The sequence below is a fragment of the Oreochromis aureus genome, linkage group 6 (genome assembly GCF_013358895.1).
Source record: "Oreochromis aureus strain Israel breed Guangdong linkage group 6, ZZ_aureus, whole genome shotgun sequence".
Classification (NCBI taxonomy): domain Eukaryota; kingdom Metazoa; phylum Chordata; class Actinopteri; order Cichliformes; family Cichlidae; genus Oreochromis; species Oreochromis aureus.
In genome coordinates, this window is record NC_052947.1 from 15,021,070 (window position 1) to 15,165,248 (window position 144,179).

Here is a 144,179-nt window from a genome sequence, read left to right on the forward strand (position 1 = left end):
CTAAGTGACTAGAATGCATCTCACTGTCATGTAGGATGTTGGCTTCAGTGCAGTGAGGGGGGAAAAAGAATAAAACAGCAGTAATTCATACAAATCTGTTTAATGAAAGCAAAACTGAGTGCATCTCCTAAACTAACAGGATTCGTGTCGTAGGAACACTGTCAGACACATTTACAGCTCATTCACGTTTCTGTCTAGCCGATGAATGGTTCAATAAGAAATATTGGCAATTAGAACTCAACAGTAGAATGATAGGGACCGAGTCTCTGAGTAGATCCGGCAATTTTGTGTCTGAGAACAGGACACGGTCTCAGACTTTGATTTCATTTCTCACGAATGACTGGGCAGATTTTCAGGCCCACTTGGGGGCTGTTTTTTTTCTCTCCCAGAGTTTCAGGACTGTGCGACATGTTTACACACCACACGAGTAAATGTCAATCCCTTTCTTCCACAATCACTTCCCATTCATCCTGTACAAACACTGAACTGTAATTTGAGGTGTGATTGATGGAAATCTGCTCTTGCTTCCACAAACTTTGATTACATTATTTTAAACAGTTTAATTCCCCCTACATTATGAATGTCATGACATATGGAACAGGATTATAATGATGTATAATCCTAAAAAAAGGCCAGGGCCAGCTTATTACAAAGCTAATCAAGAGCACAACACAAGGTTAAATACTTCTGTGGACCGAGTGAAAATGTCACGGCTGTAAATGAACTGCTATTGTCAATAATTATATGATGTTTTTTTCTTATTTTGGGATCAAATCAAAACTTAATGTAATTGTATTCCAACCTCTTTATGTCTCAAGAGGCCTCAGCTTAGGTTTGAAGAGCATTTTTAGTCTGATTCTGCACAATGAATATGTACAGTACTCTCATGCACAAGTGGGCTCATCAGACTTGTAAGAGTCTAAATCTGTCCTTCAAGGATGGTGGAGAGTTATCAATGGCAGACTGAGCTGTGAGGGGGAAATCACGCAGGGTGAAAGTTTTCATACCAGCTGATGCGTGAATCAGTCAATTTGGCTGATTTGTGTTCCTTCATCCAGCAAGAAGGAACTACTGAGCTCTGTGGACTGCTCCACTGCTTTTTGGCGCACAAACCATCGTCTTTGCTTCCTGTAGCTCTCATCAATTACCATATGCTGCCATCTTGTGGTTGTCAGCTGATACTACATTTCCCACAAGTGAAAACCCACAAACCTCGAAAACCACCTTTCTCAAAGAACTGCTCGCCCGATTCTTCACTAATGAATAATGCATTAATAGGTAAGGAGGCGTTAATTTATTCAACACAAGAAAAACACCTGGTGCCTTTTCCACAGTTAATTGGATTTGTGGAGCATGAGATTAAGGAGCACATGAGCGACAGCTAGGATTTGGGATGCACACCTCTTTAAAAGTTAGGATGCTGTGCAAAAACAGAATGCAATTATTTTTAAATAATTCCAACTGCATTTTTAATATATCCATTACAAAAAAATGCTTCAGTCATTTTTGTAAGTGAAATTGCTATAATTTAATAATCACTTGCTGGATTGCTTTGATTTTCTTGGTTAAATCAGCTGCTCACATGATCCTCCAGTTAGGTCTAGCCCATTCACATGTGGAATAAATGTTTTATAAGACACTGATTATAAATACATTTCATTTAAATATCACACAAGGCATTAAAATAACTGGTGATGTTTTAAATTGACCTCACAAAATTACAATAAGAACCCATTTACACTTTAAATCCAGGGTTGTCTATTAATTTGACCTCCATGCCTGTTGATGAAAGCATGTGTAGGTCAACTGGTGGCGTGTAAACTAGTACATTTGCTCAAGTACTCTTTTGAAGTACAGTTTTAATATACTTTAAATATTTCTGTGTTATGCTGATTTAAAATTGTCCTCCATTATCTTTTCTTACGTCTTGTAAAGCCTTACAGCTGATAGAGGGGTGCACTTTGGTTAGTTTTGTTTTTAGCACAACTACAGACAGTCTGATTCTGGTGGCACGATGTGATTCATAAAGGGATGGCGGAGAAGAGGATGTGTCTTGACAGGAGTCAGCCCATTACAGCCGATGTGGAGTCGCTCTGCTGTCCTTACCGAAGGTTAAAAGGTCATTCTTCCACCACAGAGCCCAGGAGGGAGCACAGTCAATCCTGTGTGAAGTCGTGACCGGGTCAGCACTTTGCAGAGAAAGCCAAACAGTGGGAAAAAAAGCCCCCACAAAGCACAGGCTGCCTGCAGTGACGGGCCAACACTGGAGGTATCAGGGTCATGTTATTTTATCAGCCTCATGTGAGGCAGCCGGGGTTTATTGATACAAACAGCTGCTGGGAGACAGGAGGAGGGAGGTGACGCAACGCAGTCAAGAGTTTAAGAAGGCCTAAAGCCAGCTTTTAGGTTTTAGTGTTGGACTGCCTGTGATTATAAGATTAGTTTAATTCTTCAACTCTTCACTAGTCTGTGAAGAGTTTAACAAATACTCAAGGAGATATTTAATGAATGAAGGAGGAACAATCCATCCTAATAATGTTCAGCCTATTTATATCTATCATTTGCTGTCATTTGTGCAGTTTCTTAAGACTTCTGCAATTTGTATTTTTTGTTTTTTTACTTCTTATCGTCTCCTTGTTCTCGTGCACGAACTTGGTCAAATAAAGATGATTCTCATCCATCACTAATCCAACCCAGCATCACCGGGGTAAACGCTCCACTAGCTGTACTACCTCTCACAAGACCAAGAAAATCATCAACTGTGCACTGCACACAATTTTAATTATGTTTGCCTAAATAAGTTGGGAAAAAAATGATTTGAATGATTGATGACTGGAACTGTTACAGATGAATTTTTCTGCAGAGTGTTTGAAATCATCCATTCAAACAACTAAGATATACTAAGAGATTTCCCCTTTCCAAATACATTTATATCCCCAGTACTGTAACAGAGTGATGCATCGTACAGTTATACTGTGAACATGCAGAGAAAATAAGGCAGACGCAGACATCAGAGTATTTTTTAGGAATAATTTATTGCCAGTAGGAAAGCGTGAGCTTGTGGCAGTATTCAATAAAAACCTTAACAAGACCATAGCATTGCTCAGACACACACAGACACCTGAAAAAGTCACGTGTCCATGGATAACTCTGCACTATAAATATATTGGGTCCCATTTTCTTGGTGGAAAAATAAAGAGGTTCCAAAGTCAAAATGTACAAACAAACAAATAAAAAATAAACAACACAAGAATATGCAGTCGTTCATTGAAGACCCTTTTTGAAATGAGCAAGAGACAACAAACTTTACGAGTACACTGTGTTCAGAAAAGTCACGCTCTTCTCTTTATCTCTCTTTTTTAAACACTTCTTTTTTTCTTAATGAATGTACGCACAGTAAGGCTGATAATGTCACACCATTTAACTTTTTTTTGTTGAAAATAAAAGCATAGAATATCTACAAAACCTAGTAAACTTTGAAATCAAAACTGTACATTTAAATTTACACTGAAAATGAAGACTTGTATAAAAACATCTTGCTTGGTTTTGTCTATAGAAACAAAGACATTTACTTTCTTTCTTTTTTTGTCATGATGTTTTTCCTGTTGCACGTTGAGATGTCGATCCTTTGCACAATCCGCTTCCTGTGTATGATGACAGCTACTTAAAGCGAGGGGGGGGGGGGGGCTGGGCTGAGCAGATGCAAAGCGGCTACAGAGTTTCCTATAACTTCTTCAGATCTTCTCAGCTGAACGGCCTTCTCAGCCAGTCTCAACAAACCCCTGTGTTTATGTTTGTGTCAGTGTGTGTCAGTGTGTGTGTGGGGGTCCAGATTCTGTGCGTGTTTAGTGTTGGTGGTGAGTCAGGGGCTAACATAAGGTGTAGCTGTGGGTTTAGGCACTTTTGTTTGGATCCAGTGTCAGACTTCAGTGTGCTGCTGGGAGTCCAGCGCCGGGATGGACAGCCGCTCAAAGTGACCCTCGTCACCGCTCTCGTAATCGCTTATCATCACCTCGGACTCCTCGCAGCACGCCGACATGTCCGAGCAAGAGGCTGTGGACGTGTACAGAGACATGGACATGTTGTCCAGAGCAGAGGAGTCAAAGTCCCGACTGCAACCTAAAGGGTAGCCTCCTCTGTAACCGCTGTTACCCAGGGTGGAGGCTGGGGTGGCGGAGGCTGAAGTGGTGCCCAGGCCCTCGTTATCGCCGCTGTCGCTTGGGAAGGAGTGCTGCGGCAGGTACTGGTTAAGGCTGTAAAGCTCGGGCAGGGCCGGGCGCTGGCGGATGGCACCTGAGCTGCCCGGACCGGTCATAGGCGGGTCCAAGTCTCTGCCGAGGGGCCGCAGGGTGTCGCAGCGGTCGCTGTACTCTGGCAACGGTGGCGGCGGGAGGTCGTCGTTTGCAGGGAAGTCCTCTGGCGGCGGAGGGAAATCGCTCTCAATGTCAAAGCCGCCGGGATAATAGTCGGTGTCAATGGCACTCGGGTCACTGTACAGAGGGGCGGGTGACTCCACAACCTCATACTGTGGAAACTCCTGGATTCCAGGAAGTTGAACACTTGGCATCCAATCAGATGTGTCCCAGTGATATCCTGTTTGAGGAGCAGAGACCACAGCACACACATTATATCACTGCTCTCTCGCAAAAGCTGCACAGATGCTCTCAGGTTAATGTTAAAAACCCACACCATGCAGGAGGAACAAAGTCACACACACACCACAACGAGCTTAAACAAACTGCACAACGCTCTGTGATCAGACACACACAGCAGACATGATTCACAAGTTAACAGACACAATAAAATACACAACAAGAGTAGTCTGTCTCCCTGTGTTTTTGTTTCGTTATCTTTTGTTATAAGATTATAATGTGATTTCTTTTTCTTCCTTTACAACTTTAAACTGTTGCTGGTGAGTCATCCTGATCTCAGGGATGCGTGCATACATTTATCTAATCAAAGATCACTGAGGGCAATGAGCTAGCTCCAAGTGGCCAGGAGGGCATTGTCACCGTGTCACGGGTGTATAACTGACAAAGCAGCAAAATACAGAGCTGAACATAAAAATGAAGCCAATGTGGAATTGCCTAAAAACCTGCATCCCCTCTGAAGGCTATGTGAAGTGTATGGGAGGATGGTGTTCTGACTCCATTATTTGTTTTCAGTTGAATATAACTGAAAAAAAGGAATGAAACCACATGCTCATTGGCTACTGAGTTGCCAATCACAAGTCATTAGCCAATCAAGGTGTGTTTTCTCAGTCAGACCCACTCGTCCTCGTAACAGCTGGTTTTTGTTGCAACCAAGATTCAAATCTGGATGACATCACCGAGGGTACAGCCATGTTTTCTCCTGTCTACTGGAGTGATTCCCAAAGAGTCAGCCCTGCTTCTGAGCATTTCTATTAAATCTTGTAATTAAATTAAAAGATATGATTTAAATAATCCTAATTATTACGACTCGCCCACGTATACATTACAGCGCCAAGTCTCAAGTCCGACTGTGTGATTTTCCTCTTATTTCAAAGCTAAAAATAAACCTTTAACTGTTTTAAAACAGATGCCATGGCTTTTAGAAAGCTCACACAACAGTAACACAGACAGACAAACATAAAAAACTGAGAATATTTCCAGTTAGTTACTGAGCAACACTTTTGATCATATAACATATACTCATGTACGTCATGCAAAGGATTTTTTTTTGGGGGGGGGGGGTAGAAACATATATATAACCTTACAATGCAGACAATAACACCTTATCAGGCCACAGCTGTATACAAAGCTCCAGAGCCACGTTAGAGAGGAGGTTAAACTCTCCTCATTAGGATTCAGGGTTAGTGGTTAAACTGCAGAGGATGGGATCAGGGCAACACCAGGCAAGCAAAGAAGAAAAAAAACACAAGTCACCTCTTGGGTTCTTGAGATCATGAGCCAAAAAAGACTCTTTACATGAGGCGAGAAGGGGGAGAAAAAGAGAAAGAACAAGTCGCATTAAAATCTACGTGGAAAGAACATCGGGCTTGGAACATGAATGAAATGAGGACAACGAACACTGAAGGGCAAATAATGACTGAGGCAGCGACATGTCAGTGCACAACAGCTCTGCCATTTTCTTAGACCGACTTCTCGAGGTGCACAAGAGCTCAGCGCTGAATCGAGGACGCAACACTTGAGCTGCTTGTTTAATTTGATTTGTGCGTATCTTTTTAATTAGCTTCTGAATCATAAAAATAGGAGACGTTCTAGTCGGTGAGGTTTCGTCAGTGGAAGATAATGGCAGCTCTAACAGCCTACACTTCACATCCCAACACAGAGGACAAAAACCAGCGGCAGATGGAAGCTGGAAGAGTACCTTCTCCTTCCACCGTGTCAACAGCAGAGTTGACAAGGTGGATAACTGTCACAATGGAAGCTTGTGAGAGGCAGGGGAGAGGGGGGAGAGTGGGTGGAAGAGATCTTAGCATTAGTACAAATGCTCTTTATCATTTATCAAAGACAAATAAAAACACATATGGAATGCACAGTGGTGGGAGAGATGCCAACACAAGCAACACGTCCCACAAACGTCGTCCTCGTTTGCTTTTTTATGCACTGATGCTGAATGTTTGGGGGAATGAGGGCGGTGTTAATGGTTCGGCACAACACAATGGTGGGAATAGAGCGATGGCAGTGGTGGTGTTTGTGTGTAGCAGGGGGAGGATAGGAGGGTCTAGTTTTGTTTGTGCAGGATAACACACAACAACAACAACAACAAACTGAGATGCTACTGGGTGCCACTGACAGTACAGATGGAAGAATCAGTGAAATTCCCCAGAGATCGAAACACATTTCCAGCTAAGAGAAAAAGCCGAATGTGTGTGGAAAACACAGCCGCTGAATTAGCAGGAAAGCAGAAATTACCTATTTTGAACACGCTCCGTTTCTAATTCAAATTTGGATTTGCTGTCACTTTCGAAGGCGCGGATGAAGGGTTTGATGACTTATGAGCAGCACGGTGCCCGCCGTGATATCTAAGCGATGATGAAAGGTAATTAAGTATGACATGGAAAAGAAATGGGAGAACAGAAAATGTGCTTGTATACCCTTTTGATATGTTCCTTGATGTTTGCTTGAAACATCCGTTTGGAGCTATTTTTGGAAAATATGAGGAAACAAAAAAGAAAGGAAAAAGGAAGAAAAAGGCATGCTTGTGAATAAAAAATAAAATAAAACAAAGCGCAGATGTGTGAGCAATTTTCAAACAGAATATAACTGCCATTTAAGTAAGTCATCAAACTCCTTTTGAAGCTAAACACAAGTGAACTCGGGGCCAGAAGAACAGGAAACAAGGTCAAATTTGTATTTATTTTCTTGTGTGTAAATAATCCCCAGAGAATAGCACAACACGGGTTGTAGTGATTGCTTCCGTCTGTACTGGTAGTGATGGAGGACTTACAGGCCGGAACCCCTATTTAAAACCTTGTTCTGGATCTGTGGACTGATTTGATCCATATGGGAGCTGAAGCCCCGCAGCAAAAAAGAAAGAGACAAAACAAAAACAAAAAAAACAGGACAAATGACCCTTAGAGCCACTACTGGGCCATCCATTCTGTGCATGCAGAGAGAAAGGTGTTAGCGCTCAAATCAACAAGACAAAGGCAAATGTTGCAAAATCCTGCAGGCCGATCAGAGAAAAGGAACAAAAAGCAACAAACAGAAAACCAAAACAATGCATTCAAAATGACATCTCATTTTTTTCTAAATGCTACAAAGGAGCAAATTAAACATGGCAGCATACCGTTATCATCGCAAGACTCAGACTGGAAGGAGCTGAGGGACTGGACCTCAGACATGCTGCCTCTGGTGTTGTAGGGGTGACAGGCACTGTCCTCCACAGGCTTCTTGGTCAGGCACGGGTCCAAATCCACAACTTTAGCTGGAACAGAAGGCGCAGTATGATCTTAGTCACACATTTTAAATATAGAACATGCCCCTGTCAGTGGCTGATAGTGGGGATTTTTGTTGTTGTTTGTTGTTCTTCTTGTGTGTATGAGCCTGGATCTGCTGGAGGTTTCTTACCATTAAAAAGAGAGTTTTTCCTTCTCGCTGAAGTTTTACACTGACTGTAGTAAATGCAGTTTTAAAAGAATCAAACTAGTGACTTTATAATATCCCAACAAGTGGATATTAGTGGAAAGAACAACAAAATCTGGTGTGAATTACAGAGTTAAGTACAGAATGTAGTTTTTGGCACTTTAAGTAGACTAGCTGGTTGGTTAGGTTTTAAAGTAGTTTTGGATTTCCAAAAATAACTTTGTGCTCATATACGCTGGCCTTTATACTTTTTGCCAGAAGGATTTTTATAGTTTTACAGATATTTGATAAAAATTGTTTACTTGGCAGTGCACCAGTGCTGAATGCTCTGCTAGTGTTTTTAACACAAACTGATGAATTCATGAGAATCCAGATATCGGGGTTTTTTCCACAGACGTCCAGTTTCACATGCATCTACAGACAGTCAGCGATGCATTCACATGAGTGAAATAGCCTCTCTTTTTAGGCGAGGTGCTGACTGGAACATGTGCAGCAGCTTTATACAAAGTCAAAAATCACCATTTAGACGTTAAGTGAGCAAGTCTAGTTTTTACGTCTACTACTCAACAACTCTGGAAACTTAAGGAATCAGAAACTTGGTAAATAACCCATGTTTTAAGCATAATAAGACACTAATCATACTCCTTTGAAGCTCAGTGCAACTCCTGAGAAAAAACAGCTGGAATCAAACTTACCATCGTAATCGTAATCCCAGTTTGGCTTCTGGATGGAGTCGCTGTCAGAGACAGAGTTGGATGGAGGGGGAGGAGGGAGATTGGGCGCTACGCTGCACACGGCCACGGTTTTGCGGTGCCCGTGCACAGAATCTGGGTTGAAGGTGCTGAACTCGGGATGCTCTGGTATGGTGGAGCCCTCGAATGAGTTCCTATCCAAGTTGTTTCGTGAGTCGCTTGGAATACTGGGAGTGTAGGAGATGGGCCGCACGGGCACCTGAGGAGGGATGTCTGAGTAGATGTTTTTGTTGAATTTGGCATCAAAGTAAGGTCTCTGGAGGAAGGAGTGAGGCACGTTTGAACCTCCCGGATGTTTGTCGTCGTCTTCGCTCTTCGACCTTCTGCGGCAGGCCTTCTTGCGGATGATGATAAAGAGAAGGACCAGTATGAAGATACTAGACACAAAGACAACAATGCCTATCACCTCCTCCAAGCCAATGTTCCAGGAGTTGGAGACCAAATTATTGCTGTGAACGTCCTGGAGTTCACACACTGCTCCACTGAAACCCTGCGAGCAGTTGCACTTATAGGAGCCGTACGTATTCTGGCACTGTCCTCCGTTGGCACATGGGTTCTTGATGCACTCGTCAACATCATTCAGGCACCTGGACAACATGTATGAATTTCAATTGAGATTTTTGGAGGGGAAAAAAGAAGCTTTTTCTGACAGTCGTTGCAAAAGATCAGATTTACCTACTAGAAGATTTCAAATAACTGGGTGTTACTGCTCATTTGAGCTCCACACTGACATACCTGTCTCCCTGGAAGCCTGCTTCACACTCACATACTGGACCGTCCAAGCTGTCGATACACTTTCCACTGTTTTGACAAGGGTTGTCTCTGCAGTACGGCCCCAACTGGCACCTGCATTCACAACAAGATTACTCCAGCATGAAGCCTCAAATTCCAAATTAGATGTGCACAAATCCTACAGACACAACTAATATTAACATTGCATAAGCTGATGTGAAGCAAGCCGGTAATATCATCCCGTATGTTGTGCACAGTGTTCATATTATCAAGATTAAACATAAAACACTGGAGTACCTTGGTCCTGAGTACTGCCCTCTGCACTGGCAGTAGAATTCACCTCCTCGGGTCACACAGGTGCCACCATACAGGCACGGGTTGGAGGCACAAGGACTAATGGCGATCTCACAGTGTGTGCCCATGAAAGAAGCGGGACATTTGCAGAAGTAGCCTGAAGAGTTTAGAAAAACAGGCCAATGAGCAAATTAACAAGCGCTGTGAACGAACGGATGTTTTTTGTCGTCATAAATCTATTTCTTTTTTCTAAACTAGGCTGGTGTGATTTTAAAACATCCTGCAGATGTTTTACCAAAAGCCTTCTGGTGATGGCAAGACTGTAATTATGCCCTCGAACCGCTGGCAGGTTTTTAATGTGAAACAGATGCAGAAGTGTTGAATCCACATCAACGGCAAACAGCCCTAACAGGCGTACATCAGAATGAAATGTTTACACTAAAATATGATTTTAGTATTTAGTAGATTTTTCCTTATTAAGCAGAGAAAATCTCGATTAGATAGGACAGGTAACAGAGCGAACAGCTGCTCCAGATTAAAATCACGGTTCGCTTCTTAATTTGAAAATCTGTGCTATTCCCTGGATGCAGTTAAATGGAATTAATATGTCTGAAAGGCAGCGATACATAATCAGATAAACTTCTCAATGAAAACCAGACTCAAGGAAATGCACGAGGACTGGAAAATAAGTGAGTGCAATGGGCCAAGCAGGACTCCACGTACCTCCATTAGGCAGCGAGGTGCAGCTCCCTCCGTTAGTGCAGGGGTTGCTAGAACAGCTCTCGGCAGGTGCGAGCGCACAGCCTGGAGCCACGTCCACGATGTCCTCCAGCACAGCGTGGGCCCAGCGAGCCCTTGTGTTCAGAGGCAGCTCCTGGCCATTCAGGGTGATGGCCTCCATGCAGCCACGCAGCCCGTTGGTGACAGGCAGGCTGCCTCCGTGGCGAGGGGAGGTGTGCTGGCGTACGTGACCGCCAAAGTAAATGCTGTTGTCAAGATTGAGGGTCCGCAGAGTGCCCGGGGCTGTGCCCGAGGCCGCATGCACCCGGTCCAGCACGAGTTTAGCATAATTACCGTCCACCTCCAAGGAAACCGAGTGCCACTCGCCATCGCTAACCTGAGCGCTGTGGACCGACACCAGCCCGGGGCCGCTGCCGCAGTCAAACTTGTATTGCAGACGGCCGTTCACGATCTGTTTCAGGGACAGAAAATACAGCTTTAGAATATGCTACACATCCTGCACATATCACACCAGGTCATTCATCTCAACACTGAGACTCAAAAGCCATTGAGTCACTGTTTTAAATCAGTTTTTCACACAGGACACTTCCACTTTAATGGCTTTCGAAGAGCTTTACAGAAAAACAACAGCTTTATAAAACAATTAAACTTCTGCTCAAGCCTCTGAAAAAAAACCCCAAAAAAACCAGCTAGCAGTCTGTTAAACTAAATCTGTCTCTAAGCCAGCCCGGTTCTTCCTCTGAAGTCTGGCATGTTGACTGCTATACCAGACAGACTCGAAAAAGGAATGTGTGGAAAACTGCTTTCTGTTTCCCTCCCACTACTAAAATAGCTCTTGTGTGTGTGTTTTTCAACCCACCACCACATTCCCATAGTCCCTCATGTGAAAGAAGGTTTAAAATGGCTTTCTTGAACCCTTCAGCATACTTGGTTGGTACACATGGCTGGCTGCTCTCGAGAGAAGTCGGGTCAGTCATGGGTTTTTTAGACCCTTCTGATATGGAAATGCTGAGCAGTAATGCAGAGATGGGCTAAGAAAGGCAAAGGCTTATTCAAGATAAGCAAGGTTTTCCATTCAGTTTTAAAAATGACAGAAGGGGGAAAAAAACACGTGTGAATGAAATATGGGGCTGGAAAATAGGTTTGCACACACCTCAAGGATGCTGTAGTCTGTGCCTTTAGCATACATGACGGTAGCGTGGCTGGAGAAAGTTCGGAGTCGCAAGGATAGCTTCATCAGCTCCTTGTTCTCATTCTCCATCAGATGGTATTTCACATAACCATTTCCACTGAATGTGAGCGAGTGGCCATCTGGCACAGGATGAACAAATGTACAAGTAAGACATAACAGCAGTGTAAATTCAGAAAATGTTAGACAGAATATCCAAATCACAGATAGTCTTACCGGAGCATTTGCCTTTTTTGCCTTCAGGACACACACAACTGTACTCAGTGTCTCTGGGATCTGCCACACACTCCATACCCTCAGGACAGGGGTTGTTCTCACACAGGTTGTTCAACACGGGGCATCTGCCACCTAAATGCCAAAATAGCACAGGTGAGATCAGGAACTCTACCAAACTATATATGAGCAAATACGTAGGTGCATGAGGTGTAATCACGAACCTTCGCACTGGCAGGTCGCGGTTCTCTGGTATCGTGGGGTGACGAAGCTGAGGCGGGCCGTGCTGTAAGTGGACATGGCGTTTTTATCTAGGGAGATGACCTCATCGCAGAAGTGCAATGGACAGTCCAGGCCCGCGCACAGCTTCTGCGCCACCCGCACGATGCGGATGCCCGTCATCTCCTCAATCACAGCCGCAGAGGAGTTCAGCTTCCGGAAGACAACCTGAGGAAAATTGGAAAAACAAAACACTCGATAAACTGTTTAAATGAGTGCTCTAATTATTCACTAGTCAATGGAAAATTAATCAGTTCTGATAAGTGATTAATGGCTGAAGTCATTTAAAGGCCGGGGCTGAACTAATCAACTGCCTAATTGGCAACATTAATTAGCAAAAAAATTGGATACTTGTTAGTCATTTTTAAAACAAGTCACAGTTAGTTCAAACTTCTAAAAGAGCTCTTTGAAAGAAAGCCGTGTTTGATCGTTAATTCTCACTGTAAAAGAAGCTGCGAGTACAACGGACTCGACCTGACGAAATACTGAATTTCTGGATTCTTGAGTCAGTCTTTCAAATGTTGTACAACATTCTTGAAAGCTCAATCAGCCATTTGATCTCAATAACTTACACAGTGTTTAAACTTGAGCATTGCATTCATCAAGATCTAATGTGTCGATCCAGAAGTCCCTTTTTTTAATATCATTTGGTTTCAAGTAGTAGCGCCTTTTCAGAGCAGCCATTTTGACATGAAATAGTAGGTAAACACAGGTGTTACCTGTCACTTGTACCTCATTAATGGTATCACCTGTGTTTACCTGCCATTCTGTGTCAACATGGCCGTAATGGAAAAAAATCTATCGAGCTGTGGGCATATATGACAGATTAACTGTTATCGGTGCAAATATGTTAGACTACTTCCTAGTCTCACCTCCTGAGATTGATAGGGACTGCCAGCTCTCTCTAGAGTCAACAGAACATCCAGATCTCCTTGCTCAGAAGGCTGCAGGCTGACTAACTGAACCTCGCTCCTCCTAACTCCGGCAATGTTTCTCAACGCTCGCTGGAAGTTGCGCCAGTAGTCCCCAATAAACTCCTCGGGCGCGATATTTGCAAAGCGCACATCGATGGAGTTATCCAAGGCCTGACGAGCTGCTTGTCTGACATGCACGGTGACGTCAGCCGGCGTGGTGAAGCGTCCGTCAGTCACCGTCACGTTAAGAGGGTAGTGCCCCACATCGAGAGGACGCAAGGCGATGATTTTGCCGTCAGAGGGCGACACTGAAAACAAGCTGCTGCTCTCATCCGAGGAGGATGAAGGAGCGAGGCTGTAGGTGAGAGTGTCGTAGATGTCTTGGTCGGTGGCGTGGATCTTGCCCAGGACCCCTCCGGGGTATTCATCGCCGGCGGTCGACACAAAAATGTCGAGAGGAAGAACGGCGGGAGGGTAGACGCTTTCTTCAATTATTCGCACGCTGATGAAGGTGGTGGACAAGAGCTGTGGCTTGCCACTGTCTGACACCTGAGTATGAGAAAGAAAAAAAAAACATCCGAGTTTAATCTTTATTCCAACAGCAGAGGGCAATCAAGCTCTTGTGCTGCTCACATCCCTAATCTCACAGCATCTCCATACTGTAGGTGTAACCCATTTTAAATCCATCAACATCATACATTTTAGCATTCACACTTTCACAGAGATGGTCATCAGCTCTGTGAGAGAAAAACAAAGATGACTCACATCTGAGTGTGCATCTTGTGTGTAACAAGACATCACACATTTCATGTCCTTTCTGCCCACACATTTCTTCTCTGTTCTTTCCTCTGAGGTGACACGTGATCGAGCTAAATCAAAGCAAATCTCTTATTTGAGCTTCTCCTGTGAGATGCACTCTGATGCCGCTGCCTTATGCCATTTCAATTCTGCACCTAACACCACCCTATAAAAGCTGAATTTAGAATACATTTAGAAGCTTTAAAGGAAGGAGATGCAGGGTGGAACACTGAGTAGTTGGCAAAATGTGGGAGCGTGACAGTAAAGGTACAGAGAGGAAAAAGAGAGAAGACGGATAGATCAGGTTGTTGTGGCTCGATGGTTAAATCGATACAACCTCTCAACTCTAGTTTCTCCTTGGACTCCTCGACTCACCTGTGCTTGCAGTAGGTAGTTTTCTTTATGTTTTCTATTCAGCACCCCCATGGCCACTAGAGCTCCCTGCTGATTGATGTGGAAAGCGTCACCGTCGTTCCCAGCAACGATGGCAAACGTGAAAGGTGGCCCGTTGTGAGAAGCGTCCCGATCGGTTACGGTGAGCTGGAGAACACTGGTGCCTGCTGGACGGTTCTCCTGTGGGAAGCGGCAGAGGTGTGTTTAACACTGCGCTGAGAAGACGTGGTAATGGTGAAGCTTTTCACTGTGATGTTTAACTTCAAACGTCTCAGATATTTGCTCAGAAAACGCAACTGTGCTGCAACACTGAAACGGACTCGACATCCATAAATCCTTCTGACCGCCTTCACAAAGTCAAAACTTGTATCTGAAAAATGCTTTTGGTTTACAGCCAAACAGTTCCCATCAACCTCAGCTCCAAAGCCACCATGCTAACTTTCTCAACTGTGGCGACAAACATTTTAAACATAACACTATACATGCTAGCGTTTAGCTCCAAGTACTGCTGGGCTTAACTAAAGATTTGAGGCTGTAGACGCTTAGCTCTATTTTTATTTATCTGGCAATCGTCCCGGTCTAAGAGCCTGTCCACAAACTTGTGGGTAGGCTTCTCATGAGTAACAATAAAAAGGAAGATGACAGTTTTATAGGCAGAATTCTTGTTTTCTGTCCTTGAATGAGCTTCAAATCTGTCTTTCTGTTGACTCTTTCAAGCCCTGAGTGAAAACTAGACTTTTTCTTCTTGAGGGAAAAAAAAGAGGCAAAAAACTATTGATCTTTTTTGTGGTTCGTACAGTATCTGCACACTATGTTTTTTTTCTTGTTCTGTTTTTGTGGGATTTTGTACCATACTTTGATCAAGGCTCTGGTGTAAGTAAAATAAAGTCAGTCAGAAGGCAAAACAATGTTCTATCCTGAAGTGCTTGATCTGTTTGGAATATATATTTTGCCTCTTCGTGATATCTCCCAAATTTATCTTATTTAGGCTTCTAAACAGAGAGAAAAACTGGAAATGAGTCTTCTTTTCCCCTGTCTTTTGAATCTTCTTTTTTTAATCTCAAAAACTGAATTACAGGCACCTCCCTCAGTTCAGTCAGTCATGCTTTATTAGCTTAGTATCTTCCGTATTCCCACTGTCCATCACTCCTCCCTTTCTTCCATCCCCATCTGCCAGTTTATACTTAAAATGCAGCCTGTGTCTTTCAATTCCCTCACCCTCCTCTTTATCCCCCTCCTCACCTCTGTTCTTGCTCCATCCTCCAACTTGCTTCTTGACATTCTAGTCGCGCAGTCTTCTATTATTACTCCCTGTTAATCCCTCTCTCTGTGTCCACTGCACCCCTCCTCCCCTCCCACCACGCCTCCTCCTCTTTTTTTTCCTTTCCAACTCTAATCAGTTATCCGCATTGACCCCTTTCCCCCTCTCACCTGGATGATGAGGCTGTAGTTGGCCTGGGAGAAAAGGGGAGGGTTATCGTTGATGTCGGAGATGTCAATGTTGATCATGGCACTGCTGGAAAGAGGGGGTGCCCCGTTGTCTGAGGCTACCACTGTTAGAGTATACCCCGATGTCTGAGAGAAAGAAAGAGAGGGAGAATTACCATAGATGGACCAAGCTGCTTTTGCATGCAATAAAGCAGAAATCGGTAAACAAGCTTCCCTATTAGACCTGACATGACTTTTGATTGGATTCTGCATAGACTGCAATTAGTTCCTAGGTGGATTAAACTGTGTATGAACAGTCAGCATTGTATCTGCGGTTTCTCTTACTCTCTCTCTGTCCAGCTGGCGAGCAACTTTAAGCTCCCCTCTGACCGGATCAATGGTGAATGGGCTTCCTTGGTTACCGGCCACAATGGAGTACCGCACGTGGTTGTACGAAGGCCCGTCAAAATCCTCAGCCATCACCTTTGAATCAATCAAACATGAACACCACAATCGATCAATCAACAGCCCTTGAAAAGAGGCTGCTTGTACATGTTATACTAACATGACCTCTGAAAACCTTTTTCTCAATCAGCTTTAAACAATTACCCGCTGCATTAATAAAACATGACTGTGTCACAGGAGATTATTATATTTGCATTTCTTTCTGTGCTCAACACTACGGTGTCCTGGTTGGGATCGTGCCCACGTATGTGTTTGCATTCAGGAAGAGGTGAAATAAAACATATTTTCAAAGAATGATCAGCAATAATCAGATGCACTGCTCCACTGTCTCTGCAGCTGATGACAGCAGGCCCTGCAGGGTCAGTGAGCTCTGTGCAGACACATGTGAATGAGACAGTTCTTCACCTACTGCTGGTTTTGTTAAGAATCCCAATGCAGACCACAGCAAATCTCCAGAGTAGACCAATGACTAACCCCTACAGCTGCAGCTCACTAATGTGGGGAGTTTCTCCACTCACGGGACAAGAGACCGTAGTGGGAGACATCAAGAGCGGCCACAACAGTGTCAGTCTACCAGTAGTTGCAGTAACTGAAGTTTCAAAATAAGGGAAGGGATTGTCTGCTGCTAAAGCTGCATTCACACTGGAAGCGATTCGCTCGTCGTGCATCACTTTGAAGCTGAAGCCTGGTAGCTTAAGTACATTCAAGGCTCTGGTTGCCCAGGTAAACCTCTAACATATGTACTACAGGGTCAAATGTCAATCCTGTGCACTCATTCGCAGTTGTTTCAATCGCTGGCCTGGGAGTTCAGAAAGGCCAAGTCTGCATGCAGAAAAATAAGAGTCCAATGAGCAGGTCTTATCAATATTTGAATAAAATCTAAAGATTAGACACTCCTAATGAATAATTAACCAATGTGCTAACCTGTTTGGTAAACGTTATATTAGTTTATTTATCGTTAAAGAGTTTACATTGTTTACATTTAAAATAAGGGGCTTTAAAGCAAATTACTGAAATGTGATTGTGATTTTCATTCATGTTTTAGCGTATTTAATGGGAGAGTACTGTGTAATCTAAAAAACAGATAGCTAGCTGTAGTCTCCACTGATGTAACACTAGGGCGTACAAACTTAAATTTCTTCCATTCACACCACTGCTACACTCGCACACACAAAAAGATCAACACATGCTTAAGTCTTAAAACCAACCAAGCGTCACATCTCCGGGGAAATCAGCAGACAGTGAAGATTTACAAGAATGAGACAATGGCAGGCATTAAAATTCTCTGATGGATAATTTATATTCAGGTACATTACACACAGATAAATGGCCACAAGCAGAGATCTTTTATGAGGGGAGGGAGAACGGGTGGGCAGCAGAGGTAGACAGAAATCGATGGGAGCGAAAATTTAACTTGCAAAAGGCAGAAAATGGCTTATCTAGGATAGGGGCTTAATGAGTCAAATGCTTTTAATTAAACTCCCCGAGCATGTGTGTCAGATAGTGCACGAGAACAGGGATGCAGTGAGCATGAAGAGCATTGGTCCTAATTTAGCCGTTCCACCAGATGGTGATTTGCCACAGGTGCAGATATATGATAGTGTATTCAGTGAGTAATGGGCAGAGAAGAGAAAGGCTGCGAGGGAGAAAATGAGCGACAGAGTGAGAAGGTGAACAAGATGACAGATTTTGCTGGAGGAAAGTCCAGAGCGAGAGATGAAAAATGTCTCTCACCCTCTGTGTACCTTTACAGTTGTTTCCCCACAACGAGCACCTGCTGTATACCAAAGACAGTGTGTGCGCTCTTACCGCCATCACAGTCTTTCCCAGCTCGGCGTCCTCGCTGATGACGGCCGTATAGACGTCCTGGCTAAAGACGGGTCTGTTGTCGTTGACATCTGTCAGATTGATGTTCACAGTAGCCATGTCGCTGAGCGGTGGCGAACCGCCATCTGTAGCCTCTATTGTAATGTAGTATTCATGAGAGGCCTCATAGTCCAGCGGCTCGATCACAAAGACGTCACCTGAGGCACAAAACCAGAAATGTATCTAGCTGTTAAAAAGACTCAGAAATGTATTTTTGTTTATCATCTAAATATTACAAAACGCATATCTGTGTTACAACAACCACAGTGTTTTAATGTTTAATATTGCACATGTAGAGAGGACCTAGCAGGTAGGTCCTTTTTTTTTTTTTGCATGTTGTCATTTTTTAAAGTGGGTTTATACTTTCACATGCAAACATTTTCAGCTTAAATACACCTTAAGTCAAAACATCATCCATCACTGGCACTGATTTGGCATTCAAAAACTAAGTCCTGTTCAGCTACACTCAGTTAAAAACATAACCTGGGATTTTCTTACTTTGGTGTTGCATTGTAATGATGAAACTAGCCAATCACAGCCCATTTTGAAACAAACCAAGGGTTTTTTTGTAGATTAAATCCAAAGCAAAATTATTTACAAAGGTTAGGACCAAAATGCAAAATCTGTTTAACTCTTCTGTCCTATGGTCAAAATGACCCATTCGTCAAATGGGCCATTGTAATCGCAGGAGAATTAAAGCAGCGGTCCCCAACCTTTTTTGCGCCACGGACCGGTTTATGTCCGACAATATTTTCACGGTGTCGCGGATAAATACAACAAAATAAAACCAGTAAACAGAAGATTTATTCATAACACACGGGAAAGACCCAGGGAAACCAAGTTAACGATAAAAACAGTAAAAACCCCGAAAACCATAAATTTCACACCCGAGCCTCAACTCTCACAGCCCGGTACCAAACAACTCATGGACCAGCCCAGGGTCTGCTGAATTAAAGGGTTAAATGCAACAATATCTGTCATGTCGCGACAAAGATGATTTCATTTTCAAGCCTACAATGTCGGTGCAGGAATTCAAAAAACAAATATATAAAAAATACTACCACATACCAGTCTTTGGGTCCACGCTGAACATGCCATGCTCGTTCCCGCTGATGATGCTGTAAGTGATCTCGCCGTTGGCGTCGGCGTCTCGGCTGGCTGCGTGCACTCTGAGCACTTGAGTACCCACGGCCACATCCTCAGACACGGTGGCTGTGTATTCACGGTGCTCAAACACCGGCGGATTGTCGTTGATGTCCAGGACGGAGATCACCACCTGGCAGAGCGAGGACAGACGCGGCGAGCCCTGGTCACTGGCACGGGCCTTCAGCTCATATACTGACTGCACTTCACGGTCCAAGGGACGCTCCAGGGTTATTACACCAGTGGACTCATCAACTGAGAAAAATCCATCAGCGGACTCAACCAGTGAGTAGAGGATGTCGCTATTCAGGCCTGGGATAACAAAAAATATGATGCATTACAAAAAAATTGCATTACAATGGCAATCACTCCTATTAGTCATCATACAACACTTCTCAGTTACAACTCCTTTGAGCTCATGCTGCTTTCACTTCCACACATCTGAGCTGATGAGCCAAATGCTACGTACCATAAAACTGATGGTCACATAAAGAGAAACACTCTTAAATGGAGGACATAAACAAGCATATTGATTTCTATATAGATGTATTGATTGTTGAATAGTTAAATGTCACGTTCTTATGCCCTTCTAAAACATCCATCTTCCACACAGCCTCTGATAAACAGGAGCTCTGAATCTGTAATCCATGCAGTAGTCATAACTCATGTCCTCCCACAAGCAAGACGGTCCCAGAAACAAGACAGAGACGGATCACAATAATAATCGTAATGCTTTACTGCAGGTGGCCCCCATTTTGAATATGCTATTATATTCCCATTTATCAGGTAAGTGCCCCCATCCTCTGTAGATCTCATTACCATGCTGGAGCGACTGCCAAGGGGAACCCTGCTTATATAATTTCTCATCACCTTCATCTGCTCTGATCATCTTTAGGACAATTGCTTAACAGTGGTTAAGTGAACTGTGTTAAATTATTATTGGCTATCTTGTTGTATCCGCCGATGTTTATGATCGTGGGTTTATGTGGGTCACACAGCAGAAATGTTTCATATGAAACCAGAAGTGGAACTTATTAATTAGTGGCCTCGTGAACAAGTAGCAACAAGGAGGATGAAAAAAGAGAGGCAACACTTCAATGGTAAAAACTGAAACATTCCTTGAATGGTCTCATGAGTCTGGCTCCAAAAGTGAGGCAACAAACATGTTTATAGCCCAGAGCAACAAGCTGGTATGGTCACTAAGGATAGTTTCTGCCTTCATAATAACTTTGCTCTTTATACTGGTAACCTGTTTTCAAATGGTTAGTACATACAGGTTCACAGGTGTGCTAACTCAGGCAGCTGTGGCTGACTGCTGTGCAACAGGCCTCATTGTTGCTAACTCCAGTCAGAAAGCTGGAGCTCTCGATGGGGTTTGAGCTGTTGGTGCCTTTTCAAGCATTTGAAAGTAAATATCTAACAAGTATTATGACTGCTCTGCTGTACAGAGAGACCAACAAGTTTGTGCTTCTGTGTTTTGTTTACTGAGGCCAGTTAAGCAGATGTGCATGTTTATGTGTTGCACAGCAGCTTGGATATAGCTCACTGACCAAAGCCAAACCAAACCAAACATATCATTTGTATATTAAATCACGGGTGACCTTTCTTATATTACATACACTATCTTTCTATTTTTAGACGTTATTTTGCTTCTTGTGTTATCATTAATGTTGACTCGGAAAGAAATCAGTGGTTGCCTGGTGATTACACTGATTTTTTTCATGTTCAGCAACCAGTTGGAAGGAGGTCAGCTGGTTGCCTAGAGGTCACCCTCGAACTCCCGGTGACCACATTTGATCTTACAGGTAAGCAACCTGTCTCCAAACAAATGCAGTCACTCTCAGATAAGCTGGTGAAGGTTTGCAAATAATTTCTGCTGACGAGCACGACTTGTTTACGACATTTTCCTTTGCAACAAGGATTTCAGCTCTGGTTCTCAAATGGTTGTATTCTGGTTATATTCCTATATAAAATCAAGGTTGCTGAGCAATCCTGCCATTTTGCAGGGTCACAGCTGTCACATGCTGAACAGGTCCAGACATTCAGAACTAATATAGTCAGAAAGACAACCATTTAGTGTGATTTGCACTCAATTTTGTCCATTTGCTTCATCTTAATGTCCTTTTATTCATTTATGTGCCATGTTTTATTTATCTTTTTTAAAATCTGGTATTCATCTATTTGTATTCAGCATATTTTGGTGCAACGGGACTGTTAAATTCATCTGTCTTGACTAGAAAGCACTTTGGGTCAACTCTTGTTTTTAAATGTGTTTAATAAATATAAATCATCTGACTCAACTTGAGCTGTTTTGTGTGTGTTTGTATGTTTCCTTAGCTTTTCCCTGGAATTTTCTTATTTTTCTAAATGATTTTACTTACAAACTTGAAGAACGTGTATGAATCTTACACAGCAACAAGGTGGGCAAAGCACAATATAATTAAATGCCCCCACACTGAAACAACTTACAAAGAGAAATGAAGAAGACAGGGCAATGCAGAGAGCAAAGAGAGAGACACACTCCGATCAAGGTAGAGTGATAAAAGGACAAAGCAAAATCAGAGAAGGAATTTCAAAGTTTATCACAGATCAAGGGCATCAGTCTGGGTCTTAATCTTTGTCTGCTTCATAATCATCCCACACTGATAAGTGCGGCCTCTCAGAGATTGTAACAGTGGGTCGAACCGTGGCTCTGCAATGTGGGTAAATATCAAACATCGTAGAGCGATCGCGAAGGCCATGGCACATAGCAGCAAATGCCAAGAATGAGTCCCTCACAGTGAAAAATATGAAAAGATAAAGCAACCCTTTCCTCATGGGAAGAGGGTTACATTAGGCTTTGCATTTTAAGCGTCGGCCGCAAAGACAGTTGACTGAAGCTGGAGTGAATTGGGTCAGCTATGAAGCCTATTTTTTTGTACACCCTGTGTGTCTGGTTGGGATTTGCCAGCTGTGCTTCAAGCTTGCAACTATATCAAATATACTAGACCGGCACACAGAGAGGAAAAAAATGTGTGAAATACCCATATGCAGGAGAAATAGTGATCAAAACCCCTCTGTGCTCATGCAGTGTATGTCTAAATAATTATTGCTCCCGGCTAAACTGCAGGGAGCACTGTTTTTTTCCTCCACCCTTCCTTGAAGTACCCTTAGCCCAGATGTACCAAATGCAAAGTAAATTTTTTGCCAGCAAAGCCTCCAGGGAAAAATGTCTTAATGGCAGCTTTTTTTCCCCTCTCTTTTCTTTCATTTAACATTTCTCCTTGAGGGAGTCAGTTTTAGCATCCTTTTCATTCTGTCAAGCTGTCACTCCGGCCCCCCACCAAAAAAAGGGGAGGGAAACAAAAAGAGACAGCGTCGATTGTCAGCTAACAGGCTGAAATGGTTTTTCAAGCTAGAGTGTTCTGCTTCATTAAACCCAAGGTGCAATCTCGAACGGCAGGTCCACTAGTTTCCTGAGAAAAAAAAAAAACCCTCAAGCAGTTTAAATGACTGTTAAACTGCACGCTTCAAGCTCTCCGGCCTACCCAAGTGTGAGCCTCTTAGTGATTGGCAATGTTTGCTGAAAGGAGGAGACGCCTGAGATAAATATATGGCCCTTGGCTTTGCACCAGGCGAATGGAAAATTGCAATCATCTCTTTTGAGAATTCGGCTTGAAGAGAGAAGAATTTCATTAGAGTGTAATAGAGCTTTTAATTTGAGGGGTTGATCATTCATGGAAATTCACATTTGTTATCCCTCCCTCTTGCCATTTAGTGTGATGCTGTTCCACAATGGTAAGATAATAACCTGTTCATAGGAAGTCAGCACTGCTTATTCCAACCCATTAAAGGGTATTTCAGAAGCACAGTCCTGTATCACATGTGCATATGCTTTTTTATTGTGATCGTGAGCAATGCAATATGTTGCCATTAATTGCAATTTAAGCACATTTTGCCAGCTTCCTGAGATTATTGCATTTTTGGAAGCTTAAATGTTTGCCTAAAACACATTTTATTACTGAGTTCTGGTCCAATACATCTGCTTAACTGGCCTCAATAATCAGAGAGATTTGTTGTGAAGCTTTTTTTTAAAGCATTCTCAATATAATGTCTTCTTCTGCTTAATTCTGTATGAGAAAGAATAGAAGGATTTGAAGTCTTGCATGAATGTGTGTGAGGCAAGGAGTGTGAAAAGACTGATACTCAGCAGTCGTGGAGTTTAAAGCCTGCTTCTCTTTTCTATTTTTTTTTTAATCTCTCCAAGTGTGAAGCGACAGGAAGTGATGACCCGCGTCTTCTTCATAGATCAGTGGAAATGAAAATGGTGAATTTTTTTTGCTTGGGACCCTTTTCAGGGGGTTTTAGTTTTAAAATGTCAACCAATACAGGATGCTAAAATTTGCTTCATAAGTTGTTGGGTTTTTATACGCCATCCTTTAGTCCAGCAAAGCGGTGTAATGACAAACTAATCACAGATTAAAATTAAGGACCTGCTGTTTCAAAATTACATCATTTTAAGTGTTAAATCTGTCACATTATGGCTTTCATATGTGTAATAAAGTTGGGCACCTACAGCAGCAGTGTCTGATAGTTGCTGTGTTCAAATGAAATTTGTCTATGGGTAATTAGCGCTTTATTGCTGTACATCTGTATCAATAAAGACTTGCATCAATTTTACAGTTGCGCAAGATCGTTCTTATGATTTTCCGCATCACTGTAAATAACAGCTGCCCTCTACCTAGAATGAGCCAGAGAATAAAACTCCTCACCAGTATCCAAATCATTCGCTGACAGCTTTGCCACAAAAGTGCCTGTCTCCGTGTTTTCAAAGACCGTGATGGTGTAGGGGTCAGATGAGAACTGCGGCGGGTTGTCATTGACGTCTTCCACAATAATATGGATGTCAGATTCACAGTATCGCCCTCCTCCGTCCACCGCACGCACTTTAAAGCTGTACTCGTCTTTCTCTTCTCGGTCCAGGGGCTGCGAGGTCTTCAGCTCCCCTGAAGGTAAGACAGGAAGGTTTTGAGAAGAAATGCAAAAATGCAGACACGGGCTCTTGGGGAAGAGTCGGTGTCAGAACAACATAAAAGTCAAATGTGTACAAGAAAAAAAAGAGAAAAAAATCAATCAAAATGCTAAGTTTATGTATGAGTGGACAAACCTGAGGCATTTTAAAGAAATGTAACCCTCTTGTCTACTGTTTACTAACCAAGTGAAAACCATCCGAACAACTGAAGGCTTTCAAGCGCGAAGAGAGGAGAATAAATAAGTAATTGAAGCACGAGAGGACGGAGAGGATAGCGAAGGGAGCGGGGTGATGAAGGAAAACATCAGAGTTGGCAGCTAAAAGCAGCCTGGAAGTGTCTTGGGATACCAAGCAGCCAACATTACCACAACTGCTCTGGAAAACTCCAGAGCCTCTTGGCGGGTCTCATCAGCAATAATCCTACTTGTCTGCACTGAAAAAAAATAAATAAATTACACTCCCTCTGCATAACAGTAGCCCTGCTGCTGGAAAACTCGAAATTGAGGGCTGCCAAAAGACAGCGGGATGACATTGTTGCCTTATTGTCTGCTCTGGTGTCAGCCTCCGCATATTAAGGCAGAATACTCAAGGATTCTGTGAAACAGCAGATGTGCTGTATAGCTGTTCAAACCTACTGGTTTTGTTTGCATACTTCTTTCATGCTGTCTTTGGTTAACCTGCACTGTGGTTTTTCTTTTTTCCTCTTTTGTGGTTTCTTTTTTCAACACAGCAGTCAGAGTGAATCTCTGATTTAGAGGGTCTCCCAGAAGAAATTATTTGCAGGAAAGAAGTATAGTGGCCATAAATTCAATCTTAAGTATTGCAACTGTGTACTTTAGTGCCACTGTGGGTCTATCAGTTGCCATGCAGGGAAATGTTCTTGGCTCTTGAATAAGTAAATAACAACAGGGCACAAGAAAACCATCTTGCCTCTTCCAGTGCTGACAATACAGTAATTTGCATCCACTGAAACTCACACACGCAGACACACAAACAATAACTTTTTCCCCGACAATTCTCATGTAAAACATAAAACTGCTGTCACGCTGAGCTGCCTTTCAGATTGTGTGGCTCCAAACAGAGGGCTAAGCGTGTTTCATGAGTGACTTTAGCATGAGTGTCCTGCATACTGTTCCCATAATAATCATAAATGCATTCAACACAGCTGGAAAGCAATCTAACTCAATGACTGCGGACACATAAAGAAAGAAGAGACAAATTACTCACATAAAATATAAACAGAGCACATGCTTTTCCACTGAGTTTAGAACACCACACGATCTACGCTCTCTTTTTTTTCACAGAGCGGTATTTAAGCAAATGTCTTTTACCCCACAGATACACACCTGTGACAAAGTCAATGATGAACAATTCCGATCCAACTCCCTGGAGCTCATAAGAGATTTGGGCGTTTGAGCGGATGTCAGCATCTGTGGCAGAAACCTGCAAAATGAGCCTGCCTGCAGGGGAGTCCTCTGGGACGCTTTCGCTGTATACAGACTGGAAGGCAGGTACAGGAGGGGGAAAACGGAAGAGGGGAAGAAATCAAAGTGAATACCTAGAAAACTCACAACAAAGCAAATGAAATTAAGAGCAGAACCAGAGCAAAGAGGACTTTACCTTATCGCATACTGGACTGTTGTCATTGGCGTCGAGCACCTTGACCTCTACAACAGCTTTGGCAGTGAAGATGCCATCACTGGCAGTAATGTTAAGGAGGTAATTGTCCTTTTCTTCACGGTCCAGGGGCTTCCTGACAGAGACCTTCCATTCATTCTGAATATGTTCAATGGCAAACTGGCCTTGTGGGTCTCCTCCTGTTTGGGGTTAAAAACAAATATTCCACTTTAGCATGAACAGCAACCAAGAAGCAGGAAGCAACCTAAGTTGTTAAAAAGAAACAAGGCTACAGGATTTGTCCTCAGTTAATTATTCCTGCAATCATAATCTGAATATTCGCTGCTACTTCGCAGAATAATTTCCAATATTTACACCAAAAATTATTGGTAGGCAAGCAATCTGCAAACTAAGGAGAGGAAAATGTACATCGGCTAATGATCATGCTGGTTTCTGATTCCTCTTGACTTCACATACATATTCACAGTTTCTAATTAGCACCACAGGAAGTACTTTTGCCCAGTCTATTTCAAAGCGCTATTCAGATAATTATACATTTCTGTAGTATAATGACCTAAATATTTGTTTAGAGCTTGAGCAGATTAGGCAATAACTCAGACTCTTAACAGATAACAGGACTGTGTAATGTCTCAAAGATGAGATATTATCATGATATTAAGTGGCGTGAATGCATAATCCCCCCCCTAAGCTCTGTTTATGAAAAACTGCTACACAAAGGAGAGTAAACTCCTGGCTTACTAATTATCAGTTTTACAAAATAATAAATACCCACCTGTGATGAAGAAGTCGACTTGTTTATTAATGTCTTCAGAATCATCATCTGTGGTGCTGAGGATAGCGATCACTCCACTCGGAGGAGGGTCGTCTTCGCTGACTGTGCCTTTGTAGATCTCCGCAGTGAAGCGGGGTGGGTTGTCATTCACGTCACCAACTGTTACCTCCACTGTGGTTCCAGTAATTAGTTGGACTTTCTCCCCTTGGTCCGTTGCTAAGATGGAAATTTTGTATTTGTCAGTCTTTTCACGGTCAAGCTCTTTTAAGGTGGTCACCCATCCAGTCTCACTATTGACTGCAAACAGCTCAGGGATCTCGGGCGAGTTCTGTTTGGGGTCAAGGCTGTAAATGATCCGGCCGTTGGTTCCAGAGTCTTGGTCAATGGCTTTGACCTGGATAACTTGAGTCCCACTTGGAAGGTTTTCCACAACGACAGCCTCATAAGGGTTTGCCTCAAAGACTGGTGTGTTATCATTCACATCCTTCACCTGGATGTTTACATTTACAGATGCAACTATCTCATAATTTTCATAGTTGGTTTGGGCAAGCAGAGTGAGCTGGTACCATTTGGTTGTCTCATGATCGAGGTTCTTCTGAAGCTTCAGCGCTCCACTATCTCGATCTACAACAAACATTTCACCTTCATTGCTCTCAGGATTGTTGCCCTTTACTAGGCTGTAAAGAACTGGTTGCTCACTCACAGCCTGAATCACATCTATCTCTGTGCCAATAGGAAGGTCTTCAGGTATCGTGTAACGATAATGTGGTTCGGCAAATTTGGGAATTGGCGTCTCTGGTGCAACGATCCTGATGTAAACCTGTACAACAGAATATTTGGGTGGGTTTCCGGTATCCTTTGCCCTCACAAAAAACGCATACAGTTCATTTTCAAGGCCAATGAGGCTTTCTTTGGTTACAATGACCCCAGAGGTTGGGTGGATTTCAAAGTTTTCCTCGACATTTTCAGCATCTGCCTCAATTGAATATTCGATGTCAGCATTGCTTCCTTCATCTGTGTCTGAAGCAGCAACTTTAACCACAGAGGTTCCTCTCGGGACGTCTGATGCAATGGTGGCTTTGTACTCACCTGCCCTGAATTGTGGGGCATTATCATTGGCATCAGTAAGAATTACATTGACAATACTGAAGCCTACTTTTGCACCACCATCTTTAGCCATGAGAGAAATAGGAATAACCTTCTCTTCTGTATTTTCACGATCGAGGCTCTCCAAAGTGAAAATCTCTCCATTTTCATTGATAGAAAACTTGTCCTTTGCAAAGTCATTGATAATCTGATATGTTATTTGTCCATAAATGCCTTCATCGTCATCGGTCGCCTTTGCCTCTGCTACCAAGGTACCAACAGGGGAATTCTCAACAAGCTCTGCCAAATAGTCCACCTGAGAAAAGGTGGGGCTGTGGAAGTTGGCACCAATAACTTTCACGGTGACGAGAGCTGAGCTTCTGAATACACCATCCGACACCGATACGTTAAGATTGTAAAGAGGTTGCATATGTGGCCTGCGGTGGTTGGAAATGGTGATGTCACCGGTGCGTTTGTTAATGGCAAAGTTCTGATCTTCATTTCCAGATATTATCGAAAACTGCAACTTATTTGTGTCTGAGCTGTCAGGATCAGATGCTTGGACTTGACTGACAAAGTGCCCACGTGGCGCCAGTTCGCTGATGGTAGTTCTGTAAGTATGTTCGGTAAAAACTGGAGCGTTGTCGTTCAGATCAGTAACATCTATTGTCACGATGATGTCACTAGAAAGTGCTGGAACTCCTCCATCGACCACACATACTCTCAGCTTGTGTTGCTGGATCTCTTCATGATCGAGAACTTGAGCGGTAGAAATGATTCCTGTGTTGCGGTCAATGGTAAAATAATCAGAACTCTTACCCCGTTCCTCAACCAACTGAAAAAATACTTCTTGGTTATTACCAGTATCGGAATCTTTGGCGTCAACTTGCAAAACAGATGTGCCGATAACAGAGGCCTCCGAAATATTGGCATAGTAGGTCTTTGACAGGAACACAGGAGCGTTGTCGTTGACATCTTCCAGAATGATATCAACAAAGACCTCAGAGTGTGCTCCGGTTAGAGAGTCTGTGGCTCTTACATTTAACTTATAGGCAGGATGCGTCTCAAAGTCCAAAGGCTGAATCACATGAATGACACCTGTGTTGAAATCAATTGAGAACTGTTTGAAAGGATCTCCCTCGGAGATGGTGTACACAATACGAGGGCCTTCAGAATCGTTGGCCTGTACGTGAAGCACAGGGGAGTGTAACTGAATGTTCTCAGGGATTTCAATGCTGTAAAACGGTTTCTCAAACACAGGCATTGCTTTGTTCACAACTCTTACTGGCACTTCTATTTCTGCTGACAGAGCTGGTTGTCCACTGTCCTTTGCCATAACAACAATAACAAAGTTTGTGTTAAGGGCTTCTTTCTCAAATTTATTTTTAAGTGAGATTTCACCAGATGGGCTAATTTGAAAGTGGTCATGCTGCTCCTTCAGCTGATACTGGATGTTTGCATTCGGGCCCATGTCTTTATCCACTGCCGTCACCTGCCGAATGACCTGGCCTTCCTCTGCATCCACCTGAACCAGGGCGTGATAGGGAAGATTCACGAACATAGGTGCGTTGTCATTTACGTCCTCCACAGTCACAGTTACTAAAACATGAGCTTTATCTTCAGATTGGTCTTCTCTTGTGACCTCAACAACTATATCAAATGTGTCCTGTGCTTCACGATCAAATGGGATTCCGGTGGTTGAGACGACTCCGGATGTGCGGCTGATTTCAAATCTGCTGTCAGGGTTTAATATTTTATAGAACAAGGGCTCATTCACCTGATTCCCAACAGCAGCAATGACCGCTAGAGTCTTCTTCTCAGAGGAATTTTCTCGGATGTAGGCTTTGTAAGATTCCCGGGTGAACTTCAACTTGCTCTCCTTGTTTTCCTGTACACTGATCTTCACTACAGCAACACTGGCAAATCTACCATCAGAAACCCTAACCTTTAACTCATATCTGCTCCGAAGCTGTGTGACATTCTGAATGGAGATTATTCCAGTGATGGGATCCATTTTAAATTTATCACCAATATTTCCCTCAGAGATGGAGAAGAGAAGTTTGGAGTTAGGCCCAGAGTCTGCATCTGTAGCACTGACTTGAATGACTTCTACCCCTTTGTATGTTGGCACTATAACAGTTGCCTCATACTGCTCTTGGCTTAAAACTGGTGCGCAATCATTAACATCAATTACTTCAATGGTCACATTGGCTGTGGTCTCTGCAAACAGCCGTGGCATTCCTAGATCATGGACCTGGACTGTGAAGCGGAAAACACTCCTCTGTTCGTAATCCAAAGGTGATGTAATTCTGATGGCTCCAGTGCTCGAGTCAATGGCGAAATAGTTATGTGCAAATGGTTCAACAATTTGATAGATGAGCATGGCATTCTGATCACAATCGGCATCAGTGGCGTGAATGACAAAAGGTGTGTTTTCACGGGTCAGTACAACACTATTGATGAGGGCCGACTCGCTGATTACACCCTGAAATTCCCTCTGGTCAAAGACTGGAGCATTGTCGTTTTCATCCTTTAGATGAATCGTAAGTGTTGTGTTGCTGGCAAGTCCAGCCATGTTGGTGCCCTGTATGATAAGCTTGTATTCAGCGATGGTTTCATAATCTAAAGCTTTTTGTGTTACAACCACTCCCGAGTTTGGATTTATATCAAACGCATTGTTGACGTTGCCACCTTTTATTTGATAGAAAACAGACGACTGGCTGACGGCTGTGACTGAAGTCACGAAACTTCCAGGAAGGGCTGATTCGCTCACTTCTGCAGAAAAAGCCTCTCCGGTAAATCTGGGGACTGCATTGTCAGAAACCGTTACCAGAACGTGCACGGTGGTTGTATTTGACAGTGGAGGTACTCCGTTATCTGATGCCTTAACAGTGAGTTCAAATGTTGTCTTGCTGTTGCGATCAAGCTCTTTGGCTACTGTAATTGTCCCGAGGACAGGGTCTATAGCAAATGAGTTGGCAACATTTCCTGTAAGAGAAAAGACAAAAGAAGAATATATTTTTCTGTATGTTGTCCTGGAAAGATGTGTTTAATGAGCACTGGATTGTACTAGAAGTTTATCAATCTAAGTCATAAGACTGGCTCAAAACAGAAGGAGCAACAATGCATCATATTCCCATCTCAGCTACTTCAAATATGCACATATACAAACGCAAAGTCTAACTGAAGCATGTCTCTTGTTTTCACATAACAGATTATTGTAGGAGAGATTCTGAGTAGGATGTGCCCATCTCCCACATATTTGAAGATCCCCTAAACAAAATATTCAATATTCTCAGAGTATTTCATTCATATCCAGAGGGCAGCAGTACTGATGACTCATACATTTTTATGAGATGATTTCATTTGCAATGTTTTGCAATGAAAGATTTTTGCTATGAGGGGAAAAAATGGGGGTTAAAAAGAGTAGCATTGTAACTTAGCATGCATTCACCTGATTCAATGTGGTAGACAACCTCTGCATTAGAGCCCTTGTCTTTGTCAAGAGCTGTAACCTGGAGCACCGCCGTGCCTACGGCAGCAGATTCAAACACTCGACCGGAGTATGGTGTGCCTATGAACCAGGGTGCATTGTCATTGGTGTCGTCCACATTGACAATAACACGCACAAGGTTCCTCTTAACAGGAATGTCCTGATCTCGAACCTATAAAGTTCATTTTTTATGAAAGAGAAGGACACACAGGGGAGGAGAAAGAGCAGCGATTAGTGTCAGTGCCTTATACTAATTTCTTGAATGTTTAACTTTAAAACAGTGAAAACAATTTGAACATGAACTCTGTTAAACAATATGCCAGAACTTCTCAGAATTGAACGAAGTTCAGTCTGTTTCCACCGATCCATACCATGACAGTCAGGACGTGACGATGCATGGTCTCATGATCCAGTCGCTCGGTGGTATACAGAGTGCCGGTTCCTGGGTCTAGCCGGAACTTCCTGAGGCTGAACGGATCAGTGCTGCTCAGGAGTGTAAAGGTCAGTTTGTTCTTCTCGTCCCTGTCCACAGCACTGATCTGCAGGACCTCGGTCCCTGCTGGTTTGTCTTCAGGGACATTCACGACATAAACATTCTCAGAAAACTCCGGCCGGTGGTTGTTGGTGTCAATTACACGGATAAGCACCTACAGGAGAAAAATAAATTGCACGCAAAGTTACATTTTTACACTTGACTTAATTCATATCACAAAGGATAAGTGCAAAAATATTTTAGTGACTGTTATGTAAGGTTTTTTTAGATTTTGTCAAAAAGTGCTGTGAGCCATTATTCAATAAAAAGCATCAAGAGGATATTTCTAAAGCACCCAAATGACAAGGGTCAGGGTTAAGTTTACATATGCAAAATTATAATTGTTTCAATAACCAACTGATCAGTGGCGACAGAATTGTGTGCTTGTAATTGTATTTGATTGTCTTGAACCAAATAATGATTTCCAAACAATAAAGCTTCCGGTAAATGATTAGATATCACAGCTCTGGCACATGCTTCAACACTGCTCAGTACTATGGTCAAAAGATATGCAAGTAACACTGTTATCTTTATTTTATAATCATTTCTCTCACTTTGGTCTGCACACATTCACACATATACACTATATAATTTTCAAATTGCTTTCCTGAGCTCTGCAAAAATAAGCAGTAGTGTGTTGACACAGACTCCATCGATCCATGTGATGGCAAAAGCAATAATTTAACTGAATGGCCACTTGATGCTGCTAAGAGTCAATCAATGCTGAATAACCGCAATGAATCTAAATGAATTCTGAGCTACATACATGAGCAGTTCATGAAAGAGAGAGTGCATGTGTGAGAAATCAAATGATCGGGGAGTGCTGAAATAAATCCAGTGATCCCACTATGCCTCTGTATTAGAAAGTCTGAAACAAATATAACTTTGAGGATATGCACAGTGTTACTTTTGTGCTAATATTGCTACCCCTTCTAATATTTTCAAAGGCTACGCTTAATGAAACAAATTTTTACACATGCACGCTTCTTTCTTTAGATAGTGTGCAAAGTGTAGTTTACTGTGCTTTTCCCCCAACACACACACACACACAACAAAGAATCTAACATCCCCAAACTGTAAAATTCCACTGGGAGCATGTTTTATCAACACCAGCCACTCGTCTACTGGACTTCCGACAGAGGATTATGGAGAGCTGCTGGAATGCGATCTCTGTTTCCCAGACCAGCGAGGGACTTCTACCGTTGCCAAACATGGTGAACAAAGGGATCAGCCCAGATTAGACACCTGCATACCAGACACCAGGGGGTGATGTCCCGTAAGGAAAACAGTCGATGCTGACCTGTTTGGTGAAGGAAGACTGAAGGGGGCTTAAATCACAAAAGCTCTGACCAGGTAACGGCTCACAACTGACTGGGGTTTGTCAGATCTCTGGTCAAAACAACTGCCCACTGTTGTTTGTTGTCATAATACTGTTTGCTGAGCACTGTGAGCCTATATCAGAGACAAATATAGACTCAACCTGACAGGACTGATAACATTTACAATCTGCTCTGTGCTGTGATGCTGGCAATGCTGCTGAGGCTCACAGATGTCATCTTGCAGGGGGAGCATTGGGCTGCTTGCTGTTTGTTAGTGCAGTAATCTTGCCACAAGTCATGTGTCATAGGCAACCCATATCACACTGTTAATAAGAACGAAGGTAAAAAATAAATAAAAATCCTTTTTAATGTGACATCAAATCTCAAAAAACGTATCAATCTAGGCCTGTGGTGCATGTTGCACGCTCAGCAACATGACAAACTATCTCACTATAAACGTGTTCTCATGTAAAAGCAGACATCATATAGAATAAGATTGCCGATGCCTTCTAATCCACCTTTTACATGCTCTGACGCAAACGCTTGCACGTACCCACGCACACACACCAGGAGAGGCTCCTAAGTTGCACACTTCCACACATACATCCACACAAAGAGGCTGCCCAATGTGTCTCAATCTGGCCAGCGTCAGATAACACGCCTTGTGAATAGTGAGTAAGGTGGCGAGAACTGATAGCGCCGTCGAGAAGGAGAAAGGATGGAATCTGGTCAGTGGTATCTGCATCTATCCACAGTGTACAAATCTATACCATTTAAAATGCCCACAAAAAGCTATTCACACCCACCTCACACCCCTATATGTGCACAAACTTCCCTCTCCTTCTCCCTTTGCAAGAAAACTCCACAGCACTTCAAAGGGACTTTGCCCCCAAACATCACAAAAGCAGCATGATACAGCCTGACCGCGGCAGAAACGCTGCTGTAGAAGGAAACTCTGTAGTCTTTGTATATGGCTTCCTCTGGGAAAGCTGAGAAGGAACGAGATTGGGACTGAGACACAGGCGTGACAGATGGAGATACTAAAGAGGAAAAAGTGCTGTGACAGTAAGATGATGGAAAAGAAGATAAGTGACAGTGAAAATCTAAAGGCGGCTAAGGGAACTAGTCAAATTTAGAAAACAGGTTGTGGAAGGGGGGAAAAATACAAATAAAAGATGTGACTGAAAAAAAAAGACTGAAAAAAGTTTCTGATACAATAATGAGCTTTAATACTGAAGGTAAAAAAAAAAAAAAAAATCTTGCAAGTATGAGTAAATAAACTCAACGGTCGAGTGAGACATAAAGAGAGTCTTTGTAATGTGAACTGAGATAACAGAAGAAACAGGAGACCAGGAACAGATTGTGAGCAGAACAGCTTGAGGTACTTCTGCACGGCCAAAGGAGGATGCCATATAGCTGGAGACGGGGTGGGTGGGTGGGGAGGACTGGGCTGCATGCCGAGGCTGCCTTGTTGGCGCAGCTCCTGGCTATGAGGTGCCCGAGCTGGAATGCGGCACCCCTCGTCTACATCAGCTGATACTTCAGCAACGCCTTCATAGATCTACAACGGTCATACGGAAAGAACGACAGACTGGCCCACTGTTTTCCAAAGACCTCCCACAAACCAGAGGCCCTCATACTGATATTACCACTGGAGCCCCCAGAGGGCTGGATTAAAAATCATTTTCAATTTTCAGCTCATAGTGTGTCATTTTAATTTGAAAAAAGAAAAAGATGTACAAGAACAAAAGCGTATTTAAAACAGTGCCTCCTGAATTACAAAACACCTTTTTTTGTGAGGTATTCAGAACAGGACACGGGGGAGCTTTTCATTGTGCTCATTGTCCTCCTGTGCCATGCGTAGGAGAGGAAGCCCCCCTGCCAGGTGGCAGGTTCTGGGCAAAGGGGGGCCACTGGCACCGAGTACTCAAACATGTTCCCAAAACAAGATTAACAGAGCCCACTATCCACACAGGTCCAGCACTCCTGTTTGCACTTTATTCTACCCAAACAGAATTATCATCATCTCTGAAGGCATAGCCAAGAAAGATAAAGATTTCTGAAAAAAACTGAGAAAAACAGAAAGAAAGACAAAAGGGGGCTAGAAAAAGATGGAGAACAAAAAGAAAAGGAAAAAAAACATTCCTAGGAGAAAGAAAATAGGCCAGCACGTCTGGCAGCACAGCTTCCACATGACTTTGATTTGAGGAATATATAAGTCCGACTTTTGAGGTTTCATAAGGTGCACTGTTTGTGTGTGTGTGTGTGTGTGTGTGTGTGTGTGTGTGTGTATGCGTGTGTGTGTGTGTGTGTGTGTGTGTGTGTGTGTGTGTGTGTGTGTGTGTGCGTGTGTGTGTGTGTGTGTGTGTGTGTGTGTGTGTGTGTGTGTGTGTGTGTGATAGAGCAGATCTAATTTGCAGTGAAATTCTGTGGGAGTTGTTTTGGAAATAAACAACATATTATCCCCAAAGAAAACAAAGTCATACTCAACAACTAACAACTCATTTGCACGTTTTCCTGCTGAAATCCTGTCTTCTTGGACTGATTTTAGTGTTGCGAGCACAGAGGTGAGCAAATTCATTACTCAGCATAATCTGGTGTTTGATGTTTAATCCCAACATTGTACAATCGCGACGATTAGCCGGGGGATTTCCATTACTAGGCCGCCATCAAAAGCAAGCGAACCTGCCTTCAGGCGTAAATTAATACATTTCACTGTAGCCTGACACATTATTTTTAAAATCGAACACGATTATATAAAACAGCTACAAAAACCATTCACTTCCCAGTAAGAGTAGAACTGACAGTGAAAGAGAGCGATCCCCTGACGCCAGAGCAAATGGCGTGAATGCCATGACAAAACAAGGTGGTAGCCAAAACACTCAGATCACACAGTGTTCCAAATCTTCAGGGCCTTTACAACATTCCCAACAATACGGGACAGTCAACCGGCATTCATTCATTAACTCATGTGAAAACCTGATCCTATCCCCAAGACCTGTGGTTCTTTTTAATAGCAATAAGTAAAAATAATTGCTTGTTTTCACTGCAGTCTATATTTTTGGACTGTTGGTTCAATTTATTTTCCCTGCTTTTTAAGATATCAAATGAATTGAATGATTATTGGCTTAACCAGTCTGGAGCTGATAGACATCACCAAAGACCAGTTTGCCTCCTCTGTGGTGTTTTGCCGGGCCTTTTTTTGTTCTTTGCTATTCCTGCCTTTAGTTTAGTTTTCAGCAAGTAAATCTGGTTTGATGAGATTGAGATCAGGTAACTGACTTGGCCACTGCAAATTATTCTGGTTCATTGCTTTCTAAAGCATCTGAGTTGCTTTCAAAGTATGCTTGTATGACTGTGCATCTGAACTGTGAAATGCCATTAAACCACTTTGCTGCATTCGAAAAAATAAATGAATAAAAATCCTTTTTGGGAAGAAAGTACAGCTGCTGCCTATTCTGTTACAGGTTAAGCTTACATTACCTCGTTATCGTGGACTCAAATAATGACACAGCTACCATATGGAGTGTGTTCTGCTGTTGGTGGAAGTGTGAATGAATTTTTCTTTACCATGGAAAAGTATCCTGCGATCATCCACCACTGTTGTCTTTATGAATGTCCAGGGTCTTTTGATTCAGCCAACTCCACCACCGTATTCTGATGATTTAGGAATTTGCAATGTTTCTGCTCTATAAGATAAATTTGCTTGGATTCTGCAGCCCAAGCAGTGCTCCTTTAACCACATGTTGATGTTTTACTGCAACAGCTTCCAAATTCATAGGGTCAAATTCTGACCCTTTATAATCTAGTAGCACATATCTTTGAAATTACATTTCTAAAAACACACATCCCTGACAAACTGTGCAGAAAATGGCAGTTAATGCAGTACTTTTGTTCAATCTCTCAAATTAAAAAAGAGAGTCTCCACTTTACTCTCATATTCATAATATTATTGTAACTTAATATGTTTCCGTACACATTTAAAAAGAAAGCATCAGTCTGGAAACATATATGGATCCAACTATATTTAGTATATAGCCAAACTCTAGTAACAATATTCTTTACAAACAGTCTGTATACCTCTCTCAGTCACCGTTTGCCTGTCAGCATATCTACAGCAGCTGACCCACCTACAAATGTGGTTTATGGAGCGCACAAATTCAGTAAATCCTTTCCCTCGACAGAAAACAGCTGACCTATAGTGGCCAGTTGGGTATACAATATCATACACAGCACTCATCTGCAAGAGAGCAAATAAGTCACAGCTTTAATAGCAAGTACATAAATACACACATTTAAAACCTGCAGCCAATGAGAAAAACGTGTGTTCTGATAGACAAGTGACGCTCCTTTAACCTGTTTCAAATAAAGAAACTGATGGCTAATATGGAATAAATCATACAGCTGAGCATCCTTCAAAGTCATCATCACTCAATATTCTGTGAGCTGCACATGAAATTTTTCAGATTTTGTGAAGGACGACACATTAAAATGAGACTATATGCTGGACTTCCGTTCCAAGAGTTCAATTTTTACTGCAGGACTTAAAAATACTAAAAGCTGATGAATACAACATTTTTCTGATATACTTTTATGCAATATGCTTTTAAAAAATGTCATGACATTAGTAAAAGTCTAGATGCTTGGAATTTGTACAATTACATACAAAAACAGAGATTTTGTGGGGGGTTTCTATATAAAGCCTAAATGAATTCATCCCCTACACTTGTAAAAGGGCTGCAAGTACAGAAGGTCCTGCTGAAAATCAGGCTACACTGAGAATTAGACCTTTTGAATAGGTTAACCTTTGAATGTGATTAATTGACTTAAAATGTCACTGCATACAATATCACTGAGAGGCTTTTAAATAAGTGTCTGTTGCCAGGGCTTTTAAGAAAGTGCTTTGCAGGCAGATGCAGAAAACAGTAACTTTGTGAGTGTTTTTTAAGGTTTTGCACTAAACTAAAGGACGTGCTGCTTCCGTGGATGAGCTGCAAAATGCCAGTGAAAGAAGCGCTTCATCCAAGGCTGAGTGGAGCACAGCAGCCAGATGATGAAAGGCTTTATTCATACAGAGTGACAACAAATAGATTCTTTTCCAGCTACAGTCCTCTGAAGCTCCCCTTTGAGGACAAAGGACAAAACATCTTGAATGCTGCCATCACACATGACCCAAACTACCATGTAAAAATGTTCAAAATCTCATGGACAAGGCATGACCGTCTGAACAAAGACAACTTGCATGCTCAAAAGCTTTTATCATGGCAGCTCAGCTTTCGTATCAGCCGGGGAGCAGCATACTGTATCTGTTGCATATTTAGTTATTCATTCCATTCAGAAAAGGCCGAGGCAATTTGTTCCTCTCGGAAAAAAGAAAGAGAAGGTCCACAGGTTCAGGGAGAGACACAGCAGAGGGGAGGAGTTGAGCGGGCTCAAGAATGCACACTTGAAAAAAAATAAAGACAAAAAAAAAAGACTTTGGCTAGACAGCACCATCATCACAGCAGCTCCGCATCAGGAATGAGACAATGGAAGATTCCTGGTGCTCAGTGCTCAACTGTGAAGGGGGAGAACAGAGGAAAAAGAGGAATGCCGCCTACCCCTATGACGACTTTAAAGTGGATTACAAAAACTTTCTTTCTCAAGTTTTTTTTTTGTCTTTTTGGGATATATATACTTAGTTGGGGTTTTTTGAGAAGGCTGATGACCTACAGGAAATACAAATTTACAACCAGGATATGGTTAGCAGAAGCTTTTCAGAAGCAAAGCAAAAAAAACCCCATCTGGCCGCTATGTCAAAAGGTTAAAAGTTCATCCACACTCACCTCTGTATTAAAGGGAGTCACAGAGTTACTAGTTGCCAACAAAAGAAAATTAGAAATTCACTGAGCAAATATAATATTCCCACATAAGACCCTAAGTAAGCAGTTACCAGAAGGATATGGATCCCCTTTATTCAACTCTTGCTAAGTGACTGAAGCCCACTTTACTAAAATATTTGTTCTTGCTGTTGTTGAAACATCTGTCTTCATATCTGATAAACAAAAAAGTAAAAAATCCTCATGCATAAACACAGGCAGCGCCATATAACGGAAAAACATCACAGCTTCACCACAACACATCCCATATCGTCTCATAGGTTTTGTGTCTCAGGTCAATTAGGTATATAATGAGGTTCACACATACAAAACGCCATTTTTCCTGCTCAGCTGAATGCAATGAGAGGACATCAGAACATCAACATATCCCAACAAACAAGACAGTTTAGTGCCCGCTTCACTCATTACCCTCCTCTTTACTCGTGCAATTTCTCATGAGGAAAACAGAACCATGACAACTGCCTCATCAGCCTCCAACCGCTTCATTAGTGTTTCAATTACCTGGGTGCTGACAGTTCGTGTCCCATCCGTGGCTTCCACTGTCAGGTTGTAATTTGATTTCTGCTCTGCGTCCAGGGGCCGTGCTACAATCAAGGTTCCGCTGGCCTTGCCCACGTCAAAGCGGCTGTCATAATTACCACCTGTGGAAGAACATTTTTTTTGTACAAACATGGAAAGACTGAAGATTAGAGACATATCACTGCTTAGTTCTGTGCATGTAGCAAGGTTATACAAACAGTAGATGGGGGCACAGAGATGGACACATAAACATCAATTTTCTGCTCTGCTGGAGTCGAAGATAATGAACAGATACGCTTACGCTGATGTCATTAGCTATCGGTGCAGATTTCCTGTTCTATCTAAACATTTCCCACATAATAGCCATTTCATGCAATTAACCAAAACACCGAAAAGTATGGGTACAAAAAGGCAAAGTGATGATTGGATAACAACACGACAGACATTTATAAAAAGACTTCTGAACTGTAATGGTGAACCATGAGGCAGTTGCTACAAATTGAAGCTCTAATTCACACACAGAATGAAGAGGAGGGTTTCCTAACCCCTGTGAGACTTTTAATCAGGTCACAGGTTTTAGTGGAAAAATGTGGCACAACATCAATCCCATAACACAACACAAGTCAACCACAGCCAACGGGCAGCACCAACAGACAATGCAGGATGATCTCGTAATATAGCACAGCCTATTAGGAGATCTCAGCAGATACCTTCTGCTGTACAGTTGTGGTCACAAGCCATCTGAAGGATGTAAAACATCTCAGTATCCTCTATGCCGTCTTGCAAATATCCAACCAAACAGAACATTCCAGAGAAAAAAGGGAAAGCAGTGAAAGAGCACGGAGAAAGAAGAGAAGAAAAAGAGATGTGTCAGTCAGACATTGATTAGAGGAAGGACAGGCTGGGAGGAAGGGAGAAGAGGCAGGCATTTCCAAACACAGTCTTTTTAAATCTCCTCATGCACACAGTGCCTACAATACAAAAAACAAAAGCAAACAAAGATGAATCATGTTTTAACACTTCAAAACACAGCTGCTAATTAAAACTGTAAGGAAATATACTACATGTCAGCCGCCTCACATAAAAAAAGCTAGGAAGAGTATCAATATTTATCGATTATGGCCGACTGATTCATGGTGCAATTCGGTTATTTCAACAGCTTTACAAAGACAGGGAGCTGTAACTGCACAAGCAATAAAACTGAGAAAAATGGCCTCAAGTTTTCACACTGGCGAGTAAACTGCTTTAAAGAAATAAAGGCTCTAACACCTTTTAGGCGTATTTAGGCTGATTAAGAATCCACAGCTGCCACGGAGCTTACATAAGATCTCTAATCTTCAGCTGAAACATTTGTATTCACCTTTCTTTTTGCTTGTTTATTTGAGATTATTTACAGTCCAACTGGGGGGATTTATGTGCTTGTTTTGCTCGTTTCTGCATGCCTACTAATATTATTTTCCATATGTTAAAAAGTGGGCAAACAGAACATGTGCTGAAAGCCAAAATGTCAGTGACTACATTGCTAAGACAAAGCAGCAATCAAAGAGGACATTGGGCATTATTCTCTATTATGACTGACTATTTACACTGGAATTTTCTGTCATACTGTACCTGATGTTTGCATCTTTATATGGTGCACATTTAATGGAAAAGTGTCTTTAATATGGAGAAAAATATGGAGAAAGTTTTTCAAAAAGTTTATTTTTTTGCATTTTGGGTGTGTAAGGCAGCTAACATCACTACGAAAGGATTAATGCCAGCTGCTCAAATGAGTTATCAAATGCAATCTTATATAAGAAACAGCTTAAAGCCTTAATGCACTATAAAAGATTTCTATTTAAAATTATTGTTTCTAATCATCCGCTCAGCCACACTACACACATACACTGTGTTAGTACTAAAGTGTTTCTCTATCTATAAAGCAGTAATTGAGCATTTATACAGCATGCATGCACTCAACATGAAATATGAATGTAAAGGAGACCCTACCTGTGATTTCAAACCACACGGGAACATCGGAGGATTCAGTGGCCACAACGCCCACCATGTGTGCCACAGGATCGCTTTCCATGACAGAAAATGTGAAGGGGGACTCCTCAAAAGCCAGGGGAGCTGCATCGGCTGGCACTTGTGGTTTGGGAATCCACTCGATGTGCAGACGACAAGTGGAGGATTTCTGAGGTCGTCCATTGTCGACAGCTTTAATCTAAGAGAGGCAGACAATCGAAGCCTGTGTTACAAACTGTTATGCGATGGTTTTCCTCCAAATTACTTTCTGTGTAGCTCCGGAGGAGTTCATCGCCCTGAAACCCTTCAAAGTACACTGAGATGTCTGCATCAGGATAGCAACACCTTGTGTCTGGACTTCTTTGGTGATTCAAGCTTTAGTGAAGACTCTGTGTTTTGTATTATGAAGCTACAGTGAGCAACTTTTGGAGACTTGAGTCTGCATATTAGAAAATTAGTATCACTACCAAATGAAATGTTTACAGCTAACAGTGTTCATGAAGATCCTGTTTTGGGGTTTTTTTGTTTACCTTGCAGGTGGAAGACTGACAGGCAGCGTTCATTTCCACACACATAACACTTTTTTTCAACCAAATCTTAAGATACTCTTCAACAAAACAACTGTCATAATGTTCTGACACTGATAAAACTGTCAACAGCCAAAGTGCGATGTCACATCAGTGGCTGAAAAATTGGGATCTTAATAAACACAGCTGTTGAATCACAGCTTAAAAAAGAAAAGAAAACATAAATCCTAAGAATATCTTCTCACTGTTATTGCTAATGTATGGAACAAGCTCCCAAAAATTGCATATATAAATTATTTTTTCTTTAAGAAGAGTTAAATCCAGCAGTGTGTGCACCAATTAGCATTCAGTGTCTCTTACAGATACTACACTGCAGCTTTAAACACAAAGACGCAAAACAACAACTAAAGAACCGTGGAGACTGGAAAGCAGTTATAAAACTTGAGGGGATGAGGAGAGCACAACAATAAAGCAACACACAAGCATCTGTTGTAAAAGCGCAGTGCTCACTGAGAGACTCTGAAGCTGAGGACAGAGAGGTAGCCTGCGATTATAGATACTCACTGTAAGTATGTCGTATTCTCCTGCAGAGGAGAACTTCTTGGACGACACCAGGCCCGTCTTGGGCTCGATAAAGAATTTTCCATGTTCATCTCCATCCTCGATGCTGTATGAGATCTCAGCATTAGGTCCGTCATCACGGTCTGACGCAATCACCCGATACACCGGGTACCTCTTCATGGCTCTCTCATTCTCGGGCCTCTCCCGCTCAGGGAGTTGGATCTTGTAGATTTTCTCCAGGAACAACGGCCTGTTGTCATTCTCGTCGAGGACCTGCACGATGACGCGAACGGTGGTGGATTTTGGAGGAACGCCGTGGTCGGTGATGGTTACCTGAAAGGAAAGAAGAAAGTATCATTTGATGAGGTGAACTTTAAATCACCCTCAACAGAGCTTATCTCTTCAAGTCACAACAGCCCTAACTGAAGACAGTGAATTATATCAGCATCAATAACAGAACAGTAAGTATCCTGGGAATTTGTAAAGATAAAGACACTCTGTTACAAAACGATCATACTGCAGCCCCAAATAATTAACAAAGAAAAAAGAAAGAGGCATGCTTTTTCACTTTATTATCCTTTTCTTCCACTTCCTTTTTAGTAAGTGAACTGGCAAGCAGAACTAAAGGGATACTTTGGTTTCTTTGAGGTGGACTTTTATGAGGTACTTATAGTCAGTGAATCGCCTAAAGTAGCCTGCAGTTTAGAGAAGCAAACAGTATTGACCTAAAAAATAGTTTTCAAATTTTCACCACTAGAAAAAAAATATTATTCTGACCAAATACAATCAAAACAATCAGTTGCTGGTCTGCTCCTGTCTTGAGCCGTTATGTTTGAGTTTTTCTTTGATTTTGGTGCTTTAAAAGGTTATTTTAGACCTAAAGTGGCATATTGAAATACCTCAGTCATACCACAGTGCATCACAAATACGCATGTTCTGCTGAGTCTGGTGGCTCTGATTACAGCCGCTTTAGTTCCCAGCTGGAAAGGACAGTTGACAGCAAAGTAGTAATGTGAAAAACAAGATAAATGCATACTGATTTGTGGCTAAGTGGCTAAAATATGTTTCTGCTAACCCCGCCTACAGCAGTACAGCCTGAGTGCATGGACTCCTGTCTGTTTCTCCAAACTAGGGTGGGTGTAGTGACAACCATCTGCTGACTACCAATACATACCCCATACAACCACATTTCAAAGAAACCTAACTATTCCTTTAAAACCAATTCCCCCTGTCAGAAAGTCTATTCTAAAAAAGAAACCAATTATCCAGCAGGAACAAGTTGTTCGGCATTCTTCTATTGCTGGAGATGGGTTAGTCCAACACTCCGGTCGTAAATTACTCCAGGGAAACATTTTTGATGCAATGAAATTATTGTGTGGACTTACTAGATTTGGATAAACATGATTTCTTTAAAAAAAAAAAAAAAACATTTCATATGTGTCCTTGTAATCATGGTAAGATTGGCTTGTATGAGTGAGATAAAAAAAATAACACCAGAGCTAATTATTTTTAATTAGCTGCACCTATTCAGTCTGGTAGCACCCGCCACACCGACTCTGCTGCTGTGTGTCAAGTATGCACACAAAGATTCTGAACTGCTAATAAACATTAAGTCTAAATGCTCTCAACTAAAGGCAGGAGGTTTTATTAAACCCCAGAAGCATTCAGTATAAAAGTCAGTGTTGAACAACTACATCATTAACATGGCCCTAATTTAAGTCCCTGCATCAAGTGTTACTGGTGGCACACTAAGGCTTTGTCATTTCTGCCGTGACATAACACATCAGTATGACTTTGGACGTTAGTGCGCACAGTCTGAGGAGCTTAATCAAAAACGAACAGTAACAGGCTGACCTAAACAAGCACAATTTTTAGAAAGTCCCAGAAAATGGGCTCGAGAGCTTTGCATCTGAGCACTGGAGGAGAAGTGACCATTTCTGTCGTCAAGCTGCAAAACGCTGTAGAAGGGCAGAACAAATGTCACAGTCATTTAAAACCATCTGCTAAGCACTTTACTAAGAGCAGTCAGGAGTCCAGGGCCAGAGACATACCATTTGGTACCATAGACTCAATTACTAAAGAAATGTGTTTTTGTTTTTCCCCTCACTGTCTGCAGCTGTCCGTGCTACTGAAATGAGCAGAATTTATGAAAGTGGATGACAAGAAACCAGAGCGTGAATACCAGAGTGTGATGGATAAACATAAACAAGGCGCTTTGTTTATGTTAAGTGCCATTTCAAATAGTCAAATGAAGTGCTACCCTATAGCTATAGCTACCCAGCTATCAATCACAATGTGCATCTCTTTGGGAAATTTACATGAAAAGCCTTTGTCTGATAATTAGGCGAGCAGACAAAAGACCGAGACGTTAGACCGGGGGCAGTCTGTCTCACAGCACAAATCCAGCACTGCTGTGAAGCTGCAACCTGACAAACTGAAGCATTCATAGAAGACAATGTACACAATAAGTTAAAGTTCTCTCTTCTCTCTAAATCCCACTCTTTCACTGTGTCTTTTGTCCTGTCTTCCTCCCCTCACCCCCAACCAATCGCAGCAGATATCTGCCCCTCCCTGAGACTGGTGCTACTGGAGCTTTCTTCCTGTTAAAAGCAAGTTTTTCCTCCCCACTGTTGCCAAATACTTGCTCATAAAGGGTTGTTTGACTCTTGGGGTTCTTTATGTATTGTAGTAGAGTCGCTGCATTGTGTTTTGGCGCTACATAAATAAAAATAAATTAAGTTGAAAATAAGATGTATATTGTCTTCATCTTAGAAGTATTTAGATAAATCGTTTAAATCGCAGAAAGAACAGCATTTCCTTAAATTCTCACTCCCGACCCCATTAACGCCTCTTCTGACAGTTTGTAACTTGGGTGATACAATCTTCTGAGAAAACCTAATTGCCAAAGACACTCAGAGCAGACTTCAGCAGATTACAGCTATAGGGGGCACAAGCTGCTGCAGCACGAATCTGGTGTAACAAGCTCCGTCTTGCAGAAAGTCATGAGTAAGCACTGTGCAAGAAAGCACACGAGGGGCAAGAAAGCCGGGCTGCTAAGTTAAAGGTTATTACAACCGGGTCAGCTATTCCTTTTTCAGGTTGTGTTGGTGGATAGAAAAAAGAACTCTGCTCTAGCTTAGATGGAGTCCATAAAAGGAGAGGGGACATCTGACATTAAACAGTTTTTTTACATATCTGCCTATTCTTCACCCAAGGCTGTGTGTTGTCTGATTTTGTGTGATCTCTGATTTGAGAATAAAGCAGGTACTAGCTATCCACAGCTGGTGAGTGGCTGTCATCTGACCTGCTTCGTGCACTCTTTACTCAGGCACCACCATCACCAAAACCAAATGGTTCCATTAGTGAGAATGTGAATGAACAAAACCATCTCCTGCTGTGTGCTACATCTGAGAAAACATAACTTAAGAAAAAGTCTGGAGCTGATTCTCCCGTCGGTTTCTGGAGCTCATATGTGAAAACAGCTTAGTGTCTTTTATCATAGACCAAGTCAGTCCATTTTGACAGTTTGTGGCCTGGATTCAATTTCCTGAAGTTAAGAGAGTAAATGGCAAAAAGTGAAGCGAGCATGTGTAAACGACTAAGGTTCTAATTGGCTGACGCACACGTACCACGATTAATGTTTTGTATGGAGATGAGCCACTGACATGTCCTGTATTAGTAAGTTTGCCACCTTGAAGATGGAACCCCAGTGACTGCCACTGCTCAACTAATGTTACACATTGTTGCTTTAAGATGGATTTAAGCTTTAAATTACCTATTTTAACACCACAATAGCTGGTTATTTATAAATAGTGTATTTTGAAAATATATGATGCGAATTTTGTTTTTGTTGTTTTATTGACATTTAATACATTTACAGATTAATCGGGACAAGTTTTTTTGCATCAGTTGTTTGTGGCATGTTTGACAGCTTTGTCAAACACGCCACAAACAACCGATGCAAGCAGTCCATTCACCTCTGCTTTTACATTATAATGTGTTCTCTACAGTCCCAGGCCTAAATCCTCGGCATGTCCTGGCATGTCCCACTTTTGCTATTTACCCACCCCCTCCTTCCTAGGATGAAGGCCTCTGATCCTGCCGCTAGAGCCCACACTCAGATCTATCAAGAGCAGCTTTGCCTTTTCTCAAATTCCCCCACTGCCTTTCTGCTTTTAGTTCTCTCTCTCCCTCTCTGTCTCTCTTTCACACACAGGCACACGACAACAACCAACCCCCATCCATCTCATCATAAAAGCTGAAGGCCCCCTGTGCTCCCTCCAACTCTTCTTGGCATTTGGAGCAAACAATGCTGACACAGCCCCCACCCTAATTGCTCCACATGTTCCACATGGTCCCACATGTTTGGTTTCTTCTCCTACAACAGGCTAGCACAAAAAACTTCAGCACTAGTTAGGACTTCAATTTGATTTGCTCTGCTTGCGCCCGGATGCCAAATTGTAGGGTTTAAGGGTATGTGCTGCTGCACCAATAAAGAGCTTCCTGCTGAATTCATAATAACCTGCAACCAACATGCACAAACTTCTTAAGTTGCTATAGTTACACAGCTCTGCTTTTTTTTTTTTGCATCAGACAGCTTCTCCAACTTCCTAATTCCAAAACCCAAATGTTGGAAGCAGCAATTTAGCTTTTACCGGAAACCACTGGCTGCAGGAGCTGTGTGTTTTCGACCTTGATAACATATAGTCCACCCACATTCAACAAATATAGTACAAAGCATTTTTTTTCTCTTACATTCAGTTCACTCGCCAGCTCCTAAAGGAATACAGTCCTCCCTTATTCCCCCACTTTTATCCCTATCATTTACTCTCAGTCATGTAATGCAATTAGTGCAGTGTAGTGTACAATCGGAGTATGAAATACGACACTGCTTAGGAACCAGATGCACCAGCACATTAAATGTCACCCAGAGCTCACTGAATTGTGTAACTTCTAACAATAATTAAAAGGCGTCAGATCTGCTCCCCGCCACCACCGGAAACACAATTAAAAGAGCTATTATCAGCCTCGGCTCTGTGGTGAGAGAGAGCGAGGGAGGGAGCGCATGGAGCCGCGCTCAATTAAAACCCGCAAGTTTAGACGTCGGCCTGTTGGTCTGACAGCAGCTTCCTGTTCCAGCTCGCTCCATCCACGAGATGGAACAGTGGGAAGGAACAAAGCAACAGTCACCAGGATCTCCCACACGCCTCCTACCTCTCCCTCCTACCCCGTCCGGAAATCACTACAAGGAGAAATTATTCGGAAAGAGCTCTCTTGCATATCCAAGAAGATCTTTTTTTGTTGGCAACATGTGGCAGGCAGCCAAAGTTGACTGCAAATGCCAAACCACAGAGAAGGGAAAATGCCCAGCTCTGTAGTGTGATTTTTTTTTTCTTTTTTAAACTGGAGGACCGAGCACGTTGACCTTAAAGGTTTCTAATTATCATGCTGCTCATTCATTTTCACATAAATTAAAGACGGTTTCTTTAGAATTGAAAATGAGCTGAAATGCAGCGCTCACCTCGAGGATGTGCTCGTCCTGCTGCTCTCTGTCGAGTTTCCTTGAAGTTGTTGTAACCAAACCTGGAAAAGACAATCGGCAATAACAGCATTAATTATACATAAAAATACATAAACAACATAAAGATCAAATTAAGGGAAAACAAGCATTGCTCAGATTTTGCCACTTTTTTTAAATACAAAATTAAAGATTATGCCACAGATAAGATAAGACCACAACTGTGACATTTAAAAAGCAGCGTGGCAGTGTGCACCTAAATAATCTAACACTTGCAATTATTTGGTTGGCGCTCAACACTGGAACTTAATGATGACAGAAGAAGTAAAGTAAACCAGTTGATCTGGTGGAATTTTCATTGTCATCTAAGTGTAACTCATTGAGTTTAATTCATTTGTCAAAAACAGACCAAAAAAAATCCTTCAAATTCTGTCATGATAATATCATTACTACTATTGCTATTGCAAGTGTTTAGTTATATATACATATATATATTACAATTCTTAACCAATAATCATGAAGAGAGCCGTGTCCAAAATGTGCTGCATGCTAATCAACCACATCGGTCTCAACGTCTCCTTTTTAAATTATAAACATGCCAAAGTTCTCAGCAAAACAAATGTTTGACTGACCAAAGAAAAAAACAATCCTGCCACTCATTGTTGGGTGACATAGTCTAAACCCTGGTGATATGTCATCAGTCACCCGTGAGTAAAGACTGCGTCTGGATAAGTGCTTTCCCTGTGGTCTTCCTTGTTCCTGGCCTATTCTGTTGCCAGACAGCCCAGCATACTGTCTTATGTATGGGAAATATCACACTGACCTGAAAATAGTACCCCAACAGCAGCACAGGCTTGACACCCTACTTTTAGTTTTTCCACAAGCTGAATAATAGACAGCCAGTAAGACATCACCCGCAGGTCTGAGCACTTTCATACAAGAGGCAAAAGAGAGATCCTACTGCTATTTAAAGCCTTTCAACAGTTTTGTCGAGCACTATCACTCAGTTTAAGTAGGACGATTGATGATGTGTGACATCAATCACACGAGGGAAACCTTGTTACGCCGAGCTTTGACAAAAGTAAAAATAAAACGAGCTGGAATCTTGAGTTCCTGACTAATCCAATTTTCGATCAAATTCACAAACAAGAGAAGCAAAGAGAAGAAGAAGAAGGGGGGAAGGGTATTGCTACATTATAGGCAGCATTCTGTTCTCACTCCCAAAGTAATTGCAACTTTGTAAGGACACTGAGTATAGAGTAGACATGCCAACTTCGACCGCACCATAGCTGCCTGCTTGCCACACTGCGCCTGATTAGCATAAAGCAAAGGATTTCCGAAACCCAAACCCATCAATGGCACATATGCCTGCAACAAGAATAGCAGGCCACAACTTACAGCTCCTGAAATAGCCCTCCCTAGCTCTGCGATTCGTGGATATAAGTGAGTGCTGCTTCTGCTCCCTCTTTTTATCCTCTTCTTCTTAGGCTTTATTTAATCTTCACAGTGAGCTGTAGAGATATACGTCTACTGATATCTGGTCAGGGAAAAAAAGTAAGTGCAATAACACCTTTCCTCAAGCTGCAACCCATATTTTTGCTCTGCTTACCTCACGTGGTTGCATATTAATGGGCATCCAATTTAGATTTTACTTTACAGCAAAATCTTGAAGATGCACATATGAATGAGGGCTCTAAATTAACACCTCTCTTAACCCCCCCTCCGCTCAGCAGTGTAAGATATGACACCACTAGCACTGACAAAACAAATTAAGTTTGGTAAATGTATATGAGCTGCTGGGATTACTCTTGCATGACTTCTGCAAAAGAGCACAGGATCAGCATGGGTTAGATGGGTTTGCACGCTGTAAGATTATTATCATCAAAGCAGGCCACGCTGACTAATTATTCATGTGCTTCGGCGAGGCCGGAGATGATGGATGGTAATGTTTTTAAGCTCCCCTGCGTGCTTGAGTTAGGTAACCATTCTCTCTAAGTATGTATTGTACAGCTGAATACAGATGGCATCATTAACCACATTACGTCTGGACGTGTAAGTTATAATTTCTCTGCAAATCAGCTGCCTGATTGAAGCAGAGCAAGGTATCAAAAAAATCCAGCCTGTGATGTAAATGTATGCGCCTGTGCCGTGCTTCTGCAGAGCAACAAACAAAGCATAACCAAATACAATGAAAAGAACAAGGAACTGGGTTTCATCCCAATCCCGCTCCGAGTTTCAGTCCTGCTTTGTAGAGACCGTCCAGAGCTACCGTCTCACAAATATCGACTCAGCAGCAGCGGGCACACGAGATGATAACTTAATGACACAAATTTAGCACCGTTGCTGGTTTCCTTTTTAGTACGAGCGCATTTTCAAAAATGGTGCATATTTTTGTTCTATTATAATCCCTCCCTTTTCTTCCGGCAGCACTGCCAAATCTGCTTGGAAAAAAAGAGGGGATGGAAGTTTTGTTTAAAAAATGAGCTAAAATGGTGCACGGGGTAAAGACCCTGTCGACCTCGACATAAAACAAAGAACTGGAACTTATATGATCTTTAATGTCAATCTTTTTCTGAACTAAGCTGAAACTGCACTGTCCAGGCTGACACATTCAGTCGCAGGGTGCATTGAAAAAGCCTTTTCACACAGTAAACAAATCCCCTTAATCATTTAGTATGAAGTCGTGCCCTTTTCCAAAGATTTTCTGATGCGTAGGATTTTAACTAATGATTATTTTCATTAACATTCAATCTTTTTTTCAGTTAATTGATTAATTGCTCGTGTTTTTCAGAGCTCAGTGTGAGCCACAAATTCAAAGTCATTCAATTTACTGTTAACAAAAGGCAAATCAGAAAACTGTCACATTGAAAAGATGCTTTTACATTTTTTTCTTCAGTAAAATGACTTTAAAGAAACTATTTACTCTCAAAGCAGATGCTTTACTTTTAATACTAATGGAGTAATCAGTGAATTCAGCTCTCCAATACAAAGGCGGTTTCAGGGCAATGCATCTTAATGAAAGTGTTTAAACTACAAGCTCATCTCGAGTTTCCTGAGCTGTCAATACTTGGTCTTAAATGTAACAGATTTCTGTGTGTGAGGGTGTTTGGTTTTCCTGATCGATCACAGTGGACTAGCTATATCTAACTTTAAGTCGATAATGTGTAGCCAAGCAGAGGAGCTGGCGAAGCAGGGTTTAAAGAGCAAAACAAAGCAAAGCACAAAAACCAAACTACAGTGCTGTTGGTGCATACAGTCAGCATTGTTTCTTTTACTTTGTCTTCTTCTTCTATTGTTATTACTCCTCCTTAGTTCTTGCACACAGCTTGAAAACAGCTCAACAACAATGCTAGCCCCGCCCGGGAAGCTAAATGGCTAATTGTTCATCCTTCCACGGTTCACTGGACCAGTTTAGAAACCACTTTCCCGTGTCAAAATACCAGACAAATCTGTTAAATCGATGAAGTGGACAGACTCAAAGCTTTGGGTTAAGCCAAAAACTTCAGGTCTTTCTCAAATTTTTTAAAGTCTAAGTATTTTAGAATTTTGATGGAGCATGAAACCAGCGCTCTTTCTGAGGTCTGAGAGCGGAATCAAACATTAAATGTGAAAAATATGTTGCATCTGGTGCGGACGAGAAAAGCTGTTTGATGCAAGTTGTGTTGTGGTTTAAAATGCTTTTGTTTGCTTCTGTTCCATTTATGTCTGACATGCTGCCAGCTTGCTGGCAGATCTCTGACCGAGGGACTTGCCGCCCACTCTAATACTCCGCTGCTGATATCACTTGCAGAAAATAATTCAAACTTCTTTTTTTTCCCCCTAAAAACTTTGACTGTTCAGTAAATCTCAACCTGTTTGCAATCCTCCCACCGGGGTACACACATGCCAGGAGTGGTCCCTCTATGCAGGCCTTACCTTCACAAACCTCCACTCTGTCACTACTTAAATGTTAAAGAACTGTAAAATGATTAGTTAGTAAGCCAGAGCTGACCGACGACGTCTGCACTTTCAACCCGCAGCCTTTGTCACAACACACACACACTCTCGTACACACTTACACACAGAAAAGCCATCCTCAGGCGTGGGCTGAGCTGGGCCGACAGTAATTATAGCCATGCTGTTTTGAGAGGGGTAGAAAAACAACAGAAAGGCAGCAGTGGCACTCTCAACCATGGCCTTGAGCGCTACAACCACTGCTCCAAAATGGTGGCCTGAAGGGAGTAAAGGAGTCCAGGGCATTGTTAGGGTGGTTAATTGCTGTTGAGATTAACAGTCTTGAGAGTGACACACATATTTATGTGACATCCATTTAGCCGTGACTCCAGACAATCAGGAATGTGCTGGGTGTCTGCAGTGGCTGGAGACGTTTAGTATCGCTGATGAACTGACGCTGAGCTCTGGCCGAAAGAAGAGAAAAAAAAGAGCTAGCCAAGGACAAAAAAGGGTAAGAGCGTAATATGACACCGCCATGTCACAAACGCCTAGAAGTCCTATTAATAAACTTTTTGTTGTTATGATTTTGGTCTCCTTTTGTTTGTCGATGTCTGACTGACAGTGTGCCAATGAGGCATGCACGCCCCTGCTGCCATTATTAATTTCGTTTGTGCACATAAGGCATCTAGCACATTAGCGTTTCCCTTACCATCACAGTGGCTGCCTCCCTAACGAGACCCTCATCTTTCCAACAAAGCAAAGGGGAAAAAATGTAATTTTAAAAACAAAACATTGTGTGTTGTTTGCCTAATTTATGCTCACTTATTTCATTTTAGCTCACTGTTTGTGTGTGTGCCGTGTTTTTCTTTCATTTAGGGTTGCACTAGTTTCTCTTGCGTGACAGAAATACACTCCAGAAGTTGTTGTTAAGAAGTTGTTAAGAAGATTGATCTGTTACCCCTACCACCCACACCCCAAAAAAAAATCTTTTCATATCTGGATATGAAGAGATGAAAAAAAAACAACTTGCGAGTTGCCTGCTTCCTCAATTAAATGCTTACAATTTTTCTCTTGTGAAGAAAATAACAAACAGAGACTGTATTATTTGTTATCTATAAACTCTATGTTAGATCCCAGACAAGCGTATCAATATTCTGAACTTCATTAAGATGTAAGTGTGTGTCATTTAAGCCTAAAACATCACATCTGTTTCCACTACTCATGTGGCAATCAATACTTTTCAAAAAGAAAAACAGTGTAAACTCCGGTACACTGATACTAAAAACCAAAACCAGACAGTGAGTTTATAAAGGAAGGTTACATCAAAACAGGAACTCCTTGTTCACTTTTAATAGCCCAGTCTGGAAAATGCTGCCGAATAAGATATCCTGACAATTCCCTTCTCGAGGCATGCTCCTTAAAAGCAGCTATAGTTCAACAAATCTCCTCACCAGACACAGAATTTAACAAATGCAACCAAGCTAATGAAAGCACACTGACACATACATAAGAGCTTTGTTTAATTTAGTCAAATTGATTAAGAGGGTGTGGATTGAGATTTCTCAGCACCTATTAGCAGCAGGGCGTAGTTCTAATCTGAAAACACATTGTGTAAAATTTGGCGGATTAAGGTTTCCAAATTCTTGTCAAGGATGTGGACGCAACAGAGAAGCTAAGACAGGGCAATTCTGAAATGTAAAGACATAATCAATGGTCAGGCTAATAACAATTAGGTCTGCATGGCAGAACACATACAGGTAACCACCAATCACAATGATTTAACCTGTAAAGCAAACTGGCTGAGGTAAACCTCACCAACAAATATTTTTTCCCTGCCTTTGGAGGAATGCTTTTAAAGTAAAGGAAGCATCTGAGGTTACTGTCATGAAAAGATTGTTAAGACTGTTTTTGGCATAGAAAACACAGGTCACAGGAGGAAAGAGGACGGCAGCAGGATAAAGGTGATGCTAGCAGTGCAGGACTTAACAGCTGAACCATTTTATTCACATTTACGACCAAACAACAGACACACGCACTGTATTCAGCAGAACATGTTCGAATATAAAGTACAGCCAGATTCACCCTGACCAGGTTCAGTTTTTCTGAACAAAAACCAAGATAACACACCAACAGTGAAGATCATGCTGTTACAGTTTAACATCGCAGCTGAGATAGTGAACACATGTAGGGAGAAAGTAAATGAGTAAAGAAGCAGTCCTATATCACATCACCTTAAGCTGTAAATTTTGTAGAATTTCTTGTAAATGTGGCTGCAGGCCGACAGGAAATATGTGGCATAATTACAATGCTGAGTAATCTGAGTCATACATGATATGACAGGACAGGAGCTTCACGAGGTAACACATGTCTAACAGCTTTTTACAAGTTTACTTCCACATCTATACAGCTAACTTAAGAAATATGTGATATAAATGAAGCAAACTCAACAAACCAAAGCACAGCACATTAAGCTGACTGTGCGATGATACTGTAATGTCAGGGATAGCATTTTATCTACTCGGCTGCCTTCTGCAAACCTAAATCTCTCAAAGATTAAATCAAAGCTGTCACCTGATCTATGTTAATGACACGGGTGGTTGTCATAGTTACTGTGCTTCATTTTACACCGACATGTTTTTTTTTTCCTTGCATTTAGGTCATGGGGTTGCTCATCTGGCATTCATTAGTTTGTTTATTCACTTTGCACCGAGTCAATCGCAGTTCTCTTCTAGCGTTTTCATCCATCTATTTCTGCTGTACTTTCACAAAAATTTCCATACAAAGTCAATTTTCTTCCAATTTCATTTTCAAATCTGTTTTCTCTGAAAATCCAAGGTTATGGCATTTGATACTATTTGCAAAAAAGGAGAATGAGTTTCACAGTGAGAAAACAGATATACCACAAAGGTTCCAGATTGGATTTAATCTAAATATCTAAATCTTAGCTCACCAAAACACTTAAGATGGAAAATCTCCTTTTTCACAATTTGTTTCTCATATTCTCCCTTGAAAGCAGTGACAATTGTTTGGCCTCGAATCGCAGGAAATAACCAGGAAGTTGTTGGAAGTATCCATTTCCTATCTTACTTCCCCTGATAGTGGTCGGGCCTTTGGTAAACCACAGATAACATCATGTGTGTTTTCTCTCCTGAACAGAGCAGGCGTTATTGAAAGTTGACATGAGCGCCACAAAAAGTGGGCGATACACAGCAGCAAATCTCAGCGACTGTTCCCCTGACCTTTAAGTTCATCCCCTGGGTGCACGGCGTCCAAGCTTGCCAAAGCATCCCCTATAGTATTATCTTTCAGTTGTTAGCAATGAGCTTCTAGCTTCAGAAGAAGAAAAGGGCTGAAACTGTTCAATACAATTGCAATAATGAGAATTCACCTGGGTGTATCGTTCTTCATTGGGGTTTAACAACTGGAAAGAAGGGTAAAAACAGTCATGCATAGATAGCCATATTATATTAGCTGTCAGTCAGCTGTTGCTTCCACCGTCTGGTGGCAAATTTTGTTAAGCCTCAATTATACTTTCTGCATCCACGAGTCCACTCAGGTCCAAGTGATGTAAATTTCATCATCAGACGGTGAGTGCAGGGGTCCATGTGTACATCCATGTGCCTGCCTGTTTTTTGTGACTTTGCAGACTTGTCCATGGAGAATTTACATTACAATGCACCAACTACGCATGTGCACCCGGCAGCAGACTTCAAGCGGACTTCAAAGAATTATAACAGGAATCGCTACTTGGCCAGCGGGTCTCCAGCTGTCCGTGTCCGCAACGGAGTATAATCAAGGCATAAGATGCCATTATCATAGATTGAAGTTGACTATAAATCTCATATATATTAATTTTTTGGCTTCAAATGATTATGAAATCAAAATCATAAGGTTCAAACTTTTTCCCTTCATTTTCACTACAAAGCTCTCTGTTTTTCTTGTGTCATAAATCACGTTCATTTCTTTACACCACTGCACTTTCTTTAAAGGTTTCAACTTGTTTAGTGCAGCTGATGACTCAAAGGCAGCCTTTGGTCAACAAGAGCAGTAAAACTCACAAAGCTTCTGTCGGTCACCCCGTGGAAGGATTTTTAAGGGCTGCCTGCAAGCTGCCTTTTTCTCCAGAGCGCTCTTTCATGCGGTCAGCTTTTTGCAGCGCGTGATCGCTGGCTGCTGGCTTCGGCTCTCTGTCACACTCCCTGTGCCTACCAAGCAGGCCTCCCAAAAGGCATGTGAGAGTCCTGCTACCGAGGACTCTCTTCCCACCCGTCTGCACTCACATACTTAGTTTGAGGCTAAAACTCCTATGTCCCACACACCTCTCACCTCTTATTCTCATTTATTTTTCGGCTCCCAGTCAGAAAATCTTTGTGTTAACTAATCGAAATTACAACATTAACCAGAAATATCAAGATAGCAGCCTTTCTATCTATTAGCACACACCGATAATAATCTACTCTAAAATGCCGATGACAACACTAGGGCAATTAAGGAAGTGTTAGAAAGTACCAAGGCTACACAAAAAAAGGCTGCATGGGTACAACAGGAAGTGGAGTAATGAGCATTCAGCAAGATAAGATAGCTATCATAGCGATCTTTACTCCGGCACTCTTCCCTCTGCTTAGACATGTAAATCTTCCTGAGTGTGTGTTTATGAGCATGCAGTGTGTGTTCTGACTACAAGTTCTGCTTGGCTGCCCTTTTCTAACAAATGCATGTTCTGGCATAAGACCCTCGTTCAAAGTCCACTAAGTCATAGCACAGCAGCAGCATTTCAGAGAAGAGAGAGAGTGATTCACCAGGTAATGAACGCTGCTTACTCTCCCACAGAATAGGTGGGCAACTCGTGTCAACAACCTCTGATGAACTAGCTCACAGTACTGACAAATCCTTTGAGCAGAGAAAATAAAAGTAGACAGCTAGTGGGCTGGCTGTCTCAAGTGCAGTATACGTAGACAAACTATCACGATTCTAGATGTACAACCACGTAATAAACAGCTTGACTGTGTAATACAACCAAGTGGAATTCTACACAAACAACATGTGTGCGCACACGTATGTGTCTCACGTTCTGCTGCGATCTGCGGACTCCAGGCCCACAGTCTTCATCCTGGAAATTCAATTCTTCTTAGCTGCCAAATAAAGCCTGGAGAGCCTGGAACAACTGTGGTCATGTCCGTGGGAGGGATGAGATCTGTGCCACAACACAACTGAGCGCTGGTTCGTCTTTTCAATATTTTAGACTCGCACAGCATTATTTAAATTCACTGATCTCATACTGATTTAGAAGACATAATTCACAACCAGCTGACTGACACAATTTTCTCCCCATGCAGATCTGCCTCGTTTCTCCTTTCTCTCTTTTTCAATCCTTTCAAAAGTGAGCCAGTGTCAGGCGGTTAAGTTCTTAGCTTTCAGATGTTGGGACTGCAATACTGTCTGCTATAGAGAAGAGCTGGCCTTGCACTTTAATGACAAACTAAAGTCAGGGATTGTCCAAAACAGCAGGACTTGTTTACTTGGCAGAAATAAAGTAGACCTAAGCCTTTCATCCTGAGCTTTGCTGAGCCAGTGTGCGTCTGTGTAGAAAAAGGACAACCAACGCCATACAAGGCGTCAAGTGAGGCCATCATATGTGCTTGAATCCGATAGGGCTGCTTGGAAGCAGCGTAAGGCCTAGCCCATGATAGAAGGCTAGATAGTTAGCTTGGAACACTTGCCTATGAAGTTTGGAAACCCACACAAAAAACACAGGCCTTAACGTCTTTTCCTTTCTCCCTCCCCTTTGTAGAGCTTTGTAGATGTGCCAAGACAGGGCCTATGCTTCCAATGCAAGTTTAGAACATGTAATTACAGAGACGTGCATGCATAAATTTAAACATTTTCAAAAACCTGTAATATGCGGTTAGAATGTCATACTGAGTTGATAATATAGAGCGATATCAGGCTATTTTGGATCTTTGTTTAATACCACAGGCATAAATAAATAAAACAGCTCCAAGTTTTCTACAAAGACTGCCCGGTTATTCCAGTCTTTCCTTTAAAATTGCACTCTATATAAGTCAAGTCATTTTCACACATGCACTGCAGCTCTGAGCTTTTCTGACATTACTTGGAGCAGTTGCAAGTGAGAATGCAAATGTCCAAATCAGTTAAACCGGACAAAAAAGGACCTCACATCACAAGCTCCCTAGTGCAATGTCTGGATAATGTAATGTATAAATAGCGCAGGTAATTCTCAGGAGAATTCATGGCAACTGAGTGTGAATCACGTGTCCTGCCTCTTGCAGTCTCTGACCGGGTGCCACCACAGCCTAAACCACAGAGGATTTCTAGTAGCAAGAGCATGCCTGATGCAGACAGCCTCCTGTTTCTACATGTGAGAACGAGCAACTCTGAACAATGTCACAAAAATCCGCTTCATGTGGGAAAACGGCTTTCCTCTCTAGTACTCAGCTACACTGGGCTCCCTGTTTTCTCATGTTCTCACTGCCCACCTACCACGCCACTTCCACTGAGTGCTGCCATCTTCAAAAACAGAGAGGATGAAGTAAATCAGAGCAACAGAGCAGTGATTCAAAGTTTTCCGTGTCCAAACCACTCTGTGTTGAACCTGACGCACAGAGCTCTGGTGTCCCACTGATAAAAGTTTTAACATGCTTTGATATGCATGAACGGGTCTTATCCTTTTGCTTCAGTGTAACCATTTATTTTTTTTCTTCTTCAGGAGCTCTTCTGACAGTCACAAGAACGAACCACAAAATGATACTGCAAATTGTACTGTAAAAAACGTTGTGTCCACAGTGGACTTGGCCATAAGCTTCATAAACACGCTGTAATCCTCGGAGCAGGAAATATTTAGTTCAGATATGTGGGCTAAGAAGACTTTTTTCAACTGCTAAATAAGTGATGCACTGCAAGTTTTACCATGGGCATTTATACAAATCCAGAAACCGAAATATATCGAAGCTTGAATCAAGGAATTATTTAGGGGAAAGTAAAAGGTCATCTTCAGTGAGGAAGAAATAAATAAATAAACATGTTGCCTTGCAAGAAAAAGCGATGCCACATTATCAGCTGCTTCTGTGTAAACACTTCTTTTCAGCTATATTATTATGAGTCACTCATCCGTAGCTGGACAAAAGGTTAAAATATATCAAAGGCATAACAGATTTAAAAAAAAATTCTCTACTGCCTAAAATCTACTATAAAAACAGTGTTAGACTTTGTTGCAAGATAAATATTCAGCCTCCCAGCACTTCTATTTCACCATCCCAGACTTTTTATCAGCGGGTGTAAGCTGATTTCTGTCATGCATGCAGACAAAACACCGACCATATGTTCGTAAGTTATCCTTTTGTTGCATCATTTATTTTTTCATTCTCTTCCTGTGCAGCGGGGAGTGCCCGGCATATTGCTGTGAGGCTTGTTTGGGAGGCACGCTACGTGATGAATCCTTATTTGGTCAGAAAACTCACATTGCCACTTCCAACAAAAATACCTCCAGTTTGTTGATGTGGCTACCTTGGGAAACAAGACCACACACGTCAGTGAGGACAAACTGGAGCAACTGCTGCCCTATCCATTCCTCTTTCAGTCTAATGATCATTAGCATGCAATGATCAATAGCAGACTTGTGTGCAAACTAAGCAAGAAAGAAAAAGCATTTTCTGCAAGACATCCAGAAGTAACCATCTCATTACTAAAACTTTACACTGATGTCAGCTGATTAATTTGACATTTTCTAAAGGCAGCATCAACATATTAGCACAAACGTAGATCGCACTTTCTGAGTGTTTGAATTCAGAGTCTGATTAATATCAATAAAAATGCAGATTTAGAGAAAAGCCCTGTCTGTACATGAGCTTCACTTTGCACCTATTACAAGTATATTTTGTGCTATTCAACTAAACATAGCCTGCTCGGGCAACTTTAAAAGAGCCCAATGAAATATTAATCATCACACCATTTCCAGAGTGCCATACGAGTACACACTTTAGAGTGTTAGAGTGGAAAAACCCCAGTAGGCTCAACCCACTCCTGTTCTGGGTGAGTGTGTTCACACTGCTCTTCCTTTTCACAAGAAAGGGAACAGGACACCTCACAGAAGCTCGCCACCTTGTCGGCAGTGCACCACAGTATGTCTCAAAATCAAAGGATAAGTTCATACTTTGTATGAGCTTTGTGTTTGCTACATTTATAGTTGGCCTTTAAAGTAGACATGTTTAGATGAGGAAAATGCACGTGGTGTTTCAGGCTATTTCCTGTTCATTACGTGTATGCAGTTATCACTCAGGGTCTCCACTATTTACAGGAAAATCATGTCACTGTAATCCAGGTAAGACAGTGCTGCTGTCTATATTTTTTACCCTGAGCTGATGCACTTGTAGTAGTCTGCTAGCAGCTGTAATTCAGGGTTATAATTTGTTCTGAAACACAATATAAGCTCATGACTCAAGAGCAGGGATCTCCTGCTCTAATAATGCAATCTGTAGTGGCTTGAATTTCTATCCCAGCAACAGCAATCTTACCTGTCTTGGTGTTAATAGCAAAGAAACCCTGCGGATTCCCGCTGGTGATCTTATAGGTGAGTTTATCGCTGGCTTTGGCGTCCGGATCGACTGCGTTGATCTGGATGATTGACACATCTTTAGCGGAGTTCTCCATAACAGAGGGGTAGTAGACAGGCTCAGAGGTTTGAGGTGCATTGTCGTTGACATCTTGCACCTCAATGTAGACCTCCACAAAAGCAGAGAGGGGCACCACGCCACGATCCATCGCGTAGACTGTTAGCCAATAGTGCGATGTTGTCTCACGATCCAGCAGTTCCTGCGTTCTGATAATACCTGCAAAAATAAAAAGACGTAAACTGGTAAGTCTTCATTATGTTACAGAACATTTTTATATGCAACACATGACCCTGAGTCTCACATTACTGTCGGCGCTATCAGTGATCTCTGAAAGCGATTTGGGGTGATGAGAGAACAGGAGCGTAAACACCAGCTGCCCCTGAACAGCCAAATGTAAGGGCTGATTGAAAGGACTTTGCCTGACACATGTCAGGATGGCATATTTACAACAGTCAGCGCTCTGCTGTTTACATTTCATTGCCATGTGGAGGCTGTAACCTTCAGCTGAGCAAACACAAACGAGCTTTGAGACACATATGAGTTATACATGTTTACAACTGTTAATTGAAGAATGGCAGATCGACAGATTCTGCACTCTGAAAACGCTAACAGTGTATACGCTATGTAGCTAGTTTCGTGACACTGGTTTCATAAACAGTGCAGCTCTTATGTTTTGAACAATGAACTGCTTGACTCAATAAATCCTCATGTGTTTTAATATGTTAACATGCCTGAAACAAAGTGGCAGCGTGAAAGTTCTTGCTGAAAACACTAGCAGCAACATTTAAATGAGTGAATATACTTCAGAGCATTTCATCCCCATCTGACTTTACAAGTTCTCAGTATGTACCGTAACAAAGGATAAGTTATTGTGTGAGCCTTTCAGTAGGGGCAGGTGTTTAAGTTTGGGGGAGAGGACGTGTGCTCGTGACTAAGTGTTAGTTTACTGGTGAAAAGTGTTAGAAATACAGATTATGGACCCTGATCCCACCTGACATTAACATATGTCCTGGGTTATGCGATCTCAAGTAGTTAGCTGTAAATATGTCAACTCCTTGTGAGATCTGACTTCCTAGGATTATACGCAATTAAACACGTAGCCCACATTATTTCTGTTTGCCAACCCCATATGCCAGAGGCCCACATAGCTGGGCAGACTAACAGAACTGACCTGTTTTCCGCAATAACCTCAAATTTAAATCTAAACCGACTCAATCTGTTCATATAATTCTCACGACCTGAACAATATAAACACACAGGTAGGGTACAGTCATTTAAGGGTGCTTTAAAATGACTTGTGCAATTAATAAAATGAATAGTATCCAACTTTTTTCCACCAGCGGTGGGCACATCAGGGTAGGGAGGTGAGTAGGTGGTCCTAAGTGTGACCCAGGACACACAGGATACTGGAAGAATGCGGCCATGCGTGGCCAATAGCACCTCCGAAAGTGACCTCAGAGACTGGATCTAAATGCATCTTTGACAACACCTACTTAATACACCAACATATGACCGGAGTCTCGAGTGCAACATGACCAGATTTACAAATAACGATTGTGTAGTATTGTGTAACTAATGGTTAGTCCATTTTCTTACTGCTTTTACTTTCAATTTATTTTCCATTAGTTTTCACCAACATAATTTTTTTGTAGTGTAGTTCTTTGTGAGCATAATGCATCTTTTTAGATTACTCGCTTATAAGCAAACAAATCGCTTTACTCCAAACATTGTGAATTCCATGTAATAGCAGACACTTTGGTTAGTCACACAAATCAGGTCAGTGCCTGAATGTAAATGCATCCTGAGGCTACATTATGATATTTTTTCACCTTTCTGTTTGTTCATCAACATCAAACATTCTTAAGAAGAACCGTAAAACAAAAACAAAGAGCACAGAAAATGAATCACTGCCTGCCAATAATGTTGCAACAGTGAATTATCTGGATATCTTGCACATGTGAACTCTCATTACTATCAACAAGCACCATATTTAAGGCTGTGAACGGCAAAAAAACACCAGAATGTCTTTCAAACAATGGAAACCTTTATACCAGCAGCTATTTAAGTGTCTGTATTATTTGCAATAACCTTGATAACGTCAATGAGAATTTATAGTTCTTCTCTGTTGTTATATGAAACTAATAAAAGTGAATCATGGCTGGATCATTAACAGGTTGGTTACTCATTTTAAACTACACTTCCTGGTGGTCCCGATAAGGAGCCTCCATATAATCATAAATGCAAATTTCAAAGGTTCAAACGGTTTGGTCGTTGCCGGTCGCCCATCAAGATGTTGAGGCCAGAACCTTGATCATCAATCCCCTCCCACATCTCACTAACACCACACTAATGTTACTTTCTACTGAAAGTCTTCAATGTACACATTATACTTAAAGTAAACATCACCCAGCGCTATGAAGTAGTTTAAATAGGCTCTCTCTGTGCTGCTGTTGCCTTTCTTCACACACAATGTGCTGGTGAAGTAAGTGTTACTGAGAGCAGACACATTTCTTACCTTGGGTAATATAAGATACCTCCAAATAGAGATAACACCCAAAATGACTTGTCACAAAAATTCTCAAATTTACCATGGGTGGGGAGTTTGGGGGTGTACAGCTAATTTATTCTCACGCCCCGCTTTACTTTAGCTTCCCTGCCTTTTCCTTCTGGGATCCTCTCTTGTCATTAGTCATCATTACAGCTCTCTCAAGTTAGCTTAAGGCTTGTAATAAGAAGGGGTATTCAGGCAAGGGAAAATAGGTAGCTCCCAAAGCTGAGAATTCCAGGCAAAGACAACTTTGGGCAGTAAATCTCGAATGCAAAGTAGATGAGCCCATTGTTGCATATATAATGAATTAAAGCTGACAACACAGAGGAGGGAAACTTTTTGAAAAATTAAACAATACCCTAAAAACAGACGTAAAATGATTACAATAATTCAGTACATAATTTATTAAAATGCCATGATAATGACTAATTTATAAGAGCACTAAAGCTCAGAAATGTCAATGCACCGCTACTTGAAGAAAACATGCAGGAAATTGCAAATGTTTGCCATAAATAAGAAATGCGAACACTTATGTGAGGCATCCTGAGCAGAAACACTAAAGCATAGTGGGATGCATGCTTTAGACATCTGCTAAGGACAGTAATAGAAAAGAAAACATTACAAAGCAAATGTTAAAGAGTAGAATGAAAAAGAGGTTGGTGTGAGGAGAGGAGGTGCAGCAGAGGAAAGGTAGTCATGTTTGCACATGCACATGAACATCAAAAGACAAAGCACCAGAGAAAAGAACAGACAATTGGGAAAGTATGAGCCATCTTTTGTACTTCAGCCAAAGAGATGCCCATGGTTGATTGCCTATCTATACAAGTGGCAGACAAAAAAGTAACAGAGCAATTCGACTTTCACCCGGGTCATACATTTTGCTCCCAGATCTTCACCTTGTAGTTACCAGCAAACACAATCTAACATCATATTTAGAAGCTAAACAAACTTTAAAGAGGATCCTGCAGGGGTTAGAGGCCACACTTTTACAGTTACTGCAACAGTAAACAGTTTTTCTTCGTATTTATTTAAAAAGAAAACTGACTAGGCTTGACCTTTAATTTCTGAAACAGCAGATAAGGAAAGTTATCTGCTATGGCCTTGGGTGAAAAGCTTCGAACAAAGCACACGAAAAATGAATCTGAAGAATTTAGTCGCCACACCCATTCCATATACCTGGCCTACCCAGTAAGGCAGAAGTAAAACCTGCCCTTGGGCCACAAGAAAGAAAACAGACTGTGCAACAGCCTCTGCCAGATTTGCTTTCCGCTTTTTTCCCCCTTGCTCTTTTCTTTTCCCTTTGGCTTTGTTCTTCAAAGCTATCTGAGCACAGTGGCAGTGTGGTCGAGTGTTGAGACAGCCAAAGGACTTTCAGCTATCGAGACCAGCAGGTATTTTGTGTATCGAAATCACTGCTAAATCAACATCCTGTGCAGATACCCGATGAGTCTATTCAATAAGAATTCTCTGAAAAGACATAGTTAGCCACTGAATGAAGAGGGGAGAAATCTGCTTTGGAAAAACTGTTGGAAACTGTTTGTCTCTTGTGCTGATTTCTTCACACATGTTTGACCTGACTCTTGTAGTTTGCATTTGACCGTCAACAACCTGAAAGGTTTGTTGTGAACAGCAAACAGGAACCACTTCCTCGTTCATTCTGCAGCTGAAAAGTCGGGGTTTGCTTTGAACTAGATACGTTAATTTGTCTCACCTCTACCCCACATTCCTCAGCCTTCTCAGGCCTTGAGCTGCCAAGCTTACATAAACTTTCACAGTGCCCCCTACCCCCACCATCCCTTCTCTTTCCACAGTCCTGGCAAAATGCTTCAAATTCCACTACCTCCTTGTTGGGTCTAGAGTAATAAAAGAGTCCCAAACTAAGCTTTCTCTTGATATCAGATCATCCCAAAGTTCCCAGACATCTGTAGTCAAGATCTGTTTTAAGGATGCTAAGCCTTAATGCTAAAAACGCCTGAAATATGAAAAAAGTCAAAGTTCTGTAAGTCAGAGTTTAGTTTGACTTATAGTTTATAGTTGTTGTTTACTAAAATTACCTATTCTATTATTACTGCATAGTAAGGTACAACCTTCAAACTATTTTATCACTATTTTACTGTGTGTACTATAATAATACTAACTTTTCTTGCAGTTTATAGTTAAATCCAATTGGAAATAAGCGACCGTGGTTAAAACTTTGACACGCTAATCTTTCCAATAATTGCACACATAAAATACATTTACATAACTTTGTTATAAGCAGACATGACTCACAAAGATTTTCGCAGTCATCATAATTGCGAAAGGTCTCACAGCTTATCAGGGTGTCACATCATCACATAAAAAATATATATGCTTTTTATCTCATTCAACATACCAGACAAACTATTACAACCTATTGAGGCACTGAGTCATTTTACTTCATGCATCACTGAAGGCGCAATTACTTGTAGAAATCGAAAAATTCCTGCCCACGGCTGGCTTAAGGGGAAGTTTGTTAGACGGATATGGTTTTATATAGACGGTATGACTTCAGAACTTCTTTAGACGTAAAAATAGAAAAAAAGAAAATATTGTCTAAAGAAAAATCATCAAGAAAACATGAAAATCATTCAGTTGTACGTTTAAGATAGGGAAAATCTTAGGATACTTTGTTACATATCTGCAATATGTGACTGAATTGATTTTTCTCTTCCCATTTAAAAAAAAATGTCTATTAATTCCAGCTGAGATAGCTTTTGGGATGTAGCAGATGATACAAAGCTTTCATTGTTAGTGGGAACATTGTTATTTCAAAGGCCTTTCAAAAAGGCCTCAGAGCAATATTCCTTGATTCAATATCACAGTATGATTTAGGATCAGCTACTATACCTACTAGCTATCTGCCTGTTCCTCTGATAACAATGACACCATCTCCATTCATTTCTATGCACCACGAGGCTCTACACCTACATCTGTGGAGATGTATTTATCTATTTCTGATTATCATTGTATATGCTATCACAGCAACTAGTTTCCCAAGAGACCATGTTTTCATTTTACCTAACCTAACCTAAAAGAAAAATCAGTGCCTTCTTATGCAGGGCTCGCAAAATTTCAAAATCCCTGGTAGCCCTTCGGGCAGGGACTCTTCAGTTTTTGGTAGCCCCAAATAAATTTAAGTAGCCCGAATAAAAAAATAGAGCATTTTTTGATTGATGTTTTGTTTCCTGTTTGAGTTTCGTTACAATATTATACATTAAAGTATAATATTGTAACGGAAACAAAACATTAATCAAAAAATTGTTGAAACACAAATTACAACATTGTATAAAAATTACAATCATCAACTCAAATACTTGGTTCTAATTGAACAGAAATTTCTATGAACTTGTAAGAACTGTGTAGAACATGAATCAGTCTGTGTCAGATCCTGAATCTGAAATTTCCACTGAAGTCAAGGGTAAGAGGCAAGTGGAACCAAGATCGAGGCCATTTGCTTTTTGAAGTTTGCAAAGACTGCTAAATTTTGCCAGTGGTAGTTCACTCTGTGCAACATAGTACGCTGTTCTAAACAGATTTTTCAGGTTTATTTTCAGTATGTTTTTTGCAATTGGTGTTTGTTCTGGGAAAGATATTGCAGACTGAGCAATAATGCATTTCTTGCATTTCTCATGGGTTCTAATGGGGGTCTTTCTTAAAATTACTGGTCCCAGTAACAAAGGCGCTTTGTCGACTCAGAAATCGAGGGAAAAGCAACAACACACCCGGCAGAACATTATGTTATTTACAGGGTGCACATAAGTGGTCTGCATGTGCACATTCGCTGTCAAAATAAAAGACGCGCACCAGATAAGAAGTTGCAACGCGCGTTTGCGTCCATATAAAAGGCACTGTTTTTGTCCGATAGAGTGGGATTTTCACGGCACATTCTGCACCACATCTCTGTGCGTTCATCATTTGTTTGAAGCCAGCTCACCTCCTGCAACCACTTTTCAGAGAATACGCGCTTCTTTTGCGGTTCGGACTTCTGACATTTCTTTGGAGGTGGAGGAACACCAAAGTAATTGCTTAAAGGAGTTTGCTTCTTCGACATCTTTAAGAGTTCTAAACAAATGTCTGTCCTCCTCCAGAAAATCTTATGTACTCAAGCAGCGTTGCAACTTCTTATCTTGTGCTGCGTTTTTATTTTGACAGCGAATGCGCACCTGTGGACCACTTATGTGCACCCCTGGTTATTTAGCTTGTCATATTGAGGCCACAGAAATTCTTTTGTCCATGAAACTATAAAGCTGCACTTTCTTTTTCCCTCATAGTCTGATTTGTCATAACTTTTCCGTTTTGTGGTAGGCTTTTCTTTGGCTGTCACTTCTTCACCCTGACTTGTCTTATTTGGCTCAGCAGAACTAAAATATATATCCTGCTGCTTTTACACACGCACTCACATAGCGCTCAGCGATTCTCTCTGCGCGATCAACCTCTCACATGTTTAAGCTTGCTGCGGAGATTTCACTTGTCATGTTTGCACAGTAAGCTAACGACTGATAAGACGATGTCAGAGGAATTGGTGCGCAAATGATCGTCACTCACCAATTAGTGCTGCCGCTCTCTCACACACCGTTCGGCAACGATCGCAAAGTGAAAGCAAAAACAAGCACAAATTCAAACGCGATTTCAGTATGTCACATATTGGCAGTGGCTCATCGATGCCAATGACATAATTACCCAGCTACATTTCCGAAAGAATGCAAAAGCATTGACATATATTTTTCCTTCCTATGATAGCCCGACGGGCAGGGCTGAGATAGATTTTGGTAGCCCGACTGGAAAAATCGGTAGCCCCGGGACGTCGGGCTAGCGATTTTGCGAGCCCTGTTATGGTTTTAACAACAACAAAGTTATGCCACTGTCTCCTTACATTTCCTTCTAAATGTCTGGATCTTTAGCTTGGAACAACTCTGCAGTGATAATGGGAAATCTGAGAGAGACAATGTACTAATACTGCATGAACCAAGCCTTTATTTCCTTTCCTACAAGGCTCCCTGCCCTATTTGGATAGCTGTTAGAGTGAAACATGAGCACATCCTCCTATCCATATACCTTTTAACAGCAGCTCTTCGCAAGGCTGCATCTGTGTGCTGGTAACTACACCTCAAAGAATCGACTGATGATTCACGTGCAGCTCCTACAGTTATATATTTCTTCTCATTTCTGTGCTGGCAATCAATAGAAAAATGATAGTCAGCACTATAATTATATTTAATAGTCAAATAAATTCTCAGACCAAAAAAATGACCTTACAAACTTTATTGAGAACGTTAAAGTCCTGTTGTAAGCCCCAATTCCCTAAACTCAAGTATATCAATGGTCAGTCTTGCCAGGTAGAATCAAATTGGCTATAAATGCCTAAAACAGTTACTAAAACTTAAAAAAGTCTAAGAGCATTTGAATAATTTAGCACAGCAAGCCTGATGTTGAAAATGTTCACATGTGTCTGCAGGGAGGATGCAAATGGCTTCAAAACATCGCTCCTTTTCATAGTCCTTTATGCTTTACACTGATCTTTGGAACAATGCTTGTGTTCAGCATCTGTGACTTTAAAGTAACTAAACCCATACAAGGAAATCCATTACTTTTTATTAAATTGAACAAATGCAATACTGGTGCTGTGCTGGACTTCCAAGTATACCCTGGGGCCCACTATTTAAAGACAAAGCCTCAAAATGTGAAAACTAAAATACATCAAAAGTCTAAAGTACAGATCTAATTCATGAGTCTTAGCGTGACATGAATAAACACACAATGAAGCATGTCCTGTGCGCAAGGCAGCTCAAGGTTTCTTTAAAAAGATGTAATGGACTGAGAGAACAACATACTTTTAACGAGAGAAAGTGTGTTTTTCATTTAGTAACCTACAATCAACTTTGTCCCGCTGCACATTCTTGGTCCCATCTCCAGAGTAACAGCACTCAAGCAAAGACTATTTGGGATCATGTGCCACTTAGCAGTCTAACTTTTATCTCAAACATATAGGCTCTAAAAAGAAAAAGAAAAAAAGGTGTGAGAGGGTAACAGTTCCCACTTTTAAAACTAAACTAGAAGCCAAAATCCTGACCATAAACACGTACAAGAGCAGATCATTTTATTCTGGTTAAGGATCTGTTTATTTTATCATGATGGAAAAAGAAGTGAAGCGCTGGCAACTTTTTGTGCTAATGGAACAGGACTTTGTCATTATGCATCAAACTGTTTCATTTGCCTTCACAAAGAACCCTTTCACAGTACAGGCTGCAAACAGCTTCAAGTGAAAGGGCAATGCATATTTTATCCAACAAGAAAGGGCAATGCATACATTATACAATCAGCATCTGCGCCTCATGTAGACTCAACACACTGCTTCGGTTACCTTGTACATTGCGCATTTCACTTCAAGCAGAGACACAACTTCCTTGGAGTAGATTTTCAAGGTAAGGCCTGTCTAGATCTTCATCAAAGCCACCACACTCACACTCTTCAATCACAGTTCCTTTTGGGTTATGGTTTGGTTTACTAACATGTTGACAATGCGCAAAAAAAGGAGTTATGTTTAAAGAAAGTTTAACTCTTACTTGCATGGTCAGGAGTAACTTAGAGACTAGTAGATGCCTGCATACAGTGACAGAGTCCACTTTAAATGAAAGGAGTATAATATTTTAATTTTTGTTATTATTAACTATAACAGCCTATCAAAATGTTCACTTCCATCTTACATCTATATTCCCAAAATACATGGCTATATACTACTAGTAAAGACACTGGCTATCTACAGGAGATGAATAGTGATTATTATATAGGGTTCTTAGTATAGCTCTAAATATAGATGTCTTAGCCTGTTGCAAGAATGTTCCTTTTCAATTATTTCGACTCGACCTGGTACATAATCCCTCCCTGCTGCATAAGCTATTAAAAAACAGAAAACTTTGCTCAACTAAAGTCATTGCCTCCGTTTTAACAAAAAGCAGGCACAAGAACGACTTCTTCGGCATACTGTCAATCAGTCTGGAGCCGGCTCTGAGTAAGAGCTCAGTAAATGTAAACATTAATTAAGCTAGCAGTCATCATTAGGCCGGGCAAGGCCAAAGTTATGAAAATGCGGGGGTGTTTTCAAAACCCCCTGTTTTTCCACAGGTAGCCTGTTCCTCCCAGTGCCAGAATCAGTAGATCTTTACTGAAAGGTTACAATTTTCTCCATATTAGGCTACTTTATTCACCCTGTTTGGCAACATACATCCTTTACCCTCCGGGGCCTAAGTTATCAGAAGTGAAAACGCCTACCACAACCCTATGTTTTCAAAATAGCACAAATGTCACAGATGACGACTTAGCCCTCACAGAAGTGACTGCAGATTCCAAAGTTGTGCTAGTCACTTCTTCCAAGCTCTTAAATTCAAACCATCATAAAGACTTTCACCAATAAATACTGAATCCCACAGCATGAGACTCAGTTACACAGTGGTTCATTAAAGGTGCTGGAAAAGGACTCCTGTGAAGATGGCTCATTACTCATTTACCCCTGTCTTTTCTGAAACTGCCTTCTTCTTCGATTGTTGCAGACAGAGGAAAATGAAGACGATTACTCACTGGCAATAAAAAAAAAACCCTTGCCTAGGTGTGTCAGGTTGAGTCAGGTGAGCTTGGAGGAGTGGAGACTTGCACAGGTTCATCAAGATAAGCATAGTTTTATTGCTAGTCTGTTTGAACTAGCACTGGAAGTTGACCTCATATGAGTTTACATGTCTTTTCACCTCAACAGTATGTAACTGATGTTTCTACAGCTGCTTGTGTGACGATTTTAATGATTTTTAGCCTTTCTTAAGGACAGAAGTGCCATCTAGGTTGGCTCTATAAAAGGCACAGGCTTATTTGGAAATTCATCAATTTGTGATGAGTGTGAAATTTGAAGAGGTATAATCCTAACAAATTCCTATGACACACACGCACTTCCCCAGTGGATTTCTCCACAGCCATATTATCAGCTGAGGAATTAAAGCTCAGGAGTGGCAGCCTCTCTTCAAATTGCTTTCAGTCTTTTTAGAGTACTAACTGCAAAGCCTTTTTAAAGACTAACCTGTAAAATACATAAAAAACTAAGTCACTGCATGAGCCATTTGCCACAAAATTGTAAATCCATACCAGCTGACCTCTGGAGCCACAACATGTAAAACAGTAGCTAGCCACCTTTTTCAAGAAAACTCCAACAAGTGAAGCTTACGCTTGCTTCATATACAAAAGTACATTGCTATTATTATTGCTTAGTTCAAGAAAACCTCTCACACTGAGATGTGGAGGTATCTCAAAGCTGAGTTGAATTAACCAGGGCTGAACGCTGAGAGCCTCACATTTGACTGCAGAAAGTCCACCATGCTGTGTTTCAGTAAGAACTTGTTGGCTAATGGTATAATGCTAAGCACATAGAAATCTTTCGGTACACCAAAGAGTTCTTTTGCTCTTAGTCCTTTCTAGTCAAAAATCACGTCACTATCAGCAACGTTTCCGATTAAACTGATGAGCAATGGATTTGTTGTGCAGCATGGGAAAAGACCCAGGAATGAGCCTTCATAGGGGTATGTTTAAATTAAGATGGCACTCATCCAGTGACCACAGAGCTTTTAATAACACAGAGAATGTCTGGACAAACAGTTGCCATGGACTCCCTGAGCAGTCCAACGGAAAGCAACCATAATAGAAGAAGACGACGTGGCTTGCATGGGAGGTTTCCTCCTACTTTGAGTTGATGTAAATGAGGACAAGATGGTGTTCAATAAACAGCAACAATGGACAGCTTCTTTTTTTTTACTTTATCGGTGCCTGAAACAAATAATTTGTTTGTTCCTTGGATGGTTTATGAATGTCACTCTCAAAGTCTCAATACTTCCTTTGTTTGGATTTGTTAGATACTCCTACTCTTCAAGAGTCACTCACTGTCGACTACCATCAACCACTACAGAGTGCTATGCTTTACACAGCAACACTATGTGACCCACATAACAGTCTTCCTGTGGATGTTACTATAAGAGAAAAGCATTGGGTTTTATACATGTGGTGATGGAACGAGCAAAACAATGCAATGCAGATCAAGGCTGTGACTGATGTACTCTTAACAAACACATGCCCAAGTTCAGCAACACAAGCATCAAGTAAAACGCAAAAACACTTCTGCACTCTGCACTCACTACTTCCCACTGAGAAAAACAAATTTCAAAACTAGAGGTGTGCGGCCCCTGGCAGTTTTCCCCACACCACTTTTTCACTTGTTTTCTAATTTTAAACGATTTTAAAACAGCCTGGTTAAAATTCACAACATGCAGCTGCAGAAGAGTATATAGTGGGGACGCACCCGTGCTTATATTTTCCTTTTGGAGGCACAATATTTTAAACGCATATGGTAGCTTTAGCACACCACACCCTTCATCTAGTGAAATCATAGGAGTGGCATTACCACCTTGGCTCTATTTAGTTGTCTACTGACCTCAGATGTAATCCATAATAACAGGACCCAGCCCAGGACAATCCTATCATTGCACCTCCTGATAATCACTTAATATAGGCCTCAGGGATTAAGTAGAAGATCAAACCAGGCTCCCAGAATCTGTGCCCTACATGGGATTTTGAGGCAGACGTAGACGCCAGTCACAGGTCTGCATGCGGCGCCATCAACAGTAATATTAGTAGTATCACAGTACTAAGGCGTAGGGCCTTTTCGGTGGGATGGATGGAGGGATTTCTTTCAGATTTGGCACAAAAACTGCCTTGGACTGGACAATGAACAGATTAGATGCCAGCAGTTAAAGGTCAAGGTCACTGTGATCTCTTAAGTTTCTGAACATGACTCAGCTCATGAATGCACAGTTTTAGATTTAAATTCAATGTACTGAACTGATTATAAGCTGGTGGGTAAAAGTCGATGTTACCTTAACTTCACAAAAACTTTTTTTTCTATATTCAGAAAATTCATACAATAAATGTGATGAAATTCAATGCAAATGTCGAACTGAATAACGATAAAGTGATGACAATTTACACCTAAAAAAAGTTCAAATCATATAAACTATCCCGCAAAATTCCTACAAAACTGGCTTTAAAAGGACATTATTACAATAGGAGAGGAGTAATTTGGGTGCACTAATGACTGATGGCCTGATCATCATGCAATGCATTTTTCTTACAGCATGAAATCACTCAAAAAATCTCCAAGTAATTGGTGTTAGAGAATGTATGCATGCTCATGTATGACTTTCCTTGCTATATTTGTTAAATATTCTCGCAGACCGTACACTCTGGTGAAATGCTGGTAAGGCATTAACCCACTTAAAATCCATGCTATGCATCCAGATTCATTTAATATAAAAGTTACAAAACAGGAAGTAACTAATTGAAAACTCCTTCATGCATCCATGAAAGTGCACAGTCACTAGTTCAAGCTTTAAATATCCCAGCATCTGTCTTCATGAAGCACAAATCTTATTAAAATGAGACATCCAACCACTACCTCAGAAACAATCGCAAACACAACAGCTGACAAACTGCCCTGGAGGTTGCATCCTTCATAACGGCTCATCTTCTCATGCTAAATTTACGAGGCAGAAGAAGGTATTTCCCAACAGGTTCACTGCGGAGACTTCCTGTCAGCTCACTGAATACTTCACATATATTTAATTCTTACTAAACATTAACCTAAAGATATAAACCTCTTTCTCAACAGTAAAAGTCAGCAGCAGACTGATAGATCATGTTTCCAGCTTTCTTAAGAAACCTATAAACTTCTGAGGTTACATGTGCCAAGAAAAATCGCTGCATTATGCATTACGTTTCACTGCCTCATTTAGTCATTAAATATGTAAAGCACAGAGAGAAATTTAATTTCAAATGGGGATTTAAGTCACATTAAGCACGTCAAAAATGTTGTTACTAACTTTTAAAAGGAATGCAGAGAAGCCAGGCACAAACATCCAACTCAGGTGATTGCTATGTTTGGGGTAGGAACTCCAAGAATCCCAGACTGCTTATTTTGTGCTAATTTGAGTCAGCTGTTGAACTCATTCTGGGCAGCTGAGAGTGTATTAACATATTTTCTGCAGCATGATAGGAAATCCACAAGCAAATCCATGCCATTGGTACTATACTGAAAATATAAATGCTTAATATTTTAGATTTGGGTCAAACAGATTTGACCGTTTTCCAAATGCAACCCATTTTATAATGAATGCATGTGTGTTCCTTGTACCCCAGCACCTACTTGTGAATGTCCACACAGGTCTAAGAGGGAGCTAGTCCATCTGTTCCTGCCATAAACTCTCCAAAAGAAGGAAAATGACTGCAAAAGGGAACTTCACCCGTCTCTTAGAAGACTCCCTTAGCTCATTATTCCACACAGTGGAACATGACTGAATAAACTGTAGCTGCATAATACTTTCCTTATGCAGGTCTTTCAACACAAGCTTCACATAGATCTAGCGAATAAAGAGACTCACCAGTTTCCTCATCAATGGAGAATACCCCCAGGCCAGACCCATCTCGGATGGAGTATCGAATCTCTCCATCTCGGCCTCTGTCTTCATCTTCAGCTGTCACAGTCATCACTGAAGTCCCAATGACCGCATCCTCTTTTATAAATCCCTTTTCCACAAACGATCGGAACATAGGCCTGTAAAGATTCTCATTCACGTCCACCACGTCCACCTCGATAAAGCAGGTTGATGACAAAGATATGGGCTTCCCTTTGTCTTTAGCTTTTGCAGTAAGATTATACACCTGTTTTGTCTCATAATCGAGATTCTGAACAATTCGCAGCGCACCGCTGAGTTTGTCTACTTCGAAATTCCCGTCTCCATTATCAATAAGGCTGTATCGTACCTGACTGGAAGGCCCAATATCGGGGTCATGAGCCTCCAGCCACATGATTACTGTACCAATTGGAAGGTCCTCCCTCACCTTTACACGGTAATTAGGAGGGAAGAATTTGGGTGGATTATCATTCACATCTTCCAAGGTGATTTTGAGGGGCACTGTGGACACCAGCTGAGGCTCATTTACTGCCTGGTCACGTGCCGATATCTTCAAGACATAAAATGGATGGAGCTCACGATCCAGTGGCTTTGTCACTGTCACCACACCGGTATTTTCATTGATTGCAAAATGATCTGTGCCTCCCAAAATTGAGTACTTGATGATTCCATTGTCACCTTGATCCTTATCTGTTGAATCCACCTGGATGATTTCAGTCCCAACAGGTGTACTCTCAGTTATTTCAACAGAATAAGATTCTTGCAAAAATTGGGGGCTATTGTCATTGGCATCTAAGATTTTAACATCCAAGAGACGCGATGAGGATTTCTGTGGTATCCCGAGATCATAAACTGTAATGTTGAGCGTGTAGTGATCTGCTGTTTCCCGGTCAAGAGGAGAGTAAACCAAAAGCCAACCAGTTTCCATATCTACTATGAAGTGGCTTTCTGCATCCCCTCCTGAAATAACATACACTAGCTTCCCATTAAAGCCACTATCTGAGTCTGTGGCATTTAAATGGACAATCCGGGCCCCGACAGGGAGATCTTCTTTGACTTCAATGACACTTGGAAAAGACTCTGAGAACTGAGGAGTGTACCGGTTGACTGAGTGAAAGTCCATGAAGTTGTCATCCGGCTCATTCTGCGTGTGGATTTTGCTGCCCTGAAGCAGCTTTTCAGCCAGCATAGTAGCGACTCCGGTTTCCACGCACTTTAACTGGACGGGCTTGCGCGCCGTGATGACAGTTATGTTCATAATCATCGGCTGAGTCTCATGTTCGCCATCAGATGCAACGATTTGTAAACTATGAAACGAGACCTTAGCTGCCTCTCCCTCGCTCAGCGAGTGCTTCAGTGAAAGCATGCCAGAGTTTGGATTTAGCTCAAAGAGGTCAAGATCATTCCCAGCTTTAATATTGTACCGTACTAGCTGCAGTTCATCCGCATCAATGGCAGACGCTGTCGTTATCTGCTCTCCCACGCCGTGATCTCTCGGCACAGTCACTTCACAGTCCACATTTTCAAACAAAGGCTTATTGTCATTCAGGTTGTTTAACGTTATGATGACTGATGCTTCCACCTCTCTCCGATATGGGGATCCCCAGTCTGATGCTCTGACTTTAAGATTGTAAATCCTGGGCATGAGCTCATAATCTAGGACCTCCGAGGTACTGATGACACCAGAGAAGTAGTCAATGACAAACGGCTGAGGACTCACATTGGTAATGCTGTAGGTCACATACCCATTCTCCCCTTTGTCTAGATCAGTGGCTTTAACAGTCACCACACTAGTCCCTATGGGTACATTCTCATCAACACTGGCCTTGTAAGATGTCTGCTGGAATTCCGGTGCATTGTTATTTACATCAATCACATCAACAATCACTTTGGCTGTTGCTTTTTTGTCACTTGTAATCACATCCAACTGAAATTGTGAGGAAATATCAGCATTGATTGGCCCTGCGGTGCTGATTAAGCCAGTATCTGGATTGATGGTAAATCTGTTCTTGTCAGATTTGTGCCTAAAAGCATATTTTAGCTGTGGATACTTTGGCACAGCTGTTACCATAGTGACAGGTGTGTGAAGGGGGGCAAATTCGCTCAGATTGACTCTGTAAACGGCCTTTTCAAATACAGCAGGGCCCACTTTGAACTGTGGAGAAGTGACATGTACCAATTTAGCTGATGAAAATTGAGGGGGGCTGCCTTTGTCCTTTGCCTGTAAAGTGAGGTTGTATCCAAAAGGTTGGCTGTCCCAGTCGACATCTTTGACTGCTTTTATTTTATACTCCCTGCTCCCAGGGCTGGTTCTTACAGCCTTGAACTGTTGAAGAGGGTCACCAGCCACAATGCTCAGTGATGCTATTTCTCCATTTGGTCCTTGATCTTTGTCCTCCACTGTCACAATGGCATAAGTGGGGTCATGATCTGCATCAGAGGGGGCCAAGGTTACTGCAGTAATTACAGGTGCGTGCTCATTGGCCTGCTCCACCCTAACTGTAAGTCTGGCCATGCTACTGAAACCACTGCTCCCATACAGCTTCATCCCTCTGTCCACGGCAAGGATCTCCAACTCGTACAGCTTCATCTCAGCGTAATCTAGTTTGCCTGTCAGTGTGACCACACCGCTTGTTGGATGTACTGCAAACATGTCTGTCCACTCCCGGAAACTATAGTAGTATTCTCCATTAGTACCGATGTCTGCATCAGTTGCCGTGACTTTGGCCACGCTTGTGCGGATTGCCGTGTTCTCTGGCAGAGCGATGCTGTAGGACGTGGGTGAGAAGAGAGGCCTGAGGTCATTGGTGTCCAGTACCTGTACCTTCACTTGAGTGCGACACTCCAAATTGGTGTTTCTCTCGGAAGCTTTAATAGTCAGCACGTAGTGGTCTTTAACCTCCCGGTTCAGAATGGCAGTGCTGCCTCCTTTGGTCCTTATTCGCAAAAAACTGAAATCTCCCAGCAGATAGTCCTCTGCTTTGAATAGATTCTCATTGTCTCCAGAGATGATTTTGTACCGTATGTCCCACTCTGGGTCTGTGATATAGATTCCCATTTTGGTGTGACTTTCTAAGTAAGTCTTAGCAGCAGAGTTCTCATATATGGTGGCATTGTAAAGAGAATGCGTGAACTGCATGGAGGTGGCCCTCGCCATCCTTTGGTTCCCTGCACAGCCACAGAGGAGCTGCTGGAGCAGCACAAGCAGTGGAACCCAGTGCTTCCCCATTATTGTACCGTGATCTTCACCAAACCACCTGAGAGGGAAAGAAAAAAAAAAGGATTTTAGAGCTATAATCCTACAGAAATATTTTATTGGGATCCTACAATAACATTTAAGGGACATTTTCAACTATCATTCTTCATCTAAGTAGGCTGGAAAAACAGCTAAAATGCTGAAAACCATATTATTTATGGCACACATTTTTTTCCCCGGACTCCTTTAAATATCATGACAAGTGATGATAAGTGTGACAAAGACTAAACAGGTTTCATGTGGAAATAAGATGAAGCAGATCAGTCAGTCAGGTGACAACGCCAGCCTCCTGCCATGGGTGCCCTTCTCAACATGCAAGTGTCACAAAACCTCCTCATAATGAGCTAAAAAAAAAAAAAAAAAAAAGCTCAGCCTCCTTTGAAAACTGCAGTGCTATAATTTACATTTTTTTGGTTGCACATTAGTCATTTAGAAATCTGATTATACTCATTAACATATTACTACACAAGCACTACGAACAATCTCGTAACTACAAAATGATGCTGGACTTTCATTCGTGCAGAAATGCAGCAACAAAAATAAAAGATGATGATGGTAAAGGTGTGTGGTAAATAAAATAATCTCTGTATAATCTCTTCGAAGTACAATCAGAATTAAACTCGAAGGACAGATGACTGAGAAAGTGCTTTCAAATTGCGGATTCATTCGTTTACAACTGCTTTACAACGTCCCCGGCTCTGTGTGGGAGTCCACAAAGACAAATAAAAAGCAAGACGCTGCTATGTGTGCGCACGTTGTAAAAAACAAAAAAAAATTATATTTACTTTTGGCGTGACAAAACAGCCCCACTAGTTTAATTATTAATGTTTTATGCGGGGTTAATAAATGACAGGGTTTGAGCCCCAATCACCTTTATTCTAAAACTATAGCCCGCAGGTACAAAAGAACCATCTGCTTGCGGACAACTGCTGCAGAAAAAAGAAACTGTAACTAAAACTTAAACTTCTGGCTCTTTTTTCCCCTTTTTCTTGACGATACAGAAGAGTATCCATTTGTTTAAATTCCGTTTCTCTGAATGCTCTCAGCAGCGAGCCGTTTTTCATTTTGAAAAAAAAAAGTTCAAATGTTTCAAGAAAATGAGTTAGGTGCCTCGAGACTATTTCACGTCTAACCCCATCCCCCAACTACAGCCATTCACTTCGAAACGATGGCAGACGTGCACTTAGCAGAGATTTGCTTGGGGGGTTAGTAGGAAAAAAGATACGTATTCCCAACACAAAACAGCACAAAGTGTGTGCGTACGTCATCAAAAACGACGTTCAAAATTCACTTTGTATCGAAAAGTTCTCCAAAGAATCACCCAAAGTAGCCAGCGGTTGCTTTTCTTTCGCACCTCACAATAGCAGACCTAACTTTTTTTTCCACGTTACAGAGATGCAGACGCTTAAACATCGCTGACCGCCAAAAAAAAAGCCCACTGAGTAAAAACACAACAACTTACGTACCTCTTTTAATATTAAATTCGGAGATTTGGAGGTTTTGCATGTAGTTTATGTAGTCCAAATCTCGGCATGGTATTACGTGGACTTCTCTCTCCTCTCCGTTACCCCATCTGCCACCAGCAGGCAAGCTCTCTCTTTTCCCTCACTGCTTTCCTTTCCTTTCTCTCCCACACTCCACTTGCATGGTATCTCTCCGCGCTGCGCACGTCCGGATCTACTTACCGGGCTGGCAGCAGGATAGGACCTTTTCAGCTCTGAACCCGCGACCCTTTTGATTTGATTTACTAAGGTTCGCCTTGTATTCTCATATGAAATATTTCCAGAAAGGCTGAACTCTGGTCCTCTCCGCGGAATCGCTTTAATTTTCATTCAGCAGCTACCACTTCAGCCCCAAGGTAACCTGGCCCCCCTTTTTTGTAGTATTCTTATTATTATGCCTTTCAGCTGAAATTATTTAAAACTTTCAAACCCCCAAACGTTCACTTTCCACGGTGTTCTGATTGTGGCTACACGAATAGAAAATCAAATCCCAGTATAATTTATCCCAAATTGCTGTTTGGAAGCATTAAGGCTACTGGGCTCATGAGGTGTGAGTCCTAATGGATCCCACCCCCCTCGTTTCTGTATTCTCCTTTTATTTACAGCAAGATAAATTAATGTCTCCCCCCCCCCTTTTTTGAGGTGGGAGACATCCTTATAAAGGACCAAGCCTTATTAGGTTACAGGTTATTTTGTGGCCTCCTGGCTAATGATTAACAAACACATATTTCAAATTCGCTTTTTGCTGAAAAATTAGACTTTGCCTTTATATCATAATCCAGCTGTCAGCGTAAGAATGTGGACAAACCTTATTTTGGTAATGAAATCTCAGTTCAGGGATTCCCAGATGATGACAAATGAGCTAATAAAACGTGCAAATGCAAAAAAAATAAATAAAAAATCATAATAATAATCCTCGCGTGTGTTGTTGCATTTTAAACATCCGTTCTTGAGATGATCTTCTCATTATTCTCACTAGTGTTATTGTTTTTTTAATATCCCGGGTACGGCTGGAAATAAAGTGGCCAGCAGTGCGTCCCGGGGTCTGTGTTTGGGCATTAGAGCAGGGTGACTGATAGTGTTGGTACACTGGCTACGAAGGCGCTGATCCTATCACCCCCCCCCCACCACCACCACCCCTCTCATCATCACACACGTTGCTCCTCTCAGACCAAAGCTGCACTTTACGCACAGAGGAGTGTGGCTGCCATGCGATTGATGGCGCTGTCTCACTGCTCTTGCCCGGACTGCAGAGCTCCAGCTGGTGCGCCTGCAGGAAAAAAAAAAGCCCGTGCTGCATGCAGCTTGACAACTTGTCAACATGCAACCTACTTACTACTACTACCCTGTGCGCGCGACTGTGAGCGTTGTGAGCGTGCGTAATTGCGCGTTTGGTTCTTTTTTTGGCACAAGTCAGACAAAAATACTCACTTTTTTAGCGCTTACTAAAAGAAAAGTGCTTTGAGTTCAGTCCAAAGTTTCAAGAGTCGCTTGAAAGAAAAAAAAATTCAAATCAAACCATGTGCCATGCTCTTGAAATACGATTCGAGGCTACTCACCAGACCAGCTCAACCAGCGCTGGCTGTCGTTCCCAAACTTCCCTTCACATAAATCCTGTTAGTTTTTTTTTCTTCTTTTTTTCTAAATCTCGTTTGCGAGGATCTCTTAGATGAGGCGGGAGGGAGCTTCTGCTGATGGCAATCCGCTACTTTTCTCCTCTTCAGCTTATTCTCACAGTTTCATTGCCTTCAGCTCCGATATGCTCGGAGGCATCACACATGGTGGCTTATTGCAAGAGAAAAGAAAAGAAAAAAGCTATGGGCTATGGTTTGCCTCGCTGTTCCACTCCACAACGGTTCAGGTGCCGGCATGCTGCTGATGCCTTCAGGTGATATCGGGAAAAATCGCAATCTTATAGAAGAGCGCACGAGAAGAGAAATGACTGGCGATTTTCTTGCCTGCTGCTCTCCCCTTCGGAAAAGTAGCGGTACGAGCTAGACAAGAGGGGGGTGGGGGGATCACACACCAACAACAGCTGACGGTGAAAGTGATGTCTGTGTGATTCTCAGTTTGTTTGTTTTGGGCTCTGTGCTTATCTAGTTATTAGTTACGCACATAAATCCAACTTAGCTTAATGATTTAATTCAAATTGTCTGTTGCAGATTTCGTGCTCGAGCACAGTTCCTGACAATAAAAAACAAACAAACATAGCATTTGAAGCATTTCCTCTGCGACAAATGCACTCTGAATTTGTTGGAGAGTTTTTCCAGTAAGGACATCAGCTCTCCGCGAGGGCACCCGGGACCTGACCTTGCCACCTTCAGCTCTGACGTCATGGACTCCTCTCCCATTCAGTGCATGCACAGCGGAGCGTTGCCGTGTTTATTCTGTCCACAGTGTGAGCGTCCACCTTCTCAGCTCGTCCTGTTTATTAATTGTGTTCTCGTGACCTTCGCGAAAACGCGTTTAAAACGAGGCAAATGTCTCTGAACATGTGGTTAACAACTGAACTCGACACCATGCTGTGAAGTGGCTGCCAAAAAAAATAAATAAAAAAAATGCCCGAGCAGAGAGCGGTCCAGCATGAGAATCTCTGCCTAATGTCCATTCAGCACCGGCTCATTAAAGTCGCATATGCCCACAGGCTGAGTAAACGAATGAGACCTATGGGCCTAGTGTGTGTCTGCGAGTGTACAGAGAGAGAGAGAGAGAGAGAGAAAATGGGGGGAAAAAAGATTGAGATTTCTCCCCAAAGAGCAAGTGTCATCTGACTTCCCTCTGCTTGTCTTTCCTCTTTCTCTCCATCGGTTTTGTCTGAGACAATGTTGTGAAACAGCCCCAGCTCTTTTAGCCTCCCCTCTCATCTGCCTGTAAAGCTTTAATTGAATTCAGGTCAGGTGATGTCCAGGCCTGGTTCCTCTGCTTTGATCTCACAAAACTGTTTGCAGTCCGGCTTGCTTGGGGGCAGGTATTCGTGCCTTATAGACCTTATAGATGCAGTGTTAGCACTGGTGGAGATCTCTAACCCTTAACCCTAACAAAATAACAAACACATAGAGACTTTTAGATAAACTGGAACTCAGTAGGCATGTAGGGTGGGGATTGTGCCTCTCCAGACACACATACATCTTTGCTAACATAAGCAGAGCGAGGCGTTATGGGTAACTGGACGGTACAGATAGTATGCAGCAGAGGACACGCGCACCTGTGCTTCAAGGAAGTTGATCCGATTGTTCAGGTATTAGGAGCCTTGGGAAGTAAAAAAGGAGACAAATGCGAATGTAAACATACGAGTGTTTGAAAAAACAGCCACACAAAATGATGCACAGCCCACACAAGTAAGCACATGAGTAGGCTAATGCAGGGAATTAACTTTTAAAACTGAGCAGATTATAGATTCAAGTTTTTTTTAAAGGGTTGTTATCTCTGTAGCTGAAAGCTCTGTACAGCAGAGGTATGTTGTTTATTCTTAGCTAACTATAGGTTTGACACATTCAGGAATGGGCTGCTGAAATCCCAAAATCCACACTTCCTCTCAAGGCCACTTGAGGAACCAGTTTCAGAGAATTAATCTCCAACAATCTTCGTGATAAAATGCAAAAACAAAAATGTTTACAGTGTGGTACATATAAAGGTTTTGTCCTCTTTAGCCAATTTTCCTGTTCATGCAAACTATAGGACATTATTATGATTTATGACCAATTTATGTTGTATTAGATAGTATAGTATCCTAAACTGTGTCATAAATAGTGTGTCCTAAAATGTTTGCTTCCATTCATCCATCTCGTTTTTATCCAATTTATGTTCCAATTCAGGCTTATAACAACTTTCAGAATTTTAACATGACACAAATATAAAAAGTGAACGTATCAATTTTTAAGTACTTAAAAATGACACGGCCTAATAAAGCTAATCTGATAAAATACACCAAAAACAGTCCTAGCTTTAAAGTACACAAAGCATTTCAGGAATGACACTGCACTTTTGTTCTTTCTTTCTTTGCCACTCTGCATACAGTATGAAAGCTTGATGAGTGACTCGTGCCTCTGCATCCTGTGCCCTACCGGCATGAAAGTCACAGTCTTCTGTCTCAATGCCTCATTATGACAGATTTCACCAAATTCCACATATTTTCTCCAGTGTAGCACACTGCAGGCTCCATTTCCTTTTAAAACCACACTAATCTGCCACAGATTCTCCCCGTGTCTCAGAGAGGAGCTAGGAGCAGGCGCACTCTAGCTTGCTGAGCGAGTTACTTCTTCTTTTCCTGTGACTAATGTCCTAAGCTGTGGTTCCCTGCAACTTGAAACTGGATCGAGATCAGGAAGAGATACAGATGATTTGTAGTGCGCCTGCAGCAATAGAGCACCCAGGTATCTGTTTCTCTTGCCACCCAATCGGTGTAGAATCTCGATCCTGAGGCGCAGCTTAACTGTAAAACAGATTAGAATAATTCAATATCAATCCTGCCAGAGTGTTCTAAAGTAAAGGCACTGACCCTCCCACAGCTGGTGCCGGTGTACTTAAGATGACCCTCTGTGCAACAAGAGACTGCATTATTAATGCACAAAGAGCAGCAACTCCCCTATTAAGCTTTACTGTGTTACACTGTGATGTAAGGAGTTTAAAAAGTAATACATGAGATATGAGGGGAAATAGTAATAATAAACAATTGACATTTCCCCTGAAGCGAGAGACAAACGGCTTTGGTCTGAAAATAAAGTCTTCTGCTGCCTCAAGCAAAGCAGGAGATTATCTCAGCAAAGCCCACTGGTTGTAGAAGCTTCCTTAATAACCTAAAATGACACAAGAATACACTGCGCTATTTCTGGGGCAACCTGTTTGGGGAGTTAACATTACTGCATTATTTATTGGCGTCGTTGCTTCAGGAGAACATGCAAGTGAAAAATAAAATGGAAAGTGTGAAATAGATTAGTGTGCCTCTTTCCTCATGCATGGCTACCAGGAAGAGCTGTACCGTGTCCTTGGGGAAATCAACAGGCGGGCTTTTCCTGCTTATAAACTTCAGACTGTGTTGCACTTTGCAGCTTTTTGTTATCCACTGGGTCATAATCCAAAGAAGATGGTCATTCCTTGAGTTGTCACCAGGTGGATCATATTCCATGCGTATTGTAAACAGGCTATCTGCCATATCTGCACTGAGAACATAGCTGAAAGCCAGAGCGATGCTGATGGTTGGGTTGGGTTGGGATGGTTTTGCCTTCTGTCTGATGTGACTGATTTGCTATAAATCCTCACAGAACACAATAAACCACTCCTATGATTCAGACTGAGTTTTAAAATAACTGTATTTCATATCAAAACAATATGTAATTTTAATGAATAACAACTGTAAATATCTTAATAATGTTATTTTGTTAAAATATATCTTTGGTTTGTAATGGAAGAAATGTACATTGAAAATTTTCCATGAGTGTCATTAGCGTAGCTTAGCATAAAGACCTGAGGAGTATACTATGAATGAAATTCAGCACAACTGGGCTTTCACTGCATTAGCTGGCTCGAGAAAACTGTCTGAGGTAAGTCAGAGGTAACACTTTTCATGCTGGTAGTTATCAATTTTTTTTTTTTGCTTTGCTGGGGTTTCGGCTTCAGCCTCTGTGCAGACTCAGAAAAAGCATCACAAAATGATCCCTACGAGTACCACCAACTCCAACTGGAGACAATTTCAGAAAAGCATAATAAAATGTTGAAAAATCCATAAACAACCAAAAATTTTTAGAGTGAAAAGCAACACTGTTGCGAATAAAACAAGCAAACAATACTGCAGAAAACAATTAATTTTAGGATTTAGCGTACCATGCAGTAAAACAAGCATAATACGTGAAATTAGCGAAAATGTGGTGATTCCAGCTTTAAACAGAAACTCTGAACATAACCTGCTCCCACCTAGGTTATAAATTCGGCATGAGTCACCATGATGATTTAGCCTGGATGAACGAGAATCAGTTTTGTGATACAGCTAATCCTAACTTTATACTCAAAAAAGCAAATCCATTAATCTGAGTTTGTATTATACCCCTCAGAAAGATGGAAAGAGCAAGTCTGGCTTTCTGAAAACACGTCAATTAGCTTGCAAGGACCTTTACAGCTTTCTTAAGTAACGGGCTCTAGGTTTTTGTATAAAAAACAAAAATGCTGTTGTGGTTTTACAGGTGGTTATGAGTCTTTACATTCTTAACCAACTCACCACAAGAGAATAAATAAAAGTGCTTTCAAAAATATTTTCTTACATTTTTGTCATACTATCAGTCTGCTTCCAAACACCTATTTTCATTAAAGGTGCTTTAAGAAGCTGTTATTTTCAGAGAGAGACAGTCATACCTTTATGCTAAGCTAAGATAAGCTAAGCTAATTGGCTACAGTAATATCAGATTTTAAAGAAAGCTATTCATAACAGAAAGCTAATTAAAAGTGCAAATGATATTTCAAATGGTCACTTTGAGTCTATCAGAAGAAACAATCCATTGTTTGGTGAGTTTAATCATTAAGCTGCATTTAGATGCACTAAAACATCTTTTTTTTTCTACTGAAAACACCTCACCTCCTCTCCTCCAGAGGGGCCGAGCTTGAGTGTGCTGATTGACCGACTATAGTACAGATGGCTTTGAAGATAATATCTTTGAAGGGTACTAAACAAGGCAGTGAATTGGTGGAGCGGGGGCTGAAGTAGGGTCTTGCGATACAGTCAGTAAAATAATCTGTAAACGCAGGATACCGCGCGGGTTCTGCGGCGCACACGTTATTTATCACACAGACAAGCTGCACAGTAAGAAACGGAAGTTGGTCGAAGTACGTCTGAAGCAGATGTCCTCCTTCAAGGCGCCAGGTCTTTGATGTGGTGTAACACGTAAAAGCAGCGAGGGATAAACAAACTGAACACAACTCACTGATATTTTTGATGTACTGCATTCCACCAGTCAGGTTTTTTTTGCCCCCCTTTCCTCACTAAATCCTAATCCCACAGAAATTGTGTCGGGATTATACACAAAAGGCGCATTTTGGACATGGATTTGCATGGATGGATTAGTAAGGCCTTGTAATGGAGGCTCGTGTTGGTAGAGAAACCTCCGTCTTCGTGTTGCTGTTGCACATTAAAACGATGCGGGGCTCCGCTTTATGTTAACACACATTACTCATCTCCTGCCCTGGGAGACCAGATAATTTCTCATTGCTGTAAAAGTTGGGAGTTTGTATGTATCAGCGAGAAGCAGATGCCCAAGTCAGAAATATTCGGCTTCACGAGGACAGTTTCACACGTCAACAAGCCACTCAAAACAACAGACACCAAATGTTATGTGTTCATTTGTAGCTAAGGGCTTTCAGACAGTGATACAGAGGATTGGGAGTGCTTTGAACCCCTGAGGATGATGCTGCCTTTTACTGTCACTCAGCCCCCATTTTCTCTTGAACAAGCTGGTGTTCATAAAATAGAAAATTGCAAATAAAACAAAACCATTAAGTGCTTACTGTATTCATTTAGGCACCACAAGACACCGGCAGTCATGTATTATGTATTTACATACAAATTTGCTTATCTAATAAGAGCCATATCGTGTCTCAGATTTATACAGCTTAGGAAATGCTCTAAGGTCCTCATGCTGCTTTATAATCCCACGTTTTGGGGGATGTCAAACCACTACCGGGAGCAAATAAAAGGACCGTATTTAACAATATAACGACCAAAGTTTCTCCCGTTCTCGTTTCTCCCATCTTGTGTACCAAACAGAGAACATTTGTGTGACTAAGTGCTGGAATAATGTGTGTATGCCTTGGCACAGTCAGAGCCAAAAATCTGTGCCTGGTCTATGCCTGCAGACACTATTTTGAGTAATCACATCTGTGGCAAACAGGCAACCCACCATGTTCAGACCGTATCCTTTTTCGCAGTGGGTACAAATTAAACGTGTAATTACAGGTTTTGTTGCTAAAATCTGTGAATCACCAGTTCCTTGTTGCATATAACCCAAAACTGCGGGTCACTTTTACACTTTCAAACTATTCAGTTGGGAAAGACATTTTAGGAATGGTACATCCACCTAAAATATGCCCAGAATGTGGCATGCGGTTTGGAATGAAGCCTTTCGGGCTCCTGCTGGGATTTTGGAAGGTGATGTCGGCACCCAAGATCTATTGTTACCTTAGCAAGTGTTAGCATTTGTTAAACATAGCTACAATTGTAATGAAAAAAATGGAGACAGCTAGCTAGTAAACAATTATCACCTATCAAGGGTACATTGGAGTAGCCTGTGTTTGTCCTATATATAATATAATACAAAATTATTTAACCACTTATCATTTATTTGTATTTTCCTTCCAAAGAGTCAGACTTTAGTGTAATTAAATTCAACCAGCCTTGAGCAACATTTCTCCAAGTTTTCCTTAAGAAACAAGAAAATAATCCACAAAGACCAGACACAGGACCTGAGCGAGGCATTTAGCCCTTCAGCTGAAGTCTCATTAGAAATGGAAGGGTGGAGTCGTAGAGCCAGAACATTAAGGAAATGGGACAGGCCTAAAAAAAACTATCTGTGGCTAAGAATCTGAAAGTCATGTTGTTAAGAAAAATAAAGACTCCTGTAGAGCACAGACTTGACACTGGACATGATCAACTGGCAGTTCAAGCCTCATCAGAAATGGTCTCAGTGGAAAGTTGGCTGTCAAAAAATGATTCTTAAGCAAGGAAACTGGGAAAAAAGGCTGAGGTATGCATAATTACACAAGAACTGGACAGAAAATCAGCAGCAACAGGTCTGATGGAGTGATGAATCCAAATTTGAACGTTTTTGTTCCAAAGTGTCATTAGTAAGTCTGGATTCAATCAAGAGAGAGGTACAACAGTGAGTTTGTACAGCCATCTGTAAAACACTGCGGGGGGTCTGTCACGTGTGATGTTGGGGATCTTGTCGGAATTAATCAAATCATAAATATAGAATACTGTCAGTACTGACAGACTTTGATCCACTATGTAAAACCATTTGGAAAGTATCTGTGTGGCAACAACTTCATTAATAATTCCAATTCCCTGGATAGAAAAAAACACAATCAGTCGTGGGTTGGCCTCCCCAGAGCTTGAACCTCAAGATTATTGAAGCAGTGTGGGATCATCTTTGACAGAGAACAGAACAAATAAAGGCAGCCTGCATCCAAAGAAGAGCTTTGAATGTCTTTCAAGAAGCAGTTAGTCTCTTTGTCTCATCAGACTTTAAAAGCTGTTTTTCTCCCCAACGAAGGCCAGTGAGCCAGTGGCACATGTGGTGATGTGCTGTAAGTGGATTAGCTGGAAACTAATTGGGATTGAGCATATACGCCTGCTGAACAAGACTTTAATGAGACACCAGCGCTGAAGGAGTCACCTGGTGAGTGACCAAGTACGGTTAGTGAGTTAAGGAGAGACTCAGAGAAGGGCCCTCCAGCTCATGGGCATCACTAAACGAGGGACCGCCGCCTCACTTGACTTACTGGTGATTCTCAGCTTACTGCTTAACACTGCTTATGCAGATAGGAAGTGAACGAGTTAGAGAGCAAATCATCATGAATCTGCCCGCCAAAAAGAATAATTCTCCCCGCTGCTGGCCTGAAATCAACCAGCCATTTTTGATAAATGTTTCATGGGCAAATCTGTTCCCATTATCATTCTGCATGCGAGATCGGGGATTAGACAGGTGTGGCAGCAGTAGCTAAGTGGGGCTGGGTTAAGCGAACCATCATGGTTATTCAGTTATTTTTACATTAACTTGTGGTTGGTTTTTGATTTCCACAGAGGCAAAATGCTATTTCATGCTTGCTTCTCCTGCTCCCCAGAATTACAAACATTCAGGGGACATGAAAGATGTATTCTCACGGTGTATTATGTGCTTGAAACTGACAGTGTGAGATTGACATCAGTTCTGCCTGTCCTCACTGACTCACAGGAGGAAAATTGTAAAGTGCTTCTGTGGCAAATATTCTGCCCTTAGGGTATGTATGGAGAGTTAGCCCTAGCTGTGCTGTTATTATAATAAGGCAATATGTTCCTCTGTGTGTGTGTGTGTGTGTGGGTTGCTTTAAAAGGATAACACTTTATATGAATCAGCTCCTCAGTTTGTTCTAATTGGGATACATTTCTGTGTTTAAGTCCCCTCTGCAAGGCCATGAGATTAAAATCAGTGCCAGACCAGAGATGCAAAGCTGTGGAGAACGAGGCAGAGAGTGGCATTCATCAATGTTTGATGGGCTTCTATCTATCTTAGTGGCAGTTTGGCGATCTCACGCGGCACAGAGAGATCGGGAAGAGGCAAATGTGCACAGTCGAAGCGCAACACAGAGGCTCATTATCACATCCCGTTCCATCTAAATCAATATTCCATATGTAGTAAACATTTAAAAGAATAAAAAGACCTGCAAAGAATAAATCAATCTATTTTCATAAATGTCTTTGTCGCTGTGGAAGCAGCTGTCTGCTCCTCTGTGAGTGAAAGCCCTTTTTTTGCTGTCTGTCATTCAATTAAATATAATGGGGCAAAATGTGCCTGCTTGCAGTGCTCAGGGTTATTTTTGAGACATCAGTTTCCACCCTCTGGCCCTTCGAAGAATGACTTCACATGCAAGACTTGCTGACATTTTGACACTTGTTGCAGAAATGACTTGTCGCTTTTAAAGTCCAGTTTTAATCTGAAGCTCTTGATTTGTTGGTAAAACAAATAGAATTTTAAAGCCTGGAAAATAATGAAGTTTGACTTTTTCAAATGCAGACATTCTTTGAGTCATAATATGATGATGAAAACCAATATCCTTAACATCGCTGAAATGCACAATCATATATGAAGATATACGGTGGCCCTCCCACGGCTTGTATCAGGATTATGCTCAGATCCAGCTGACGGGGACAGCTGCTCACATGTGGCGTGACAATGTGTCTTATGTCAAACACATAATAAAACTCAGGATCTGTGATAGCTAATGCATCTTTGTGAACAGATGCTTCGCAGTCAAGTTGATTCGGTTGCCATCATTTTGGCAGTGAAAGTCTGAAAATGAAAATTTAGAAACAAGGACAAGTACCAAACCGATGTGTGATAGAGAGAGATACTTGGAAATCGTATTATCTTCTTATTTGAAGCAATAATTGACAGAATAATCATGCCAAAAGTTAAAATAAGTAATAGAAGCCCAAGGTAATTGAATCATAGTTCTTGATGCTTTGTATACAAGGAGTTTGTACACACTGATTTCCCATTATAAGAACACTTAACCAGACTGGGAAGTGAGGCTTTCTTCTGCTGCATGCTAGGTTTTTTTATTAGATTTATTCAGGCAGTTGTAAACCATTCGCTTAGTTTGTTCAGAACTGCCAGCAAAGCATAGTTAAATTCTGGCAGGAATTTTGCAGTGTTTAATAAATAAAATCCTGCAGTGGGAGCTGTTTATTGAAAGTCCCCAAACTTGGAATTTTTTCACAAATCCCAACCTGTGGAGTTCCCGGTGTTTGACCGGCATGTTTTAACTGTTTTTGCCATCCCGGACTCTGTGCAGGTCACATGACTGAAAAGTATGTATATGAGACAGGATCACCAATCGCATTTTAGTACAAAGACTGAGCAAGACCTGAGGGCGTCTGCCGAATAGAAGATACAGCGTAACTCTGGGTACCTTAACATGCCTATTGAACAATTTCGCACTCATGAATTATTTATGTTTTTGAGCTCCACTTCCGAAAAGAAAAGACAAGATGAAAGAGAGAAGCAGGCAGGGGGATAGATAGATGCCATATAGATAGATAAAAGATGCTGACAGGTTTTTTTTTTTGAGGGGGAACTTTCAGACCCCCCTCAACTATTTATTTATTTTATTTTATTTTATGAAAGCCTGACCCGATCACCAAAGGGACTATAAAGAATTATAGACTTAAAAAAGCTTCACATGGAGACTGCTGAAAGTACATCCAACCCCCTTCTGGCTGCCTTCCCTCTGACTGCAGTTATTAGCTATTTAACAGACATTAGACTGGCCCTCGTTAGCTAATGACCTGCCACACACGGCTCTGCTGCTGATTCAGCACAGATGTCCAGCCAAAGCCAAGCTAAAGTGCTGTGCCACACATAACACAGCTCTGTGCGTGAACAAACTTCCAGCGCTGAAATAATACCGAGCTAACACAATTACATGGATTGTCTGTCTTTGTGCGTGCAAAACTGAAAAGTTCACAGTCTGTTTTTTGCTTATCTAATAACAATCACCTCTCATGTGCATGACCTTTTCTGAGAAGCGGGATCAATACGGCTTGCCATGATGCTGCAAGCAAACCACTGTTTACTTTACCTTAGCGTATCTTTCAGTCATTTAAAAAGGTCAACGGACTCTGTTATTCTGATGGGGCGAGAACCCTGCCCTTTCCTTTTTGGATTGATCTGAAGGGTTCCCGCAAAATGGACTATACTCGCTCCTGCTATCCATCTTCTCTCTGTCGTTCTGTATGGAAGGCCATGTAGCCGTGTGCGTGCGCGGGCACGCGTGTTTGTACGCATGGACAAGAGAGTTTGTACAAAGTCTGTGTGCGCAGGATTTTGGTACAGTTCATGTACTGAAACACTCTTCAAAGAGATAGGTCAAAACAGTGTTTTATCATCAAGCAGGTTTGGCTCCCCTTTGAAGGTCTAACGAATTTTTCTTCCAGTCGGGGCCCTCTTTGAGTTTGTGTGCAAAACATTACAGAGGCAGTTGTTGTGGGGGAAGTGGCAACAGCGGCAGCTATTGAAGTTTGGGAAGAATGAAGGCTGAGGATTAGGGCGTTCAAACATTGCTGTCCTGTGTGAGCCTTGATATGACTGCACCTGGGAACAGGCTGTTCTGCGCTGTTTCTCCTGAGTCCAGGAGCTGTAGCCTACTGTGAGTCCACAAAGTCTCATTAGAATAGGAGAAATGAAGCTAAACTGCAAAATGTACAAGAAACCGTTATTACAATAGTTTCATGAATTAATTAAAAAGAAAAAAAAAATATATCTGCAGCTTGAGAAACTTTGTAACTTCTGTTTTTCTGTACTGTTTAAATAATGTATGTGTGCCATAAAATGTGGTCTGAGCACTTTCACTTCAATGAACACGGTGAGTTATTACTGTCTGTGCAAATGAGACAAAGTAACTATCCTCTGAGGTAAAAACTTTTCCAAACTTTACTCGGAGTCAGGTGTGCCAATTAAAGAGATGAAACTGTGAGGTGGGTGTAAACCATACCTTGATCACAGGTCAGTTTCACAGGTGTCATGCCTTCCTGTCTTTGTATATGCAGGGTCTGAGCATTGCTAATTTTGTCCTCAGAGTGGATGTGGGGCTCTGTGCAAGTGCACCATGCTAGAAAATAGGAAACACGACTTGGTCTCAGGTTTGAAGCATTATAGAGAAGCTGAAAGCTAGAAAAACTCAAAATCATTTCTAGAGCCCTGGGTTTTGTCCATAATATGACAAATTGTTTACAAATGTAGTAAAATTAGGGGTATTGTTACTCCCTCTAGGAGCTGGCACCCTGCAGAGTTCACTCTAGGAGCACAACATGCAGTCTTTGAAGAGACAAACAGAAAAACCCAAAGTCCTGTCAAATGCACAAAACCTGCAGAAATCTCTCTACTTAGCAAAACATTTGTGTTGTGTGCATGTGTTCACTGTGAGAAGAAGATACCATGATGGAAACCATTGGTCTCAGAGCAACATACAAACAAACATTGGTCCATCGGATTTTTGAAACAATATTCTGTGAAAAAAATGTTTGGAAGAGACTGTTTACATTACCTATGCAATTAGTCTTGGTGACCCAAGTCACATTTTAATGTCCATTTACTCCACCAAGCATGTGTGAAATTGTCACTGCTCTTCTTACCAGCAAATGGGAAGAAGAGCTTTAAACCTTGACCTTAAATTGAGATTTAATGTCAAGACATCCCAGCAATATTGATGAGCTAATACGGTTTTGTAGGAAAAAAACGGTCCTCAATTTCTCCTAATCATCATTCAAGTCTCACAAGGAGCTACAGGAAACATCTGGAGGTTGTTGCTTATATAGATGGAAATCAGACTGCATACTATGAGTAATCGAGGCAGACGGGAAAATTCCTTAGGGTTTTCAAACTTTTTCTTTCAACTATATGTATAGAATGTATTACTGAAATCATCAGTTATCCTTACTTTGTACCACTCTGCTCCACTTTCAGATTTCTTGCAAGATGCAGCGCTGTTGTGAAATCATGTTAGGATTGGAAAAAGTGATTCATTTTTTTTTTAGGGGGAAAAATAACATTATAAGAAATTATGCTCATTTTGTGAAATTGCCAGAGTTCAGCCTGCTCTTTGTAATATCAAGAAGCTGAGAAGATATTATAAAAAATCAAGCTGTTAAATGTGCTTTTCACATCATTTCAGCATCTTAATATAGATGTTTAATAGAGCAAATTTAATAATTGATAATATAAGCATAAACGCCTGCTTCTATTCAGTCAATTACTAATTCACTATATATCACTGGACATTATCAGGCATTGCTTAGCAACCATTGTTCTTCACACATCTGTAAAGGATACAAAATTTATGCAGAATCTTGGTTGTTTCACTAAGAAGCATTCAGTGATTCAATGTTTACACCTAACATTGTCTTAGCTGTGACTCCATGTAGCAATCTAGAGAAGTCCCTTTCTCAAACAAAGGCTAACTACTTAATTTAGCCAAAGCCCAGTTCATTCCTTGTACTGTAATGAATCATTCAAACATAAAAATGCACCTAACTCAAGGGAGGAACCAGTGTTGTGTCTACGCATAACAGACAAATTAGCAAAGAAACAAATTCAAATTGTAGCTTTAGGCACTTTTTTTGTACTAGCAGCTCATCAAAAAAAAACTCATTTCCCCAATTTCTTTAGTGTAATCTACAAAAATCAAAAGGACAAAGATAGTTTGACAACAAAGAAATAGTATTTTGCACCAATAAGATGATTCACAAAGAGCTTGGCATCTTTTGGCATGGTATACGGGGGTGTCCTTAAAAAATTTGAGGAAACTGGATAAGTGGAGGCAAAAAGTAGAAGTAAAAAACTACAACAGGTGAACATAATCTAATATCTCTAAGAAATAGGAAAAAAATCAAAGCAAAAACAAATACACTGGAGCTGCATGTGGCCTTTCAATTGATCCATTAAGGAAGGGAAACTGGGAGAAGAGGCTGAGGAATGCTAGACTACATAAGAATTGGACTGAAAATCGGTTGCAACAGGTTCTATTGAGTGAGAATTATTCCTGAAAACTGAATTGAAAAAATTCAAGGACAGCTTTCCTAAGAGAGTTCAGGCTGTGTTGACGAATAATATATGCTGTATTTCCATGTATGTTTGCACGTTTCCCATTTTCATAGCAAACTATAAAAAATGAAGGGTGGCTCAAGACTTTCGCACAGTGCTATAATGAAGTTAAAAATATCTTTCACATACAAATAATTAGTGAACCTCTTCATTCAATCACACATGAAGATCGTACTTTGATACAAGTTGTTGTTGGTGTGGTTAAAATGTAAACAAACTCACTTTTGTCCTCCATTGATAAGCTTCAGGGATGTTCCTTGGGAAATGAAAAAGCCATGTTCACTATATTCTAAAATCGCATCAGACTCACAGGAAGTGCACTCATAGCTACAACAAAGAGATGTTGCCCTCTGAGATAGCGAAATTCAATATTTTCATTAGGGATCAGATATTCATAAATTATGATCAGTGAGAATCACATCTGAGAGGGGAAATGATAAAGTAACAAAAGCAGAGTTGACTGACTGCTGTGACTAATCTTAAGGAAAGCTTTCATCTACTATTTTAAACTTGCAGTACATTTCAGGTGAATAAATTCAGGAAAGGGAAAAACACAACTTTTATATATCATCTGTTTTGGAGACAAAAGATGATCTGGTAGTTTGTCCATTTTCCACCCCAAAGTGTTTCTCTATTAACATCGTTTGCCAAATTTTCTATAAGATATGTAATTATATAGTATATACAGTTAGATTACATATATATATTAACAAAGGCACAGATATATACATACATATGCTAAGATCGTTATGGAAAATTAAGGCTTGGTTTTACTAATTGAATGAAACCCATGGACATGGATTTTCTCTCTTGAAATGCTCTGCTAGGCCTTTACAGTGGCCACCTTCAGTTGCTGGTTGTGGATCTCTCTGCATTCAAATTTGTATTTAATATCTGCCATTGAAGATTATCCCATTTCTTCACCTTGAGAAATTCTCCAGTCGCTTTTGCAGTGTGCTTTTGATTCATTATCTGTTTGCACTGTGAAGCTCCCATCATTCTGGTACAAGTTAATCTTGCAAAGTCTTTTATATGTTTTCTGGCAAAGTCTAATCTGGTCTTCTTGTCCTTGAGTGTAGCATGTACTTTGCACCTTACTTGTAAACCCTCTATTCATAAATCCATCTGTTGATTGTGAACTTTAAAAATGATATGCACCTCCTTGACTTGCTTAAATGTTATGAAGCAGTTTTTCTTAAACACAGAAATAATTCTGCGATCATCCACTTTAGTTTACTTTTGTGGTCTTTTAGGCCTTTTGGTGTTGCTGTGCTGGAAAGTGTAATTAATTATATTTTTTAAAGAACTAGATTGTTGTTTTGGTGTTTTGCTCTTAGAGATTTTGCAATCTCTTTGATAGGTTCGACTTTGGACCTCATATCGAGACGTCTATGAAATGCTGCCAAATGCATGTTCAACACTTCAAAGTGACTTAAGAGCTTTTATCTGCTTAATTTGTCCTGGAGCAATCCACCTGCCACGAAACTGCTTGTCAATCAATTGCCCAGTTTGATCCACTGATAACAGGGACTATGTAGCAATATGACTATAATTCCTAAACAGCTCATGCAGTTTTTTTATTAGCCCCTTGAATTACAGTTCCAAGTTAAAATCCACAGACACACAGAAGTAAGATTACAAACATTACGCCACTGTCCAAATACTCATGAACCGGCAGTCAACTGTATAATATTCTACTTTAAGCACAAATACACAAACTAACTGAACAGGCAGTTCTCCAATGAGTCAGTGAGTCTACATGCTTAGTCTCTGAGGATAACTGATGAAGTGCTGCTGTATTTGTGGATTTAACTGTTTTATATGACTCTCTGTAATGTTCCCTGTATCAAAATGCCGTTACAGTCGGTTCCCTGCAGAGCAAGGCCACTTCGTATTTCTGTCAAGGTTAAAAAACACTTTTCTTTTCCTCCTTCTTCTCCTTCCTTTCTTACCAGCTGGAAATAACAAGGAGAATATTCCATCACTTGTCTCATTTTCTTGGTATGCTCCGCAATCTTCACAGACAGGAAAATGCCAATAGGAGAATATTGAACCAGATAACGCACTATGACAGTGTTGCTTTAGTGAGGTGTCAGTGACATTACAGAGGATTGCTCCTGAAAGTGGAAAATCCAATCAGGCTGTGACTCTCCACGGAGCTAAAGGCCCACAGACTACAGAATGATTCTTTCAAATTCTTTGATCAGTCCGAGTTATCTCCCAACTCCTCTGGGACTGAAGACAAACTGAGGAGATCCGAACCTAAAAGAGGGAGACAAGAAGTCGTCTTTATACTGGGATAATGGGGTGCACACATAATGTAGTGCGGTCCAGAATCATTGCAGTTATATATGTTGTATTAAACTGTCAGAATTAATGAATGGATTTTATTTCACCCACACAGTCATTAGTACACAATGCAATAACGTCTATGTGCTCAGCCTAAAGGAATAATAATCTTAAAATAATGTGTGCAGCATGTGAATCTTAATCTCTTTGCAAAAAGCATGGAAAATCATCAGAAGGAAGTAAAATATTGATAAAGAATAATATGACTATTTTATCATAAGCAGTAAAGAAATCATGAAAATTGCTCCAGCTTTTCAAAGTCAGTGAAATTAAAGTGAATATTCCCTTCTTTCATTTCATCACATTTCATCACAGCCTGACAATATAAAGTAAACCGGGCACCAGTGACTAACGAGCCCGTGGACATGGCTGATACCGGAGAATCAAAAATGCATTAGATAGGACAGAAATATTTTACGCAACTCCGGGGATGACCCGGAACAATATTATCATCATCATTTTGTTCCAGCCTGAAAACTGCCCCTGGCTAGAGAGACATACAGTCCAGCCTTCAACCTCTTAACATCCCCGGCATATTTATGTCTTCAGTTTTTTCTAAAGACTAGAGACATAGCTGGGTCTCATTCACCAAGGCATGTCACATGATCACGGGCTTTGGCGCATAAAGTATATTTATACATTTATTCATTTCGCAGATGCTGATGTTGTGACCCATAAGTCAAATGGAGGGGAACGCTTCTGTGATGACATCTGGGCACGATGCTTGGCCATATGGTATTATGTTTCTTTGGGTTCCTTATACAAAAACAGCACATTTAAATGCTACACGTAGTTGGTGTCTCTGGGACTATTTAATAAAATGCATTAATAAAGGACTGGTAATCTCACTCATTCCCAACTGCACACACCCAGATGTTTTTCATTGCTAAACGGACTCAAATGACATCGCTTAAATCATTCTCAGATTTTGCCTGGTGGTTCCCTCCGGAGCCACAATAAATTTGATATGTTTATTTATTTATTTTCACATTTGCACTGTGAAGTGCAAACTCAGCAGATTACCTATGGTGGGAGGGTAATTAATTTTTATTTGATAGGAGCAGACGCAGTATGAATTGATAACTGCACATCAAATGCAGTTCTGAAGGAAATAAATGACGTAGTATTAATTCTAATTTTTCGTGTTTTTCCACCTTAAAGGGCCTTTAAGATAAAACAGTTCAGGTTCACATTTCTCAGCCATGACAGTTGGACAACCTGCTTAAACTTTAGTTCGATTACGTACTTTTATAACATTTCTAACTGATGGTCATCCATCTCTGCAAAGCAGATATATAATTAGCTGAAATTATGACACATCTTTTTTTTTTATATCTAATGTCAGTTAAAAACCCCACTTTATACCTAAATATTTGACCTCAGAAAGTTGATTAATTGGCTCACTGTTGATCAAATGATGTGGACACATTTAGAAGGAAAATATAGAAACGTGTTTTTAACCGACAACCACTGTCACTGCTAATCAAGGTTGGTTTAACATCTGGTTAATACTGAATAATAAAAACTCCACTTGTTTCTTCAGAAATATTTTAATGTAAAGTTAAACTGTCAAGAGCAACATTCAGTATGGAAAAGAAGAATATTATAGCGTTAACTTAAACTGTAATAACGACTTGTGCCAGATATACCTCAACTCTAACCCTATGATAGCTGGGTAGGTTTCCCGTCCTTTTGCGACCCTGAACTGGATAAGCTTCCTTGGATAAGGTTTTACTTTCAATAAAACCTTCCAAATAGAACAAGGAATTACATTTTTTTTTTTAAAAATCAAGACCATCGATACAACCTGGGGTTTGATTTAACAGGGTTTTTAAAGGACTGTAACCATATATCACTGAAACTCTCAGTAGGTTAGTATTTATGCACAATAAAAGTTCAAATGTCCAGAAACCATTAATAGGTTTGGCTTCTAGCCACATATTTGTCTACTAGCCCCCACTGTGAGAAATAATAGCACCCTAAAAGGTGAGGTCATCAGCTGTTCTATCAGCAATAAACTGTAGTAGCCCACTCACCCTAAATAAGTAGCACTAAATCTTGCTGTACTCCACACCAGTAATGTGCCTTTTACACAAACTGCTGTGGATGCTGAGAACCGATTTTTTTCTTATCAGTGTTTATTAAGATTACATCAGCTAAAGTATGTATACATAAAAAAATCAGATAATTAGAAACGCCACTTCAGCCATCTCAGTGGTAAGAATCTGAAATTACAACTTAGAGTTTCCACTGATATGAGAAAAATAAATTATTTGCTTGCCACAATATAATTATATTGTCACCAGCAGCTGATAGATTTCCCATACACTGGTCACATCTGTGAACAAAAGGCACACGCTTCATTTTAATTTTTTTTTTTTTCCTGTGGCTCATTTATTCTTAAAATGGTGCTTCCACCATAAATCCTTGTCAGGCTTTTATTTTCTATTGATCCCTTAAGTTGCTAAGTAGCATTTTGGTGCTGGGACCATTCTAAGAGTAGAACGAGACAAATGAACTGCATTGATTTTCCGAATAACAGGTATTTATGGAGGGTATGGAGCAAAATCTGCAATATTGAATGGCTGCCTTGGTGGTCTCAAACTGACCGTCTTTCTTCACTTTGATAGAATGCAGATGTTCTAGATGTACACAGTGTGCCGCATGATTTGTATAACTGTACATATGATTAATGTCTCCTTCTGCACCAAGCTTCCAGCCTTACTTGTCCACCTTGTAGTTTGGCCGGGTTTGGCTTTATAGGAGCTTGTTTACTGAAAATAACTGCCTGTTGCTGCTGAAAAATGGATTTGATGAGAACATTGTGACCCAACCATGCAGTAAAAGCAAAACAATGAGCTTGAAAAAGGCAAAACCTCCAAAAACCTGCACAGCTGTGTGTTATTTGTTTTTCCATCACTAACCCCTAATAATGAAATCCAGAGTTGATATAAAATATATTGGTTCATTGAACTTCAGATAATGACAAAAAAAAAATGAGATGAGAATATGTGCAGTTTGTTCAAGTGAGGTCCCTGGAGGCCACTGGACTTCAGTCTGCTATTCTATTTGCTATCGCAGCAGCTATGTTTAATGAACAAAAATGCTCTGTACTTTTCCTGTCATTGCTTTCAGTTCATTAAGCTTCTACTGCAAACAAATGTAAATGCTGTTTAGCTGAGCCTACAGACCACCCAATCTGGCCCCTGGTGGATTTATGACAACTTCCTCCCCCCCAAACTTCCGAGCAGTTGTACCCTGAGGTGACAGGCGCGTCACCACCATTATTTACCCTCATGCCGCCACCCGCAGAATCAGCAACTGGCTCAAAGGTCAGCAGGCCGGGTCTGTCTGCGCCTCAGCCACCAGACACTCACTCTTTTCTCAGCCTGGCTGCACCACATGGACACTGGGGAAATCTGATACCCCCACAGCTGCAGCTACCAAATTCAACAAGTACATTCATGGCAATGACAAACAAACGTAATTAATTATCAATTCATTCTAATGTGTACTCGGTGCTCTGATCCCTTGATCAGCTCTTTAAAGCTATTCTATAGAGAATACAGCAGTATCAGCTCAGTGGGCTTGTTAGTTATCATTAATAGCAGAACCATTAGCAAGAATACTGAAGGAATATGTGCAGCTATAAAGATGAATTAAAGAAAATTACACTGTTTTAGAATTTAAAACACCACGTTTTTCCTGCTTGATCCCCAGTGCTATTAGTAATATTATTATATCATGTTATATTGTGCATTGCAGCCCCGCATCTAATCACCATCTGTCTGTGCTCTGAAACAGGAGCTAAAACTGAGTATTTTAGCACCATATGGGCCTGCCTGAGAAGTTATATCTATTATAATTGGTAAAAATGAAATGAAAAACTATAATATTCTTGTGAAAAGCTATTAGAAAAATTAGAAAAACTATCACACTTTCAACAGTGCACTGGGCTTTGGCAATGCGGGACAGTGAGTGGAAAATTAGCTAAAAGGCTAAAGTATCTAGTTTACCATAGCCTTGGCCTGTTTGTGTCACTTTTCAAGATTGTTTTGATGTCTTACAAAAGTAACAAAAAGTTAAATTAATAAGAACTCCTTTATTAGAAATTCAGCAGTATTAATATATATATATATATATATATATATATATATATTTATAAAGAAGAGAGTAGTCAAGAAGCAACATTAGTTGCTTCTTAACGTTAGCTACATTAGCTGTGCGTAGTGCTAATACTTAACATATAAAGATTTGTTGTTGTGGCCACATCGCAGTCAAGAAAATATCAACCTTTTACAGTTCCTTAGATGCCTCAGTTGACTTATTATTTTTTGCTCTTCCAGTTAAAAAGAGAACATTTCACATAGCTGAGACATTTTAGAGTTAATGCTAGTAAAAGAGGCTCTAGCAAGGAAAGTAAAAGCCGGCTCTGAGGCAGCTGGCTGCATCTGGATTTAGTTGTGGCAGCTGCTCAGTCGTTGTTTGACGTGGGCATTATGCCAATGTGTTACATAGTGACCTAGATATGAACCGGAAAGCAAAGCATGGGCTACAAACAAGGAGTTTTCACACAGTTCACCAGCAGTGACCTACCTTTGGTGTGGATGTTGGACAGACACAAAAAGACGACACAGTAGATGGAAGAAAAGGGTAAAAAACCCAAATGCATGATAATAAAATTTTAATTAAGGGAGATTAATAAGGATCTATGAGAAAAAAAATCCATTCGGTGTGCTGTAAAGCTTGATTAAATTTGATTCCACACATCATGTGGTGATGTGGGATTTGATTTACTTTAGTTTGATTGACAGGTTGGAGTTTCTCTTCCGGCAAAATAAAGATGCTAAATTCTAATTTGTGTTCTTTTCTGTCAGAAATTTAAAAAACAAAACCAAAAAAAAAAAAAAAAAAAAAAAATTAACACTTTTTCTTTGCTAAGCAGCATGTAAACATTTATGTAGCATAAGGTTTTAATTTTATCCTTCTTTGTCACCAAAATGTAAACTCATAGTGAAACTCGGTTTGTGAGATGAAAGGATAGAATTAGTTTTATCAACCCTAAAAACTAACCTAAACATACTTACAGTTTCTTACAAAATGTGTCAAGCCTCATATCCATTGTTTAGACAGTGTTAGTAATACATCTTGAAAGTGATGCTGACATCATGCTTAAAAGAAACATTAAAAGATTAGGGTTAAGAGTGTGAAAACGTCAGACTTTCCACATCTAGATAATGGTGTTTGCTTTCTGAGCAAGGCTACATTCTGCTTACATGTATCAGTCTACAAGCCTGGAGGGAGTGTGAAACCGTAAGACAGCTGTTCAGTGTATGTTCTGTATTTCTGCATGTGTTTGCATGTGAGCGTGTGTGCATGCATGCATGCTTTGTCAGACTGGTTGGGACTATGACACACACATGCTGGTAGCTATATTAGAGAAAATTAAGCATTGGCCACTGGTACCTCCTGCATAAAAACCAGATTACACTATCGTATGAGAAGGGCAGTGTTACACCCCACTGCACTTGATTACTGCTGTAATTGTGCCGGTCATGGTTACCTACATGTGTATGTGTGTACTATAATCTTACATCCCACAGATATATCAGCTGGACATTCATATCTTTTACTGGAATACACATCAGGACTTTCCTTTAGGCCATTATTTTACAACTTGACTTGATAGACCTGATCTTAAACCGCCGTGCAGAGACATTAAATTAGCCTTGGTGGTTTATGACTTAAGGGACATAATATGTATTGAGTGAACGGGGTTGATGGTGGTGCCAGGGGATGATGGGAAAAATGAGAGTGGTGGGACAGTGATTCTAAATGTGAGCAGCAGTAATCATATTTGATTGTCAAGTGCACCCCACAGCCAGAGTATTGATAGCAACTTAATGCTTAATATCCCCAAGGAGTTGCTCTCTGGCTAAAGGCCATTATGGGACTGTGCAGCAGTAGTTTGTCATTGTGTTTTCAAAGAAAAACTGCATTAATTTTGATCATAATTTTGCAAGTTTCAAATAATGAGGTCAGTATATACAAGTTCAAAAAGGTTCCGAATGCCCTAAAATAAATAAACCAATGATCACAATATTAACTAGGCTAATGCTAAAATAAATATTCCATTGATAAAAAGAGCAATACTGAGGTGTTAAAAATGGCCAATCAACTGTAGGTAACATATCTCTGAAATGTTTGTCTTGTCTTTACGCATGTCATTAGTTACAGCCATGGAATGTGTAAATGTATTTAAGTGTAACAAGCTAGCTATATTTGCTTAACTCATATTCAAGCAGCCCATTTTTGCCTATAGGATCCTTCATTCAGGTTGAAAATGTACTGGAGTTGCTGTGGTCTGCATGAAAGTATGCATTTTATTATTCAAAAGCATAACTGGGTTTTTTTTTGTTTTTAATACGTTTTTTAATACTTTTAGAACATCCTCAAGAACAAGCAGAGCAGCTAATGCCTACAACCACCAGATCCTGTTTACAGAAGCCAGATTAGAGACATTCAATCAGAATAAAAAGTGGACTTTTGATGGGCAAGGTGGACCTATGAGACCGCAGCGAAAAAAAGCTTGCAGATGGAGTCAGTGGCTCCATAAGACCTGGATGGGAGAAACAAAGGATTTTATGAACTGTGAATCATACACGGCTACTATAGTAGAGTCCAAGAACAAGCATAATGGGTCCCCTTTAAGCCAATAAGACCATGAGCACAGAATGTGAAACACTGCATATCTCTGTCAAGGGTACACAATGTTCTGAATCCATTATTGTGGTAAGACGGTCTTTTTAAATCCAAAAATGGGCTTGGATGTGCATATGAAATTCAGATTTGCATACAAAATATAGTTTCATGAGACACCTGTGCAATGACCAAAACTGCCGTTTAAATAGCACACTCTCTTTTTAACCCAACCAGGTCAGTCGGTTTGCATTGTGGGCACAGAGGTAAGAAGCGTGTTCTTTTACTTAAAAGACAAAGTTTTAAAAACACAACAAAAAGTGTACATGTAAGTAGTTTTTTAGCAAATCAGATGAAGACTATTTTCATTCATAGATGCTTACTTACCAGTCAGCACCAGTTCTTTATGGTGCTTGTAGGCTGTTTGTGGAAGAAAACGGATCTTCAGCTTAATTTAGGAATATACCACCCAGTGAAACAGTGTGTGAGGACTGTTGCACAGGGGACTAAGACCTCCTGAATGAGGCTTTGGCCACACAGGTACTTACTTAGTAAAATCAATTTATTTTTGAATTTTAATGGAATAGGATCTTGCCATTAAATAGCCAGAGTTTGTTTACTAAAGTGTTTTTCTCTTTTAAATCAAAAGGACTCTATTTCATCTTGGCTTTTTAAACTCAAAAGGAGGCAAGGTGAAATTTATTTTTAGTGCTTTCAACTCACAAGTTATAAATATCATATGATCAAAAACATGTTCAACTTACAAAAAAAAATCGAATGAATTATGATTGTGGCTGAGCCCCGGGGACCACAGAATCACAGCCAGAGGGCACAACATCAAAGGACAGTCCTAATGCATGTTGACTTTGACAGTCTGTTTATATTATTCATCCACAGAACTAGCCAGCTGCCTTGCAACATTTGGAATTATTAGCTGTTGTTATTAGTATAACAATATGTCACATATTTGTTGCTGCACATCTGGGAAACATTTAATTTATTAAAATGAAGAAAAAAAAAACAATTATGCAGACGGACATTTTTTTCCACGAGTAGTAAATTTATTTAAAGAACTACTTTTGCGAACAGTTTTCAAGACTATCCAATTTCCTTTTGTAAAAGAGCCAATTAGGATGAGAAGATTTATGTATTGTTGCTTTTCAGCAACACACACAGTAGACTCTTTATGCACACACACACTCACAGACACACTTAAGGCTTTTTCTGTTAAAACCAGTCCCATTCTGGAAAGATTCTGCATATTACAACATCAAGCTAAGATCAAATACAGTTGTTTACCTTTAATGTAGTAGTGAACTACACACATTGCCCACACACTTATATACATATACACACGCACACACTCTCACACAAAAGAATCCCCGGAGTAGTCCTGGCAGAGAGCAGCTGGCGTGGCTTGTTGGCATGTGTATGCTGCGAAGGAGGTTGAAAAACAATCAGAGGGCATCGCTGGTGACCTCTTTGAATCTCTACTTCCACTGAACCATTAAGCTCACTACATCCATCTTGCACTAGTAAATGTGAAGAAATAGATAACAACACTGCGGTGTATACTCATCGGTTGTTGTTTTCTTGCTTTTTTCCATTGCAAATATTATTTTAAAAAATATGAAAAAACCCCCAGAAAACCCAAAATGCTTCAGCGGGCAGTATTATGCAAAAGTGCGCCAGCATATCTGTTAAAAATAATGAGATCAGAAAAATGTGCATGGCCGTTTTCTCCGAGCTTTTACGCTGTTCTATTATAACAAAACGCTCTTCCATTTATGTCGTGCGTGTTTGTGTTGAAACCGCACAGCTTTGCTCTGTGTGTTGAGACGCACATCCTCAGAGACTCTTCTTCTTCATCCTGCCTGTAAGCTTAGTTAGCTGCATAATCACTTGTTTGCCTCTAAAGGGGGGGAAAAAAGAGGTTTGTTAAGATACAGCGGTTCTCAAGAGGGCTAAACCCACCCAGTACACACACCCGTGGCGCTGCATCCCTGCTGCAAAAAGCCACAGTGATATTTGAGATTGGATTACTGCATCAATTTATTCGTACAGGCACCTCTCACGAATCTGTCCATCATCTGTCTGCCAGTCCATTTATATTGGTCTATCCTTCCATTCACTAACTCATTCATCACTTCACCTTCCATCCACCCATTCATCTATTTGTACAACTGTCCCTTCATTCCTCTGTCTATTCATCCATGCCTCCATTACTTGCCCATCAATCCGTCCTTCTATTCATCTGTCTATCCAGCCAGCCAACCACTCATATATATCCACCTGTATCTATCCCTCTGTCTGTCAACTCCAACACAACTATTTCTGGTCTCCATCTGTTTAGCTGTGTGTTCTTTGTTTGTTCATCCATCCATCAATCGGCGTCCCCTCTTATACCTAGTTAGGGTTACTGAGGGTAGGGACCATTACTTGTGTACTGGGTAAAAGGCAGCTTCATATTTTATCACTGGGCTAGAAAGGAGGATTATTTTTAGCGTAGCTTCCACACTCTGGCAATCTAATCTTAAAAATATACCAAGGGTAAATGGATCAGACTTACCTTCGGTGCAAAAACCACCTCACTTCAAACTTAAAGTGAGACTTTCAGGGGGAACATTTAGCTCTGAAGGTTTCCTGCTGTTTGGCTCTGATAGAAATATGTCGTGTGGAAGTTTCTACTGGCAGGTGTCTCTGGCCTTTATCACCACCACTATATTACTTACAGGAGCCAGAGTCATATAGCCGCTATGTGGAAATGTCACTTATGCATCTCAGTCAGTTTAACAGAGACATTGACATTCCCCTGTATGATTCACTTAAGGTGGATTTTGGTCAGTAGAGTGTAATTGAGTGTAAAACCTGTGGGCTCCTCTCTGACATATAACTACTGTCACACGCTTTTCAATGATACTTACTATACATACAGTATATTTATATTGTATTTGCATCTGCTCTACAGCAATGTCAACAGCCCCATTGCCTTTTATCTCAAGTGAATTGAACAAATGAATATTCTTATATGCCTCCAGCTAAATGTCAAGCTGAAATAAGCATTTTTAGTACCAAAGGAGATGAAGAGGAGTTTTATTTACTACTCCAAGTTCATGTAAAACTAATAAAGATGCCTTCACGGAGCTTTGAATCTTAACTAAAAATAAAATCTATTTGTGCTCCTCGCTGTCTTCTTAACCCTTTTCTTTTGATAATTTGGTCCGTTTTTCTTTTTTGTTTCTCTATCCCTTTAACGCTTGGTTTCATGTTTAGTATTTTAATGCACTTTGGATTTAAATTTGCCTGTAATTCATAAATATGCTTGTCTCTCCTTGCCATGCCACGGCTGGCTGTATTTGAATGATTATGAATATGCTGAGAAAGGGATATTATTATGCATTATTCTCTTCATATTCATTCCTTTGTAGGCTCGTGGAGGCGGCTGGTGCAGATTCCGACATGCAGAGGGTGAGGGTGAGAACATGTAAACAATGCTGACGCGCGTGATGAATGCGAGGAGTTCTCTCTCCTTTTTGAGCTTAGATCTTTTTGGATCTCACCAAAAGTTTCCTTGTTCACGTCAAAGTAAATGAATGACAAACTATACTTTGAAGATTTTTTTCCCTTAATTTTGAGAATTACAGACAACACATTAATGCTTAATCACGGGTTTGATCGCACCCATGCTCATTACATTGCATGATAAAAGCTTATATTATATAGTAGTTAATTTATTCCTGGCGTTGTGCTGAACGAACTGATAATTACACCTAATTTACACCTGCGCCACTGCATTTCTAAGCTGCTCCTGAATACTGAACGTCTGAATTCATGTCTGGCTACACTGAGGCGCTGCAACAGAACCTGTATGGCTCTACTAAAATATGATCTATATAGTCACACACAGCCACCAGCGCTGTATATCCCAGTGTGCTGAACGGGGAGCAAATCTATTTCCTTGCTGTTTCTTGCTTGTAGGGACCGATTTCCAGTTAACAACATCTCAACAGAATCCCAGAGCTGCATGCTACTCCACCTGCCAAGGGACTGTCAGCTGTACATGATAGTGCTGTGGATAGGCTGGGAAATACACAAACACATGCTTTTCAAGCAGTATTGTGATTTCTTTTTAACAAACAATACCACTGCAAGCAGAGAAAGCTATGATATGTTTCTATCACATGCAAATGTTTCATTTTCTTCCAAAATGACAAAATAAAAAAACCCACTATAAAATAATAATTTTGCATTCCATTGATCACATCTATGTCACAAAAGGGAGCCCGCATGGCGCGCACTGACTTAATTTACTGTTGGAAATTGACTGCCAGCTCTACACTGTAGCCTGAAATTGCTGTGTTTGTGCTCGAAACAAAGCCTTGCTTCTCCTCTAGAATAATGAAGTCTCCATCTGCTAAGGAGTGTGCGCGTGCTCGGGTGTGTGTTGCGCGGCCTGCCCAGTTGCTGACTTATGTACGGGGAGGTAGGGGAGGGGGGATTGGACGGGTGGGGGCTGGGAGGTAGTGTAAACACATCTCCATGGTCAGAAAGGTGTCAATCCTTCTCTTTTCTTACCTCACCTTCACAGTTCATTTAGTCTTCCACAGAAATCAAATAACAGTACAAGTCACCCATAAGAAAGGCTTTAGATTTTCTTCTTTTCTCTGATAAGAATCGGGCCTCACCTTTTGGGCAGGGACAATTTGAAGAGGTGAGGCTATTACTTACTGAGGCAATAGCCTTTTTTTTAAAATCAGGAATACAATGGATTTTTTTGTGTGTGTGTAGATGTTTGATGTCTTACTCAAAGAGCTTCCTCACTTCCCAGTATCAGTAGCTTAATTAATGCTCTGACATCACAAGTATGGATTATTCACTATGCATGACTATGGTGTTACCCAGTAACATAATAGGAAGCGCATTTATGATCAGTGATATCACACTGCTACACTATGCTTCCCTTGATTAATGACTTTGGGTGTTTTGTTTGTACAGCAGTGACCACAGCTGCTTTCACACTACGGGAAGGGTTAAAGGTTTACTCAGCACTTTTATGCTAAAAAAGCAAAGGAAGGCCCATTTCTACTACTGTACCAGAGTACAGCACTGATACTATAGCAGGAGCAGCAGTAGTTGGTTTTATCAGCATAAGGATATTATTGGTCTCTTTGTTTGTATTACCACCAGTGTTGGCAGACAGGAATATAAATTCATATGGTAACAAGGCTTATTAAAATTAATATATATGCAAGTTTTTAAACATGTATTTTCATTATTTTAAGTTCTGGAGTAAAGTACTAACAGTGCTGGATTAGTTTCCTGGAGCACAGTTGGTTGTCACATTTTGTGGTTTGGAGTGTAATTATTAATTCAGTGTTTGGCCTGATCTATAACCACCTTATAATTCCAGGTCATAAGGATTAATTGAAAGATTATATTGCAGACAAATATTTAGGATATTAAACAATAGGAAATGTTTTTCTTGTTAATCCTTCTTTTGTTCTTACAGAGTTTTCGCAATATGTTCAACATTAAAACTTTTGTAAGCCATAGGTTGAAAAGCAAGACACGCATTCATCATTCACAGAAGGTAGTTAATTAAAAGGTACAAGTTAAATGCTCTCTGTGCCATTTTCTTGTAAAGATGTTATATTTCAATTCAATTCAATTCAATTCAATTTTATTTATATAGCGCCAAATCACAACAAAAGTCGCCTCAAGGCGCTTTATATTGTACAGTAGATAGCACAATAATAAATACAGAGAAAACCCAACAATCATATGACCCCTATGAGCAAGCACTTTGGCGACAGTGGGAAGGAAAAAACTCCCTTTAACAGGAAGAAACCTCCGGCAGAACCAGGCTCAGGAGGCGGCCATCTGCTGCGACCGGTTGGGGTGAAAGAAGGAAAACAGGATGAAAGACATGCTGTGGAAGAGAGACAGAGATTAATAACAGATATGATTCGATGCAGAGAGGTCTATTAGCACATAGTGAGTGAGAAAGGTGACTGGAAGGAAAAACTCAATGCATCATGGGAATCCCCGGCAGCTCACGTCTATTGCAGCATAACTAAGGGAGGATTCAGGGTCACCTGGTCCAGCCCTAACTATATGCTTTAGCAAAAAGGAAAGTTTTAAGCCTAATCTTGAAAGTAGAGATAGTGTCTGTCTCCGAATCCAAACTGGAAGTTGGTTCCACAGAAGAGGGGCCTGAAAACTGAAGGCTCTGCCTCCCATTCTACTTTTAAATACTCTAGGAACAACAAGTAGGCCTGCAGTGCAAGAGCGAAGTGCTCTAATAGGGTGATATGGTACTACAAGGTCATTAAGATAAGATGGGGCCTGATTATTTAAGACCTTGTATGTGAGGAGCAGGATTTTGAAATCAATTCTGGATTTAACAGGAAGCCAATGAAGGGAAGCCAAAACAGGAGAAATATGCTCTCTCTTTCTAGTCCCTGTCAGGACTCTTGCTGCAGCATTTTGGATTAGCTGAAGGCTTCTCAGCGAGTTTTTAGGACTTCCTGATAATAGTGAATTACAGTAGTCCAGCCTGGAAGTAATAAATGCATGAACTAGTTTTTCAGCATCACTCTGAGACAGGATATTTCTAATTTTAGAGATGTTGCGCAAATGGAAGAAAGCAGTCTTACATATTTGTTTAATATGTGCATTGAAGGACATGTCCTGGTCAAAAATGACTCCAAGGTTTCTCACAGTGTTACTGGAGGCCAAGGTAATGCCATCCAGAGTAAGAATCTGCTTAGATACCATATTTCTAAGATTTTCAGGGCCGAGTACAATAACCTCAGTTTTATCTGAATTAAGAAGCAGAAAGTTAGCGGCCATCCAGGTCTTTATGTCTTTAAGACATTCCTGCAGTTTAACTAATTGGTGTGTGTTACCTGGCTTCATGGATAGATAGAGCTGCGTGTCATCTGCATAGCAGTGAAAATTTATGCTATGTCTTCTAATGATGTTGCCTAGGGAAGCATGTATAATGTAAATAGAATTGGTCCTAGCACTGAACCCTGTGGAACACCATAATTGACCTTAGTGTCTGAAGAGGACTCTCCATTTACATGTACAAACTGGAGTCTATTAGATAGATATGATACAAACCACTGCAGTGCAGTACCTGTAATACCTACAGCATGTTCTAATCGCTCTAATAGGATATTATGGTCAACAGTATCAAACGCAGCACTGAGGTCTAGCAGGACAAGCACAGAGATGAGTCCACTGTCAGAGGCCATAAGAAGATCATTTGTAACCTTCACTAAAGCTGTTTCTGTGCTGTGATGAGCTCTGAAACCTGACTGAAACTCTTCAAATAAGCCATTCCTCTGCAGATGATCTGTTAGCTGTTTGACAACTACTCTTTCAAGGATTTTTGATATGAAAGGAAGGTTGGAGATTGGCCTATAATTAGCTAAGACAGCTGGGTCTAGAGATGGCTTTTAAGTAAAGGTTTAACTACAGCCAGCTTGAAGGCCTGTGGTACATAGCCGATTATTAGAGATAGGTTGATCATACTTAAGATCGAAGAATTAATTAATGGCAGGACTTCTTTGAGCAGTTTTGTAGGAATGGGGTCTAAAAGACACGTTGATGGTTTGGAGGAATTAATTATTGAAGTTAACTCAGAAAGATCAATTGGAGAAAAAGAGTCTAACTTAACATCGATGGTACTAAGAGTAGCTGTAGATAATATTACATCTGTGGGATGATTATTGGTAATTTTTTCTCTAATGATAAAAATTTTATTTGTGAAGAAGTTCATGAAGTCATTACTAGTTAACGTTAAAGGGATGGTTGGCTCAGTAGAGCTCTGACTTTTTGTCAGCCTGGCTACAGTGCTGAAGAGAAACCTGGGGTTGTTCTTATTTTCTTCAATCAGTGACGAATAGTAAGATGTTCTAGCTTTGTGGAGGGCTTTCTTATAAAGCAGCAAACTATTTCTCCAGGCTAAATGATGATCCTCTAAATTTGTGACACGCCATTTCCTCTCCAGCTTACGAGTTATCTGCTTTAGGCTACGTGTTTGAGAATTATACCACGGAGTCAGGGACTTTGGATTTGAGGCCTTAGTTTTCACAGGAGCTACAGTATCCAGAGTCGTGCGTAGTGAGGAGGTAAAATTATTAACAAGATAATCGACCTCTGTTGGAGTAGCGTTCAGATAGCTGCTCTGCTCTATGTTGGTACAGGGCATTGAAGATGATAACAGTGGGTGGATTATATTCTTAAACTTAGTTACAGCACTTTCAGAAAGACATCTACTTTGATAAAGTCTACTCTCTGCTGCTGTGTAATCAATTATTGTAAATGTAAATGTTATCAGGAAATGATCAGACAGCAGAGGGTTTTCAGGAAACACTGTTAAATATTCAGTTTCTATGCCATATGTTAAAACAAGATCTAGAGTGTGATTAAAGTGGTGGGTGGGTTCTTTTACATTTTGAGAGAAGCCAATTGAGTCTAATAACAGATTAAATGCGATGTTGAGGCTGTCATTTTAGCATCTACATGGATGTTAAAATCACCCACAATAATTATTTTATCTGAGCTGAGCACTAAATCAGATAAAAGTCTGAGAAATCAGAGAGAAACTCTGTGTAAGGCCCAGGTGGACGATAGATGATAACAAGTAAGACTGGTTTCTGAGTTTTACAGCTGGGGTGGACGAGGCTAAGCATCAGGCTTTCAAATGAATTAAAAGTCTGTCTTGGTCTTTCGTTAATTAATAGGCTGGTGTGAAAAATTGCTGCCACACCGCCCCTCGGCCTGTGCTTCGGGATTTCTGGTAGTTAGAATGACTCGGGGTGTTGATTCATTTAAACTAACATACTCATCCTGCTGCAACCAGGTTTCTGTAAGGCAGAGTAAATCGATTTGTTGATCAATTATTAAGTCATGTACTAACAGAGACTTGGAGGAGAGAGACCTAATATTTAATAATCCACATTTCACTTTTTACTCTTTGGTTCAGATGTGGATACTGTATTGTTCTTTCTTTGTGATTTTTATGTTTAAGTTGTTTATTGCTGGTTTTAGTTTGTTTTTGTCTTTTTGGGAGCTGACACAGTCTCAATGGAGATGGGTTTTGGGGGGTAGCAGGAGGAGAGAAGCTGCAGAGAGGCGTGTAAGACTGCAACTCTGCTTCCTGGTCCCAACTCTGGATAGTCATATTTTGGGGGTTTAATGAATTTGTCCATATTTCTTGAAATGAGAGCTGCTCCATCCAAAGTGGGATGGATGCCGTCTCTCCTAACAAGACCAGGTTTCCTCCAGAAGGTTTGCCAATTATCTATGAAGCCCACATCGTTTCTGGGACACCACTCAGACAGCCAGCAATTTAAGGAGAACATGCGGCTAAACATGTCACTCCTGGTCTGATTGGGGAGGGGACCAGAGAAAACTACAGAGTCCGACATTGTTTTGCAAAGTTACACACCGATTCAATATTGATTTTAGTGACCTCCGATTGGCGTAACCGGGTGTCATTACTGCCGACGTGAATTATGATCTTACTGTATTTACGTTTACCCTTAGCCAGCAGTTTTAAATTTCCTTCAATGTCGCCTGCTCTGGCCCCTGGAAGACAATTGACTATGGTTGCCGGTGTCTCTAGCTTCACATGTCTGAGAACAGAATCACCAATTACCAGAGTTTGACCCCGGCGGGGTGTGTCGCCGAGTGGGGGAAAACAGTTAGACACATGAACAGGTTGGTGGTGTACCTGGGGCTTCAGTTTAAGACTATGCTTCCTCCTCACCGTCACCCAGCCGCCTCTTTCCCCAGCTGCTTGGGGTCTGCCGGGAACAGCTAGCGGGCCCTACGCTATCTTCGGCTGCACCAGCTACAGGGGCCTGGCTAGCTACGGGTGAATGAAGGGTGCGGCCGAGTCTCCAATTCAGTAATCCTGGCCTCCAGAGCTGCAAATATGCTACATTTATTACAGGTATCATTACTGCTAAAGGAGGCCGAGGAGTAACTAAACATCTGACACAATGAGCAGGAAAGTGCAGGAGGGACAGGTGAAGTAGCCATGGTGCTAACGAGTCGGCTACGAGCTAAGCTAAGCTAGCGAAACAGTAAAGAGACAGTGAGTGAATACTTTGGCTATAAATTAGGTAGTGAGTACACAGAAAGGGTGATTCAGATGAAGCACGTTAAGATTATACTATGAAAAAGGGATGTATCAAAAGATTTAAATTAAATTGCTAAGCAGAAAAGCTACTCAGAAACACCACTGTGTTTGAGCAGGAACAGGAAGTGATACTATACCACAGAGCGAGCGAACACCAAGTGACCTTTATTTTCTGTTATTCACTGTGTTAATCCTTGAGCTTTAGCATTTTTTAAATTCATGTCTATCTATCTATCTATCTATCTATCTATCTATCTATCTATCTATCGTGTATAAAATCCCCACTCGTCCTGCGGTCAGTTTATCCTTCAAGCTCTGGTCCTCTATCAGAGGCCTGGGAACTTGAGAGTTCTGCACAAAGTCTTTGCTGTTCCTAGGACTTCGCTCTTCTGGACAGACATCTCAGATGTCGTTCCTGGGATCTGCTGGGATCACAGCGACCCCTGTTCCCTTTACCTGCCACATCTTCTGTAGATCCTCTCTCAGCCCTTGGTATTTGTTAAGCTTCTTATGTTCCTTTAGTTGTTGCTATCACTTGGTATAGCTACATGTAATACAATGGCCTTCTTCCTCCGCTTGTCCAACCACAGTTTTTCCGTACATATTTAGAAGTCCCAAAGAATCTTAGCTTGGTCATACTGCAATATTTAGCCCTGATGTTCCTGTTTACTATGCCAGCCACTTGACTGGTGTTCCTTGTATGCCCTACTTGCTAGCATCATGCACTCTGCTGGATTGCCTCAGGGGCATCTTTGCACAGCCTCCACCTTGGGTCTTGCCTGGTGTGGTGGACCACAGTCTCTACTGATATTGTCTATTGATGTTCATGTGCTGCCATGATTAGTGCTGTTTTTCAGTCCAGCTTTGTCCAGGCATTGGTAGGATTATTTCTCCTTCCATCTGCTGGTGGTTCATGCCGTGCACAGTTCCTCTTCTTGCTCCTTGCTTTTTCTTGGGTTTTGCTGCCTGAGGCATTCCTTCTGTATAGCATACAGTCTCAGGCTGCTGCTTTGGGGTGAAACCCATGGTAAGCTTTCTTGTCTTGAAGTACTTCTGTCTCAGTCAGTGGCTTCTATCTCCTCCTTTGGCAAGCTTATTATCCCAGCAGGGTATCTGATGACCGGCAGGGCTTAGGTGTTGATTGCCCAAATGTTGTTCTTCCCATTCCATAGACTCACAGAGCAACTAGTTGTTTGTTTGTTAGTCTAGATGTTGGGTGTCAAAGAATACATAGGTTCTTTGACACATAAAGAGGTTCCACATCCTCTTTAAGTGACCACTTTCGCTGGGGTTACATGTATAGTAGCATTCCAACAGTTCCCTCTTCTCATCTTGGCCACGTAGGCCTTCTTCTTGTTCCACTATACTATCACACACATTTTCTGCTGGGAACTTCTCATGTCCAGGAACAATTATTGGCTTTATAATGCATGACTGGATGGTGAGGCATTATAAAGCCAATAATTAACATGCATATGTGAATTAGAGTGTTATCTGTAAAATTGGTCAAGCAAAAAAACTGTTCTTCATGCTACAAGTGTTGCAGGAGCTTTAACCTCTTCAGACTTTATTTTATTCTCCCGTGATATGAACCTGTGCTCTGTTCCTACATTCTTATGAACATCAAAGCTGTTTTTTAAAGCATTATTAGTGTTTTAAAACCACTGACTAGCAGTCTGCTTTGTCTTCGCTGTCTTTGTTGGTGCCTTACTGCATTTGTTAATGTGTTCTGACCATCTGTAGATCAATAGTGTGCCGCTATTTGCAGACTATTGAAGCCAGGACCCACTCTTGGAAAAAACAGAGGTAAACGACAGGTACCTTTTAAGCACACTTTGTCATTGGACATGAAATCCATTTCATAAGGTCCATATTGACAGCTCACGGCAACACACTGTTAAACATTTCCAATATGTGAAAAAAAAAATTCCAACCCCCATTAGAGAGATGAAACCAGAAAGCATGAATCATTTTAAATAGTGTTTAAATGAACCATATGACCACTGCCTCAGTTACAATTGATGATTACAATTATATTCATATCTAAATTGCTCTCTTGATCACAGCTGCGATCGCAGTGCAAATTCTGCATGTGTAATGTTCATAGGCAACATTTCCTTTAAACAAAAAGCAGCTTCACATTTATGAGGTGTATTGGAGTTTTCAGGCAGTGATTGGAATGGATGGCACACAACTTTCACACCAGGTTAATGTTAGGGAAAGATTTGTGTTTTGATTAAATTTGAATAAGCGTGCTGTGTGTGTGGACTTTTAAATCAGACCATGATCTCTGACAAACGCTGTGAGCTTAAACCTAATGTTGAAACGGTAACAATGCTGCAATAATAACTGTAGGGCAGAAAAAGATATTTGTAAAATGTAATTAATGAATATATTGCTGATGCATTCAGCATGTAATGCACTTCCAGCTTGCCAAATACATAAATTAAGAACATCAAAAAGCAACATCCCCAAAGTGATCAGTCAATGAATATTGGGTTGTTTATGTTTATGTACACTCACTGGAAACTTTATTAGGCACAGCTTGCTAGTACTGGGTTAGACCTTTGAGTTTTCCGAAATACTCAGACCAGCCATTGTTATGCTAACGACCACGCCTTTCTTCTCCATTCTGATGCTCAGTTTGAACTTCAACAGTTCATCTTGACCATGTCTATATGCCTAAATGAATTGGTTTGCTGCCATGTGATTGGCTGATTAGATATTTGTGTTAACAAGCAGCTGAACAGGCATACCTAATAAAGTGGTAAGTACATAGCTGACATTGCTGTAGCTTATGATTAATTCCCCAGCATCCCATTGCAAATTGAATGTTTCTTTTTTTAAATGTGCAAACCTTTAGTGAATGAATTCAAAATAAAAGCTTAAAAAGCTGGGACGTGTGAATGGAGTGTGAAGTGCACACCTTGTATCCGTTGGCCCAGTTTAATATGAAAAACATTTAGAGCCACTGTGTTAATAAAGGCTTTATCGGGAACATCAGACCTGAAGTGCTTCCATTAATCCCTAGAAGTATGATATGTTTAGTTTTATTCAGTGGCTGTAATAACATTCACTTATTGTATTACATGACTTAAAAGGCACTTCATCACTAAAACAGGTCCGTGTTTAGTACAAGTAATCTTTGTTTTAGCACTATTTGAAATGGCTGTATTATATGTGTCTTAAAGGCCCACTTTATTGATAAAAGAGGCACAAACCGCCAAGGAAAGTGTTTATCACTATAATTCCCACTTACACCTATGAATTAGACTCCTGTGTGGACATTTCCGAGTCACTGCCCTCCATCTCTATCCATTCTGAGAGCTGCACACAGCCCACTCTGTCTGTCATACTGAGCACACAGATTTATCTCTGACAAATAAATCTGGAACCGTAATGATGGACTCTGACTTAGTCATGACTTGTAGCTTGCCTTCCCCACTCGTCCGCCACCAATTGGCCTATCTGTCAATCAATTGGCCCCATGATTTTCATGTGCCTCGGATTATGTATCGTTTATCATTTCAGCTCATCCAACCCCTGCAGCTGTCTATCATTTACCATAATCATCTCTCTCCCCCCTAGGAAGTTTGACTGCCTGCTTCTCCATTCCCACTTCCTCTTGGATCATTTTTTCCTGTCACAGGGAAACTATAAAGTCTGTCCCCCCTCCCTGCCCCCTCCTCCCCATTCCTCCTCCACTTTCTCCTGTTCTTTTCTTCTTTTTCTCTCCCTTGCTCCCTGCCCTGGGTTTAAACCTAATGAGTTCTTCACATTTCCTCTCTGCCTCCATAAACATTTAGGAATGTTTGAACTCCTCACTGGTGTATCAAATGGCCAAGTGGCTCGACAGGAAGCTGCTGAGCCCACTGTATAGCACCATGTCTGAGGACAAATTAAAACAGCAAAACATTTGTCAAAATGCCATTTTTCACTATGTGTTGTTTTCTTTCTTTTTCTTTCTTTTAAAAAAATAAATATCAACTGAGAAGTTTTTGATGTTTCAAACTTACATAGCAAATTTTCTGTTGTGGTCAAATCAAACTTCACAAATTCAAAGGTTGTTTATCCTAACCTCTATCTGTACTGCTTTATCCTTCAAACATCTACTCCTATACCTTTGACTCTTTTCTAATTCAGCTATTCAGTGTAGATTTACAGTTCTTCTTGGGGTCATTGTGCCATTGCATGAGTCAATACAACAGACCAAACAAAACTTTGGGGAAAATAAACCTTGTCATTACACTGATTGCACTATAAACTCTGCTGCTGCGTATTTGTTACAGACAACCTCTGACACTCTTGACATATCATTTGTGGTAATGGGCACAAAATATATTGGAATTAAAAACAATGGTACTTCAACCAGTTTTTGGCTTGTATACCTGGTATACCCACAGCAAAATTCCTCTAATCACTACTGTTCGTGTTTATATTGTTGTAGTCCATGGATGTAATCTGGTAGAGTCATGGATACTCACAGAGCAGCAATATCTGTCCTGAATGTTCACAAGCAGATGTAATGTTTGGTTCGTGTGAGTGGACAGCTGGATAAACAAGTTAAAATGATAAGCACATTTTACCCACATTTTAATATTTTAAAAACATGAAACGTGTAACATATAGAGCAAATTAGAATTTATATTAGTATAAGTACTCTTGGGGGATATCCCGGACTACACTTTAAAAGTTAAGTTATAGGTGGCAAACCAAATTTACCCTTATTAAAGTCCAAAGTAGTTTTCAGTCAGATCACTATGAACCATTATATCTTATAACAAAAGTTGAAGGCTGGGCCTATTACATCAAAAGAGGCCACTGCTGTGATTATGAAACCATGGATGTCATATTATTGGCAGCACAAACAGTTGCTGACACAGGCATTGGCAAAGGTCAGCTCTAATGACCAAAAGAGGAAGGGCTAATTAAAAATAATGAGTTGTGTGGGTTGAAGCCATTGTAGCCTTGTAAACTACTGATAGCACGCAGCGGGCCCAAAGTTCAACATCATCTTAAAAGAAGCTCAAATGAATCCTTCTCTGTTAACAATGGGACAGTGTTACAACTAACGAAACCTCAAAAAATCATTACCAACTCTGAGGATCCCCTCAGCTTTAGGGAAGACTTTTTTGCATTTAAAAAAAAAAGCATTTCTCTTGATTTTTTAAGATCAAGAACTTTACTGTTTTTAATTCACACTCGCTGCCTGCATCATTGGTATTTTGAACAGCTGGAAGCGGTTTTCAGCAGATGGGCAGAGACGCGGCTCCCTGTAAAAGCTAATGTTGCTCTGCGTGTCGCAGGATGTATAAATAAGCGAGTGTTTGCGCGCAAAATGTGCAATGTGGAACATAAATGTCATTTGATGCAGAACTTCGCCATGACCTGTACTGATCTTACTGGGTTTGATGTCGCTGAATCACACGCAGATCATCCTGGTAAGAAAACAGAAATGTTTATCCGGGAAGAGAGGCAGCATGCTTGAGGTTTTTTCCCTTTTTTACTGTGTTCCCCTCAGAAGAAATTTGAACTTTTAAGTATTTCATCTCTTTCTGTCTCTCTTCTCTTCATGGTCTGTCATAAGTAATAAATATGTGACCTAATGGGCTGCCTGGTATACCCACCGCAAAGATTCTCTGGCACGAGCCCAGTCTGAGAGAAAATATCCTCGCTGCCAGCCACCGACTACTCGAATCAAGTGGAGACAGAGCAAGCTGTTATTAGGGATGAGGGGGCGCAGAGAGCCTCTTATATGTGATCTTGGTATCTCATAGCTGATGGAAAAAAGTGAGTGTGTGGGTGTGAGGACATGCAAATGGTTTGGGTAGGGGCATACAGGCAGATGAACAGACAGATTCAATTGATTTGTGAAGCATTCCTGGGCAGCAAAGCAAAGACCCAGTCAGGCATGAGAGCTATGGTAATATGAGAAATATTCACTTTAATGTATATAAAAAATAAAAATCAATTTTTAGAAGCTCATCTGTGATATACAGTTAAAATACTGTATAAAAATCCTACAGATCTTTGGAACATTAATAATACATAACACTCAGATTTCAGAACAAACCAGACTTTAATTAGGGAGTAAAATTTTGTTCTTTTTTTCATTCATTCTTTTTTTCTCCCCTCAGTTTTCCTCAGTAATGTACAAGACCAGCTGGGCCGAATATTGGGCCGTAAATTCATTTAAATTCAAGGAGCGGCAAGTACAGCAGTAGATGAAGAATGGCTCTTCAGTAAAGTGGGATCTTCATTACAGCTGATTCATTTAAGTCTCATTAAAGATGGATAGATCGTCTGTGAAGAGAACAATCAATTGTGATTCCTTCATTCATACATGTGTCTCCTGGACTCACATTCATGTGAAAAAAGAAAGCTTTTGCAGGACTCTGTGCAGTCCTGTGAAAAGCTAAGTACATCCCATGATTCAGTGGCCTGTAGAACCACCTTTAGGAGCAATAACTTGAAGTAATTGTTTTCTTTGTGACTTTAACAGTCTCTCACATTGTTGTGGAGAAATTTTGTTCCTCTCTTCTTTACAACATTGCTTCAGTTCATTGAGGTTTCTGGGCATTCATTCATGCACAGCTCTCTTAAAGTTCCTGCACATCATTTCAGTCGGTTATGTTCTTCTTATTCAGACGTTCTGTTGTAGGTCTGCTGCTGTGCTTGGAGTCATTGTCCAGTTGCAAGGCACTGTATCAGCTAAACTTTAGCTATTGGACAGATGACCTGACATTTGATTGTAAAATGCTTCTATATACAGAAGATTTCCTATTTGACTTAATGACTACAAGGTACCCAGGTCCTGTGGCTGTAAAACAAGTCCAAATCATCACCTCTCCACCACTGTGGTTAACAGTTGTTTTGAGGTCTTTGCGCTGATATGCTGTGTTTTGTTTTGACCAAATTTAGTGCAGTGCATTATGGCCAACATCTCCAGTTTGGTCTTGACTGTCTAAAAGAAGTCTTTGGTTTACTTTTACGTTGCAACTTTGCAAATCTATGCTGTGTTGCTGTGTGTCTTTCTCCTGGCAACTTCTCCAAACCAGCCATACTCGCTCAGCCTTTTTAAAATTATATTGTGAACATGCTAGGCCTAGATTATACTCTATTGCAGACATAGACATAGACAGCTGGAGACCTGGTGCCTAAGCAGCCATTCCTGTTAGACTAAGATAAATTCAAAATTTACATCACTCCCACCTGAGAGTACCAGAATGGACTCTAGCGAACTCACGAACATGGGAAGTATTATCTGGACTAAACTGAGGCACATAGAGTTTGTTCCTCTTGCGGGTTTCATGCTTTCTTTGAGCTTTGCATAGCCTGACCTTGGGATGAATTTGCTGGGGCGTCCACTCTTGAGAAGATTGTAGAGTTGTGTTAACTAACACACACCTGAATGCTCCAGACCAGCAAACTGGGAAAACCTGTTTTTAGAAGAGGTGAAGGCTTTAAGAAAAGTAGAAGAGATGGTCAATCTTGCTGATGATCAAATAGTCCGTTTTTTAATAGCAAGGAGATTATTTAATATGTTCACAATACAGTTGATGAACATGCTTCTTCTATGTAATAACACATATGGATACAAGCTGAAATGTCTTCAAAGTTTCTCTGTTAGACTAATGTTGCTGCAAAAGCCACGTCACATTACAAGCATCGCCTTATGCAAAGGGGAACAAGATTTTTGTTCCACAGCATATTAAACTGCTGAAAGGGTAATGTCTTCAATTACTGTAAGCCTCATGCTCATCAGTAGATCTATATTATGATCATTACCTGCAAAATGCTCTGCAGTCTGAATCAGAAACTGCAACGCAGTCCATAGTAACTCCAACAGAGTGAAACCAAGATGCATATGGACCGCAGATCGATAAAATCAATTCCAATTTCATCACAGAGCTCACAGCCAAAACTGCAAGGTCAGTTTTAAGAATGTCTATGTAAATAAAATAGACTGTAAAATAAAGTTTCATGGATAAGAACTGAAACTTTAAAAGTCACCAGCTGGGATTATTTGCAGTGTCTGTGTTTTCGTGGTCAAAGTACCCTTGACTGCAGTGAGATAAGGCATTATCGGGTTCTCTTCTTCAGTGTACCTTCGTTCTTTGCTCTACTTTCTCATTTATTTCCTTCAGTCTGTCCAAGTGCTGGTGCTTTTTCTACCTCCCTCTTCCTACTCTATTTTTCACTCCAGCTCATAAAAAAGCTGGCTACATAGTTAGAAAGTCATTGTGCTGACTGCCTCACAGATAGCTCCTTGTTTTCTGCCTGCTTTTTTTCTTTGAAGTTTTAGTGTTGGTTAAATGTAACCTTCGCTGGCAATATTTTTCACATTTTATCACTTTTGTTGTCCACAGCTGGAACACATGTAGCAGCATCAGTATGGACTTTATTTGGGTGGAATAAAATATGTCCACATATAGGATTTAAAGCCCACACCTACACTGAAGCATACACATACACATGCTGAATTTTGGGGGCTGATGTCAATAATGTAAGGCATCTTTAAAGGTTTAAGTCAATCATATGTTATGTTGGCACATCTTGGTGAACAATGATCCCAAGCATACCACATTATCTGTCAAACATGGTGGAGGCGATGTTACAGCACGTATGACTATCAGACGAATAAGGTCACCATTGTTTATTGATGATATGATGTCTGATAGAAGCAGCAGGATGAATTCTCCCACCTCAAATTCAGTGCTGCAAAACCGATCTGATGGTGCTTCGCAGTACAAATGAATACTGACCCAAAGCATACTGCAAAAGCAACCCAAGAGTTTCTCAAGGAAAAGAAATGGGATAATCTTCAATAACTAAACCAGTCACCTGATCTCAACTCAACACAGCATGATTTTCTGTTATTAAATTTAACACTGAATGCACAAAGACTGCAAACAAGCAGCAGCTAAAGGTGACTGGGTTTAATTAAACTTACTTAGCTGGCTACCACACAGACATTTTACTTAATAAGTGATGTGTCTTGTTCTACTGTATCATAAGCAAACAAATACCTAAAAAAACAACAATAGGAAAACAGAACCTAAAACAAAAACCAAAAGGTAGGAATTTTTCACCACGCACCCTCGTACCCACTCACAAATTCAGTATTGCATTTAACATTGCTCGATATATTTGATCTTTATTAGATAGGTCATGCACATAGACGCCTAAAAAAATAGAAAGTGCTACTGTATATACAAAATATACTCTTGGTAGTTTCTATGTTTGGCTCATATTTTCTAATTCTCTTTGACTGAAGGCTCAAAGTTGTTCGAAGAGTTTTGGTGCAGAAATACAGTTATGGTCAGAAATGGGAATGAACGTAATGGTAATTTAGGAATTTAATGAATATGCTTAAAAGCTAGGTTCATGGCAGAAAACCAGCAAATTTAAAATGAACTCTACCAGTTGTGCCAAGACAAGCGTTGAAAAATCCAGCCAGAGTAATGCCAGACACTTGTTGATGGCTACCAAAAGCATGAGATGCAACTTGATACGAGACATTTAATTCCACCCTGGAAATCATTAAAATCTCAAAAATTACCATTACAACCTTTGACCAGAACTGTAGATAGATAGCAATTGCATCTAGTTTTTACACCATCTCTCACACTTACTGCATTTTTTATTTATAAGTGGCTATAAAGTTTTGACAGCATTTGCTGAAAGCTGAGTAAGTGATGTAAGTGTTAAGAAATTACATGTTGCGTCTTGTGTTCTTTTGAACAATGGTTTGCAGATAGTCTGCGTGGTTTAGACTTTTATTACAGCAGATTTGGCTTCCAGACAGCTTCTTTTTCTCTTGTCCACATTCACTTTTTTGTAGAGAGGCTTAGAACATTTACAGCAGAAAAAAAATTAGAAATGAGAGAAGTTACTTAATGCATTTACTGAAGACTGTTTTAGATGCAGTATCATAAATGGTGCTAGGTGAAAGTGTCCCAGATTTTTTCTTTTTTTATACCACTACCTTCATGACAGTGTAACACATGGAGCCTATACTGGAAAACAAGACTTCAGGTCTTGTTTTTTGCAATGCTACCTCAGTCTGAATGGTCAAGTCAATGTCACTCACGTGCCTTATCACAAGAATTGTGATGCTGGCAGATGCAACTAAAAATAGTCCTTGGCATCCTGAAATTTTGGATTATACTCAATCTATGTCACAGCTCCTATTCTGCATCCATACACACTTCCATAAGAAGCCGCCATTCCTTCCCAAAAGACCATAATTGAATAGGCTGGCTCTCTTATACCTTATCCTTATGCTCATTATTATCTCTGCACATAAATGTATGGGTCAAGCAATGACTACCTGTTTGTTTACTTCTGTACACCATTTTGCATGTAACATTTCCCCTTTGTTCTCGTACTCATGCAGCTCAGTTCAGGGCAGCAACCAGTCAACACTGATAATGGATGGACCTGAACAACAGAACTGGATTGAACTTGATTCTGAGTTGAGAGCAGGACCAGGACCTTCAAGTACTGCAATGCAAACAGTTCCATACAAGTGCAACAGAAAGTGCACTAAATCTTTCCTTGAAATATACAATGTATTTATTTTGTTGTCTTATAGATGCAATATCCCTCCATACACTTAACACTAAAGCTTGATTCTCTTAGAAAGTTGTTCTTATGCTTTAAAAGTGACCCTAGAGCCCATCTTTTTACACTCAGTATGCTTTGATGGGTAAGTTTAACGGTGTGCAAGCTTAGCCTAGTGATCATCAGCTTTCGCAGCAGGCTATTCCTCCAATAAAAATAGTGCAAAACCTCAAAGACAACATTAAAAGCAGTATGATAAAATGAACTTAATTAAATTCACAATTGTTTGGCTTGAAAGAATTTGAGGCAGTGTAAAAGGAAAAAAAAGACATGACTGATAAAAAAATGTGTTATTGAAAATACAAAAAGTGAGTGACAGACGAATTGAAGCCGACCATTTAAAAGAAGTTCAATCATTCACTGAAATACGTGCATAAATTAGATGAAGCTAACAAACACAAATCTGAATGTTTTGAAATGCACTTTATATCTTTTGGAAACAGGATTTCATACTTTCCATTGTGATTCAAATACATTTAAATTCAAATACAAAGGGCAGAGATAATATTATTCCACCAATATCTGTTATCACTGGAGAACAGCCCACATCTTTGAATATGGATACAATAACTAGAGAATAAGTGGCTTATTTTCTTTCAAACGACCCATTGGTTCTGGTGGATTTGTCATTATGTGTAGGCTGTATGTGTTTTAAGAAGAGAGGAATTTAATTACTTATTCGACAATACACTGCACCTGTAACTGTATCGTCCATCCTAACTATGACAATGACAAAGGCGTAGGATGATACAAAAAAGTTTTCCGTGGGTATTAAGAGAAAAAAATCGATACGTGACAAACTTAAAACTAAACCTAACGATAAAACTTTTTGGCGTTTTATGTCTGTGCAGCACCACAGAGGAGAAAATCAAGCAATCAAGAGGTGATTGAAGTGCAGACTTCTGGTTCTAAATCAAGGGCTTTAATAAATGTATTGCATTACCTGTTTAGGAATTACACACATTTTTATATATATTCCCCCATTTTCAGAGGGCTAAAAGTAATTAGAAAAAAGGGGCATAACTGGAAATATAATTTGAAACACGAGTTGCTTCTAACTTGCATGAAAGTCCTGTGTATTCAATGACTGTCTGAAGTCTAGAAGTCATGGACTTCAGCATATGCTGCCTTAAATTTCTTGAGATGCTCTGCTCGGTTTTTACTGCAGCCACTTTCAGTTTCTTCTTGTTTGTGTGTCTTTGTACACTCAGTGTTTTCTTCAGTAACTAAAAAGCTGCTCTATCGAGTTGAGGTCAGGGGATTGGCTTGGTTATTGAAAAATATTGCATTTCTTTTCCTTGAGAAACTCTTGGGCTGTTTTTGCAGTATATTGTGGAATTTTGGAACATTAGGAACTATGTTATGTCTTTTTTATTTTTACTGTGAAGCACTTTGGTTTTAAATGTGCTGTATAAATAACATTTACAAGCATAGTTTTGTGTCATTATCCATTTGCACTGTCCAATCGGTTATGCAGCATTTGCCCTGTATACTGCAGAATTCATCCTGCTACTTCTATCAGCAGACACATCATCAATAAGCACTAGTGACCTGGTTCCACTGGCAGCTGTACATGCCCGCATCATAACGTTGCCTCCACCATGTTTGAAATATAATGTGGTATGCTTTGGATTATGAGTTGTTTCTCTGATTCTGCATGCTTTTCTCTTCTCATAGTTCTGGTACAAGTTAATACAAGTTCATCTCGGTTTCATCTGTTTCCAGAAGTGCGCAGGCTGTTTCAGATGTCTCCTGGCAAATTTTACTGTGGTCTTCTTGTTCTTGCTTGTAACCAGTGGTATGCACCTTGTTCTATTCATAAAGATGTGTGTTAGTCATAGACTTTGACAGTAATATGGCTAGCTTATCAAAATTGTTGTCTTTTGGGATTTTTGGTGTTCCTGAGCTGCCAGTGCATGTACCAGATTGTTGGTTTGGGCACTCCTAAAGTCTTTGCTCTGGTTTTCCTTCACTTACATCAAGATCTCTTTGAACCTCATTTTAGGAGTTTTAGTGAAAAGCTACCAAATGCAAGTTCAGCACTTAAGGTCTAAGTCTTTTATCTGTTTAATCGCTCATGAAATGATGAGGGAACACCTGGCCATGAAACTACTTGTCAATCAATTGTCCAATTACTTGTGAACCTCTGAAAATAGGGGAATATGTATAAAACGATGGCGGTTGTTTCTCATGTTTTCTCATATCCCTTGAATTAACTCTGAATGCCTGCATTTCAATCACATCTTGATTATTTGATTTAAAATCCACTGTGATGCTGTAGAGAAGCAAGCAGTCATCGTCAAGATACTTATGGGCCTAACTGTTTTTAAATAACAAAATATGAAGGAGGTAAATAGACTACATGCTATGTTTGTTAACATAATTTCTTAGGAGACAGCTGAATGGTACTGATAGTTTAAAATCAAAGGAAAACAAAAATTCATTTTTATTTATTATACTTGCTGATGTATCTTCACAACGGCATGTGATATGAATGTGGGAGTTAAGGGTTGCCGTTTTTTAACTGGAAACTCTTCCAAGCTGTATCTTACTTTTCGTCCATCATCACCTTGAAAGGGCATCAGTCAGGTTTTAGGGGCTACTTGTGGGCTGAAATATACATTTGGGCTGGACAGGAAGGAAGGAAGGAAGGAAAAGCTTTCAAAAGCAAATCAGTTTTATTTATTCAGTTCCAAATCACAACAACAGTCACCTCAAAGTGCTTTATATCGTAAGGTAGACCCTACAGTAATACAACACAGAAAACCCAACAATCAAATGACAGACTGTGAGCAAGCGCTTTGGCGACAGTGGCAATGAAAACTCCCTTTTAACAGGAAGAAACCTCCAGCAGAACCAGGCTAAGGGAGGGGCGGCTATCTGCCATGATCAGTTGGGGTGACGGTAGGAAGACAGGACAAAAGACATGATGTGGAAGAGAGCTATAGATTAATAATAAGTAATAAAGAAGCTTGTTTTATTGCAAGAGACATAAGTAAAATCCTCTGCATGGATTGATTTGTCATTTGGCCAAATTTACCTTATAAAACAGAGAAACTAAGAGAGGTGGAGAAGTTGGACTGTTTGTAGACTGCTGGCCTATAACAAGCTTAGCTTGGTGCTGTACCACGGTAGATCATGTGCTGTGGAGGAATGTTGCAGGGTTGGAGGATTTTCAAGCATGAACCACCTTTTAAAGGTCATGCCACAGCATCTCAATCAGAGTCAGGTCAGGACTTTGACTAGGCCACTCTAACAAAATGTAGAGGTGGACTTGTTGGTGTGTTTTGGATCACTGACCTGCTGCAGAACCCAAGTGTGCTTCAGCCTGAGGTCACGAACAGATGGCCGGACATCCATCATATGCACTGTTGGTATGATGTTCCTTGGTATGAAATGCTGTGTTAATTTTATGTGAGATGTGATGGACACACACCTTACAAAAAGTTTTACTTTTGTCTTGTCAGTCCACAGAGTATTTTCCCAAAGGTCTTGGGGATCATCAAGATATTTTCTGGTGAAATCTGGTAGAATCATGAACACTGACCCGAAATGAGGCAAGTGAGGCCTGCAGTTCTTTGGATGTTGTTCTGGGGTCTTTTGTGACCTCTTGGGGTAATTTTGGTTGGCCGGCCACTCCTGGTAGGATTCCATATTTTTGCCATTTGTGGATAATGGCTGTGGATTGCTGGAATCCCACAGCTTTAGAAATGGCTTTATAACCTTTTCCAGACTTAGAGACCTCAATTATTCTGTTGCTCATTTGTTTCTGGATTTCCTTGAAATGTGGCATGATGTCTGGCTTTTGAGGATATTTTGGTCTACTCCACTTTGTCAGGAAAGTGATTTCTTGATTGAGAAAAAGTGCGGCAGTAATCAGGCGTGTGTGTGGTGAGAGTAACTGAACTCAGCTTTCCAAAAGTAATTTCCAGGACCATGTAGGTTTGAATCTTTTACCCCTTAATATTAAAAACTATTTAGAAACTGCACTTTTGTGTTAACTTGTGTTATCTTGTCTAATATTTAGATTTATTTGATGATCTGAAACATTTAAGTGTGACACTGTATTTCAATTTCAATTTCAATTCAAACAAAGGTTAAACTTTAAATCAGAGATGGTATGCATTGCTTGATGTCTTATTAAGAAACGTATCATAACATCAGGTTTGTTTAGTGGCGTTTTCAAAAAGCCATTCTGGTTCTCTTTGAGTGACACGGGTAGACTATTGGTTTTCAGTCAGTACTGGAGGGTTCCTTTTACCTCGTATACTCTCAGTCCTTATCAGGCTCCTGCTCTCTGCTGAAAGCTGACCTTCAGACATTATCTCCCCCCACTCTCCTCTCATCAAAGAGAGAAACGATAAGAGCTGACAGTGTAGTGATAGAAACCTTCCACGGTGAGTTCTTTTCATGCACGCCTCTCTTACTGCCCGCAGACCTGCCTGTTCTGGTATGGTGACCCCTCCCCCCCCCCCAAGCACAAGATTTACAGCAGTGGTGCTCATGGGAGTGTGGGGGGCATCACATCAAAAATGAGACATGACCCGGAGGTCGAACACACAGGAGGCAGACAAGGTTCAGTAGATTGCCAGATAAAGAAAAAAAAAAGAACAAAACATTTCGCAGAACAACTTCACAAAACTTTTTTTTTAAAAGCATAATTAGCAAAAATCAAATTAGTGCAAATGCATGCCACAGCCGTGGCCGTAATTGCTTTTGTTTCTGCAGTAGCCACACCATAGCATAGTTGCTTGGTGTCCAGCCAACCGAAAATTCATCATGATAAAAAGAGAGTGGCAAATGATTATGACTGAGGGCACTTTTGAATTTTAGTGTGAAGCCAGGGTTGTGAGATGGCATTCACAAATCCATCTGGTTGCAGCACCTGGTGTTTGCATGTTGTGTTCGAGTGGGATGCAATTAATGTAACCTACAAAGGCCGGATTTGTTTCTGTTCATTGGTTGGCCCACCTGCAGCTGCTTTTGGCAGGAGAATGTACAGAGAGTGGCAGTCGGGGGAGATGGCTTCTTCTCAATGTGTAATTAACCTGGAGGTGACTGCAAAAAGAATGCATTTTTGGCTGCGTTCTGCAGGGGAGGGGTTATCAAAATTCACCCAAGAATTCCATATAAATAAAATCTAAATATGTGAAAGATATTATATTTGCAAGAAGGCTGTTTAATAGTAAGAAACCCCCCTCCACTATGAATAAGAGACATAATTAAATGAGCACCGTTTTTATTGCCCTGGACACAACAGTAGTGATTACTAACACTGATGATTCTCTTATGTATTTGAAAATACAGCCACCTGAGATGTGTTTATTCATATTTTGCTTCTCAGCAGGCAAACCTTGTTGTCATTTTTAAGTGCTTTTGAGCACCAATTCTTCTGGCTTTTTGAAAGTTGAAGGATGAATCAGTGCTGTGTCTTCAGACAACAAAAACCTATGCAACTTGGCAAATCAAATTTTTAACTGTATCTTTAGGCAATTTGTTACTAGCAGCCTGATGCAAAAGCATTTGTTCTAATTTCTTAAGTTGAAATCATGAAAAATGCTAAAGATCACATGTTTATCAGGCATAAAATAGCATATTCTCACCAATAAGATGATTGCCAAAAACTATTAGTAGAAAACTTATCTCTCTCTTATCATCATGATAATGACCCAAACACACTGGCAATGCAGGAAAAGTATACCTGGCTAGAAAAACTCAATGAAACACTATCTGTCATGGATTGGCCTCCCCAGAGCTTTAACCTCCACATTACTGACGCAGTGTGGGATGATTTTAATAAAGAATGAAACAAAAGGCAGCCAACATCCAAAGACGACCTTTGAATGTATGTATATTGACCTTAAAGCTTGGTGGAATTGTTTAAACTCTGTTTTGTCTTATACACTATATTTTCATGTAATTTTGCACATGCATCAATAAATCTCTGCACTTGTTTCTCATTTTCCTAATGAAACAAGTAGTACCTCTAGACTTTTGCCATTTTACCAGCTCAGTCGAATCATCAGCAACAATAATAATAATGCACCTTAAATAAGCAATATGTACAAATATTTCAAAGTCTTTACTGTAAATCAAATGTAATGTTTTTTTCCACAAAAAACTACAAAAATGGAGCTTTCTTTTGTCATGTCCCTGTATCACTATATTTGTAGGGCTAAATCACACCATTGGAAGAAACCACTCCCCTTTAAAAAAAATATATCTACATTACGGTTTCCAGATTGCAGCATTACTTAATAAGGAGAAGTAATGAAAGCATTAGAGTAGTGTCAGATCTGTGCATTTAAAGCTATCCTTACTCTCCGTGTTCACAGAATGAGAATAATTTAAAACAAACTGGTGATTACAAGCTGTACATCATCTCCATGTAAGCACCATTGTGGTAGGTACCCTGAAATGTAGTGTATCTGTTAATCTCACACCAAGACCTGTGTGTTATGACCCCCAAAGTGTAGTGCTGGTGAGTGGGAGCTCTGTAGGGGAGGTAAGAGTAGGCCAACATGGTGCAGCAGTCCCACTCTTTTATACCCATGTGGGTCATTTTCTGAGAAATTTGTATTGCACTTAACACAGATGACTCACATCAACTCCAGTTTGTTTTTATGCTTGATACCTAGAGAGCCCTTCATAGAGAAATAGTACATCTTTGTAACAATACTGCAGAGGTGTCAGGTTTAATAAAATATCAACAAATCTAATGTTCCTTCTGGGGAGGAAATATTGCAGTTAAAGCGGGCCATCTTCTGAACTGTTAAAAATTTGTGCCATTTTCTGTGTCAGTTGCTTTCTGTTGTTGGCTTGTTTTGCAAGTTTGTTGGACTCTCTTGGATCCACATTAACTGTCACTTCATAAAATCATGAACACCAGCCCTCGTTAGTTACATATTTTCATTTAAAGTAGTTACCCCGGCTCGTACGCTTCAACAGTTACTTAAAAAAAGCAAAAACAATTGTTTATTAATGCTTACTTATCAGCTGCAGCATACATGTCCCCAGCTTTACAGAGTAAAATTAATGTTTGCTTTGTTTAAGAGAAAGTAAGTCAACATTGTTGCACAGCAAATTGAGACAGTAAGAACTCTGTGAAGTAAGATAATTATTAATACAATAGCAAAGGGCTTGTGCGTGCTCTGAATATCCTAAAAGACATTGCATGCCTCAGATTTAAGCAGACATATTAGTTTTTCCTGGAACAATTACCTCATAAAAGGCTTCTCCAAACAAGCCATGTAATATTCATCATGTTATCCTGGCTGGCAGACCTTTGGAGTGCTGTTTCTGTGTCCATGTACAAGGACAGGAGACATTATGAAACATAAGTAATGCACGTCATCACTGGAATATGCCCTGGGCATGTCCTGGCTTTTTTTGGCCTAAATGAATGAATACAGCAATGCTAATTAGTTTACTTAGGATACACAGCAATACAAGGCCATAATTATAATATATAAGTACATCTCAAAATTGCTGTACGTCAACAGACAGCCACACAGCAACATCCAGACTGAAATAGCTATAATCACCATTATTACATGGATGGATAGATGACAGCGATTCATCAATCAGTGAAGAGTAGCAGTTATGTTTGCTTTTTGAGCAGCCTCAATCCGTACACCTACGTCTAGGTATGGGCCCCCTCAGTATTGGCTCTGTTGCTCTGACCTTGCAATAAGAGCCAAAGTGACTTAGCTTGATGTCTCATTAGTTTTACACTAGAGTTATGTAGTTACTCGGTGCATGAGATAAGCAGTTCTGCTTATTCATATCTGGGGAACAACACAGAACACAGATTTCACTCTTTGTGCCTGATTTTCATCTGCACCTTTTTCTGTTTGTATGCCATAAAACACCACCACTAACATTTCTTAAATTGAAAGCAAAGTGGGAGTCACACAAGGAAAAAAATGCACAGTGACTTAAATGTGAATCAGCTAGACCAGTGTATGTTATTGTCAGGGGCCATTTTGACATCTTAAGCCATTTTCCATTACCAGTACCTGCTCGGACCGATTCGCCAGGGTCCTACACTGTTTTCAGGGTTTTCCATTAGGTCATAGTACCTGGTACTGGGTGCTAAAATAGTACCTGCTGACGTAGCCAGACGATTGGCTGGGGCTGTCAGTGATGTCACTCGTTGGATCATGAGAGCGTCTCATTCATGGAAATCAAAACCGCTATGTTTGAAATGTGTCTTTGAAATTTTGTACAGTTTCTGAAATATCCCACTTTTTCTGTTGATAGAGTGACACTGACTTTGAATGGAGAGACAGTTGTCCCTCACCTCTGCTTCAGTGGTGTAGATTAAAGTCTCTGCTCATTTCTTCCTGCATGGGATGCTTTTCACGATCAAGCAGCATAGAGCTGTAGTCTGTATGGAATGACTACAGTAATGTTACTGACAACAAAAGGACACTGTGCCACTTTTTTAGAGACACTTTCGTTCACTCTACAGCAACAAACTATTTCATGGTGCAGTGCTTCTCTCACAGACATGACAGAGGGCTGTTTTCTCACGTCACATCTCCCTCATTTAAATATCATTTGTGGATTGGTTGGTCTGTGTCTCACTAGAGTGTAGCTGCCGCCCTCTGTGGCACAGTTACCACTGGCTCATGTGGGACATGGAAGCTTGGGTTTTTAATATGTTGCTGTTTGGCTTTGGTTCATTCATGCTCCTTAAATCTTTCAGAAGCTGACGGTTGTGAGTTCAACTACAGTCTCTGTTTCTATCATCTAATCCAGCTTGGCACACTTTTTTCACCATGCTCTCTTTCTCTCTCTCATTATGAACTTACAGTATGATTAACAGAAACACACATATATTAGACAATGTCTGACACTTTATTAGGCACACGTGTTTTCACTCTACACAAGCAAGCAATTTATCTACAACTTGTTTCTCCCATCGACAGCGAGTAACTGCAAATCTGCATGTAGCAACAATCCCACTGTAATTTCTCCTGGAGTTGCAAATTCTAATGTTTGCATTAGTGGAGAATGTATTAAAGTCTTTTATGTATGTGCCACATTTCATCATGATTTTTTAGGGTAGCGCTCTAAAAACGTATCTTGCTGCATAAGCAGATAATAGTAATATTTTTCGTTTTAGTCTTAATAGTTTGAGGAACCAGAACTGTTTGGTTAGATTTAGGAAAACATTATGGGTTGAGTAAAATACATCATCTGTTTCAAGGCAAATATTGAACCAAAAAAGCTAAAGAAAGGTGTGTCTTTAATGGTTAATCATTTTTTTAATACACAAATAATCATCATGAAAGATTTAAGCAAAACATCCTCAAAGACAGAGACTGTTTGATGCGACATTGTGACATTTGATGATATTTTTGCTTCAGGTGTGCAAATTTTCAGGTTTAATCAGTTTTTCTTCTCTTGAGTTATTTACAACATAATATCTCCTAAGATTTTCTGCAAAGTAACAGCTCACGGTGGCTGTTCGGTTTCAGAGGGACTTTCAGTTTAAAGTGCTTTTGGAAATACGCCATCATAGTTTTGTGATCTTGTTATGTTTTATTATGTAATCACAACTTGTGTTTAAATGCCACACGAGTACATTTAGCTTGGTTGTTTTTCCTCTTCTTTCTTTCTCCTTGTTTCTTTCTGATCTTATTCAATCTTTATTTTCACATTAAAAAGTGATCTTACATCTCACCATATATTAAGTCATTTTTTTTCTATTTGCATTGATGCCACTTCTAACTTTTATCTATAAGCATGTTTAGAAATCATGCTCAACACACTTCCAAGTGTTATTACTGGTTTTTAAAAGAACACAGTATATGGCTACAAGCTCTAATTGTTACTATATTTTCTGAAATGGCTAATTTATGATTGTTATTACAGCGAGTAAGATTGTAACACAATATCTGTGGAACAGACTAGTGTATGTTTTCATCCACAGAGAATAAATTCATGGGTGTCAAACAAATACATACTGCAAAACAGCTTGTTGGTGATGGATGATAACAGCGAGGCCTGTGTCGAATTTTTCAGCAGTGCCCCATGACGGTTTATCAGAAAGACGTGTTCAGGTCACAGAGCGCCCAGAAGGTCCCCCCTTTCTCTCTCAACCTGCAAACCATTAGATGCCTATTATGGATCACTGCTTAAAGAACTGTCACGACCGGACCTGCCTCTCCAGTTTTGTGTGGGATGTGCAGGGTAATAACACCCTTTGATGTCTATATAGAACAACATATATGAATATATTTTACAGTTTTTGAATTAAAAAGAGTTTTAGTGAGCCTGGTGATCAGTCTTATACAGACTCGTGATTCTTGAAGGATGGATCTTATTTTGATGATCTCGCAGTTTCTGGTAACACCAGCAGAGTGGGTTTTGTGGTTTGGGAGGAAATGTCTCGACTACTGGATGGATTGCCAAAGAAACATAGTTAAATGTTCATGTCCCCAAAATTTTATTTCGCCTTGTGCTGCTGTGGTTTGTGATCAAATACCTGATAAGCTAATGTAATCTCATGTGCTCAGTAGCAAGTTTTAACGCATTTATGGGGTGCAGCCACAAAAACAGACTAGCAGTGATGTAGGGGGCAGTAATTTATTTTTCTTCTTTCCATCAGCCTGCTGAAATTTCTTTCTTTCTGATGTGGCTATTGTATCAATATAAATCAAAATAACTGATTTTTAATTTCTATGTCTGTTGGTAAAATATTGGCCTGCTTGGGATGGGCCCCAGTTGTAGAGACTGGTCAGCGATCCCCTGTTACCCACCAGTTACCAGTGAAAAACGTGCATTCCCACAGCATGCGGAGTAGTTGCTAGCTGTTGCTAAGTGAAATTGGTTGTCACAGGGACATGGAAGATGTTAAGTTGTCTACAAAAGCTCAACAATTAATTGTTAAGCAGTAGTGAAACCATGAACAGTGTGACCGGAAATGGAGAATTTGCACCTTCAAAGTAAAAGTTGTACCTTTTGAAACGTGCTGGTTTCCAATGAGGACAGGGAAAACACACGGGTGAGAACAACAGTGGATGGCAGATGATAAACAATACAACACAACAGAGAGCTAAGAGAAACTGAGGCTTTTAATACAGACGCACACCCAGGGGGCTAACAGGGAATTAGACACAGCTGGGGAACTAAACACACCTAAACTAAATCAGAGTAACAAGACAAGGGAAGTAACATTAAACACAATGCATAGGCAACAAATGGTACCAAAATAAAACAGGAAGTGATGTGGAATAACCAACCGTGAAACACAGACACAGCTACACTAAACTTAGTAGAATTGACACAGAAGGAAAAAAACTAGCAACCCCCCAGCAACCACGCTGTGTGACCGAGGATTTCCACCACCAACTAGGATGATGGTAAGGCAAACATTATACCTGTTCAATATTAGGATGTTGTCTTTGTCATTGCAAGCATGTAAGCTGGCATTTTCAATTCAATTCAGTTTTATTTATGTAGCGCCAAATCACAACAGCAGTCAAGTTGCTTTATATCGTAAAGCAACGGTCCCCAACCTTTTTTGCACCACGTTTTAATGTCAGACAATATTTTCACGGACTTGCATTTAAGGTTTAAATATAACAAAAACAACATAAATACAACAAAATAAAATGATGACCAAGACAAAAACTGTGGCATTTTGTAAATATAATAATAAACGTGAATTCACTGTGTAATTGTGTAACTTTATTAGCAGCATCCTCCTGAAATGTGCCAAAAACATTGAGACTAACATCCTCCTCTCTGCCCCTTAATGCTCTCTGGTCGCTATGGTAACACGTAAATATTTCTTTCAAAATAAGACACCCAACTACAACACAGGAAAAGACCCAGGGAAACCAAGTTAACGATAAAATGCCTGAAAACCATAATTTCACACCCAAATCTCAACTCTCGCGGCCCGGTACCAAACGACTCACGGACCAGTACCGGTCCGTGACCCGGAGGTTGGAGACCACTGTCATAAGGTAAAGACTCTACAATAATTCCAGACCAGAAAGACCTCCAGATAAGGGGGCACCCAGCCTGACATATTTTAATTACAAGGAGCATTTAAGTGGTAGCAATTATTTTAAAAAAATCGATTTAGAAATCTTGGGCTGGGGTTCAAACATGTCATAGACAAAACTGGAAATTAATTATTGATTATGGTAGCAGTAGCACTATATATATTCACTTAATAGATTCATTTCATCTTGTAATCTCTTCACCTTATGAAAAGACCTGCTGCTTTGTTTGGAATTTACAGTTCCATGTAAGAAGCCTCGATATGGGCAATGCAAAAAAAACTGAACTGGAATTAAATTGCCTTGTGTTGCCATATGTGCTGCAAAATCCAGTATAGCTCTACTGTGTGCCTACAATACCACAAAGCAATAAGTAATTAAGACAAAAAAGAAATCAAAGCAGAATATAACAGAATTTCAAATACACTTTTACATTAATATTAATGTAAGTGTTATCTTAAGTTGAACACAGCTCTTTCAAAAACCTGCGCTGGCAGAACAACAACAATTAAATCTTATTCATAGTTGGTAAAATTTTTGAACAGCTAAGTGGCTATAGAAATCCATTTAAAAGGTTTAGTTATGTGAATGCCCGTGGCTAAAGATGGAGAGAGGCCATGTTTTTCTTTCCTGCAAAACCTCCTGTTTGTATTTAAGCTCTCGACCATAGCCGAGTGTGAAGAGAAAAGCACAGCATCAAGCGCATCTACCAGGAACAAACCCAAAGCCTCCCCGCTGGGGGAGGCGAGAGTGAACAACAATACCACCTTTTTCTCTTTCCAAAGCACCACAGACTATTTGGCTCTATGTCCATTTGGCTTCTGCCCTGGCTATCCAACCATTGCGGAGTACAGAGTCTCCATTTAAGAAGTGCATTGTGGTTCACATAATGGTTCAAATATAGAGGCACTTGAGAATGAATTCAGCATTCGGGATATTTGTAGGGGGCTTTGGCCAACCAGGTGTGATGTAACTGGGAACTAAATAAATACGTTTGGTAGAATTCAATTTTCCGCTGAGAAAGCATCAGAAAAGAGCAAGAAAATATCAATATCCGTGTGAATATTTGCAAAGGTATGCACGAAAGTCCAAATGAAAAACCTTGATCGTGACAAATAGCAAACTATTTTAATCGCTTTCGAATGCAGTCGGCAGTTGTCCACCTATTGCTCCATAAGCACCCACACATATAAACAAATCCACCCAAGCACAAGTGTTCATACCAAAAACATCCAAGCCTTCTCAAAAGTGGCGATAATAGGTTACAGGCAGAAGAAATAAACATTAAAAGGAAGTTTACTGAAGAAGAATAAAACATGACTACATCGCATGTTTCTCAAACAGGACATTCTGTTCCGAATGGCTGAAGTTAAATGCAAAACATTTAACTACGTTTCCTTGTCACTAGTAAAAGCCTTGATTCAAGTTTTGCAAAGCTTTATTTGACACTTTAATGGAAACATCCAGGTTGGCTACCTCTCCCATCCCTTCAGCACTGGTGACTCTGGTCCTCCTGAGACGCCATTTCTGCTAAGAAATAAATAAATCGGATCATTAATGACTAACACTGTGTTTCACTTGGTGGATTTCATTATGCTAACTTATTTTTTCCTGTACCCATTTCAAACGATGGCTCCTTTTTTTCCCCATTTCCTGAACTGCACGTTTAGGAGATGAGGACAGAGGAGCCTTCTGGAGGAGCTTCAAGGGGAAGAAACACAAGTGTACTCCACAGTGAAGTCTTTCATCAAGCGGTGTGATGTATAAATGCTACATTTCTACATGTTGCACAGTTTGACATCACTTAAGACCGATGCTATGGAACCAAGGATTTCTCTTATGGCAGCTAGCCTCCTTCTCCTTGTGTTCTCACTTTATCTCCCACACACATCGAGGGATGAGATAATTAAAAGAGCAGTTTTCCTGCCAAATCGGTGAAATTAATTGATTAATTGAATTTGAAATAAAATGTTCGCAAGCTTACATACTACTGCAAGGTGAGGCACTGATTCGATCCGTGTGTTTAACTAATCGATGCACAGTATAAACATGGCTAGTGTTCTTGCTAGTGAACTAGTCTTAGTATAAACAGTATATGCTCTGTCTCACAGAGCCATGTGAGGTTTTGCTCTTTTCCCTGTTTGAAAAGTGTAGTGGTTTACACATTGGCCAAACAAGCGATAGATCCCACAGTTTCGTCCCACAAATCCTCTTGCGATTGTGTCAGAAAGGACATGTGGTGTAAAAAAAAAAAAATCTACCAGTTTAAACGTGGAGCTACGTGTTGTGGTGAACTGCCAGGAGCAGCCAGAAGTAGCTTTACGTGAGCTCTATATAACTTTCAGCAATTTAATGTGTGTGTGTGTGTGTGTGTGTGTGTGTGTGTGATCACAGCAGAAAGTGTGTGACACAATCTGTTTTCTCTTTGTTTCTCAAGGCTCAATCACTTAATGACTGCTCACAGGAGCAAAACAGCTACTCATTCTATTCCCTTAAGAAAAGGCTAAAATAGGTATGGTGGTATTCCACAGCTTGAGCTGAGCTAGATGTGAAACTTTAATGCATGCCATTCACTCTGGAAAGAACTGATTGCACCATTTCCAAGGAAATGAATATTTAATCATGATGAGACTTGGTCTAATTAGCATACCTATAAAGACCATCATCATTAAATTAAACACATAATGAGACGTCTTAATAAATAGGTTGATCAGTTTTTAGTATAATGCAGAAATATACCCTTTGAATTAATCGCTGGATGTACACGCATGTTTTCAGTTGCTATGAAAACCTTTTAGCAGGCTTTGGCTGCTGTCCGTGTCTCACCTGAATGTGACCACTTTTATTAAAGTCACAAAAATTAAGTTTTTGAGATCCTATTGGCTAAATTGGAGCTGTTTTATATTCTAATTTGGACCATAGCATCCTCTGGGGAGACTTGTTATAAGTAGAAGTTGTTTATGGTGCAATAAAGCGTGTGAATGTCATCATCGCCTGTCCACGCCAAGGTAAAACACCTTGCATTACGGAGACTGTAATGCCTAAAGTGATTCAAGAAAAAGACTGCTCAGTGACGTCAAGGTCAGACGTGGCGTTCATACCAAAGGGCTGACCAGTAACACTGCAAATGTTGTCATTTATGCAGGCTTAAAAACAAGCTGCTCCATAGCTTTCAAGAGCAGACAAGTAATTATTTAATAAGAAATAACAAGGACTGTACATAAACAGTTTCAGCATAGAATATAAATGACGATTTACATAAAATGAAAACTGACAATTAAACATAGATCGTCTCACCCGCGAGGTTTTAAACACATTCTTTAATTAGATGGCCTTGCAGAATGCAACCATAATGGGAAAAAATATATATTTAAGGTAACACGAAGTTGGCCCTCAGCAATAAAAACATTTCTAACCAGCAGTCAATCAAGTGTCCTCAAAATCTTGACAACTTGGGCCCTCACGGGTCGTAGTTAAAGGAAAATAAAAAGTCATCAAAGTTACCCCAACACCTTTCCTTCCTTAGCAGTGATTCATTTTATCTGTCTCGTTATTTGACCCGGATTATGTTCTGACTGCAGGCACATATCCGAGCTCATCAGCACCCAGAGATCTGAAAAGGTACAAGGACTCAGGAACAAACAGCTCTGTGCATAATATATCTAAGGCAACTCTGGTTCTGTTTCCCAGGAGGGCACGAGACACATCTCACGGAGCATTTAGAGTAACTATTAACGAGTTCTGTTTTGCTCATTATTTCAGTTCACATTCAGCAGATTTTGTGTTTCCCTGTTTGTTTCTGTATGTTTTCTATTAGAGTATGGATCTAGAAGGTGGAGACTGATTATGCACGTCCTCTGATAGTTCCATATGCACACACTAAAAAGGTTTTTTTGCTGTTATATATCTGCATTGTTTTTATAGGTCATTTGTGCCAATGTCACCATTGTAAAGATGGAAATCTAATGTTGCATAATAATCTTTTTGTGTCATTGTGAAGTCATATAATGTTCCATTGAACAATAATGTTATATAGAGCTCAAACAAAGAAGGTACTTATGTCTCATGATGACTAATCTATTCCTTTAAAATTTGGAGACAATACAATGGATACTTTCCTAATTTGTGTGACCCTGACCTTTGACCTTGCACCATCACACACAATAATGGTGGATGGCATTATCTTTAACCATGTAATTAGAGTAGAATTGGTTGAAGTCTTTGGATTTTTGAGATTTTAAGATATATCCATGCAGTTCTGGCATCATTGTCACATCGTTGTATTGAGAACATAAATGCTTTCATATGCCATTTTACTTAATGTATTACTCAATATGGGCGCTAACATTAAGGTCAAAGTCAAATGCTTTAAGTAATTTACATGGAAAATTACTTAAAGTCAACATGTTGGGCATTAATATAAATAAATATGCATTTTTTGAATGAAGCATCATAAGGGTTAATACTGTAAGTCCCATGGTTTCAGTTACTTGAGGTAAGCTTGATCTAGAATCACCTGCAAAACTATCCCTGAAAGGAAGGACTGCCTCTCAAAGATGCTTGCTGAAAGTGTCCCTTTGAACGACTGCCAGTCCAAGCAAATATTTTCAAAGCCAAACACATCTATAATGAATATGTCTCCTCAGAATGTACAGATTGGATTTTATGTTTAAATTACAAGTCTATTGAGCAAAGGGAAAAAGCTGGTGCTTTTCTCAAGAGAGCTGTAAACATCACTTCAGAAGGATGGCTCATAACTTCAGGGAATCCCTGTCCTTGAGTATGTTGACATCTGAAGGATTTATTCAGTGAGGATGAATACGCGGCTCTAAACATCCATCTCTAAATGTGACACGCGGGTATAAAAATGTAAATATCCCTCTCCAGGGAGGTCTGTGCCACTGCAAACAGAGTTGTGTTATTAAAAGGTCAGCGTTTGGCTTCTGCAACAGAAAACGATAGTTTAGTATGGTCGCAGACATGCTCGAAGCGGTTGGCTTGTACTGTGCCGGAGCACGGTTTTGCCCCCACCCCTCCCCCTTTCCTGCCTGGCCTGTGCACACATCGTGCTTAACATTCTGTGCTGCGAGTGCGCTTCGGCCTGCTCCTCACATTTTGTGCCACTGCTCTTTTTCTTTTTGCTCACAATGTGACTTTTCACTGTTTCTATTATATGATTCGGTTTGCCTTATTTGGCTTTTTTCACGATGCTTGTCTCGTGCCACAGTTTCGCCAGACTGTGATCAAGCCTGCCTGCTTGAAAAAGGAGGGTATGTGCTTGAACACATCCTATAATGGCACAGTACATGTCACCTAAAACACCCTGTCCAGAGAACATTCCAGTGCAGTGGACTGGAAAACACATTTCAAAAGGAGCAGATACTGAGGTACAGTTTAAGGCACCTATTCTTTTTATTTTCTTACTTACATGTCCAGGCACGCTTCTCAGGCCAGTAGCTGAGTCGGTGTTTACTACCTTCCATCGTGATCCGTCCTAAACTTTATTAAAACGAGCCTGACCTCAACTGTGTAGACTATAAAACAAGTTTGCTAAACTCTGTCGGTTGGAACGGGACTCTGCAGTCAAGCTAGTCGCCGTGTGGGCTGTGCACAGATAAATGTCTGTAAACATTTGCTCATTAAAACTAAAGACAATGTGCACACAGACGCACACACACATACACACAAGTCAAACCTCAACAGGAAGGTAAAAGTAGTTTAGTAGAAGTTACTTTGTGAAGTTCACCTCCAAACTCCGTATTACAGTCCTGGATAAAAAAAAAAGAACAACAGGCTATGACCCCCCCGTGCCCTCTGTTTGTGATGCTCACAGAACCTCTTGCTTTTAATTTTGGCACCCAAGTTAACAAGCCAAAGCAGTCAGACAGTCAGCATGAGCTACATGCCTTAGGTGGGCTCATTCGTGGCTGCAGGGCAAGTCATCTACAGAACTGGAGTGACGTGCGCAGGTAAAACCTTTTCTTTTCTTGTTTTTTATGCCCTCTTGCTCTTTGGCAGTAGTTCACTGAGTCAGCATGAAGCCATAACTGAATGAATGACTGGCTCTCCTGGCCATTTTTCCAGGAAATCTCCAATTTGTACCAAAATAGTGAAGCAAATTATCAGTATTTTCATCCCTGAACAGTAACTGGCAGTGCGAAATGCATGAGCTCAGAGTCTAGGCAGGTTTTCTGGTGCACCAAAGCTTAAATGTGAGAGTGATACAATTCATAGCACATTGTCGTTATCAGCGATTATCACAAACAGCCCCGGTGCTGGAGTTAAACTGACAAAAGTCCCAGTGCCTTCTGCACAGGAGCATTAGAACATCTGCTTGTGACAGCGACGGAGATGGTTACACTGTTTAAGAGTTTGCACCGGTGTCTATTGTTCACTATTTCATCACAAATCATAGTTTGAAACATAAACTTCCAAACTAGACATCTCAATAGCTTTTTAGTGACTAGAACACTTATCAAGGACACACACACATACACACACACGCCCACACACAAGCACGCCGTGTATGCTCCATTTGGCATATGCCTCTTTCCTGTGTGGGGAAAATAAAGTTGAAGGGGAGTTTGCCAGCTGAGAGCTGGCTAACTGTGCAGAGAAGAAGGAGGCTGAGTAGCACAACCATATACCACAGCACAGCCCGCAGCACTAAAGCACAGAAAGAGGCAGTAGCCATCTACATACTCCATCTGCGGAGGAGACAAATGAACTGCAGTTTTATAGCTTATCCTGCTGAGTTGGAACATAAGAATGTGCTGGAGGTTTTTAGAGAACCAATTGGTAGGAAAAATGGTGAGGGAAATGCTGACTTGTGGGGAACTTATAAAAAACCCCCCACAAAAAAAACAACTTTGCTGAACAAAATGGATTCGGCTAGTTGTTTAAAAGACAGTGATCCTGTAATAAAGTCATAGATTAAAAAATAAGTGGCGTACACTGAAGCACATTTTAGTCTTTATTGTGCAGATATGATAGATGGGTCCAGAGTGTATGACTCTGACGACATGAAGGAAGCTGTTTTTAAGCAAATCCTTCCTGTGTGTGTCTTACTTATGTTCTTATTTGCATACTGCCCTCCTGTGCCTTTCCTAGCATCAGCAACATTTCTCTATCATGTTGCCAAATGAAGCCGCTAGGTCCTTAAGTATAACAAAGATGAAATACGGGCATCTTTTCACTGGTTACCTGTTCGGCACCGATTTCAAGATGATAGCGCTTGCATTTAAAACATGATTACATGGCCCCAAGCTATATTTTTAATTCTCTTTGAGCCAGCGTGCAGCCTCAGATCCTCAGGGTGCTTTAAACTAAAGGTGTTGAAAGGCTTTGAAACAAGCTGCCCAAGCAGCACCGAGTCACAGAATTAGTATATGTTTAAAGACCTGAAGCTCATTTCAATGCAGCTTTAGTCCCACTTTTTATCACTTTATCGATTTTGTGA

At 40.7% G+C, this 144,179-nt stretch overlaps 1 protein-coding gene across 5 annotated transcripts; it reads right to left on the bottom strand.

Annotated features, from left to right (window-relative positions):
- Positions 1–3,016: 3,016 nt before the first annotated feature.
- On the bottom strand, positions 3,017–81,432 carry fat1a (FAT atypical cadherin 1a). 5 transcript variants are annotated; one of them, XM_039613950.1, is made up of 29 exons: positions 81,089–81,432; positions 74,739–78,028; positions 60,606–60,920; positions 48,145–48,206; positions 42,627–42,956; positions 41,518–41,734; positions 39,511–39,650; positions 31,651–31,926; positions 31,241–31,451; positions 26,701–30,774; positions 25,911–26,107; positions 25,637–25,790; positions 24,031–24,264; positions 19,205–19,591; positions 18,080–18,294; positions 16,151–16,288; positions 15,809–15,952; positions 14,360–14,557; positions 13,145–13,735; positions 12,218–12,440; positions 11,997–12,128; positions 11,745–11,902; positions 10,574–11,042; positions 9,854–10,007; positions 9,560–9,670; positions 8,768–9,411; positions 7,777–7,914; positions 5,907–5,942; positions 3,017–4,593 (listed from the first exon to the last, which is right to left on the bottom strand). In XM_039613950.1, exons 2-29 carry the CDS (start codon positions 77,998–78,000, stop codon positions 3,920–3,922), a joined length of 13,884 nt encoding a protein of 4,627 aa, XP_039469884.1. In that variant the 5' UTR covers positions 78,001–78,028; positions 81,089–81,432; the 3' UTR covers positions 3,017–3,919. The 5 variants fall into 5 exon arrangements, with proteins under 5 accessions (XP_039469884.1, XP_031591318.1, XP_031591319.1 ...); XM_031735458.2 differs by lacking the exon at positions 81,089–81,432 and adding an exon at positions 79,494–79,629; XM_031735460.2 differs by lacking the exons at positions 3,017–4,593; positions 5,907–5,942; positions 81,089–81,432 and adding exons at positions 5,949–6,411; positions 7,435–7,497; positions 79,494–79,629.
- Between the last annotated feature and the right edge of the window lie 62,747 nt (positions 81,433–144,179).

Bases quoted from the DNA above. Each gene is read 5' to 3' on its own strand.
- fat1a (XM_039613950.1), bottom strand. From the start codon at position 78,000: ATGGGGAAGCACTGGGTTCCACTGCTTGTGCTGCTCCAGCAGCTCCTC. The intron at 12,441-13,144 runs GTGAGACTAGGA...AATTTTCCTCAG, and splicing joins GTCCCTATCAATCTCAGGAG to GTTGTCTTCCGGAAGCTGAA. The intron at 10,008-10,573 runs GTACGTGGAGTC...TAAACTCTTCAG, and splicing joins CACCTCGCTGCCTAATGGAG to GCTACTTCTGCAAATGTCCC.